This window comes from Oncorhynchus gorbuscha, linkage group LG15, assembly GCF_021184085.1.
Source record: "Oncorhynchus gorbuscha isolate QuinsamMale2020 ecotype Even-year linkage group LG15, OgorEven_v1.0, whole genome shotgun sequence".
In the NCBI taxonomy this organism is placed as follows: domain Eukaryota; kingdom Metazoa; phylum Chordata; class Actinopteri; order Salmoniformes; family Salmonidae; genus Oncorhynchus; species Oncorhynchus gorbuscha.
In genome coordinates, this window is record NC_060187.1 from 83645680 (window position 1) to 83789858 (window position 144179).

General features: G+C 43.5%; 7 protein-coding genes and 1 pseudogene across 13 annotated transcripts in view; 3 read left to right on the plus strand and 5 right to left on the minus strand.

The window, feature by feature from the left end:
- LOC123998257 (phosphatidylinositol 4-phosphate 5-kinase type-1 alpha-like) overlaps positions 1-12485 on the minus strand; it is a 23822-nt gene extending 11337 nt beyond the window's left edge. The window contains exon 1 of the mRNA XM_046303307.1: positions 12346-12485. Within this exon, the coding sequence (XP_046159263.1) occupies positions 12346-12391 (46 nt within the window). The 5' untranslated portion in view covers positions 12392-12485. The remainder of the gene's footprint in view (positions 1-12345) is intronic.
- A 2520-nt stretch (positions 12486-15005) lies between these two features.
- LOC123998259 (extracellular matrix protein 1-like) lies at positions 15006-31917 on the minus strand. Its single transcript, XM_046303308.1, has 10 exons — positions 31544-31917; positions 30743-30805; positions 30495-30563; positions 29704-29781; positions 29236-29588; positions 25950-26155; positions 17436-17721; positions 17034-17251; positions 15893-15980; positions 15006-15686 (listed from the first exon to the last, which is right to left on the minus strand). Exons 1-10 carry the CDS (start codon positions 31605-31607, stop codon positions 15504-15506), a joined length of 1608 nt encoding a protein of 535 aa, XP_046159264.1. The 5' UTR covers positions 31608-31917; the 3' UTR covers positions 15006-15503.
- Positions 31918-41131: 9214 nt separating this feature from the next.
- Positions 41132-78128, minus strand: LOC123998260 (nuclear receptor ROR-alpha A-like). Of its 4 annotated transcripts, XM_046303311.1 has the most exons (11): positions 76838-78127; positions 70774-70803; positions 51376-51461; positions 51111-51252; positions 50626-50949; positions 50286-50521; positions 49743-49875; positions 49184-49291; positions 47300-47410; positions 46805-46914; positions 45517-45855 (listed from the first exon to the last, which is right to left on the minus strand). In XM_046303311.1, the coding sequence occupies exons 1-11, from the start codon at positions 76896-76898 to the stop codon at positions 45697-45699; spliced, it is 1500 nt and encodes a 499-aa protein (XP_046159267.1). In that variant the 5' UTR covers positions 76899-78127; the 3' UTR covers positions 45517-45696. The 4 variants fall into 4 exon arrangements, with proteins under 4 accessions (XP_046159266.1, XP_046159267.1, XP_046159269.1 ...); XM_046303310.1 differs by lacking the exons at positions 45517-45855; positions 70774-70803; positions 76838-78127 and adding exons at positions 41132-41302; positions 68429-69459; XM_046303313.1 differs by lacking the exon at positions 70774-70803 and having other exon boundaries at positions 76838-78128.
- Positions 78129-80389: 2261 nt separating this feature from the next.
- Positions 80390-83374, minus strand: LOC123997351 (annotated as a pseudogene).
- Positions 83375-83529: 155 nt separating this feature from the next.
- On the plus strand, positions 83530-87725 carry LOC123998263 (uncharacterized protein C1orf189-like). 2 transcript variants are annotated; one of them, XM_046303317.1, is made up of 4 exons: positions 83530-83713; positions 83818-83858; positions 83971-84097; positions 87187-87725. In XM_046303317.1, the coding sequence occupies exons 1-4, from the start codon at positions 83648-83650 to the stop codon at positions 87286-87288; spliced, it is 336 nt and encodes a 111-aa protein (XP_046159273.1). In that variant the 5' UTR covers positions 83530-83647; the 3' UTR covers positions 87289-87725. The 2 variants fall into 2 exon arrangements, with proteins under 2 accessions (XP_046159273.1, XP_046159274.1); XM_046303318.1 differs by having other exon boundaries at positions 83822-83858.
- A 1082-nt stretch (positions 87726-88807) lies between these two features.
- On the minus strand, positions 88808-97895 carry LOC123998262 (restin homolog). Of its 2 annotated transcripts, none has more exons than XM_046303315.1 (5): positions 97680-97895; positions 94867-95167; positions 90552-90606; positions 89979-90096; positions 88808-89785 (listed from the first exon to the last, which is right to left on the minus strand). In XM_046303315.1, exons 1-5 carry the CDS (start codon positions 97715-97717, stop codon positions 89752-89754), a joined length of 546 nt encoding a protein of 181 aa, XP_046159271.1. In that variant the 5' UTR covers positions 97718-97895; the 3' UTR covers positions 88808-89751. The 2 variants fall into 2 exon arrangements, with proteins under 2 accessions (XP_046159271.1, XP_046159272.1); XM_046303316.1 differs by having other exon boundaries at positions 94867-95164; positions 97680-97891.
- LOC123998261 (pollen-specific leucine-rich repeat extensin-like protein 1) lies at positions 97761-101177 on the plus strand. The gene is made up of 5 exons (XM_046303314.1): positions 97761-98521; positions 98649-98703; positions 99756-99870; positions 99999-100303; positions 100729-101177. Exons 1-4 carry the CDS (start codon positions 98222-98224, stop codon positions 100291-100293), a joined length of 765 nt encoding a protein of 254 aa, XP_046159270.1. The 5' UTR covers positions 97761-98221; the 3' UTR covers positions 100294-100303; positions 100729-101177.
- Positions 101178-124239: 23062 nt separating this feature from the next.
- LOC123998264 (nibrin-like) overlaps positions 124240-144179 on the plus strand; it is a 22540-nt gene continuing 2600 nt past the window's right edge. The window contains exons 1-14 of one of the 2 annotated variants that reach the window (XM_046303319.1): positions 124240-124453; positions 124858-124979; positions 125383-125510; positions 125596-125755; positions 125945-126048; positions 126269-126386; positions 141048-141238; positions 141369-141469; positions 141598-141736; positions 141815-142023; positions 142146-142323; positions 142432-143062; positions 143336-143407; positions 144054-144179. The exon at positions 144054-144179 is cut by the window's right edge and continues 18 nt beyond it. In XM_046303319.1, coding sequence (XP_046159275.1) covers positions 124423-124453; positions 124858-124979; positions 125383-125510; positions 125596-125755; positions 125945-126048; positions 126269-126386; positions 141048-141238; positions 141369-141469; positions 141598-141736; positions 141815-142023; positions 142146-142323; positions 142432-143062; positions 143336-143407; positions 144054-144179 — 2310 coding nt within the window. In that variant the 5' untranslated portion in view covers positions 124240-124422. Of the gene's footprint in view, positions 124454-124857; positions 124980-125382; positions 125511-125595; positions 125756-125944; positions 126049-126268; positions 126387-141047; positions 141239-141368; positions 141470-141597; positions 141737-141814; positions 142024-142145; positions 142324-142431; positions 143063-143335; positions 143408-144053 lie in introns of those variants that run through there. The other variant, XM_046303320.1, reaches the window with a different exon arrangement.

A 144179-nucleotide genomic window follows, 5' to 3' on the forward strand; every position in this document is an offset into this window, starting at 1 on the left:
CTCTGCATCCCTTGACTCTCTATGTCCCCTATCCTCCAGGCCGGCTCGGTCCTCCCCTCCCGCTCCGTGGCTCGATGACTCATTGCGAGCTCACAGAACAGGGCTCCGGGCAGCCGAGCGGAAATGGAGGAAAACTCGCCTCCCTGCGGACCTGGCATCCTTTCACTCCCTCCTCTCTACATTTTCCTCCTCTGTCTCTGCTGCTAAAGCCACTTTCTACCACGCTAAATTCCAAGCATCTGCCTCTAACCCTAGGAAGCTCTTTGCCACCTTCTCCTCCCTCCTGAATCCTCCTCCCCCTCCCCCCTCCTCCCTCTCTGCAGATGACTTCGTCAACCATTTTGAAAAGAAGGTCGACGACATCCGATCCTCGTTTGCTAAGTCAAACGACACCGCTGGTTCTGCTCACACTGCCCTACCCTGTGCTCTGACCTCTTTCTCCCCTCTCTCTCCAGATGAAATCTCGCGTCTTGTGACGGCCGGCCGCCCAACAACCTGCCCGCTTGACCCTATCCCCTCCTCTCTTCTCCAGACCATTTCCGGAGACCTTCTCCCTTACCTCACCTCGCTCATCAACTCATCCCTGACCGCTGGCTACATCCCTTCCGTCTTCAAGAGAGCGAGAGTTGCACCCCTTCTGAAAAAACCTACACTCGATCCCTCCGATGTCAACAATTACAGACCAGTATCCCTTCTTTCTTTTCTCTCCAAAACTCTTGAACGTGCCGTCCTTGGCCAGCTCTCCCGCTATCTCTCTCTGAATGACCTTCTTGATCCAAATCAGTCAGGTTTCAAGACTAGTCATTCAACTGAGACTGCTCTCCTCTGTATCACGGAGGCGCTCCGCACTGCTAAAGCTAACTCTCTCTCCTCTGCTCTCATCCTTCTAGATCTATCGGCTGCCTTCGATACTGTGAACCATCAGATCCTCCTCTCCACCCTCTGAGTTGGGCATATCCGGCGCGGCCCACGCTTGGATTGCGTCCTACCTGACAGGTCGCTCCTACCAGGTGGCGTGGCGAGAATCTGTCTCCTCACCACGCGCTCTCACCACTGGTGTCCCCCAGGGCTCTGTTCTTGGCCCTCTCCTATTCTCGCTATACACCAAGTCACTTGGCTCTGTCATAACCTCACATGGTCTCTCTTATCATTGCTAAGCAGACGACACACAATTAATCTTCTCCTTTCCCCCTTCTGATGACCAGGTGGCGAATCGCATCTCTGCATGTCTGGCAGACATATCAGTGTGGATGACGGATCACCACCTCAAGCTGAACCTCGGCAAGACGGAGCTGCTCTTCCTCCCGGGAAGGACTGCCCGTTCCATGATCTTGCCATCACGGTTGACAACTCCATTGTGTCCTCCTCCCAGAGCGCCAAGAACCTTGGCGTGATCCTGGACAACACCCTGTCGTTCTCAACCAACATCAAGGCGGTGGCCCGTTCCTGTAGGTTCATGCTCTACAACATCCGCAGAGTACGACCCTGCCTCACACAGGAAGCGGCGCAGGTCCTAATCCAGGCACTTGTCATCTCCCGTCTGGATTACTGCAACTCGCTGTTGGCTGGGCTCCCTGCCTGTGCCATTAAACCCCTTCAACTCATCCAGAACGCCGCAGCCCGTCTGGTGTTCAACCTTCCCAAGTTCTCTCACGTCACCCCGCTCCTCCGTTCTCTCCACTGGCTTCCAGTTGAAGCTCGCATCCGCTACAAGACCATGGTGCTTGCCTACGGAGCTGTGAGGGGAACGGCACCTCAGTACCTCCAGGCTCTGATCAGGCCCTACACCCAAACAAGGGCACTGCGTTCATCCACCTCTGGCCTGCTCGCCTCCCTACCACTGAGGAAGTACAGCTCCCGCTCAGCCCAGTCAAAACTGTTCGCTGCCCTGGCCCCCCAATGGTGGAACAAACTCCCTCACGACGCCAGGACAGCGGAGTCAATCACCACCTTCCGGAGACACCTGAAACCCCACCTCTTTAAGGAATACCTAGGATAGGATAAGTAATCCCTCTCACCCCCCCTTAAGTTTTAGATGCACTATCGTAAAGTGACTGTTCCACTGGATGTCATAAGGTGAATGCACCAATTTGTAAGTCGCTCTGGATAAGAGCGTCTGCTAAATGACTTAAATGTAATGTAAATGTCATGCTAGACAGCTGTAGTGATGAACTTCTCATATAGTATAGTAGTTTATGGAGGAAGGAACCTGCATTAAAGTGTCTGATCGGGTTGTGTGATGTCTGGAATTACACATCGTCCCATCCAAACGTCGTTGATATACATTGGGTCAATTGCAGGAAGAACGCAATATAAAAGACACATTGGTTATACCAGAACTGTGATTTGGGGCATGTCGTCATTGTTCTTTATTCAAATTGTTACAAAAGCCACAAACAAGTTCATTAAATCATTGTTCAAAACCAGACTTATTATTTCTACCTTGTTCTTGGCTACAGAAGGATTTTCAAACTGGAAGGTGTATTATTCTCTTGTCCATAAAAAGACTCAGATATCAGTTATATTAGTAGACCTTTTAAAACAAATATAAAGGCCGTATCCAGTGTATTGTTATTTCATCTTGATCATCTGGAAAAGCACATGTGACATTCTTTCTTCCATTAGGCTACTTTCAGTCAGTTTCAAAAAGTGGATTTCACTTAGTAACTATAGTGTAGCCTGCCAATGCAAAATCAGAAAAATAACTATGGCTGACTTTTAGTGGAGGGAAAAGCACGTCTTCGCCGGTTTGGCAGTTTTTCGCTCAATTTCAGGCCATATGACAAAGGTGAGCCAGCAGACCTTACCCAAGGCACTTGCGGAATATGCTAAAAGATTATCAGGGCATCTGTGGAAAATTACACATTTGATGGCTGTTTTTGTAATTAAATAGAGTGGTTGTCAAGCATTTACTATGACAAATTTCTTCTCAAGTCAAAATTACGCTGAAGTTTTAGGTTTTGTGCATGGAGTGGAAAGAATGCAATGAAGCAATTCGGACACTGGGGTTGGGCGATTGTACGATCGCATCATTGATGATGACATCTCGATGTCAAACGATAGTTTAACATACAGTGGGGCAAAAAAGTATTTAGTCAGCCACCAATTTTGCAAGTTCTCCCACTTAAAAAAATGAGAGGCCTGTAATTTTCATCATAGGTACACTTCAACTATGACAGACAAAATGAGAAGGAAAAAAAATCCAGAAAATCACATTGTAGGATTTTTTATGAATTTATTTGCAAATTATGGTGGAAAATAAGTATTTGGTCACCTACAAACAAGCAAGATTTCTGGCTCTCACAGACCTGTAACTTCTTCTTTAAGAGGCTCCTCTGTCCTCCACTCGTTACCTGTATTAATGGCACCTGTTTGAAGTCGTTATCAGTATAAAAGACACCTGTCCACAACCTCAAAACAGTCACACTCCAAACTCCACTATGGCCAAGACCAAAGAGCTGTCAAAGGACACCAGAAACAAAATTGTAGACCTGCACCAGGCTGAAAGACTGAATCTGCAATAGGTAATCAGCTTGGTTTGAAGAAATAAACTGTGGGAGCAATTATTAGGAAATGGAAGACATACAAGACCACTGATAATCTCCCTCGATCTGGGGCTCCATGCAAGATCTCACCCCGTGGGGTCAAAATTATCACAAGAACGGTGAGCAAAAATCCCAGAACCACACGGGGGTACCTAGTGAAGTACCTGCAGAGAGCTGGGACCAGTACATGTCCAGGCCCATCTGAAGTTTGCTAGAGAGCATTTGGATGATCCAGAAGAAGAAGATTGTCAATCTTTTGATTGGATTGTCATATGGTCAGATGAAACCAAAATATAACTTTTTGGTAAAAACTCAACTCGTCGTGTTTGGAGGACAAAGAATGCTGAGTTGCATCCAAAGAACACCATACCTACTGTGAAGCATGGGGGTGGAAACATCATGCTTTGGGGCTGTTTTTCTGCAAAGGGACCAGGAAGATTGATCCGTGTGAAGGAAAGAATGAATGGGGCCATGTATCGTGAGATTTTGAGTGAAAACCTCCTTCCATCAGCAAGGGCATTGAAGATGAAACGTGGCTGGGTCTTTCAGCACGACAATGATCCCAAAGACACCGCACAGGCAACGAAGGAGTGGCTTCGTAAGAAGCATTGAGGTCCTGGAGTGGCCTAGCCAGTCTCCAGATCTCAACCCCATAGAAAATCTTTGGAGGGAGTTGAAAGCCCGTGTTGCCCAGCAACAGCCCCAAAACATCACTGCTCTAGAGGAGATCTGCATGGAGGAATGGGCCAAAATACCAGCAAGTGTGTGAAAACCTTGTCAAACATTTTCTGTAAGTCTTCACCTCTGTCATTGCCAACAAAGGGTATATAACAGTATTGAGATAAACTTTTGTTATTGACCAAATACTTATTTTCCACCATAATTTGCAAAGAAATTCATAAAAAATCCTACAATGTGATTTTCTGGATTTTTTTTCTTCTCATTTTGTCTGTCATAGTTGAAGTGTACCTATGATGAAAATTACAGGCCTCTCTCATCTTTTTAAGTGGGAGAACTTGCACAATTGGTGGCTGACTAAATACTTTTTTGCCCCACTGTATGTTAAACCATCGTTTGACATCGAGATGTCATCATCAATGATGCGATCGTACAATCGCCTAACCCCAGTGTCCGAATTGCTTCATTGCATTCTTTCCACTCCATGCACAAAACCTAAAACTTCAGCGTAATTTTGACTTGAGAAGAAATTTGTCATAGTAAATGCTTGACAACCACTCTATTTAATTACAAAAACAGCCATCAAATGTGTAATTTTCCACAGATGCCGAGCCATGGTTAGACCTACACAGCCACAGGAATGGATAGGACTAGGCTAACTGCTGCTCCCATTCACATTGTGCTCTAGATTTACACCACTTTTCCCTCTAATGCTGCTTCCATGTCAGCCTGCCCTGGATGCTGTTGTGGTTGGGCCTTTGCCTATAATAATAATAATATATGCCATTTAGCAGACTAAAACAGTCATGTGTCCAGGAACCCTTGCGTTAGCGCCATGCTCTACCAACTGAGCTTCAGAAGGACCTCAAGCCTAAAACAATCCAGGAACCCTTGTACTTCAGTCACTGCTCAGGATGCATTGCATTTGTATGACGTTTTTCACTCAATTCTAAAACACCAAATGTTGTAGCTTGTAGTTACAACTACCCTTACTGACTGCCTATCTGTTACTTAGTGCCTCTCCATCTCCAGACAGTATAGTATTACAGCAGACATTCCCTCACAGACTGTCTACCACCGAGCAGATACTGTGAGAGAGAGAGCATAGAGCAGCGGAAGGGCAACAAGTTAACTGTCCACTCGCTGCATAACACACCACACACACACAGAAATAGAGAGCGATGAGTGGACATAGCCTGGTATAAGGTTTAAAGGGGAACAGCGGATACAGGCAAAGATCAGGATTAGAGGTCGGACGATTAATCGGAATGGCCGATTTCAAGTTTTCATAACAATCGGAAATCTGTATTTTTTGGCTCCGATTTTGCCTTTTTTGTCAATTGTTTTTTCATTTTTCATTTTTTTATACCTTTATTTAACTAGGCAAGTCAGTTAAGAACACATTCTTATTTTCAATGACGACCTAGGAACGGTGGGTTTAACTACCTTGTTCAGGGGCAGAATGACAGATTTTCACCTTGTCAGCTTCGGGGGATCTAATCTTGCAACTTTACAGTTAACTTGTCCAACACTCTAACCATCTGCCTCTCATTGCACTCCACGAGGAGCCTGCCTGTTATGCGAATGCAGTAGAAGCCAAGGTAAGTTGCTAGCTAGCATTAAACTTATTTTATAAAAAACAATTAATCATAATCACTAGTTATAACTACACATGGTTGATGTTATTTGTTTATCTAACGTGTCCTGCATTGCATATAATCGATGCAACGCTGGGGGATGAATAACAAAAGCATATTTGCGAAAAAAGCACAATCGTTGGACGACTGTACCTAACCATAAACACCAATGCCTTTCTTAAAATCAATACACAGAAGTATAAATGTTTAAACCTGCATATTTAGCTAAAAGAAATCCAGGTTAGCAGGCAATATTAACCAGGTGAAATTGTGTCACTTCTCTTGCGTTCACTGCACACGTTAGATAAAATACAGAGCGGTTCCGTATTTCACTGAAAAAAAAAAATGTTTTGTTTTCTAAATGATAGTTTCCGGAATCGACCATATTAATGACCAAAGGCTCGTATTTCTGTGTGTTATTATGTTATAATTAAGTCTATGATTTGATTGAGCATTCTGACTAAGCGATGGTAGGCAAACAGCACTTCAAACAGCACTTTCGTGCGTTTTGCCAGCAGCTCTTCGTAAGCACAGCTCTGTTTATGACTTCAAGCCTGTCAGCCTCATGGCTGGTGTAACCGATGTGAAATGGCTAGCTAGTTAGCTGGGTGTGCGCTAATAGCGTTTCAAGCGTCATTCACTCTGAGACTTGGAGTAGTTATTCTCCTTGCTCTGCAAGGGCCGCGGCCTTTGTGGAGCGATGGGTAACGCTGCTTCGAGTGTGGCTGTTGTCGATGTGTTCCAGGTTCGAGCCCAGATAGGGGCGAGGAGAGGGACGGAAGCTTTACTGTTACACTGGCAATACTATAGTGCCTATAAGAACATCTAATAGTCAAAAGGTATATGAAATACAAATGGTATAGAGAGAAATAGTCCTATAAATACTATATTAACTACAACCTAAAAAAACCTCTTACCTTGGAATATTGAAGTCTCATGTAAAAAGGAACCACCAACTTTCATATGTTCTCATGTTCTGAGCAAAGAACTCAAACGTTAGCTTTTTTACATGGCACATATTGCACTTTTACTTCTCCAACACTTTGTTTTTACATTATTTAAACCAAATTGAACATGTTTCCTTATTTATTTGAAGCTAAATAGATGTTTATTGATGTATTATATTAAGTTAAAATAAGTGTTCATTCAGTATTGTTGTAATTGTCATTATTACAAATAAATATATATATATATTTTTTTATCAGCCGATTAAATCGGTATCTGCTTTTTTGGTCCGTTAATAATCAGTATCGACGTTGAAAAATTATAAACAGTCGACCTCTAATCAGGATGGTGGGAGGAAATTACGAGAACTCTTGGCATCGACACAGGGACATAGCCCAGTCTCTGCAAAACATAACCCCAGTCTGATACTGTGTCTAGACCACTGGGTCCTCTACCACAGGTCTCTGGCAGACATAACCCCAGTCTGATACTGTGTCTAGACCACTGGGTCCTCTACAACAGGCAATGACTAAACTTTTTCCATCACCCAAACTAAGCTTGGGACTTTCCCTGTGACTCACCGAGTTGCCATCTTCCTTTTTGGTAGGGATGTGCTCATTATCAATCCTCTCTAAGAATAAATTCAACCCTGCAGACCCCAGGCCCAGCTCCAACTTTATTCAGCCCAAGAGATAACATCCAATAGCCTATTGTAAAACATTGCCAATTTGTGCTACAAACATGCCAACATAGAGAAACACAGCAAACACGTGTGTGAAAAATATGTCTGGTATTTTCTCAATGTTATCACATCGTCATGACAATGCTTGAAATATGTGCTCCTCACAAAATAATTCTCCATTTAAAATTGTGTGCGTGTGTGAGATTCGCCTTCTCACCCACTCCATGAGAACTTCAGGCCTGTAACCAATAGCAACGGCTATTTCTGAGTTTCAACATAGTGATATTACAACCAGTTGGCAAAAAAACGTGTCTGCTGTTATTGTAATAGTGTGGGCAGGTCAGAGTTATGTTGAGGACAGTGAGAGGCAAGAGGAGGGAGACCTACTGAAAATATATCATGGAAAGGTGGGGTACTGATAGCGAAACAGGAAACAGCCTTTAGGCTATTTGTCTGTTATATTAGGCTAGGCCTATTCAAATTGTGAGATGGATGAAATCAATCAATTAAACCAATCCACATTACTTGAGCAAACACCACAAGTATTAGTTATTTCAGGGAGTGGAGAGGCACTGCGTCTTGCTAAACCATGTTGTAGCCATTTCACTGCAAAATGCTTTGCACACACAATAGAAAGCAAACATGAACAATAGAAAACAACCGTTAACAGCCTGTATTTGGTCCACTCGTCCTTTGCTTGCTCTCATCTTGCTCAAATGCCACAAAGCCCTGTAATGCCTGTAAGAGGCACTCACAGGAACGAAGCACACACTCAGCCACTCTCTCACACACAAACACACACTGCAACACCATGCAGGTACCTCTCTGCAAGGCTCTCCTCCAGAACTGAGTCCTAATGTCTATGGAAGAAGATACAGAACAACCAAAACCAGTTACACATGAACAAGGCATGCATGCAACCAAATTAGGCTTCAATCATATTGCTCACCTCTAAATTAGCCTAAATGGACCACATGCTACAGAGATCTAGAAACAAGCAGCGCTCCATTTAAGGAAAGCTTGTTTTTACAATAGGATTTAAATAACATCCTAGTGCCACATTGTGTCCAAACATTTCCACAGTTACAATGAAGGTGCGTGCACACTAAACATATCTCCCAGTGCCAGCGCAGTTCAGTTCAAAACACATGTTGGCTGTTTGCCTGCTAGCAGCCTGTACTGTAGCCTGCATGTAGAGCAATAATATGGGACACTCCCCTATTTTTGTCTGACAGAGTAGAGTAAATGTGCTGGTTATTGGCATAATTTATGAACTTATACAGTACCAGTCAAAAGTATGGACACCTACTCATTCCAGGGTTTTTATTTGTACTTTTTTAGACATTGTAGAATAATAGTGAAGACATCAAAACTATGATATAACACATATGGAATCATGTAATATAATATATAATAATAATATAATAATAATAATAATATAATAAATAATAATAATATATAATATATATACCATAGTAACCAAAAAAGCTAAACAAATCAAAATATGTCATATATTTGAGATTCTTCAAAGTAGCCACCTTAACCTTGATGACAGCTTTGGCACTATTGGCATTCTTTCAACCAGCTTCATGAGGTAGTCACCTGGAATGCAATTTAATTAGAAGATGTGCCTTGTTAAAAGTTCATTTGTGGAATTTCTTTCCTTCTTAATGCATTTGAGCCAAATCAATTTCTTCAAGTGCAGTCACAAAAACCATCAAGCACTATGATGAAACTGGCTCTCATGAGGACCACCACAGGAAAGGAAGCCCCAGAGTTACCTCTGCTGCAGAGGTTAAGAACAAATTCTTATTTACAATGACGGCCTAAGAACAATGGGTTCAGGGGCAGGACGACAAATGTTTACCTTGTCAGCTTGGGGAGTCAAACTAGCAACCGTCCAGTTACTGGCCCAGTGCTCTAAGCTACCTGCCGCCTCAGAATTACCAGCCTCAGAAATTGCAGCCCAAATAAATGCTTCACAGAGTTCAAGCAACAGACATCTCAACATCAACTGTTCAGCAGAGAATTCAGAGTGAATCAGGCCTTCATGGTCAAATTGCTGCAAACAAATCACTAAAAGGACACCAATAAGAAGAAGAGACTTGCTTGAGCCAAGAAAAACAAACAGTGGACATTAGACCGGTAGAAATCTGTCCTTCGGTCTGATGAGTCCAAATGTGAAATGTTTGGTTCAAAACCAGCATGTCTTTGTGAGACGCAGAGTAGGTAAATATAATATAATAATAATAATATATGCCATTTAGCAGACACTTTTATCCAAAGCGACTTACAGTCATGTGTGCATACATTCTACGTATGGGTGGTCCCGGGGATCGAACCCACTACCCTGGCGTTACAAGCGCCATGCTCTAACAACTGAGCTACAGAAGGACCACAGGTGAATGGATGATCTCTGCATATGTGGTTCCCACCGCGAAGCATGGGAGAGATGTGATGGTGCTTTGCTGGTGACACTGTCAGCGATTTATTTAGAATAGAAGGCACACCTAACCAGATTGGCTACCACAGCATTCTGCAGCAATACGCCATCACATCTGGTTTGGCTTAGTGGGGCTATCATTTGTTTATCAACAAAACAATGACCCAAAACACACCTCCAGGCTGTGTAAGGGATATTTGACCAAGGAGAGTGATGAGTGCTGCATCAGATGACCTGGCCTCCAAAATCAGCCGACCTCAACCCAAGTTGGACCATAGAGTGAAGGAAAAGCAGCCAACAAGTGCTCAGCATATGTGGGAACTCCTTCAAAAAACATTCCTCATGAAGCTGGTTGAGAGGATGCCAAGAGTGTGCAAAGCTGTCATCAATACAAAAGGTGGCTACTTTGAAGAATCTCAAATATAAAATATATTTTTATTTGTTGAACACTTTTTTGGTTACTACATGATTCCATGTGTTATTTCATAGTTTTGATGTCTTCACTATTATTCTACAATGTAAAAATAAAGAAAAGCTGTGCAATGAATGTGTCCAAACGTTTGACTGGTACTGTATATAGTGAGAACACCCTGTATCATTTGTATGTGTGTGTGTTCACTGGCCTAGTTCGCAGTCCTGTAGTCAGACTTAGATCCCCATAAAGCAATCAGGCTTGTTATTGCGGGACCAAAACAGACATGTCTATTCTCATGACCTGACTCAAACTGGCTAGCTACTACAGTACCAAGGGAAGATCAACTGTAACAAACACCGTAGTCAAGCTGATAAGAGCCTGTATGATAACAGGCTTAGAAAAGTGGAGAACACTCTTCTGTCCTGACCCAGCGTCACTGTTCACATCATAACCTCTGATATCAACTGATTCTGAACAAGTGAATAATGTGACCACAACCAAAAACCAAATCAGTCAGGACTAGACCTGGGGAAATAAACCAAAAATGATCAACACTGATCACTTATCGCAGGCATTTTGCTGATATCGTTCATTTTGTTCCATAGCCTATACTAGAAAAATGTGAAGTTTGAAATTAATTAAGTTGGCTAATTTGGGCAATTGTTCAATTGATAACTGCAGCCATCAAACCAGTAGTAGTATAAAGGATGCTTTAAAAAAAAACCTGTGGCTAACTTTAATGTGGCGGCAGGGTAGCCTAGTGGTTAGTGCGTTGGGCTAGTAACCGAGCTGACAAGGTACAAATCTGTCGTTCTGCCCCTGAACAGGCAGTTAACCCACTGTTCCTAGGCCGTCATTGAAAATAAGAATTTGTTCTTAAATAAAGGTTAAATAAATGAATGTTATAAACGTATCGTTCTCGCATTAATTCAGGCAATTTAAGGCGATGTGGATTCATGTACCGATCCCAGCTCTAGTCAGGACTCCCCGTGAATTCCTCTTCCTCTCTGTGACTTCCAGGGAAGTTCTCTGTAAATGTGCTGGAATGATGACAGAGCACCACATAGGCCTACATTACTCAGACTATTGCTTATTATCAGGTAGGTTAGAGCTTTGGGCCAGTAACTAAGGTTGAAAGATCGAATCCCCGAGCTGACAAGGTAAAACTCTGTCGTAATTCTTCTGGACAAGACAGTTAAATCTGGACAGTTGCCTGGTTAAATTTAAAAAATATCTCCCGTGGAAGCGAAATCTGTATCCATTCCACCCTAAACTAACGTTACTTAAGCTGTTTTTTTTCACGAGTCCAAAAGCTGCAGAACAACATTACTGTGTCAACAACAGACATGACCACCACTTTCTATCCACGAAAACAATTGTGCTGGCATTACAAGTAAATATTCAACACACACCTAGTTAGCTAGCCAACATTGCTGGTTGGCCTCAGTTTGTTGGGTTGGCTAGTTAGCCAGCTAACATCAATTAACAGGTGTTTTGTCCTACTACGAGATGCGGCAAATATGACAAAATATCAACAAAGGCCCACTGGTTTCGAGCATGGAAAATAGTTAGAGGCAGTAAATTAGCCAACTACTGTAGTTAGTTAACACTGCTGGAGTTGGAGAATTTGCCCCATTCAGGGTGACCCAACATTAACTAGCTACATATTATTGAAAATAACCACATTTTCGGGTGCGACTATCCCATCCCAAGCCCTAACTACAAACACCATAAAGTACATGACCCAATTTCAAGCGTGTAACGTTAGATGCCTAGCTAGATATAACGCAAACCATCCGATCCGATTGTTGACGTTAGCAAACTGGCTAACGGCAACTGTGATAACGTTAGCTAACTCAGACAGGAGAAATTAAGTCAGTTGAATTGAGACAAAATGACCATATTCAGCTACAGGCTGTGCTGAATCTGTAGCTACGTTAATTAGATTGCATTTTCGTGCAAACTACTTCACGGAGACCTAAATTAGTTATTATAGATACCTGTCGGAGCAGTCAATCCCGAATCAACTGGAACGGCGGTCGCCATTTTGGATTGGCCGGTATCGGAACAGATAGAACAAATCGTTGGTATGGGTATCCACCTAGCTAGTAGATGGCCAGCGGCAAAGTCAAAATGGGCTATTTCGTAAAAATATATGAAAACCAAAATGTGCTATTTGGTCTAAATTTGGGGTTATTGTTAGACATACGGTTAGCAGTGTGGTTCTGGTTAGATTTAAAATAAAAATGTAAGAAGATAAATTGTAGAAATAGGCTGGTTTATGACTTCGTGTATTTCCCTTGGACCGGTTCGTACATAAAACATAGTAATTCAGGCAGCAAAGGCATCGATTTAATGGCGAGGAGGCGGGGGGGAACAGAGATAATATGCATACTTTCTTTATGAAACACCATTTTCCACCATCATAATAGATAGAGTTGGTAATGCAATTTGCGCTCTTCTTCTTCTTCTTCTTCGATGACGTTTAACGGCGGTTGGCATCCAATAAACTTGCATTACCGCCACCTACCAGACTGGAGTACAACTCCCTTATACTTTCCTTGAAAAAATAAATAAACAAATATCCTACCATCTAATACTACAAAAAAATGGATAAAATGAACACCACCCTACTCCACTATGTAAATCTATTTAGTCCTACCTCAGGCCAACAACCTTAACACATCCAGTAATTCTTCTGATGTCAAGCCCGCACACCCAAATACCTCTCTGCAGTTGCCACCACAACATCATTTTTTTGCGACTTAGGTTCCATCCCTGCAGTACAGTTGATAACCATTGCTATAAATGCCCAAAATCCAATCTTCCTGAAACGTATATCACTTGTTGGCATATCCCTCTGTACTGGTACAGATCTACAACTCACATCACCCCTCTCATGATCCCTCCCCTTGACCCATCTTACTATACTTTCTTCACTGCCTCAGCATATGGCAACTTCTGCACTACTCTAACCCAGGAAACCTCAACCTGACTCTCTTGCACTGGACATGTTTTATCCTCAGCCCCATAGGCACCCCTACAACTAACACATACCACTACCTTCCCCAATGCTACACATTCCTTTGTCTCATGCCCTTCTGCACACTTCTCACAACTAGGAACTTCCCTCCAACACACTGCTGCCACATGCCCAAAAGCTTGACACCTGTAACAACGTAATGTATTTGGCACAAAATCACATACAGGATAACTTAAATATCCTCTCATCACATTGTTGGGCAAAGACTCAACATCAAAACTCAAAAGAACAGACAATGACTCTTCTGTTTCACCACTTGCCACGTTGTCTGCGTCGCACCAAATGAAGAGCATCACAAACACCGGGAATCTTCCCCTTCAGTTGGTCAACTTTTACATTTACTGTTAACCCAGTAATCATCCTTTCAATGGTGCCCTTATCTTGAGAGCAAAACAATTCACATTTCTTGCCCCCATTCGCTTAATGTGGAGTGCCTTCTCCCTCTGACCAGCAGAAACTCAAACAATTATCACAAGACCACTTCTGGTTACCCTCACCGATTCCACAGCACCCATCTCTGTTTTAACCCAGCCTGAAACTAAAAATGGATCAGCCAAAAGGCAGGGGTCCAGTTTTTCCCAAAACTTCACTCCTACTGTCACACAGCTCAATCTGCTTACACTTTCTACAATTCTTTAGCAAATGATCTCCCTTTTTTCCACCATTTGTAACCAACTCAAGCTCAGTCTCTTCCTTCCTCTCTCTCTTAGACCTCCTCTGCCTCTCTTTTCCCTCCAGTCCTCCTCGGTATTCCAAATATACATCTCCTTATGATAATACTGCACATCGCCTGATATACATCTTGTTTTTGCATTCTCAAGGGATGCCATTTAGCCGGCTGTCACAATCTCCACAATCTTCGTCTTGATGTTCTTTATCAAAAGCTACTGCAACGCTTTTCCATTTCAAACAAGCGCGCTCTTCCCTGATGTTGCCCTCCCAGTTCAGCCAGTGGTAAACTAACATAGCAGGCATAGAAAGAAGCCTGAGCGGAGTCCCCACTTCTGTTTTTCAGGGGAAACAGAAGTTAGTTAAAAAATATTGTGTCCCTGAAAACCAGAAACATCCTCCAACGCTGCTATGGGTGGGGTGTACAGACTTCTGCAACCTGACTGGCTGAATGCAATATGCAACATCTGGGACTAACATTCTTAGCCACTCTAGCATGGTGGTGGAAAATAGTGTTTCATAAAGAAAGCACATATTTTCCCCATATTTTTCTGCCACTAAATCAAATTGAGGAAATCGATGCCTTTGCAGCCTGAATGGAGAATGTTTCATGTAAGAACTGGTCCACCGGGGATACAAGTGTTTATAACCGGCTTCATACGATGCCTTTGGACGGTGAGATGAAACCACTCAATATTGCCATCTGCCAGGCTTTGAGCTAAACTCTGTGGCTGTGACAGCTAGTGAGGACCCTGTCCATCTCTATTAATGAAAGTTCTACTACACTAACTTAGTGGATACATGTCAGTCACTATAACATAAAGTCCACTTCCCTCAACATTTCAGTTGATTTAAATAATCATTTCAATGTTGTTCATGTGTCAGATAATGACAAATTACAATAACTGGCAGTGCTTCACTCCAAAATGATTAAGACATGGCGCAGAAAACATTTGGAAAATATACAGATTTATTTCAAATGTTAGAACAGGAGAACTGGACTAGCAATTCTGTAACTATAAGAAAATACAACTAACTAATCTGAAACATGAGTATAAAAATAAGTGGTCATACAAATGGTGATTTCATTCGTAAAGCAGATATATCAGCTCTCCAGGTGTTCTATCATTATAACACCCTCTTAATGACAGACACTGACAGTAATACTGAAATATTATGTGCACTCGGATACCATACATTAATTAGTTGTCATCTGGCCATGCTAGAAAATATAGAATAAATGTAACTTTCTAACTATAAATTCTTACTCTTACCCACACCCTAACTCCTGTTTGACTAAATCATGCAATTGCTCAACAGTTCTTCTGTATTAGCCAATTCTATCATGGTCATGTAGTGACTACTGCACAAATCCCCTGACTGCCAATTCAGATTGGCCCACTGCCATCAGAGTGAAACGTGAAAAGTTATCAACATAAACAAAAATCAGGCGAGGGGGCATTTCCTCTTTCTAAGGCGTGGGGACTTGGTTGCCTTGGTGATGGCATTCATGAGCAGGCCAGAGAGGCACTTAGGGGCGTCCTGAGAGGAGGGAGAGCAGCATTTCTGGAAGACAGCAGGGGAGGAGGTCTTCTCTGCAGAACAGCGGCTCTCTGCCAGCGTCACTAGCTGGGTTCACAGTCAAAGAGAGAAGTTATGAAAACAACAATAACAAAAAGCCTGCTACATCCTTAGACCTACAATATAACTCTCAGTCTAAGATCCTGTAGACACCTGAAGGCCAATCATGTTCATTTTATCCCAATGGGACAACCTGGTTAATATGAGATATGGGGTTGTCTGTGTGAACCTGCATTATTAAGTGTCAAACTCACCTGTATCTGAACACATGCAGTTCTCTGGTCTGCTGGCAGAGGGCAGCATTGGTCCACTAAGTTTTGGACAGGGAGAGCCACAGGGAACCTGAGAGAGCAGATTGCAAGATCATCTCAGTATACTACATCTTTGTTTTACTCGATAATCAAACCAGTCAAAGGGCTTTGTTAGACAGATATGTACAAATGTCCCTGGATCAAACTAGCTGCTGTAATAAGATACTTGTGAAAGTTATTGTATCCTACTGTTTTTAAACTTTTGGTAATGGTCTTTGATACAATGCAAATCTGGAATTATAATGTCATTAACCACGTTTCCATCCACAGTTTTACTGCGAGTAAGGTCATACCGTATAAAACAAAACCACAACAACTGTAATGGAAACAGGAGGTTTCAGTGAAATGTTATAAATGCCAACAGATAACTGTTCGTTTGACATGGTGGGATCTTTTTGTGTCCGTAAAATGCAAAGTAATCTTGTAGTCACGTGATATGGTGTGGTCCTTCCACTACGACTCAGGAAACTATACAGTTTATTAGGCTACGGATTAAATAAATGATCAACTTCACAGGGTAGTGAAAGTGCACAGTGATGAGCTTGATGTTCCTTTCCAATAAATATTGAGGGTCTTATTCTGGTGACATGATGATTGATGATTGACTGCCATTTGATTTTTTTGTAAATATTGGTCGCTGTTATCCATAATAAATCTCATCATGTAGACTACTTTACCCACACTGTATCTGCTAGCTGTTGGCTCGAGAGAATGTGCCAAGACCAGAGTTGGCACATTTACTATTTATAACAACCGTTTCTGTGACAAATCTATCAGTAGAGTTGGAAATATGATGGAAACACACTGAACTTTAGATTTTTATTCAGGAAAATGGAAAAAGTCAGTTTGGTGGAAACACACCACTTGTGGAAAAATGGCAATATTTAAAATCTGTCGCCAGTCGGATGGAAACAGCTACAGTCACCATCTACTACAGTGAAATGTACCCTTTCTGAAAGGTCTGGTTCTGTCACCCAGAAAGATAAACAATCAGGCTGGGCAGCATAAGAATGTGACTGAGGAGGAAAAAGGTTAAATTAAACACACACACACACACACACTAATGCTAAACAAACACACTTACTTCTTCTTGATGACCTTGTATGTTTCACAGATGTGTCCGAGGGTGTGAGTCTGTGGTGCGGCAGAGGCAGAGTCAAGCTTTTGTTCATAGTCTGGATGAGGGGCGCGGGAGGAGAAACAGGTATACCTGTCCTCACCTTCTCCCACATCACAACAGGAGGAGTTGTGAGGCCTCCCCTTCTGCTCTTCCTCACAGAACCTGTCAAGCACCTCACGCCACTGAGAGGAGAGAGATGAAAAAAAAGATAATTTTTCACTGTATAGAGGATCTATACAGATATTTCTGTTTAGTGGCCTTCTTCAGCATAGGTATGAATTGGATCCTTACTTTTCCCATGTTGACAAGTGCAGGTAGGCAGGCCATAACACATAGCCCACACACACACACACACACACTCCTTACCTTTCCCTCAGCACAGGGTAGCACGTCCTCCTGTCCCTTACAGCAGTGTTTGAACCCTCTCTCCAGGCGGTTCACGGCCTTTGATTGGCGGGCCAGCCAGCCAAAGCCTGTACGTGGCAGGCACTTGGGGGTGTAGAGAGGGCGGTGCTTGCGTAGATGACAGACCAATCCGATGTTGTCGAAAGTGGGGCGTCCAGGGGGGAAGCTGATGTCAGAGTCTCTGGGAGTAGCTTGGGGGCTCTTCTTGTGCTTCTCCCCTCTGACAGCACGCGGACCAGACTGGGACCTGGGAGGAAATGACACAATACATGTAGTCATTAGTTGCCATAAAAAAGGACAATTTGAACTTTACAGTTACCCCTAAACGAGGGCTTTGGATGTCATGAAATGTTGTCTGCCGGTGACTGTCATGCAAATAACTTGACAGTAATTGAAAGTTGATTAGGCCTACATGAACACATTTAGCATCTCCTGACTTCCACGCATAGCATAGCCTACAAGCCACTGATGCCACGGTCAGTCTCACGATAATTGACAGTTGATTAGGCCTACATAAACACGTTGAGCATCTCCTGACTTCCACACATAGCCTAAAAGCCACTGATGCAGACCTTAGGACATTTACATTTGAAAAAGTATAATAAATCCATTTAATATTGCATACACCAGCAGTTCCCAAACGTTTTATAGTCCTGTAACCCTTCAGACATTCAACCTCCAGCTGTACCCCCTCTAGCACCAGGGTCAGCTCACACTCAAATGTTTTTGTTGTTGCCATCATTGTAAGCCTGCCACACACACTATATAGTACATTTATTAAACATAAGAATTAGTGTGAGTTTGTCACAACCCGGCTTGTGGGAAGTGACAAAGAGCTCTTATAGGACCAGGGCACAAATAATAATATAATAATAATCAATCATTTTGCTCTTTATTTAACCATCTTACATATAAAACCTTATTTGTTAATCGAAAATTGTGAATAACTCACCACAGGTTAATGAGAAAGGTGTGCTTGAAAGGATGCACATAACTCTGCAAGTTTGGGTTTGTTTGGAGAGAGTCTCAGTCTGAAATCATATTCCACCCACAGTCTGTGTCTGTATTTAGTTTTCATGCTAGTGAGGGCCGAGAATCCACTCTCACATAGGTACGTAGTTGCAAAGGGAATCAGTGTCTTAACAGCGCAATTTGCCAAGGCAAGAAACTGTGAGTGCAGCCCAATCCAGAAATCTGGCAGTGGCTTTTGATTAAAAAACATTTTCACAGAACCGCTTGTTGCAATTTCAATGAGGCTCTCTTGTTCAGATATCGGTAACTGTACTGGAGGCAGGGCATGAAAGGGATAACGAATCCAGTTGTTTGTGTAATTTGTTTCAGGAAAGTACCTGCGTAATTGCGCACCCAACTCAGTCAGGTGCTTCGATATATCACATTTGACATTGTCCATAAGCTTGAGTTCATTTGCACACAAAAAAATCAAACAATGATGGAAAGACCTGTGTGTTGTCCTTGTTAATGCAGACAGAGAAGAGCGCCAACTTCTTAATCATAGCCTCTATTTTGTCCCGCATATTGAATATAGTTGCGGAGTCCCTTGAATCCTAGATTCAGATCATTCAGGCAAGAAAAGCATCACCCAGATAGGCCAGTCATGTGAGAAACTCATCATCATGCAAGCAGTCAGACAAGTGAAAATGATGGTCAGTAAAGTCAACTTTAAGCTCGTCTCTCAATTTAAAAAAATACTGTCAATACTTTGCCTCTTGATAACCAGCGCACTTCTGTATGTTGTAAAAGCGTTACATGGTCGCTGCCCTTATCATTGCACAGTGCAGAAAATACACAAGAATTCAAGGGCCAGGAGCTGTGCCAGGCCCATCATGTCTGTTGACTCATCCAGCTGTAACGCATAGAATTCACTGGCTTGTATGTGAAGCAGTAAATTGTTTCAAAACATCACTGCAATGTCACTGATGCATTAAACTGTTGTTTGATGAATGCATTGTCTGTATAATTTTGGCCTTTTCCCCCAGCATTGTCCCAGCCATATCCGCGGCAGCAGAATTAAGTCCTCCACAATAGTATGGGTCTTGCCTGTCCTAGCCACTCGGTAGCTCACCATAAAAGACGCTTCTAACCCTTGTTATTAATGGTATCTGTTGCTTTTATACATGTCTTACTACTCGAAAGTCATCTTAATTCTCTTATTTTGTTTCTAAATGTCTGTGCAAGAGGTAAGGTTCCATTATGGGGCGGCAGGGTAGCCTAGTGGTTAGAGCGTTGGACTAGTAACCGGAAGGTTGCAAGTTCAAACCCCCGAGCCGACAAAGTACAAATCCGTCGTTCTGCCCCTGAACAGGCAGTTAACCCACTGTTCCTAGGCCGTTATTGAAAATAAGAATTTGTTCTTAACTGACTTGCCTGGTTAAATAAAGGTAAAATTAAAATAGATAGTACTTTTGCACATATAACACACTGTGGCTGAGGAAAGGCACTACTTCCAATATAAGTGAACCTCAAATCAATGTAGTTCTCATCATATTTGCGCCTCTTCGATGGTCCAATGTCTGTTGTTCGGTGCATCAGATTAAAAACTGTCAAGTGTCCATGCTACCTGGGCTAACAACAAATATATAATTAATTATGCTAGCATTGGATGTGCTCGTGGAAGCGGATCAACTTGTGTCGTCAATAGGTGCAGTACTGCTGGTAGTAGCAGTACTACCAGTAGAGCTGGTATGTGTCTCTATGAACGCGGGCCTTTAATTTGAAAAAAAAAATGTAAATCAATTTTCGAGCAAACGGAATAAGCAGCAGCTACGTTTGGGGACATACGGACCGTTAGTGGAATTCCCACAAGAGAGTAACGGTTAACGTGATTGGATGTTAAATATTTGACATTGTGTTGTTATTTCGCTGAACACTAGATGGTTTCATTTTATTTTTGGCAGTGAAACGAGGCTACTAAGGCAAGAAAAATATAGTTGGACTGTTTGAAAATGTGAAGAAAAAAAAGTATTATTATAAAACAATTTTAAGAATGTGAATCACACTTATTTGGCGTACTCCCGACGGCATTGCGTACCCCAGTTTGGGAATACCTGGCCTACACCGTCACAATAAATCCCCCAAAATGATTTTAGACAGGTCTAAAGAAACATGATATGAAGAAAATGTAGTCTAAGATGAACAGAGTAGCATACTCAGTTGTCCTTATGTCAGTCACTGATCAGACTATGCCATATGGCTGTGTGCTACACTAGTTAATTTAGCAGGCAAGATTGTCTTAGAATATCGTGGCATTATTTTATAGTAGAAAGAACACAATGAACATAGCTGAAATAAAATAGAAAGGATATTTTCTCTAAAGGATTTTCAAGAAAGTGCGCACATGCAGCTATTTTTTCATGAACAAAGAAACAGGTCCTCCTACAGGGCCTTCGGAAAGTATTCAGCACAGGTGACTTTTTCCACATGTTGTTACGTTACAGCCTTATTCTAAAATGGATTAAACAAAACAAATTCTCAATCTACAAACAATACCCCATATTCAGAAAGCAAAAAAATGTTTTTGTAAATTGAGCTCTGGTGCTTCCTGTTCCCATTGATCATCCTTGAGATGTTTCTACAACTTGGAATCCCACCTATGGTAAATTCATTTGATTGGATATGATTTGGAAAGGCACACACCTGTTTTTATAAGGTCACACGGTTGGCAGTGCACGTCAGAGCAAAAACCAAGCCATGGGGTCGAAGGAATTGTCCATAGAGCTCTGAGACAGGGTTGTGTCGAGGGACAGATCTGGGGAAGGGTACCAAAACATTTCTGCAGCATTGAAGGTCCCCAAGAACACAGTGGGCTCCATCATTCTTAAATGGAAGAAGTTTGGAACCACCAAGACTCCAAGAGCTGGCCATCCGGACAAACTGAGCAATCAGGGGAGAACGGCCTTGGTCAGGGAGGTGCCCAAGAACCAGATGGTTACTCTGACAGAACTCCAGAGTTCCTCTGTGGGGATGGTTGTCCTTCTGGAAGGTTCTCCCGTCTCTGCAGTACTCCACCAAACAGGCCTTTACGGTAGAGAGGCCAGACAGAAGTCACTCCTCAGTAAAAGGCACATGACATTCCGCTTGGAGTTTGCCAAAAGGCACCTAAAGGAATCTCAGATCATGAGAAACAAGATTCTCTGGTCTGATGAAACCAAAACTGAACTTTTGGCCTGAATGCAAAGTGTCACGTCTGGAAGAAACCTGCCACCATCCCTATGGTGAAGCATGGTGGTGGCAGCATCATGCTGTGGGGAGGGTTTTCAGCGGCAGGGACTGGAAGACTAGTAAGGATCTAGGGAAAGATGAATGGTGCAAAGTACAGAGATCCTTGATGAGAACCTGCTCCAGAGCGCTCAGGACCTCCGACTGGGACAAAGGTCCACCTTCCTACAGGACAACGACCCTAAACACACAGCCAAGACTTGGCTTCGGGACAAGTCTCTGAATGTCCTTGAGTGGCCGAGCCAGAGCCTGGACTTGAACCCGATCGAACATCTTCTGCAGAGAAGACTGGGAGAAACGGGTCTGAATACTTATGTAAATGCCACATTTCTGTATAAAAATAAATACATGTTTTTGCATTATGGGGTATTATGTGTAGATTGAGGGGGTGAAAACGATTTAATCCAGTTTAGAATAAGGCTGTAACATAACAAAATATGGAAAAAGTCAAGGGGTCTGAAGACTTTCCGAATGTACTTTATATGCTTAATTTTGAGTTATTTATGCAGCTTTAGTTGTCATACAAATGTTAGGCTATAGGTTTTGATATTGAATAGGTTCTAAGGCTGCATGATGCGACTGATGATGCTTTAGAAAAAAGCAGGAAAGGCATGTGCTCTGCTCTGTTTCTTGCGCAGGCTGCACACACTTCATCATTCACAATTTGACAAGCACTTGATAATATTCTCACCCATCAGACTATTCTTAATTTAATCTGATCTTTACATATAGCCTACTAATATGTGTGGAATTACTTTTGATTAGAAGGGCCCACCTCTTCCAGTTTAGATGGACGTCATATTCTATTTGTGCCCTTCTCGTAGGACTATTATATAGACAGTGTCGTTTTTTAAATTGAAATTGTTGCCACTGTCCGCAGAATAGGCTAGTCTTTAAGTTGTCCTATTAAAAACATATTCTGCTAATGTCTCCAGTCATATACAGTGCCTTGCGAAAGTATTCGGCCCCCTTGAACTTTGCGACCTTTTGCCACATTTCAGGCTTCAAACATAAAGATATAAAACTGTATTTTTTTGTGAAGAATCAACAACAAGTGGGACACAATCATGAAGTGGAACGACATTTATTGGATATTTCAAACTTTTTTAACAAATCAAAAACTGAAAAATTGAGCGTGCAAAATTATTCAGCCCCCTTAAGTTAATACTTTGTAGCGCCACCTTTTGCTGCGATTACAGCTGTAAGTCGCTTGGGGTATGTCTCTATCAGTTTTGCACATCGAGAGACTGAATTTTTTTCCCATTCCTCCTTGCAAAACAGCTCGAGCTCAGTGAGGTTGGATGGAGAGCATTTATGAACAGCAGTTTTCAGTTCTTTCCACAGATTCTCGATTGGATTCAGGTCTGGACTTTGACTTAGCCATTCTAACACCTGGATATGTTTATTTTTGAACCCTTCCATTGGAGATTTTGCTTTATGTTTTGGATCATTGTCTTGTTGGAAGACAAATCTCCGTCCCAGTCTCAGGTCTTTTGCAGACTTCATCAGGTTTTCTTCCAGAATGGTCCTGTATTTGGCTCCATCCATCTTCCCATCAATTTTAACCATCTTCCCTGTCCCTGCTGAAGAAAAGCAGGCCCAAACCATGATGCTGTCACCACCATGTTTGACAGTGGGGATGGTGTGTTCAGGGTGATGAGCTGTGTTGCTTTTACGCCAAACATAACATTTTGCATTGTCGCCAAAAAGTTCAATTTTGGTTTCATCTGACCAGAGCACCTTCTTCCACATGTTTGGTGTGTCTCCCAGGTGGCTTGTGGCAAACTTTAAACAACACTTTTTATGGATATCTTTAAGAAATGGCTTTCTTCTTGCCACTCTTCCATAAAGGCCAGACTTGTGCAATATACGACTGATTGTTGTCCTATGGACAGAGTCTCCCACCTCAGCTGTAGATCTCTGCAGTTCATCCAGAGTGATCATGGGCCTCTTGGCTGCATCTCTGATCAGTCTTCTCCTTGTATGAGCTGAAAGTTTAGAGGGACGGCCAGGTCTTGGTAGATTTGCAGTGGTCTGATACTCCTTCCATTTCAATATTATCGCTTGCACAGTGCTCCTTGGGATGTTTAAAGCTTGGGAAATCTTTTTGTATCCAAATCCAGCTTTAAACTTCTTCACAACAGTATCTCGGACCTGCCTGGTGTGTTCCTTGTTCTTCATGATGCTCTCTGTGCTTTTAACGGATCTCTGAGACTATCACAGTGCAGGTGCATTTATACGGAGACTTGATTACACACAGGTGGATTGTATTTATCATCATTAGTCATTTAGGTCAACATTGGATCATTCAGAGATCCTCACTGAACTTCTGGAGAGAGTTTGCTGCACTGAAATTAAAGGGGCTGAATAATTTTGCACGCCCAATTTTTCAGTTTTTGATTTGTTAAAAAAGTTTGAAATATCCAATAAATGTCGTTCCACTTCATGATTGTGTCCCACTTGTTGTTGATTCTTCACAAAAAAATACAGTTTTATATCTTTATGTTTGAAGCCTGAAATTTGGCAAAAGGTCGCAAAGTTCAAGGGGGCTGAATACTTTCGCAAGGCACTGTATAGTGTAGTAGAAATGCATGAAATGTGTTCATAAAACAAAAATGTTCCCGTTCAAAGAATAAACGTAGGCCTATCTGATACAGCCTAGCCATACTCTAGTCTATGCTATACACGCTCAACCATGCATTGAATGGTATTTTTTTGCGAACAATGATTGAGTTCTATTATTAGCCTAAATCATGACCATCCAATCTACTCACATTTCCAATAGTAGGCTATTTTATGCATGTAATGCTTTTTTATAAAAGGTGCATTTTTACTGTGAAACATATCTTCCCCAAATCCTCTTTTATCCTCTTTTATATAATGGCCAGTCAAAACTCTGTTTTCACACGCAACTGCGCAATGACGGAGTTTATAAGAACACGTTTCACTAGGCTCTGTAGGCTATGTGCTCTCTTACCGTGTCCCAGGGGTTCTAGGTCTGTAGGCTATGTGCTCTCTTACCGTGTCCCAGGGGTTCTAGGTCTGTAGGCTATGTGCTCTCTTACCGTGTCCCAGGGGTTCTAGGTCTGTAGGCTATGTGCTCTCTTACCGTGTCCCAGGGGTTCTAGGTCTGTAGGCTATGTGCTCTCTTACCGTGTCCCAGGGGTTCTAGGTCTGTAGGCTATGTGCTCTCTTACCGTGTCCCAGGGGTTCTAGGTCTGTAGGCTATGTGCTCTCTTACCGTGTCCCAGGGGTTCTAGGTCTGTAGGCTATGTGCTCTCTTACCGTGTCCCAGATGTTCTAGGCCTATGGGCTATGTGCTCTCTTACCGTGTCCCAGGGGTTCTAGGCCTATGGGCTATGTGCTCTCTTACCGTGTCCCAGAGGTTCTAGGCCTATGGGCTATGTGCTCTCTTACCGTGTCCCAGAGGTTCTAGGCCTATGGGCTATGTGCTCTCTTACCGTGTCCCAGAGGTTCTAGGCCTATGTGCTCTCTTACCGTGTCCCAGAGGTTCTAGGCCTATGGGCTATGTGCTCTCTTACCGTGTCCCAGAGGTTCTAGGCCTATGGGCTAGGCTACATGACGTGCGATTTGAAAAAGTAGGACTAAAAAAAGGCATGCGCTGTTTCTTGCCTTATTGCACATGCAGGGAATCATAAAGTGATAATACATCATTCACAAGTGATAATATTACTAATCAGACTATTTGAATCTTGTCTTTACACATACTAAATAATGTGTGTGAAATGTGTTATGATTTAGAATGGACTATTATCATGCACCTGAGCTTCCCCATAGTTAATTTTCATCCAGCCAGGTAGGCTCTACTCCTGTTGTAAATCAAAGCAATGTGCTTAATATTTGGAAAGTTGAGAAATAAATATAGTAGGCCTGGCCTGTAGAAAGCTGTTGGGATCCTCTTTTTAAAAGAGGCCATAAAAATTGTTTTGTCGATTGCATAGCCTATAGAAATGTTGCGCAACATGAGCTCTCATGAAGTGTTTGATTAGATTTTCAATTACATTTCTATTGATGTCAGAGTGATCAGAGAGACAGTAGGGTGCTGAGTACCAGCACATTAGCAACTGACTGTTATAAAGGTTGGTACTCTACCAATGATCATCAGCACCATCAGAGCGCAGTTTTGGAGAAGCTTAGTTACTGTGACTAAACAGTCACGTAATACCGTCACCAAAACAACCCTAAACCTACAGTAAACCGGTCTCTCTCTCTTCTTACTTGTGACAAGTGTTGGGGTTAAAGGTGAAGCCAGGTTCAGGTATGGGGGAGGAGCCTGCCCTCTGGGTGGTCGGCAGGTAGGTGGGGTTTGGGTTTTCCCTATGGAAACAGCTCAGTCTGTCCCCGCCCTCCTTCTTGCAGCAGTGGTAGTGGCGAGTCTTCACAGAGAACTCCTCAGTACAGAATGTGGACAGGGCCTGTTCCCACTGTAAGTGACATATACAAACATCAATTCACACATGAAAAATAGAGATAAAAGAAGTCCTAAAATGGTGAAGGTAAAGCTTTAGCCCTCATGAACACCTTCCCCTCTACACAGCTATACAGATAGACACCAAGGATGATCTGTTGTGTCTGTATGTGCTTTCCTTCTCCGGAGTCTCATCTTCCCTGAGCATCCTCTGTCTTCACTACTACCATCTCATCTTCCCTGAGCATCCTCTGTCTTCACTACTACCATCTCATCTTCCCTGAGCATCCTCTGTCTTCACTACTACCATCTCATCTTCCCTGAGCATCCTCTGTCTTCACTACTACCATCTCATCTTCCCTGAGCATCCTCTGTCTTCACTACTACCATCTCATCTTCCCTGAGCATCCTCTGTCTTCACTACTACCATCTCATCTTCCCTATGCATCCTCTGTCTTCACTACTACCATCTCATCTTCCCTGAGCATCCTCTGTCTTCACTACTACCATCTCATCTTCCCTGAGCATCCTACTACCATCTGCATCCTCTGTCTTCACTACTACCATCTCATCTTCCCTGAGCATCCTCTGTCTTCACTACTACCATCTCATCTTCCCTGAGCATCCTCTGTCTTCACTACTACCATCTCATCTTCCCTATGCATCCTCTGTCTTCACTACATCTCATCTTCCCTGAGCAACCACTACTACCATCTCATCTTCCCTGAGCATCCTCTGTCTTCACTACTACCATCTCATCTTCCCTGAGCATCCTCTGTCTTCACTACTACCATCTCATCTTCCCTAGCATCCTCTGTCTTCACTACTACCATCTCATCTTCCCTACTGCATCCTCCTGTCTTCACTACTACCATCTCATCTTCCCTGAGCATCCTCTGTCTTCACTACTACCATCTCATCTTCCCTGAGCATCCTCTGTCTTCACTATCTTCCCTACCATCTCATCTTCCCTGAGCATCCTCTGTCTTCACTACTACCATCTCATCTTCCCTATGCATCCTCTGTCTTCACTACTACCATCTCATCTTCCCTATGCATCCTCTGTCTTCACTACTACCATCTCATCTTCCCTATGCATCCTCCTGTCTTCACTACTACCATCTCATCTTCCCTGAGCATCCTCTGTCTTCACTACTACCATCTCATCTTCCCTATGCATCCTCTGTCTTCACTACTACCATCTCATCTTCCCTGAGCATCCTCTGTCTTCTTCACTACTACCATCTCATCTTCCCTGAGCATCCTCTGTCTTCACTGTCTTACTACCATCTCATCTTCCCTATCCTCTGCATCCTCTGTCTTCACTACTACCATCTCATCTTCCCTATGCATCCTCTGTCTTCACTACTACCATCTCATCTTCCCTATGCATCCTCTGTCTTCACTACTACCATCTCATCTTCCCTATGCATCCTCTGTCTTCACTACTACCATCTCATCTTCCCTATGCATCCTCTGTCTTCACTACTATCCTCTGTCTTCATCTCATCTTCCCTATGCATCCTCTGTCTTCACTACTACCATCTCATCTTCCCTATGCATCCTCTGTCTTCACTACTACCATCTCATCTTCCCTATGCATCCTCTGTCTTCACTACTACCATCTCATCTTCCCTATGCATCCTCCGTCTTCACTACTACCATCTCATCTTCCCTATGCATCCTCTGTCTTCACTACTACCATCTCATCTTCCCTATGCATCCTCTGTCTTCTTCACTACTACCATCTCATCTTCCCTATGCATCCTCTGTCTTCACTACTACCATCTCATCTTCCCTATGCATCCTCTGTCTTCACTACTACCATCTCATCTTCCCTATGCATCCTCTGTCTTCACTACTACCATCTCATCTTCCCTATGCATCCTCTGTCTTCACTACTACCATCTCATCTTCCCTATGCATCCTCTGTCTTCACTACTACCATCTCATCTTCCCTATGCATCCTCTGTCTTCACTACTACCATCTCATCTTCCCTATGCATCCTCTGTCTTCACTACTACCATCTCATCTTCCCTATGCATCCTCTGTCTTCACTACTACCATCTCATCTTCCCTATGCATCCTCTGTCTTCACTACTACCATCTCATCTTCCCTATGCATCCTCTGTCTTCACTACTACCATCTCATCTTCCCTATGCATCCTCTGTCTTCACTACTACCATCTCATCTTCCCTATGCATCCTCTGTCTTCACTACTACCATCTCATCTTCCCTATGCATCCTCTGTCTTCACTACTACCATCTCATCTTCCCTATGCATCCTCTGTCTTCACTACTACCATCTCATCTTCCCTATGCATCCTCTGTCTTCACTACTACCATCTCATCTTCCCTATACCATCCTGTCTTCACTACTACCTCTGTCTTCACTACTACCATCTCATCCCTTCCCTACTGCATCTCATCTGTCTTCATCCTCTGTCTTCACTACTACCATCTCATCTTCCCTGCATCCTGCATCCTCTGTCTTCACTACTACCATCTCATCTTCCCTATGCATCATCTCCCTATGCATCCTCTGTCTTCACTACTACCATCTCATCTTCCCTATGCATCCTCTGTCTTCACTACTACCATCTCATCTTCCCTATGCATCCTCTGTCTTCACTACTACCATCTCATCTTCCCTATGCATCCTCTGTCTTCACTACTACCATCTCATCTTCCCTATGCATCCTCTGTCTTCACTACTACCATCTCATCTTCCCTATGCATCCTCTGTCTTCACTACTACCATCTCATCTTCCCTATGCATCCTCTGTCTTCACTACTACCATCTCATCTTCCCTATGCATCCTCCGTCTTCACTACTATTGTCTCGGGTTGGGTTACATGCAGAAGACACATTTCAGTTGAATGCATAGGTATTCCCCTTTTCCTTATCTTCCCTAGACATTCTCATCACTACTACCGTCTCATCTCCCCTAGACATCGTCTGTCCTCATCAATACTACATCTGTGCACATAGAAGGCGGTTCTGTTGGTACAATAGGAGTGAACGGACCAGAACTGAACCCGACGGGACAGAATGGAACAGGACAGAATCAAATGTTGCCACAGAAACACTCACCGCCTGTGTAACGCAGCACAGCGTCACTTCCTGGACCTGCTGTGTCCCATTCCTATGGCAACATGCGCTGTACCAGGACTCTATCCGGTTGATGGCGTCACCTTGACGACGAAGGTAGCCAAAGCCTGTCTGGGGTAAGGAGTAGGCTGGGTACCGGGGACGACGGCTGCTATGGAGACAAATGGCCTGGAGGTTGTTAGGGGATGGCTGGCCAGGGGGGAAGAGGACACTGGGGTGGGAATCCCCAAACGAGCGAGGCCCAGCCATCGGCCGACCTCCAGGTGTAAAGTCTGTGTCCAGGTGCAGGGTGATCTCCCTCTGGGTGATATCTACATCAGCTGCCCTGGAGCCCGCTGAGAACACACACTTCTGTTATTGTACCTCCCTCACACAGGATACAACACAAACGTCATACTCCATTGGCTGTGTGATATGAAGTATACCAGCAGGGAAGGCATCGTCACCCACCTCTCTCCTTGAGGACTTTGAGCAGGTAAGGCTTCATATGTTCATGAGTGACCTCTCTCTGCTCCATGACAGGAAACTCTACACAGTGACAGACAGGAGTTAGTACTGACAGCCATACACTAATAACATGTCATGTGCCTACACTGCATTAATTACATGGCAGAATGGCATGGGCATAGGAGAGGATGTGTCCCAAATACTTTGGAATACTTTCCTTCTCTCGTCTCCTTTCTTTCATTAACACTGACAGATCTGTGAATAGGCTGGATAGAACAAACCCACCTCTCCTATGGGTTACAGTTAGAACACACTCACATATGGGTTACAGTTAGAACACACTCACATATGGGTTACAGTTATAACACACTCAGCTATGGGTTACAGTTATAACACACTCAGCTATGGGTTACAGTTAGAACACACTCAGCTATGGGTTACAGTTAGAACACACTCAGCTATGGGTTACAGTTAGAACACACTCAGCTATGGGTTACAGTTAGAACACACTCAGCTATGGGTTACAGTTAGAACACACTCAGCTATGGGTTACAGTTAGAACACACTCACCTATGGGTTACAGTTATAACACACTCAGCTATGGGTTACAGTTAGAACACACTCAGCTATGGGTTACAGTTATAACACACTCAGCTATGGGTTACAGTTATAACACACTCACCTATGGGTTACAGTTATAACACACTCAGCTATGGGTTACAGTTATAACACACTCACCTATGGGTTACAGTTATAACACACTCACCTATGGGTTACAGTTATAACACACTCACCTATGGGTTCCCAGAGTCCCCCAAAGTCCACCTCCCTCTGGGTCATATCAGGCTCTAGCTGACTCACCCCTGGAAGACATATACACACAGCACTGTGAAGGCATTGAAACACACACACACACACACACACACACACACACACACACACACACACACACACACACACACACACACACACACACACACACACACACACACACACACACACACACACACACACACACACACACACACACACACACACAAACCTTGCAGGAGCTCCTCTATGTCAAAGGAGGCCTCTCGCTGTAACATGCCAATGCCAGGCCTATCTATGTAAGGGATGAGAGAATGTAAACAGACATAAAAACACAGAGACCAGCACACACGCCCACTGGTTACATAAGCCATCACACTCTGACCATGTAATGTCAGTACTGTTGTCCACTACCTAGATTTCACATAGAAATTTGACTTATAGATATGTTATTCTCATTGAAAGCAAGTCTAAGAAGCAGAAGATCTGTTCTATATGCGCTATTTCTATCATTCCAATTTCTTAAGTTACATTTTTGCTTCTGGTTTTGTATACCAGCTTCAAACAGCTTAAAATACAAATATTTTGCTTATTGAAAAGGAATTTCATAGCGGTTTAGATGGTACAATGATTCTCTACACTATACATTGCTTGTTTTGTCACAAACTGAAATTAGGCTAACTATTAGAATTTTAGCAACCAGGAAATTGCGGAGCCAATTCAGCATATTGCACCTTTAATTAACTTGGTGTGAATTATTTAATCTAGATGTTTGTTATACCTAAAATAATAGTTATACTGTTAGTAGTCTTGGACAAAGTTGTTACACACTAAACTGGTGGAATGGAATGTATCACGTCCCAACAAATAATGTTTTTCTTCATGATCTCGAAAGTGCATAAAAATGGCCTCTTCTGAGCACTTCTAACAGACCATGCACAAACAGAAGGTGAGCCATAAACACATACCAGGACATAAAACAAGGACAAAAAGAACTGATGATTCCATGCGAAAAAACTCGTATGCTACAAACCTTCAGATGCCGCGGACACCAGCACTAATGCACAGCAGCAGGCTAGAGCCCAAGACCAACCCATTTCGAGTACTGACACGGGAGGTGTCTGATATCCTTGTCCTCTTTCACAGGACTGTTTCCACTCTCTCTGTTTCGCCCCTTTTCACCGCCCCACTCTCTTTCCCTGTGTTCCGCAAAGTCGTTCCAAAGCCACGTCAAGTTCAGGAAACGACACTTGAGCGTCAAATCAAGGTCCTTCCTTTTCAAACCGTTAAGTCTTTTTGGAGCGGTATGAAATAGAGAATGAGAGTTGTGAGAGGGCATAAATACATGTATATTTGTTTTGTGATTGGAGGGGAAAGAAGGAGGGATATTTTCCACCATGAGTCAGCAGTGGCGTGTTTTCATGGAAGGAAGCCAGGCTTCTCCCAAAAATGGGCAAATAAAATAAATAAATAATTGTCCTTCATTTCGCAAGAGGTGGAATTTATCACACTGGAGAAAGCATCGAAACGAGCGAAACAGCGCCTCCCTGTATGTGTAGCGTCGAATGCAAGGGAAGCCAGCAAGCATTAGCCCTCCCTTGATAAAACAAGTATAAAGTCATAGCCAATGGGTGTTGAGCTAATCCGAGTGAGCTCAACTGTGAATGGTCCTGGCACACCCAAAAATGTGTCAAGGAAGCCAGTTTGGACTTGGCTGCACTCCAATCACATCACATCATGTCACATCCAGAGCCAAATGTCATTGACAGAAACAATTTGAATCTTGTTGTGCTGTTGTCCTCCAGTGACTAGCTAGCTAAGATTGTCCCTTTCCTAAATTAGCCATGGATGAAGATAAGGATTTGGACGTGTGGTTTGACTTAATTCTCCATACTGGCAAATGATTATGACAGCGATTCTGATCCAACCATAAATGCATACATTGTTCCGCATGCCTGAGCGGATGGAAGTTCAATATGTAGCTAGATGTAGAAGGCTAATGTTAACTAGCTGGCTCATCGTTTCCCATGAAAACAAGTCAGGCTAGGGAACAAACATTTTAGCCAGGTAGCCCAGGACAACAAAAAATAAAGGTGTGTACTGTATGACAGAGTCATAGAGTATTTCATCAACATGAAAGAGAGGAGGATGGCATTGGCATTTCTCTACAACATGTGCGTGCATGCACAGGCACTCACACACACTTACAAATCAGAACCATGGACAGCCACATCATATTTAGCTTATGTCGATTGGACTAAATTATTTTTGGTATCTTTTAGTTGTCACTGTATTAAACTAAGCATGATTTGATGATGTTGAAATTATGAAATGTTGAAATGGTGCTGGAATAGAGGAGGCAGCTACTGTTTTCTTTGCGACTTGAGTAACTCTCTGTGGTTATAAATCAATAGTTGTTTAGTAGCCTGAAAATAATATGTTTTTAACCTTAACATAAAATATTCTTCATTCGGAATGATATAAACATTAAAATATCGTTAAGAAATTCTCAGCAATCTAAATCGGAGTACATTTTTCATCAGTACTAAACACAATTATCACGTTGACACTGAGCATACTCAAATTGGTCAGCATGAAATAACTATTTCCATTCCTATAACACCATCTGCAGAAACTAAAATGATCTTGTTGGGCAAATCCAGGTAGTGACTCCCGGGTTAAATAACATTTCTTCCGTTTGGTGCCTAATGAACATGACCCAGGGCAAGCATCATGATCCCACTATTTAAAAGGGCAATGCCTATGGGCTCTATGTGCCATTAGCACAAACCTGCTATAGTTCCTGAGTATTATCATTATCATCAAATTGTAATTTGGCAATGGGATATAGGTCAAATAGATTAGGAACAGATTCACTCTCAGGATCAGAGGGTTCCCACTCTCCATTCAGCAGGGGCATGGTGACAACAGTGTTAACATCTTTATACACAACTTCTACTAAAGCTGTTGGGCAGTCACAATCAGCATAACAACAATCAATCCATAATACATTAATTGCTCCACTCATATAGTTATTTATTTACTAAAAACTTATTCAAATCAATCAGTCAGTTTACAAAAAAAAAAATCAGTTTACAAATCATAATTAAAACCCAATTAATAATTTAGAATTACAATACTTAGTGATTCACGTTAGTTCTATCACTCAAAGTTAAATCCCTCGACTTAACACACACTGGCAGAATGTACATTTACATACAATATATTCAACTTATAATTCTAGTATGAACTTTTCTCATCACGGTCATAATTACAGATCAGTATCTTAATGCATTCTTATTCTAAATTACTATAATTTTTTGCAGTGTGTAGACCTCTACAATCAACTTGATACCCCAAATAAACTATTTAGGGCAACCCTAAATCAATTACGGGCACAGTTGACCAACCCCCCCTTCATGCACTTATTCTTCTGGCATCTCTTCGTTGTCATCTTCAGATAGCTTCACAGTACAAAGTGGATGGCCCATGATAATGTCCCAGTTTCACTATCTAACCTGGGCCGCCACCACCTTGACCACCCATTATGTCTTGTCCATTTGTCAACCAGTATACCAGCAACATGGCAAAAGTTTGGAACAGATCTCTTTCCATGCTCCCTTCACATGGACTCATGTCGCACTCTTGACAGAAAAGGCATGACAGAAAAGGCAGTTGATAGCCTCGACTGGATGGTGTGTACAAGTTGCTGGTTTCGGACTCGGGTCTCAGGTCTCAGGTCTCAGGACTCAGGTCTCAGGTCTCAGGACTCAGGTCTCAGAACTCAGGTCTCAGGACTCAGGTCTCAGGACAGGACTCAGGACTCAGGTCTCAGGTCTCAGGACTCAGGACTCAGGTCTCAGGACTCAGGACTCAGGACTCGGGACTTAGGTCTCAGGTCTCAGGACTCAGGACTCAGGACTCAGGACCCAGGACTCAGGACTCAGGACTCAGGACTCAGGTCTCAGGACTCAGGACTCAGGACTCAGGTCTTAGGACTCAGGTCTCAGGTAGAAGGACCAAACTGAACACCATTGTCATGTCTTTGGCATCATTAAACTGAAGACTGTTTAGTTTATCAAATCAATTCTCTGTAATTATTATTACGTGATTAACTAATCAGGTAGATGTAATTAACTAGAAAGTCGGGGCACCAAGGAAAATATTCAGATTACAAAGTTATAATTTTCCTAATATAACTTTCAGATATTTTAATATCTGATCAATTAGTCTTCTAATGAATGAATTATGAATTATTCTGTACCTCACGTCAGTCTCATTCCAAACGTCGTAAATGGTTGGTTATCTGCACGAACCCAGTCTTCACTATGAGTCATCCATACATCAATTGTCTCAATCATTTATTTATTTATTAACTAACTAAATAATCACAGAAATGCACACACAAACAAACAAGTATATATGGTTACAAGGAAATGATAGGGGAATGTGCTCTAGTGGGCTAAACCGGCATAGCGGCTTGTTAGACAAAGGGACTGAAAAGGGCGCGAAAGATAAAAGACACTACAAAGTTGATAATTATAACAATTGAAATGCTAATCCTTTGCACATGAACGCTCACTCATTCGGGAATAATTGCAATCAATATATATACACTGCTCAAAAAATTAAGGGAACACTTAAACAACACAATGTCACTCCAAGTCGATCACACTTCTGTGAAATCAAACTGTCCACTTAGGAAGCAACACTGATTGACAATACATTTCACATGCTGTTGTGCAAATGGAATAGACAACAGGTGGAAATTATAGGCAATTAACAAGACACGCCCAATAAAGGAGTGGTTCTGCAGGTGGTGACCACAGACATACGTAGAATGTATGCACACATGACTGTAAGTCGCTTTGGATAAAAGCGTCTGCTAAATGGCATATATTATTATTATTATATTATTACTTCTCAGTTCCTATGCTTCCTGGCTGATGTTTTGGTCACTGGAAAGCTGGCGGTGCTTTCACTCTAGTGGTAGCATGAGACGGAGTCTACAACCCACACAAGTGGCTCAGGTAGTGCAGCTCATCCAGGATGGAACATCAATGCGAGCTGTGGCAAGGTTTGCTGTGTCTGTCAGCGTAGTGTCCAGAGCATGGAGGCGCTACCAGGAGACAGGCCAGTACATCAGGAGATGTGGAGGAGGCCGTAGAAGGGCAACAACCCAGCAGCAGGACCGCTACCTCCGCCTTTGTGCAAGGAGGAGCAGGAGGAGCACTGCCAGAGCCCTGCAAAATGACCTCCAGCAGGCCACAAATGTGCATGTGTCTGCTCAAACAGTCAGAAACAGACTCCATGAGGGTGGTAATGAGGGCCCGATGTCCACAGGTGGGGGTTGTGCTTACAGCCCAACACCGTGCAGGACGTTTGGCATTTGCCAGAGAACACCAAGATTGGCAAATTCGCCACTGGCGCCCTGTGCTCTTCACAGATGAAAGCAGGTTCACACTGAGCACATGTGACAGACGTGACAGTCTGACAGCCATGGAGAACGTTCTGCTGCCTGCAACATCCTCCAGCATGACCGGTTTGGCGGTGGGTCAGTCATGGTGTTGGGTGGCATTTCGTGGTCATGGTGTTGGGTGGCATTAGGTACCGAGATGAGATCCTCAGACCCCTTGTGAGACCATATGCTGGTGCGGTTGGCCCTGGGTTCCTCCTAATGCAAGACAATGATAGACCTCATGTGGCTGGAGTGTGTCAGCAGTTCCTGCAAGAGGAAGGCATTGATGCTATGGACTGGCCCGCCCGTTCCCCAGACCTGAATCCAATTAAGCACATCTGGGACATCATGTCTCGCTCCATCCACCAATTCCACGTTGCACCACAGATTGTCCAGGAGTTGGCGGATGCTTTAGTCCAGGTCTGGGAGGAGATCCCTCAGGAGGCCATCTGCCACCTCATCAGGAGCATGCCCAGGCATTGTAGGGAGGTCATACAGGCACGTGGAGGCCGCACACATTTACTGAGCCTCATTTTGACTTGTTTTAAGGACATTACATCAAAGTTGGATCAGCCTGTAGTGTGGTTTTCCATTTTATTTTTGAGTGTGACTCCAAATCCAGACCTCCATGGGTTGATAAATTTGATTTCCATTGATAATTTTTGAGTGATTTTGTTGTCAGCACATTCAACTATGTAAAGAAATAAATAAATATTTCATTCATTCAGATCTAGGATGTGTTATTTTAGTGCTCCCTTAATTTTTTGGAGCAGTGTATTTACGCTCAGTGTGTCGACGTGATCTCTGTTGGAAAGTTTGTTTCTGTTGGTGATAAAATCATTTATATGTTTAAAGAAAATGATTAAATAATTCCACTCTGAAACCATATAATTGGATGAAATGTATTACAATCATAAAACTATAATCTGATGATGTGTGTAGTTTTAGTCAGAATTAGAACAAGGACCTTTTGTTCCTTTTTAGTACGTATGTCATGACCATAGTTCTTTTGTGTTTTCTTTGTTTTAGTGTTGGTCAGGACGTGAGCTGAGTGGGCATTCTATGTTCTGTGTCCAGTTTTCCCGTTTCTATGTTTGGCCTGATATGGTTCTCAATCAGAGGCAGGTGTTAGTCATTGTCTCTGATTGGGAACCATATTTAGGTAGCCTGTTTTGTGCTGGGTTTTGTGGGTGGTTGTCTTCTGTCTTCGTGTGTCTGCACCAGACAGAACTGTTTTGGTTTTTCACATTTATCGTCTTTATTAAACTTGATGCACACTCACCACGCTGCGCCTTGGTCCTCTCCTTCGTCCACAGAAGAAAGCCATTACAGAACCACCCACCAACCAAGGACCAAGCGGCGTGGTAACAGGCAGCAGCAGCAGGAGAGGCAGCGATATCAGGACTCCTTGACATGGGAGGATGTTTTGAACGGCAAGGATTGCTACACATGGGAGGAGATCCTGGCTGGAAGGGATCGCCTGCCATGGGAACAGGTGGAGGGAGCTAGGAGAGCAGAAGCAGCCGGAGAGAGGAGCCAGCGATATGAGGGAACACGGCTGGCAAGGAAGCCTGAGAGGCAGCCCCTCCGTCCTTTGTCTACAGATGCTCCCGCCTGTCCAGCGCTGCCAGGGTCTCCCGTCTCTCCCCCAGGAGCTGCCAGGGTCTCCCGTCTCTCCCCCAGGAGCTGCCAGGGTCTCCCGTCTCTCCCCCAGGAGCTGCCAGGGTCTCCCGTCTCTCCCCCAGGAGCTGCCAGGAGATACCAGGGTCTCCCGTCTCTCCCCCAGGAGCTGCCAGGAGATGCCAGGGTCTCCCGTCTCTCCCCCAGGAGCTGCCAGGAGATGCCAGGGTCTCCCGTCTCTCCCCCAGGAGCTGCCAGGAGATGCCAAGGTCTCCCGTCTCTCCGCCAGGAGATGCCAGGGTCTCTCCGCCAGGAGATGCCAGGGTCTCCCGCCTGTCCGCCAGGAGCTGCCAGGGCCGCCAGCCAGCCAGGAGCTGCCAGAGCTCAGAAGTTTACATACACTAAGTTGACTGTGTCTCTAAACAGCTTTAAACAGCTTTGAAAATTCCATGAAGTTGAAATGTAGTAACACTCTTGGTTACTACATGATTCCATATGTGTTACTTCGTACTTTAGATGTTTTCACTATTATTCTACAATGTAGAAAATAGTAAGAATAAAGAAAAACCCTTCAATGCGTAGGTGTGTCCAAACTTTTGACTGTTACTGTAGGTATTAGACTCAGTCAGGGACCAGATGAAAATGTCAGCGCATGCCCTAAGTACGTCCCGGTAATCCGTCTGGCCCTGCAGCCTTGTAAATGTTGACCTGAATGTTTAAAGTTCTTACTCACATTGGCTATGGAGAGCGGGATCACACAGTCATTCAGAACAGCTGGTGCTCTCATGCATGTTTCAGTGTTGCTTGTCTCGAAGCGCGCCTAGAAGTAATTTAGCTTGTCTGGTAGGCTCGTGTCACTGGGCAGCTCGCGGCTGGGCTTCCTTTCGTAGTCTAATAGTTTGCAAGCCCTGCCACATCCGACGAACATCAGAGCTGGTGTAGTAGGATTTAATCTTAGTCCTGTACTTCGTCTGGATTTTCTTGTGTCCGCCGCTTTAAAATGCCATCTCTACCCTTTAGCTCAATACAGATGTTGCCTGTAAATCCATGGCTTCTGGCAGATGCAGAAATGCCCACAAGCAGGAACACCCCAAATTGCTATACAAACTTTCTAAATGTCTACAAAGAAATCAAAGGACAAGTTGTTGGAAACACAGTTACTGTGAACACGCAGAATAATAATCATTTGATTTAACTATGCAAGTCACATTAAGAACAAATCTTTATTTACAATGACAGCCTACCAGGGAATAGCCTTGTTCAGGGGCAGAACGACAGATTTTTATCATCTTGAGGATTTGATCCAGCAACCTTTCAGTCACTGGCCCAACACTCTAACCACTCTGCCACCCCAGTTAATCCAGTGCAGAGTTAACACTGAAGGATTCCATTGTAAATCCACAGACTGTGGCTCCCCCTTGACTCCCCCTTTTACCCCTTTCCTTTCCCTCTGTCCCTTCATCCCTCCTCTCCTTCATGGGTGACACACAAACACAATGTCCCTGAGCAGTGTTTCTCAGCTTTAGAACTTCCCATGAAAAGCAGAATTAAGAGGAGGAGGAAGAGTAAAATAACTTATATGACTAAAACTAAAGGGACAATCTACCGATAGTCTTCAAACAGTACTTTAATCTCACAGAATTAGTATTTTTGATGGTTCAGAGATTGAATGTCAGATTTGACTGAGACTTTTTGTTCTGAGATGTGTCTAGAAGAACCGGTAAGTCAGAAATGTGTGTTTGTGCTGGAACAGAACACACATTCCCCAGGAAAGACCAGAGAGCACAGCAAAAAAACAACTCAGAGAGACCACATGTAACTCTCCCTCTCACTGTTACAGTGTGGGATTGATCCTAGTCCCTGAACACTGGGCAACCTCTCTGACCGGATTTGAAGCATTTGTGGTTATAGGGCGGAGAGACAGTGGTTGTCTTAATCATGTCCTAACTTACCCCGGTCTTAGTCACTTCTCCTTGGGAGCTCAGTAAACAACATTCTTCAGTTCTCCCAAACAAACTCTTAGACCGAACAAAAGTCTTCCCATACACACAACAAAGCTCAGCTGAATGTCAGCCACTGCCACTCTCACACACAGTTAAGAAGTGGTGTTCTGTACCCACATCCAGTTAGGATACTTTCAGCTACGAGGTACTGAAGGTACAGTCATGAAAGAAAGAGCGACAGATCTGCACACTGCTGAATGCCTCTGCAGTTCATCAAGGGGTGAATCTTAACTTCCACTTAACACACACTCAGCTCATTGGGTAGTCTATGAATAAAACACACACACTGTTGAGGACGGCTCAAAGCAGGAATGTATGTGTTTTATCATAGATGTGTCGTTAAAACATGTACATTCTACCAGTGTGCAGCTGCATGCACTGAGCTCTCTCCCGCTATGTTTCTTCAAGCTCTTTCCCTTCCTGGTATGCAATTATTACAGATGATTACATTATTACAATTAAACATCCTATTTTGTACAATGGGAAAACAGACAATACAGGAACACCAGTCATTTTTTAAATCATGTCAGCAGTTTATTGGAAGCCTTTTCAATGGGAATCACCATGGTAACACTTAGAAGACAAACTAACAGAGAGAATGTTAAAGCAACAAATCTGACACGTTTACAATAACAGTCATGCTCAAAGTTAGTCATTCAAATGCCTTCATACTGTAGTACTACAGCAATATTACCCAGCATCTACGTTCTATATGTTCTATAGATGCTCATATTTACATTTCTGCCTGTCTAGGATTTCTGGCTCTGTTTTAATGCAACACACAGTCTCTTTTAAAACTCGATAGAGACAGATAGGATTGTTGGTCAAATTCGATCCACACATAGTTCTTTGAGAAGACTAGCTATATACTTGACTGTGTGTTTGGCTCCTGAAGCATGGGGCCCATGAGCTATAGCTCAGGTACTCAGTCTGATGGGTTAGCCAACTCTGTAAAGTCACACATTTAAAAACAACTCAGAAAACACTCATTAGATTTCATAGTGATCATCTAAATATGGTCATTTATACCAGCTAGCAACTGGTCTGGATACAGTCACAACAGCCGCACAAAATAACATACATCATCTCAAGGACGAAATACACTCAGATAACACTCTCAAAAAGGAAAAACAACAATCTCTAAAAAAAATGTGCATGAAAACAGCCTCAATGTCCAATCACTAATAGGCTACTGAGATAATTTCCTTGCTCTCTGAAATTAAAAATATATATTTATTCAACAAGTTAATAATCTTATGTATCAATGTATACACGTGTGTGTGTTTGTGTGTCTGTTTGTGTGTCTGTGCCTCTGTGTGTGTGTGTTTGTGTCTCTGAGTGTCTGTGTCTCTGAGTGTCTGTGTCTCTGAGTGTCTGTGTTTGTGTGTGTGTTTGTGTCTCTGAGTGTCTGTGTCTCTGTGTGTGTCTGTGTCTCTGAGTGTGTGTCTGTGTGTGTCTGTGTTTCTGTGTGTGTCTGTGTGTGTTTGTCTACTGTATGCATGTTTCTTTGTCTAATTATCTGTCAACATGTACGGTGCAGTTCAGAGGGAGTTCACAGGGAGTCCACAGAAGGCAGGTCAGAGGTGAACAGCTCCTTGTATAGAGGAGGGAAGACAGAGTGGACGGTGAGCGGGTAGCGCTGGCTGAACCAGTGCAGCTTCTCCACATGAAGACTGCACAGAGACCGCAACACTGACACCTTCTGGTAGAGCTGGGGACATCACACACACACACACAAGCTAGTCAATGACAGTTCTATTTATTTTTTATTTAAGCTTTATTTAACTAGGCAATTCAGTTAAGAACAAATTCTTATTTCCAATGACAGCCTACTAAAAGGCAAAAGGCCTCCTGCAGAGACAGAGGCCTGGGATTAAAATAAATAAATAAATACAACATGAATATAAGACGAAACACATCACAACAAGAGACAACACAACACTACATAATGAGAGACCTAAGACAACAACATAGCAAGGCAGCAACACATGACAACACAGTATGGTAGCAACACAACATAACAACAACATGGTAGCAACACAACATGGTAGCAGCACAAACATAGTACAAACATTATTGGGCACAGACAACAGCACAAAGGTCAAGAAGGTAGAGACAACAATACATCACGCAAAGCAACCACAACTGTCAGTAAGAGTGTCCATTACTGAGTCTTTGAATGAAGAGATTGAGATAAAACTGTCCAGTTTGAGTGTTTGTTGCAGCTCATTGCAGTCGCTAGCTACAGCAAACTGAAAAGAGGAGCAACCCAAGGATGTGTTTAGTTTGGGGAACTTTAACAGAATATGACTGGCAGAACGGGTGTTGTATGTGGAGGATGAGGGCTGCAGTAGATATCTTCGATAGGGGGGGAGTGAGACCTAAGAAGGTTTTTACAAATAAGCATCAACCAGTGGGTCTTGTGACGGATATACAGAGATGACCAGTTTACAGAGGAGTATAGAGTGCAGTGATGTGTTATATGAGGAGCACTGTGACAAATCTGATGGCCGAATGGTACAGAATATCTATCCGCCCGAGAACACCCTTACCTGCCGATCTATAAATGATGTCTCTGTAATCTAGCATGGGAAGGATCATCATCTGAATCAGGGTTAGTTTGGCAGCTGGGGTGAAAGGAGAGCAATTACGATAGAGGAAACCAAATCTAGATTTAACTTTAGCCTGCAGCTTTGATATGTGCTGAGAGAAGGACAGTGCACCGTCTAGACATACTCCCAAGTACTTGTATGAGGTGACTACCTCACAGAGGTAGTAATAACACCTGTAGGAGGAGGGGAATTCTTCTTACCAAACCACATGACCTTTATTTTGGAGGTGTTCAGAACCAGGTTAATGTTGGAGAAAGCTTGTTGGACACTAAGAAAGCTTTGTTGTAGAGAATTTAATACAAAATCCGGGGAGAGGCCAGCTGAGTATAAGACTATCATCTGCATAAAAATGGATGAGAGAGCTTCCTACTGCCTGAGCTATGTTGTTGATGCAAATTGAGAACAGTGTGGGGCCTAGGATCGAGCCTTGGTGTACTCCCTTGGTGACAGGCAGTGGCTGAGACAGCAGATTTTCTGACTTTATACACTGCACTCTTTGAGAGAGGTAGTTAGCAAACCAGGCCAAAGACCCCTCCGAGACACCAATACTCCTTAGCCGGCCCACAAGAATGGAATGGGCTACCGTATCAAAAGCTTTGGCCAAGTCAATAAAAATAGCAGCACAATATTTCTTAGAATCAAGGGCAATGGTGACATCATTGAGGAGCTTTAAGGTTGCAGTGACACATCCATAACCTGAGCAGAAACCAGATTCAATACCCAAGAGAACACTATAGGCATCAAGAAAGTCAGTCAGTTGATTATTGACATGTTTTTCCAACACTTTTGATAAACAGGGCAAAATAGAAATAGGCCTAATTTTATTTTTTTATTTCACCTTTATTAGACTAGGCAAGTCAGTTAAGAATCACAGGACAAGTACGATTAGAAACATGTCCAATAAGGACAAGTTATTAGAAACATAGCTACTGTGCACACGCAGAATAATAAACATTTGATTTAACTAGGCACGTCAGTTAAGAACAAATCCTTACTTACAATGACAGCCTACCAGGGAATAGCCTTGTTCAGGGGCAGAACGACAGATTTTTAACAGCTTGAGGATTTGATCCAGCAACCTTTCAGTCACTGGCCCAACACTCTAACCACTCTGCCACCCCAGTTAATCCAGTGCAGAGTTAACACTGAAGGATTCCATTGTAAATCCACAGACTGTGGCTCCCCCTTGACTCCCCCTTTTACCCCTTTCCTTTCCCTCTGTCCCTTCATCCCTCCTCTCCTTCATGGGTGACACACAAACACAATGTCCCTGAGCAGTGTTTCTCAGCTTTAGAACTTCCCATGAAAAGCAGAATTAAGAGGAGGAGGAAGAGTAAAATAACTTATATGACTAAAACTAAAGGGACAATCTACCGATAGTCTTCAAACAGTACTTTAATCTCACAGAATTAGTATTTTTGATGGTTCAGAGATTGAATGCCAGATTTGACTGAGACTTTTTGTTCTGAGATGTGTCTAGAAGAACCGGTAAGTCAGAAATGTGTGTTTGTGCTGGAACAGAACACACATTCCCCAGGAAAGACCAGAGAGCACAGCAAAAAAACAACTCAGAGAGACCACATGTAACTCTCCCTCTCACTGTTACTGTGTGGGATTGATCCTAGTCCCTGAACACTGGGCAACCTCTCTGACCGGATTTGAAGCATTTGTGGTTATAGGGCGGAGAGACAGTGGTTGTCTTAATCATGTCCTAACTCACCCCGGTCTTAGTCACTTCTCCTTGGGAGCTCAGTAAACAACATTCTTCAGTTCTCTCAAACAAACTCTTAGACCGAACAAAAGTCTTCCCATACACACAACAAAGCTCAGCTGAATGTCAGCCACTGCCACTCTCACACACAGTTAAGAAGTGGTGTTCTGTACCCACATCCAGTTAGGATACTTTCAGCTACGAGGTATTGAAGGTACAGTCATGAAAGAAAGAGTGACAGATCTGCACACTGCTGAATGCCTCTGCAGTTCATCAAGGGGTGAATCTTAACTTCCACTTAAGTTGAATTTTGACTCTCAATGACATCAATGCGTGACTAAGTTACATTTGAAACTCAAGTGGAAATTATGATTCAAACCTGGACATTGCAGTCGATGAACAGCCGCAGCATTCAGCAGTGTGCTGGGTCTACTTTGCTTTCACCACGATCTCTCACACACAAATACACACAGATGTCGATAGAACACACTCAGCTCATTGGGTAGTCTATGAATCAAACACACACACACTGTTGAGGACGGCTCAAAGCAGGAATGTCTGTGTGTGTTCTCTCCCACTATGTTTCTTCAAGCTCTTTCCCTTCCTGGCATGCAATTAAACATCCTATTTTGTACAATGGGAAAACAGACAATACAGGAACACCAGTCCTTTTTAAAATCATGTCAGCAGTTTATTGGAAGCCATGGGAATCACCATGGTAACACTTAGGAGACAGAGAGAGAATGTTAAAGAAACACACCGGTAATGTTTGTGAAATCTGTTTACAATAACAGTCATGCTCAAAGTTAGTCATTCAAATGCCTTCATACTGTAGTCCTACAGCAATATTACCCAGCATCTACGTTCTATATGTTCTATAGATGCTCATATTTACATTTCTGCCTGTCTAGGATTTCTGACTCTGTTTTAATGCAACACACAGTCTCTTTTAAAGCTCGATAGAGACAGATAGGATTGTTGGTCAAATTCGATCCACACATAGTTCTTTGAGAAGACTAGCTATATACTTGACTGTGTGTTTGGCTCCTGAAGCATGGGGCCCATGAGCTATAGCTCAGGTACTCAGTCTGATGGGTTAGCCAACTCTGTAAAGTCACACATTTAAAAACAACTCAGAAAACACCCATTAGATTTCATAGTGATCATCTAAATATGGTCATTTATACCAGCTAGCAACTGGTCTGGATACAGTCACAACAGCCGCTCTGAGTCAAAATAACATCGTCTCAAGGACGAAATAACATTCTCAAAAAGGAAAAACAAAACAACAACGTATAAAACATTGTTTTGCATGAAAATCACTTCAATGTCCAATCACTAAAAGGCTACTGAAATAATCATCAAATCAAATCATTGCTCTCTGAAATGACAAACACATATTTATTCAACAAGTGAAGCATTCAAAGTAATTTCATCTCATGTTATCAATGCATTCTCATGTGTCTGTGTCTCTAAGTTTGTGTGTCTGTGTGTCTGTCTGTGTCTCTGTGTGTCTGTGTGTCTCTAAGTCTCTGTGTGTCTCTAAGTCTCTGTGTGTCTCTAAGTCTCTGTGTGTCTCTAAGTCTCTGTGTGTCTCTAAGTGTCTGTGTGTGTCTTTGTCTTTGTGAGTGTCTGTGTCTCTGTGTGTGTCTGTGTTTCTGTGTGTGTCTGTGTTTCTGTGTGTGTTTGTGTGTCTGTGTGTGTTTGTGTGTGTCTGTCTACTGTATGCATGTTTCTTTGTCTAATTATCTGTCAACATGTATGGTGCAGTTCAGAGGGAGTTCACAGGGAGTCCACAGAAGGCAGGTCAGAGGTGAACAGCTCCTTGTATAGAGGAGGGAAGACAGAGTGGACGGTGAGCGGGTAGCGTTGGCTGAACCAGTGCAGCTTCTCCACATGAAGACTGCACAGAGACCGCAACACTGACACCTTCTGGTAGAGCTGGGGACATCACACACACACAGCTTGTCAATGACATTTCTACACACTGTCCAGTGATGTCATAGAGGGTAAACACCAGTGGTGGAAAAAGTACTCAATTGTCATACTTGAGTAAAAGTATAGATACTTTAACAGAAAATGACTCAAGTAAATGTTAAAGTCACCCAGTAAAATACTACTTGAGTAAAAGTCCAAAAGTATTAGGTTAAAAATATACTTAAGTATCAAAAGTAAATGGAATTGCTAAAATGTTCTTAAGTATCAAAAGTAAAAGAAGAAACCATGTCAAGGTCCTTATATTAAGCAAACCAGATGGCAACATAAAAACCATTTACAGCTAGCCAGGGGCACACTCCAACACTCAGACATCATTTACAGATAGCCAGGGGCACACTCCAACACTCAGACATCATTTACAGCTAGCCAGGGGCACACTCCAACACTCAGACATCATTTACAGCTAGCCAGGGGCACACTCCAACACTCAGACATCATTTACAGCTAGCCAGGGGCACACTCCAACACTCAGACATCATTTACAAATGGAGCATGTGTGTTTAGGGAGCCCGCCAGATCAGTGGCAGTATGGATGACCAGGGATGTTCTCTTGATAAGTGTGTGAATTGGAACATTTTCCTGTCAAAATGTAACGAGTACTTTTGGGTATCAGGGAAAATGTATGGAGTAAAAAGTGCATTAACATTATTTTCTTTAGGAATGTAGTGAAGTAAAAGTAAAAGTTGACAAAAATATAATATAGTAAAGTACAGATACCCCAAAAACGACTTAAGTTGTACTTTAAAGTATTTTTACTTAAGTACTTTACACCACTGGTAACGCTCTCCACTCACTACTCCGTCAAACTTGAATGCGTGAGTGTGTGTCTGTGAGTGTGTATGTGCAAGTGCCTGTGTGTGTGCGTGTGTGTGTAAGTGCCTGTGTATGTTACCTTGTGCTGAAGGCTCTCCTGGTTGTCTCTGCGTAGCATGTGGCTGAGGCATTCCTCCAAGTCTCTTCTCATTCTATGTACTCTGCCTCTATCCTCAAGACAGGGGCGATCTACACATATACACACAAAAATACACACAAAAAAAGATTAAAAGAGATAAAATAGATAATTTTACACCATTAATCAGCTTATTATGTTCTATGACTTTACAGATCTATGACTTTATGGATCTATGACTATGACTTTACGGATCTATGACTATGACTTTACGGATCTGTGACTTTACGGATCTGTGACTTTACGGATCTGTGACTTTACGGATCTATGACTTTATGGATCTATGACTATGACTTTACGGATCTGTGACTTTACGGATCTGTGACTTTACGGATCTGTGACTTTACGGATCTATGACTTTGCTGTTCTATAACTTTATTGTACTAAGATTATCTGCAGTATCATTTTACAGAATGTGTGTGCATTTGTGTGTCTTACCGGCGTTAATGAGCACCAGTGAGCTGAAGAGAGCCATCTGCTGCTCAGTCAGTCTCAGGGCACACACACTGTGAGCGAAGTCAAACACCGCCACCATCAGATCACCACAGCCTGGAACAACACAGTTAGCAGAGTTAGCATCACTAAGACTAGGAACCAATTGGCAAAGTTAATATGAGATTGTGTCCTCCGTAATTATTGGGACAGTGAAGGATTTTTAAAATATTTTAGCTCTATACTCCAAAAGTTTGTATTTGAAGATAAAGTTCAGAAGGTTAGACACACAAATATCATACAGCCTCCACATTAACGTAGAAGTGTTAGCAAACATATTCTATTCTTTACAATAAAAGTGACTCCAAAATGACACAAAACATTATTTACCATTCATTTCTATTGGGCACAAAATAATCTGAAACACAACCAAAACAAACAGCAAATGCATCCAATAAATGTTTTTGAGTCACAAGCTTGATGTAATCATTGCGTGCTATGAATATGGGACCAAATACTCAACTTTTTACTATTTTAATACACATATAAGTGAATTCGTCCCAATCATTTTGGTCCCCTAAAATGGGCGTGCTATGTACCCTCAAATTAAAGAGGACAGTCTGCACTTTAACCTCAGTCATTGTTTGATTTCAAATCCAAACTTTTGGAGCATAGCCATAAGAATAAAAAATACTTTACTTTCCCAATAATTATGGAGGGCAGTGTAGCATCCATTCAACAGCTAAGACTAGGAACCAATGGACTAACCCAGAGACTTGAAAAGTTCACTGTAGCATCCATTCAACAGCTAAGACTATGTACCAATGGACTAACACAGAGACTTGAAAAGTTCACTGTAGCATCCATTCAACAGCTAAGACTAGGAACCAATGGACTAACCCAGAGACTTGAAAAGTTCACTGTAGCATCCATTCAACAGCTAAGACTAGGAACCAATGGACTAACCCAGAGACTTGAAAAGTTCACTGTAGCATCCATTCAACAGCTAAGACTAGGAACCAATGGACTAACCCAGAGACTTGAAAAGTTCACTGTAGCATCCATTCAACAGCTAAGACTAGGAACCAATGGACTAACACAGAGACTTGAAAATTTCACTGTAGCATCCATTCAACAGCTAAGACTAGGAACCAATGGACTAACCCAGAGACTTGAAAAGTTCACTGTAGCATCCATTCAACAGCTAAGACTAGGAACCAATGGACTAACCCAGAGACTTGAAAAGTTCACTGTAGCATCCATTCAACAGCTAAGACTAGGAACCAATGGACTAACACAGAGACTTGAAAAGTTCACTGTAGCATCCATTCAACAGCTAAGACTAGGAACCAATGGACTAACCCAGAGACTTGAAAAGTTCACTGTAGCATCCATTCAACAGCTAAGACTAGGAACCAATGGACTAACACAGAGACTTGAAAAGTTCACTGTAGCATCCATTCAACAGCTAAGACTAGGAACCAATGGACTAACCCAGAGACTTGAAAAGTTCACTGTAGCATCCATTCAACAGCTAAGACTAGGAACCAATGGACTAACCCAGAGACTTGAAAAGTTCACTGTAGCATCCATTCAACAGCTAAGACTAGGAACCAATGGACTAACCCAGAGACTTGAAAAGTTCACTGTAGCATCCATTCAACAGCTAAGACTAGGAACCAATGGACTAACCCAGAGACTTGAAAAGTTCACTGTAGCATCCATTCAACAGCTAAGACTAGGAACCAATGGACTAACCCAGAGACTTGAAAAGTTCACTGTAGCATCCATTCAACAGCTAAGACTAGGAACCAATGGACTAACCCAGAGACTTGAAAAGTTCACTGTAGCATCCATTCAACAGCTAAGACTAGGAACCAATGGACTAACCCAGAGACTTGAAAAGTTCAGTGCTGCCAAACTTCCCATCGAAGAAGACGGTGCTGTTCTCTGTGTTAAAACACCTGCTCATTCTAACCAGAACCACCTCCATCGATCCTGAGAGAGAGCGAGAGAGAGAGAGATGGAGAGATGGGGAGAGGGAGAGAGAGATGGAGAGATGGGGAGAGGGAGAGAGAGAGAGAGAGATGGTGGGTAGAGAGAGATGGAGGGGAGAGAGAGAGATGGAGAGATGGAGAGAGGGAGAGAGAGAGATGGCGGGTAGAGATGGAGAGATGGAGAGAGGGAGAGAGAGAGAGATGGTGGGTAGAGAGAGAGATGGAGAGATGGAGAGAGGGAGAGAGAGAGATGGCGGGTAGAGAGAGAGATGGAGAGAGGGAGAGAGATGGTGGGTAGAGAGAGAGATGGAGGGGAGAGAGAGAGATGGAGAGAGGGAGAGAGAGAGAGGGGAGGGAATATTTAATAATGGCAATGTGCACTTCTTACAGGAAAACTTTTCTTGAGAGAGGACAGTGTAGTAAGTAGTGATTGACAGGTGGATTCGGCTCACCAGTCTTGAGCAGGGTGATTTGGTCGTTCTGTCCAAGCCCACGGAACCCTGGGATGCGTTTGGCAAACTCCACCACGTACTGTACCGCTTCAGTCAGCCTCACGGCACAGTGCTGCCACATCTCATCTACTGACTGGAGGGAGGGAGGGAGACAAGGAGGGAGGGAGACAAGGAGGGAGACAAGAGAAAAAGAGAGGTGTGAGGGGAGAGAGAATTTCAAAAAGAGGTGAAAAGGAGAAGAGAGAAACAAGATGTCTTCACATCTGGGGCGGCAGAAAGCCTAGTGGTTAGAGCGTTGTACTAGTAACTGAAAGGTTGCAAGGTCAAGTCCCCGAGCTGACTAGGTAAAAATCTGTTCCTAGGCCGTCATTGAAAATCAGAATTTGTTCTTAACTGACTAGTTAAATAAAGGTCAAATAAAAAATAAAATGAAAAACTTGATTTCAGGGGTCAGACTTCTTTTAACTTATTAATGAAACTGTTATTTATTACTGACGACTGACTGATGATTTATAAGAGACCAGTGATGTGTTGGTACAGTACCTTGCTCTGGTAAGCATGGATCTCCTCTCTGCTGAACAACTTCCATCTCAGAGCCTGTAGTTCCTCTAGTCTGAACTGACTGGTGTCCCTATGGGACCGCACGATACTGTCACACAGCTCCTCTATGTGTAGCAGGGATTGGGAGGGGGGGTAAGGGCAGTAAGGGTCTTCTGGGTCATACGATCTAATTCCCATCCCTATCGACTGGTCAGGAGACGGCTGACGGGAGTCGAACCCTGAAGAAGACGGAGTGAGAAGGTGGAAGGGGTAATAGATATTAAACAGTGCTAGTCTGATTATGTGTTTCGAGTGTGTGTACAGTATGTATCCACTGCCTTACCTCTTTCGTCTGAGTGCCCACTACCAGGAGACACACAGGAGCCCTGGTAGGCCAGACCTGGAGCCTGGGACTCGCCTGGGGAGCACACCAGGTAGGGGAGCACATCGGTCGGGCAGGGTGGCAGCTCTGGCTCTCCAGGGAAGGAGTAGGCTGGTGCCGGGGCCTGGAGCAGGTGGGGTGTCCGGAAACGGCATGCCTTGCTGGGGTAGGACAGGGCGGGCTGGGCCTCTGCCTGGAGATGCTGCTGCTGCTGCTGACGGTGTCTCTCCACCTCGGCACGCAGAGACTCCCGCTGACGTTTCGACATCCGACCAAACTTCACCGCTGGGGAAACAAAAACAGTTTGTGGTGGAGATGAGTTGAATTACCCTCATATAAAGTTAAATAAAATATATATTTTTTAAGTAAAGTTATTTAAAAATGTGTATTTATTCAACCTTTACTTTACCAGGAGACATCTTTTTTTATGTGTGTGCGTGTCTCACCATCCCGGCTCATGCCCTGGGTCACACACTTCTGCAGTCGGCAGCTCTGGCAGCGGTTGCGGCTGGCTCTGTCTATAGGACAGTTACTCTGTCTGGAACAGGAGTAGGACACGGACGGCAGCTGGCTACGCCGGAAAAAACCCTGAGGGGGAGAGAGGACCATTGACATAACCAATGAAACCCCTGGAAATAAGTCATCTGACCACACGGTTAGTTATGTCTGCTTGGTCAGAGAGAAATCAGGTATGTAGTGCTGCAGTCTCACCTTGCAGCCCTCGCAGGTGATGACTCCATAGTGAACTCCTGATGATTTATCACCACAGATCTTACAGGGAATCACCTCAATCTGAGCTACACACACAATAACACACACATTACAGTTCACACACATTACAGTTAACAGTAACACAATACAGTTAACACACACATTACAGTTAACACACACATTACAGTTAACAGTAACACAATACAGTTAACACACACATTACAGTTCACAGTAACACAAACACCTGTGGATTACGTTGGCCAGAAAAGCCAATGTAGCCAATGTCCAAACCCAGATCTTTCAGAACTACAGTGTGAGCCCATTCAGAACGGTCTATCAAGGAGACTTCGGGAGACTTAGGGGGACTTAGGGAGACTTAGGGAGACTTAGGGGGACATCGAGAGACTTAGGGGGACTTAGGGGGGACTTAGGGGGACTTAGGGGGGACTTAGGGGGACTTAGGGGGATTTAGGGAGACTTAGGGGGACTTAGGGAGACTTAGGGAGACTTAGGGAGGCTTAGGGGGACTTAGGGGGACTTAGGGGAGACTTAGGGGAGACTTAGGGAGACTTAGGGGAGAAGAGAAAGTGAAATATAGATGATGGTAAAGAGAATTAAGGGCAGGAAGGGGAAAGAGAAACCTAGACTGCAGAGAGGTAACATTAACACAAAATCAGACTGAGAAAGTTGGTTGACCACACAAATATGGAGTGGAAAAGGGGTTTTTGGTCTGTGTACGCGACACCTGATTACGTGACACCTGCGTTGTGTGTGTTCAGGTATGTCAGTATATCTATCCCATTGAGGTTTTACCATTCCCCTAACTAATCAACACTTCACATGAACACACACACACAAACACACACACGCAGCTTTGCTACAATAATACGGGCTTGTTAAAAAGAGACAGTTTGCTTGGTTGTCATCAAACGTTGCAGAGTGAAAGTATGAACATTCTGTTCTCCTCTCATTAGCCTCTCATTTCCTCTCATTAGCATTTCTTACATTGTTAAAAATGAACCGAATGACATCAAATACACAGCGACAGACAGAAGAGACAACAGTAGAGGGGGAATATTTGCGAATGGAGAGAGGAGGAGGAGGTGAAGGTGTCAACCTCAGTCTTTTCAAGTGGTTAACTGGCTTCTCTTTTGCTCTGACTATCCTTCTTTCATCTCACCTCTCGCTCTCTCCATCCCTCTCTCTCTATCTGTCTCATAAAGGATAGTGCTGCCAGTAAGAGTCTTTCATCTTGGTTGACACTGCCAGGAATGTCCATCCCCCCCACCCTCTTCCTCCCTCTTCCTCATCACTCAACAAATCATACATTATTACAGTCAGAACATATGAAAATAAATACGCTATTCTGTCGTGATTTTAGAGTTCAGGAAGAGTGTTTGTCTTTCTTTATGTTGTTTGTCAAGCGGTGAGACAATCCCTTGTGTTTACAGTACAGTAATTAAGTGTGTGAAATGTGTGTGTGTGTGTCAGTGTGTCAAGTGTTTGTGCCCTCTTTTCAGGTGCCACAGGAATCTCCCAGAGGCCGTAAGAGGTCAGTCAGCGGTGAAACTGAGAAACCCCCTGCACATCTGATATAATACACACTGTACTGCACATCTGATATAATACACACTGTACTGCACATCTGATATAATACACATTAAACTGCACATCTGATATAATACACACTATACTGCACATCTGATATAATACACACTATACTGCACATCTGATAGAATACACACTAAACTGCACATCTGATATAATACACACTGTACTGCACATCTGATATAATACACACTATACTGCACATCTGATATAATACACACTGTACTGCACATCTGATAGAATACACACTATACTGCACATCTGATAGAATACACACTATACTGCACATCTGATAGAATACACACTATACTGCACATCTGATAGAATACACACTATACTGCACATCTGATATAATACACACTATACTGCACATCTGATATAATACACACTAAACTGCACATCTGATATAATACACACTAAACTGCACATCTGATATAATACACACTATACTGCACATCTGATATAATACACACTATACTGCACATCTGATATAATACACACTAAACTGCACATCTGATATAATACACACTATACTGCACATCTGATATAATACACACTATACTGCACATCTGATATAATACACACTAAACTGCACATCTGATATAATACACACTAAACTGCACATCTGATATAATACACACTATACTGCACATCTAATATAATACACACTATACTGCACATCTGATATAATACACACTATACTGCACATCTGATATAATACACACTATACTGCACATCTAATATAATACACACTATACTGCACATCTGATATAATACACACTATACTGCACATCTGATATAATACACACTATACTGCACATCTGATATAATACACACTAAACTGCACATCTGATATAATACACACTAAACTGCACATCTGAAAAGAGTAACAAACTATAACCCTAAAGACTGCATGCATTGTATTGTCTATATGCAGTAAAATAACTGAACAACACTTCATGAAAACTGACTAATTGTGTGAGAATGTTAATGGGAAAGTGGATAGACAGAATTAATGGGGGGAAGATGAAACAAGTAGAGTGACTGCCTGCAAAACTGTATAGAGAGAGAGAGCTAAAGAGAGAGAGAGCAAGAGAGAGAGAGAGCTAAAGAGAGAGAGAGCAAGAGAGAGAGAGAGCTAAAGAGAGAGAGCAAGAGAGAGAGAGAGAGAGAGAGAGAGAGAGCTAAAGAGAGAGAGAGCAAGAGAGAGAGAGAGAGAGAGAGAGAGAGAGAGAGAGCTAAAAGAGAGAGAGCTAAAGAGAGCGAGAGCAGTGTCAGTGGTCTCTGTTTTTTTCTCTCTCAGTTCTGATTCTCAACCTCAAACAACAGGAAACCAACCTGACCCACAACCTTTCACTGTTGACGCACATACACACATGTATGTTTCTATCTTTTCCATTCATTTGGGATTGAGGACCAGTATGTACTGCAGGGCTGTATGAGGATCAGCAATACCATAGACAACATATGGTGTGGGATATGGACTCATCTCCACATTAGATCATTGATGATTGAATAATTGCAACTGCCACAGCAAACTGTTTTTCCATCTCGGTCCCTATCTCTCAAACTCACCCTCTATCTCTCTATTCTCTTTCTTCATCTTATTCTGAAGCCACATTGCTGATATTGGTCAATTTCCTCTATGTGTCCTTTATTCTCATATCTCTCCACCTACACAGACCACAGGCCTCTAGATAAATCTCTCTCTCAAATATATCTATAGATCTCCATCACCTAGACCAGTCAGTGATCTTCTGTGATGTGCACAGCAGCCCTATCTTTAACTGTTACAGGCATCTCTACCCCAGGCAGCCCTACCAATCTAGTTAAGATCAACAGCTAACCTGGCTAACAGCTAACCTGGCTAACTGCTAACCTGGCTAACTGCTAACCTGGCTCCAACTTCATCAGAGCCGTCATTTACCAAGCCTCCTTCACATCTGTTGATAGCACCAGTGGTGGAACGGATGAGGAGCGATGGCAGCTAGCTAATAAAACATGACCTCTTACACTTCTGTCTCCTCTGACTAGTCACCATGGTAGTGTCTGCTACGGCACTATGGGCCTGGGACATCCTACACACTAACAAACAGCAGCTCATCAAGGGATGGCAGGTGGATCCATGTTACTGTTCTCAACCTTTACTTGACTTTTCAATCTACCCTCAGTGTAGTAAAAGATGATATGGTCGACAGTTACTGAAATGATACTATTGACACTGAGTTCTCAGTCCCCCCTCATCCCATCCCTGATCTCTTTATCCGAACCAGCTATAGGCCAGATACAGAAAAGAGAGGGAATTACTGATCTAAATTAAGAAAGAAAAGCGGGAGAGAGAGTTGAGAGAGAGGAGATAATAGAAGATGAGAGTAACAGTGAGTGAGAGAGAAGTGACTGGTAAGGAGAGAGGGAAAGTGGGGATAGCAAGAATACTAGAGAGATAAATGTTATGCAACACTAGTCCACAGATACACATATAATCTCTATTCCCCTCCCTCATAATCTTCCCTCTCTGTCAATGAGCATCAGAAATCACATAGGCTACAACTGGATTGCATTAGCCACCCCGACATACAAGTCCTTTGGAGTATGTCTAGACGGTGCACTGTCCTTCTCTCAGCACATATCAAAGCTGCAGGCTAAAGTTAAATCTAGACTTGGTTTCCTCTATCGTAATTGCTCCTCTTTCCCCCCAGCTGCCAAACTAACCCTGATTCAGATGACCATCCTACCCATGCTAGATTACAGAGACATAATTTATAGATCGGCAGGTAAGGGTGTTCTCGGGCGGATAGATATTCTGTACCATTCGGCCATCAGATTTGTCACAGTGCTCCTCATATAACACATCACTGCACTCTAAACTCTTCTGTAAACTGGTCATCTCTGTATACCCGTCGCAAGATCCACTGGTTGATGCTTATTTATAAAACCCTCTTAGGCCTCACTCCCCCCTATCTGAAATATATACTGCAGCCCTCATCCTCCTCATACAACACCCGTTCTGTCAGTCACATTCTGTTAAAGGTCCCCAAAGCACACACATCCCTGGGTTGCTCCTCTCTTCAGTTCGCTGCAGCTAGCGACTGGAACGAGCTGCAACAAACACTCAAACTGGACAGTTTTATCTCAATCTCTTCATTCAAAGACTCAGTCATGGACTCTTACTGACAGTTGTGGCTGCTTTGTATGATGTATTGTTGTCTCTACCTCCTTGCCCTTTGTGCTGTTGTCTGGGCCCAATAACATTTGTACTATGTTTTTTATTTTTATTTGATTTATTTCACCTTTATTTAACCAGGTAGGCTAGTTGAGAACAAGTTCTCATTTACAACTGCGACCTGGTCAAGATAAAGCATAGCAGTGTGAACAGACAACAACACAGACTTACACATGGAGTAAACAATAAACAATAAACAAGTCAATAACATAGTAGAAAGATTTTTTTTATATATATATACATTGTGTGCAAAAGGCATGAGGAGGTAGGCAATAAATAGGCCATAGGAGTGAATAATTACAATTTAGCAGATTAACACTGGAGTGATAAATGATCAGATGGTCGTGTGCAGGTAGAGATACTGGTGTGCATAAGAGCAGAAAGGTAAATAAATATAAACAGTATGGGGATGAGGTAGGTAAAATTGGGTGGGCTATTTACCGATGGACTATGTACAGCTGCAGCGATCGGTTAGGTGCTCAGATAGCAGATGTTTAAAGTTGGTGAGGGAGATAAGTCTCCAACTTCAGGTATTTCAAATAAAGTAAAATCAAATTGTATTTGTCACATACACATGGTTAGCAGATGTTAATTCGAGTGTAGCGAAATGCTTGTGCTTCTAGTTCCGACAATGCAGTAATAACCAACGAGTTACTTTCCCCCTTCTGATGACCAGGTGGCGAATCGCATCTCTGCATGTCTGGCAGACATATCAGTGTGGATGACGGATCACCACCTCAAGCTGAACTTCGGCAAGACGGAGCTGCTCTTCCTCCCGGGGAAGGACTGCCCGTTCCATGATCTCGCCATCACGGTTGACAACTCCATTGTGTCCTCCTCCCAGAGCGCTAAGAACCTTGGCGTGATCCTGGACAACAAACTGTCGTTCTCAACTAACATCAAGGCGGTGGCCCGTTCCTGTAGGTTCATGCTCTACAACATCCGCAGAGTACGACCCTGCCTCACACAGGAAGCGGCGCAGGTCCTAATCCAGGCACTTGTCATCTCCCGTCTGGATTACTGCAACTCGCTGTTGGCTGGGCTCCCTGCCTGTGCCATTAAACCCCTACAACTCATCCAGAACGCCGCAGCCCGTCTAGTGTTCAACCTTCCCAAGTTCTCTCACGTCACCCCGCTCCTCCGCTCTCTCCACTGGCTTCCAGTTGAAGCTCGCATCCGCTACAAGACCATGGTGCTTGCCTACAGAGCTGTGAGGGGAACGGCACCTCAGTACCTCCAGGCTCTGATCAGGCCCTACACCCAAATAAGGGCACTGCGTTCATCCACCTCTGGCCTGCTCGCCTCCCTACCACTGAGGAAGTACAGTTCCCGCTCAGCTCAGTCAAAACTGTTCGCTGCTCTGGCTCCCCAATGGTGGAACAAACTCCCTCACGACGCCAGGACAGCGGAGTCAATCACCACCTTCCGGAGACACCTGAAACCCCACCTCTTTAAGGAATACCTAGGATAGGATAAAGTAATCCTTCTCACCCCCCCTTAAAATATTTAGATGCACTATTGTAAAGTGGTTGTTCCACTGGATGTCATAAGGTGAATGCACCAATTTGTAAGTCGCTCTGGATAAGAGCGTCTGCTAAATGACTTAAATGTAAATGTAAATGTAGTAATATAGCTAATGATTCCAAAACTACTACCATATACACACAAGTGTAAAGGGATAAAGAATATGTACATAAAGATATATGAATGAGTGATGGTACAGAGCGGCATAGGCAAGATGCAGTAGATGGTATCAAGTACAGTATATACATATGAGATGAGTATGTAAACAAAGTGGCATAGTTTAAAGTGGCTAGTGATACATGTATTACATAAAGATGCAGTAGATGATATAGAGTACAGTATATACGTATACATATGAGATAAATCATGTAGGGTATGTAAACATTATATTAAGTAGCATTGTTTAAAGTGGCTAGTGATATATTTTACATCAATTCCCATCAATTCCCATTATTAAAGTGGCTGGAGTTGAGTCAGTGTGTTGGCAGCAGCCACTCAATGTTAGTGGTGGCTGTTTAACAGTCTGATGGCCTTGAGATAGAAGCTGTTTTTCAGTCTCTCGGTCCCAGCTTTGATGCACCTGTACTGACCTCGCCTTCTGGATGATAGCGGGGTGAACAGGCAGTGGCTCGGGTGGTCTTCCTGTGACATCGGGTGGTGTAGGTGTCCTGGAGGGCAGGTAGTTTGCCCCCGGTGATGTGTTGTGCTAGCTATTTTGTGTTTGTTTTGTGTTTGTTTTGTGCTGCTACCATGTTGTTGTCATGTGTTGCTGCCTTAGGTCTCTCTTTATGTAGTGTTGTGTTGTCTCTTTATGTAGTGTTGTCTCTTTATGTAGTGTTGTGTTGTCTCTTTATGTAGTGTTGTGTTGTGTTGTCTCTTTATGTAGTGTTGTGTTGTCTCTTTATGTAGTGTTGTGTTGTGTTGTCTCTTTATGTAGTGTTGTGTTGTCTCTTTATGTAGTGTTGTGTTGTCTCTTTATGTAGTGTTGTGTTGTCTCTTTATGTAGTGTTGTGTTGTGTTGTCTCTTTATGTAGTGTTGTGTTGTCTCTTTATGTAGTGTTGTGTTGTCTCTTTATGTAGTGTTGTGTTGTGTTGTCTCTTTATGTAGTGTTGTGTTGTCTCTTTATGTAGTGTTGTGTTGTCTCTTTATGTAGTGTTGTGTTGTCTCTTTATGTAGTGTTGTGTTGTCTCTTTAATAATAATAATATATGCCATTTAGCAGACGCTTTTATCCAAAGCGACTTACAGTCATGTGTGCATACATTCTACGTATGGGTGGTCCCGGGAATCGAACCCACTACCCTGGCGTTACAAGCGCCATGTTCTACCAACTGAGCTACAGAAGGCCCACTCTTTATGTAGTGTTGTGTTGTCTCTTGTTGTAACGCGTGTTTTGTCCTATATTTATTTCTTATTTTTAATCCCAGCCTCCATCCCTGAAGGAGGCCTTTTGTCGTTTGGTAGGCCGTCATTGTAAATAAAAATTTGTTCTTAACTGACTTGCCTTAAATAAAGGTTAAATAAAGGTTAAATAAAGGTTAAATAAAGGTTGAATAAAAAATATAAAAAATCATAACCCTTGACTTATTCCACATTTGGTTGTGTTACAACCTAAATTCAAAATGGATTAAATATAATTTATTTTCACACATCGACACACAATATCCCATATTGACAATGTGAAAATATGTTTTTAGAAATTCTTGCAATTTTGGGGGAAATGCAATACAGAAATATCTAATTTCTAGTTGAAGTCGGAAGTTTACATACACCTTAGCCAAATACATTTAAACTCAGTTTTTCAAACTTCATGACATTTAATCCGAGTAAAAATTCCGTCTTAGGTCAGTTAGGATCACCACTTCATTTTAAGAGTGTGAAATATCAGAATAATAGTAGAGAGAATGATTTATTTCAGCTTTAATTTCTTTCATCACATTCCCAGTGGGTCAGAAGTTTACATACACTCAATTAGTATTTGGTAGCATTGCCTTTAAATTGTTTAACTTTGGTCAAATGTTTCAGGTAGCCTTCCACAAGCTTCCCACAATAAGTTGGATGAATTTTGGCCCATTCCTCCTGACAGAGCTGGTGTAACTGAGTCAGGTTTGTAGGCCTCCTTGCTCGCACACACTTTTTCAGTTCTGCCCACATATTTTCTATAGGATTGAGGTCAAGGCTTTGTGATGGCCACTCCAATACCTTGACTTTAAGCCATTTTGCCACAACTTTGGAAGTATGCTTGGGGTCATTGTCCATTTGGAAGACCCATCTGTGACCAAGCTTTAACTTCCTGAGTGATGTCTTGAGATGTTGGCTCAATATATCCACCAAATTTTACTTGCTCATGATGCCATGTATTTTGTGAAGTGGCTGCGTGGTCCCATGGTATTTATACTTGCATACTATTATTTGTACAGATGAACGTGGTACCTTCAGGCATTTGGAAATTGCTCCCAAGGATGAACCAGACTTGTCTTGGTTGATTTCTTCTGATTTTCCCATGATGTCAAGCAAAGGCACTGAGTTTAGAGGTAGGCCTTGAAATACATACATAGGTACACCTCCAATTGACTCAAATGATGTCAATTAGCCTATCAGAAGCTTCTAAAGCCATGACATCATTTTCTGGACTTTTCCAAGCTGTTTAAAGGCACAGTCAACTTAGCGTATGTAAACTTCTGACCCACAGGAATTATTATTATACAGTGAATTATAAGTGAAATAATCTGTCTGTAAAGAATTGTTGGAAAAATTACTTGTGTCATGCACAAAGTAGATAGATGTCCTAACGGACTTGGCAAAACTATAGTTTGTTAACAAGAAATTTGTGGAGCGGTTGAAAAACGAGTTTTAATGACTGCAACCTAAGTGTATGTAAACTTCCGACTTCAACTGTAAGTATTCACACCCATGAGTCAATAATTGGAAAACCTTCCTGGTCTTTGTGGTGGAATCTGTATTTGAAATTCACTGCTCGGCTGAGGGACCTTACAGATAATTATATGTGAGGGGTACAGAGATGAGGTAGTCATTCAAAAAACATGTTAAACACTATTATTGTACACAGAGTGAGTCCATGCAACTTATTATGTGAATTGTTAAGCAAATTTGTACTCATGAACTTATTTAGGCTTGCCATAACAAATGGGTTGTATACTTGACTTAAGACACTTCAGATTTTCATTTGAATTCATTTGTAAAAATGTCTTACACTTTGACTTTATTGGGTATCGTATGTAGGACAGTGACAAAACATCTTACTTGAATCCATTTTGAATTTAGGCTGTAACACAACAACATGTGGTGTGAATACTTTCTGAAGGCCCTGTATTATACATAAAGAGAGTCAAATCAAATACAGTGAGGTTGTGATGGTTTCCACGACTACATTCATTGAGCTAATGCAGAAGGGCAGTAGAAAGCCACTATCAGAGGCTATGCAGTCTTTCACAAGGGGTTGAATATCTCTGAGCAGCGAGTGCCATTCAGCACCTTTCCATTGGCCTTCACAAGGGGTTGAATATCTCTGAGCAGCGAGTGCCATTCAGCACCTTTCCATTGGCCTTCACAAGGGGTTGAATATCTCTGAGCAGCGAGTGCCATTCAGCACCTTCCCATTGGCCTTCACAAGGGGTTGAATATCTCTGAGCAGCGAGTGCCATTCAGTACCTTTCCATTGGCCTTCACAAGGGGTTGAATATCTCTGAGCAGCGAGTGCCATTCAGCACCTTTCCATTGTCTTTGTATAAAGTCCCCTGTCAGCATTCTGCATTTTGCTCTGTAAACGGACGAAAAACCTCAACTTTCCTCCACCGGAAACACCCTGCTAAATTACACCCTCCAACATACAGATGCATGACAAAGAGAACACGGGGCATACGGTTATCCTTCGAGAGTAAGAGATTTACTTGAGATAACATTGGAACATTGTGTGAATACTTTGAAATAAAATCTCAAATCTAATCGATGGCACACTGACATGTTTCAACCAAAAATAACTTGTGTTTTTCTGTCAAAAAATGTTGGTCTAGATAACAATTACTTGTTATGATATAATTTTTATTCATATAAATATGAATAGATTTCTTATTACTGATAAGCAGTATTTGGACAAATATGACTATAAAAATATTCCAAAGGGGAATCAGAAATGTTTGTTCAATATGATCAAAGAATAAAATAGCTATAAATGTAAATGTATTTAGGGTGATTATTGATGTTGATGCTATAAATGTAAATGTATTTAGGGTGATTATTGATGCTGATGCTATAAATGTAAATGTATTTAGGGTGATTATTGATGCTTAATATTACTTACTTCTTGGTAGATTTCAACAATTTGCTATAAATTAATCAATTCCACATTTGAAAAACCTTAATATGAAACATGACAAAATATAGAAGCAAATATCATAATTAGAATGAAATGACTTTAAATGAAACATCTGAGACTAAGAAATGTATATGCTGTAAATATCAAATATGTATCCATCACACTTAACCTTAATATACTCTTAATACTTTACAATTAAAAATGTGCTATAACATATTTATAATACTAATATAACTTAATTAGTTAAAGAATCTCTGGAATTTAAGACATTTAATTTAATGTATATTTTGAAGTTTCTTGAGCTGTTTGAGACCCATTTAATGCAAGGTATTTGTTATTGGTAGGTTATTGAGCTGTTTGAGACTGATTTCATGTATTTGTTATTGGTAGGTTATTGAGCTGTTTGAGACTGATTTCATGTATTTGTTATTGGTAGGTTATTGAGCTGTTTGAGACTGATTTCATGTATTTGTTATTGGTAGGTTATTGAGCTGTTTGAGACTGATTTCATGTATTTGTTATTGGTAGGTTATTGAGCGGTGATAGCTGATGGGGGGACAGTATGCCTCAAAATGGAAGTTGTGCATCACCCAGATGGGTGCTATATTGAAAGTGGATGTGGATGCTATACAATTGAAAGCGCTTTGAGAGATAGTGTAAAACAACATTTTTATGCAAGATAATCCTAGATAAATAACACTATTTTTTACAGTATTGCCATGAGAATTCTCTATGTGACAAGCTTGAAGACTACATCTTAAAATAAATTATACGCATCACACTGAATTTGTTTTGAGTGGAGCCTCTGAATAGTTATTTTGGAAAGTGCCATTTGTGAGTAATACCATGCTGTCTGGTCAGAAGAACTGTGGCTCTCGTAAGTTAAAAAAAAACGGAAATATTCACAATCAATAACAAAAGCAGCTTACGTATTTCAACATAAGCATTTTAGAAAGGCTGTTTTGAACCCCAGACTGAGTCCAAGGGGAACAATAATGAGTTGTGAGGTAAACCAAGTAATGTTGATGGGTGTGTGACCGTGTGACTGTGTGACTGCTCTCTTTCATTTGTCATGTTTGGAGGTGAATGTGTTACTTCAGATTTTGGTATCAACTCTTTGAAGTAAAGTGAGGTGCTTTGGAAGTGTGTATGTGTGTGCAGCTGTCTGTACGCCCAAAAGCGTAAGGAAAGTCTTTTGAAGTAAGAGAACATCAATCTGAACAGGAATCCCCAGAAGCATCAGCAGACTGTTTTGAATGGAGAACGCCTGAACCAAGCCTATATGGCTATGGTGGTGGGCCACTCTCAGAGAAAAATGAAAGATTCAAAATGCAGAAATGTTCACTATTGTATTTAAGTAATGTCATCATTGTAAAACAGTCTACAGTTTTGTTAATTATTCTAACTGGGTTTAGGAGCAAAGGTGAAACATCTCCTTCTTTGACATTAAAATTGGAACCCAGTGTGTGTAATATTACAAATGACATCTGCAGTATGTTATATTCAGTGACAAACACACAGGAGATATATACTGAGTGTACAAAACATTCAGAACACCTTCCTAATATTGAGTTGCACCCCCTTTGCCCTCAGAACAGCCTCAATTCGTCGGGGCATGGACTCTACAAGGTGTCAAATGCATTCCACAGGGATGCTGGCCCATATTGACTATGCTACCCAAAGTTGTGCCAAGGTGTCTGGATGTCCTTTGGGTGGTGGATCATTTTTGATACATGGGAAACTGTGATGCAGTTCTTGACACAAACCGGTGCGCCAGGCACCTACTACTATACTCCGTTCAAAGGCAATTAAATATTTTAACTTGCCCATTCGCCCTCTGAATGGCACACACACAATCCATGTCTTAGAGCTTAAAACTTCTTCTTTAACCTGTCTCTTCCCCTCAATCTACACTGATAGACATGGATTTAACAAGTGACATAAGGGTTGGTAGCTTTCACCTGGTAATGTTTTGTACACTCAGTGTATATCACACTACCACATACACACACTGAGGCACCAACCACAGAGGGGCAGCTATTTGTTGTGTGTGTGTGTGTGTGTGTGTGTATTGTGTGTGTTGTGTGTGTGTGTGTGTGTGTGTGTGTGTGTGTGTGTGTGTGTGTGTGTGTGTGTGTGTGTGTGTGTGTGTGTGTGTGTGTGTGTGTGTGTGTGTGTGTGTGTGTCTACACAGTCCCTATGGTGCCATATGGATGCGTAAATAGAAACTGGTGCAGAGGATGCTCTGAGAGGACCATCTCACAACGCAGTACGGTCTCATGCCAAACTCACTATCCCTCTCTCCCCGTCTGCCTACACAGTCTCTGTTCCTCTCTCTTGTTACAGACTGTGTGAGTGGTAGTTCTCGTGTGTCACATCACATACTGTGTGAGTGGTAGTTCTCGTGTGTCACATCACATACTGTGTGAGTGGTAGTTCTCGTGTGTTACAACACAGACTGTGTGAGTGGTAGTTCTCGTGTGTCACATCACAGACTGTGTGAGTGGTAGTTCTCGTGTGTTACAACACAGACTGTGTGAGTGGTAGTTCTCGTGTGTCACATCACAGACTGTGTGAGTGGTAGTTCTCGTGTGTTACATCACAGACTGTGTGAGTGTTAGTTCTCGTGTGTTACATCACATACTGTGTGAGTGGTAGTTCTCGTGTGTTACATCACAGACTGTGTGAGTGTTAGTTCTCGTGTGTTACATCACAGACTGTGTGAGTGGTAGTTCTCGTGTGTTACATCACAGACTGTGTGAGTGTTAGTTCTCGTGTGTCACATCACATACTGTGTGAGTGGTAGTTCTCGTGTGTCACATCACAGACTGTGTGAGTGGTAGTTCTCGTGTGTTACATCACAGACTGTGTGAGTGGTAGTTCTCGTGTGTTACATCACAGACTGTGTGAGTGGTAGTTCTCGTGTGTCACATCACAGACTGTGTGAGTGGTAGTTCTCGTGTGTTACATCACAGACTGTGTGAGTGGTAGTTCTCGTGTGTCACATCACAGACTGTGTGAGTGGTAGTTCTCGTGTGTTACATCACAGACTGTGTGAGTGGTAGTTCTCGTGTGTTACATCACAGACTGTGTGAGTGGTAGTTCTCGTGTGTTACATCACAGACTGTGTGAGTGGTAGTTCTCGTGTGTCACATCACAGACTGTGTGAGTGGTAGTTCTCGTGTGTTACATCACAGACTGTGTGAGTGGTAGTTCTCGTGTGTCACATCACAGACTGTGTGAGTGGTAGTTCTCGTGTGTTACATCACAGACTGTGTGAGTGGTAGTTCTCGTGTGTTACATCACAGACTGTGTGAGTGGTAGTTCTCGTGTGTTACATCACAGACTGTGTGAGTGGTAGTTCTCGTGTGTTACATCACAGACTGTGTGAGTGGTAGTTCTCTTGTGTTACATCACAGACTGTGTGTGGTAGTTCTCTTGTGTTACATCACAGACTGTGTGAGTGGTAGTTCTCGTGTGTTACATCACATACTGTGTGAGTGGTAGTTCTCGTGTGTTACATCACATACTGTGTGAGTGGTAGTTCTCGTGTGTTACATCACAGACTGTGTGAGTGGTAGTTCTCTTGTGTTACATCACATACTGTGTGAGTGGTAGTTCTCGTGTGTTACATCACATACTGTGTGAGTGGTAGTTCTCGTGTGTTACATCACAGACTGTGTGAGTGGTAGTTCTCGTGTGTTACATCACAGACTGTGTGAGTGGTAGTTCTCGTGTGTCACATCACAGACTGTGTGAGTGGTAGTTCTCGTGTGTCACATCACAGACTGTGTGAGTGGTAGTTCTCGTGTGTCACATCACAGACTGTGTGAGTGGTAGTTCTCGTGTGTCACATCACAGACTGTGTGAGTGGTAGTTCTAGTGTGTTACATCACAGACTGTGTGAGTGGTAGTTCTAGTGTGTTACATCACAGACTGTGTGAGTGGTAGTTCTAGTGTGTTACATCACAGACTGTGTGAGTGGTAGTTCTCGTGTGTCACATCACATACTGTGTGAGTGGTAGTTCTAGTGTGTTACATCACAGACTGTGTGAGTGGTAGTTCTAGTGTGTTACATCACAGACTGTGTGAGTGGTAGTTCTAGTGTGTTACATCACAGACTGTGTGAGTGGTAGTTCTAGTGTGTTACATCACAGACTGTGTGAGTGGTAGTTCTAGTGTGTTACATCACAGACTGTGTGAGTGGTAGTTCTCGTGTGTCACATCACAGACTGTGTGAGTGGTAGTTCTCGTGTGTTACATCACAGACTGTGTGAGTGGTAGTTCTCGTGTGTTACATCACAGACTGTGTGAGTGGTAGTTCTAGTGTGTTACATCACAGACTGTGTGAGTGGTAGTTCTAGTGTGTTACATCACAGACTGTGTGAGTGGTAGTGAGAGAACATGGAAATGTGTTGCTGTAATTTAAGTCTTTGAAACATAAGCAGGTAAAATACTTAGTCATATCAGGACAGTATCCATGACCACAGTAATGACACATAAATGTCCTTGTGCCGACTTACTAACCAATGAGAGGCTTCAAAGATCCCTCATTTGGTTTCAAAACAACCTAAACAAGTAGTCATAGTTAACCATTTACATATTTAGACAAAAACGATCAAATATTTTGAAGACTGATTAGGCCCAACTTCCACCTTGACATTGTATAACTACATCACTTGTGTATTTTTACAATAAGTGATAATGCTGTGCAAGATGTTTTGAAATATATACATTATTTTCAAGAGTATTCCCAAAGTAAATGGTTACATTATATCACTTCTACAGCCCTGTAGAATCAGACGAAACAGTTCTATTCGGACTCCATTATGCTTCTAGAAGAACTAGAACAAAAATAAGCAGACACTTGGGGGGGCAGGTAGCCTAGCGGTTATGAGTTGGGGGGCAGGTAGCCTAGCGGTTATGAGTTGGGGGGCAGGTAGCCTAGCGGTTATGAGTTGGGGGCAGGTAGCCTAGCGGTTATGAGTTGGGGGGCAGGTAGCCTAGCGGTTATGAGTTGGGGGCAGGTAGCCTAGCGGTTATGAGTTGGGGGGGCAGGTAGCCTAGCGGTTATGAGTTGGGGGGGGCAGGTAGCCTAGCGGTTATGAGTTGGGGGGCAGGTAGCCTAGCGGTTATGAGTTGGGGGGGCAGGTAGCCTAGCGGTTATGAGTTGGGGGGGCAGGTAGCCTAGCGGTTATGAGTTGGGGGGCAGGTAGCCTAGCGGTTATGAGTTGGGGGGGGCAGGTAGCCTAGCGGTTATGAGTTGGGGGGCAGGTAGCCTAGCGGTTATGAGTTGGGGGGCAGGTAGCCTAGCGGTTATGAGTTGGGGGCAGGTAGCCTAGCGGTTATGAGTTGGGGGGGCAGGTAGCCTAAAGGTTATGAGTTGGGGGCAGGTAGCCTAGAGGTTATGAGTTGGGGGGCAGGTAGCCTAGCGGTTATGAGTTGGGGGGGCAGGTAACCTAGCGGTTATGAGTTGGGGGGCAGGTAGCCTAGCGGTTATGAGTTGGGGGCAGGTAGCCTAGCGGTTATGAGTTGGGGGGCAGGTAGCTTAGCGGTTATGAGTTGGGGGCAGGTAGCCTAGCGGTTATGAGTTGGGGGGCAGGTAGCCTAGCGGTTATGAGTTGGGGGCAGGTAACCTAGCGGTTATGAGTTGGGGGGGCAGGTAGCCTAGCGGTTATGAGTTGGGGGGCAGGTAGCCTAGCGGTTATGAGTTGGGGGCAGGTAGCTTAGCGGTTATGAGTTGGGGGGCAGGTAGCCTAGCGGTTATGAGTTGGGGGCAGGTAGCCTAGATGTTATGAGTTGGGGGGGCAGGTAGCCTAGATGTTATGAGTTGGGGGGGCAGGTAGCCTAGCGGTTATGAGTTGGGTTCTTAAGCGCTTGTTCAAATCCCCAAGCCCCTGAACCCCCTGAAAAAATTTGTCCCTTGAGCAAGACACTTAACCCTGATTGCTCCTGTAAGTGGCTCTGGATAAGAGCGTCTGCTAAATGACTCAAATGTAAACTTGAAGAGTAGCTACAGAGTCAAGTTGTTGGAGGTTTTGGAAAGAAACAGGACCAGGATCTGGTGAGGATGTTGGACATGCCAACAGGCTGAAACACAGTGCACTATAATCATTCTGGAAAATCTATTTACATGATCATGTTTTGAGTTTAGAAATGAATATGACTGTGAGCGGATACGTTGCTGTTGCTGTACTTGAAGAGTTGGAGGAATACGGAAGGAGAATGGGGGACGAAAAAAAGCCAAACAAACATACTTCAAATGTAGGCTACAGTACAGTATACACTCTCTCTCTCTCACACACACAGAGAAACGGTACTGTACCGAGTAACACACATTAAATCAAGGCCATCACTCCTACCTCGCATCATCTTCACTCCACTTCTCAGTCTTCTTGTCCCACTTTCACAAACTCTATTTCTCTCTCTCTTTCTTGTTGTCACCCTCAGCCTCAATTCACAATCACTGTCAAATTGTCCCTGTCTTGATCTCTCTCGCTCTCTCTCTCTTCTCTCTCCGTCTGTCCTTTCTCTTGCCATGTGACTACCTTAGTGCGCCTACAGCATGGTTAGGTCTCAGAGTCTCAGCTAGTCACTGTCTTGATCTCTCTCTCTCTCTCTCTCTCTCTTTCCTCTCTTCTCTCTCTGTCTGTCCTTTCTCTTGCTGAGTGACTATCTTAGTGCGCCTACAGCATGGTTAGGTCTCAGAGTCTCAGCTAGTCACTGTCTTGATCTCTCTCTCCTCTCTCTCTCTCTCCTCTCTTCTCTCTCTGTCTGTCCTTTCTCTTGCTGGGTGACTATCTTAGTGCGCCTACAGCATGGTTAGGTCTCAGAGTCTCAGCTAGTCACTGTCTTGATCTCTCTCTCCTCTCTTCTCTCTGTCTGTCCTTTCTCTTGCTGAGTGACTATCTTAGTGCGCCTACAGCATGGTTAGGTCTCAGAGTCTCAGCTAGTCACTGTCTTGATCTCTCTCTCTCTCCTCTCTTCTCTCTCTGTCTGTCCTTTCTCTTGCTGAGTGACTATCTTAGTGCGCCTACAGCATGGTTAGGTCTCAGAGTCTCAGCTAGTCACTGTCTTGATCTCTCTCTCTCTCTCTCTCTCTCCTCTCTTCTCTCTCTGTCTGTCCTTTCTCTTGCTGGGTGACTATCTTAGTGCGCCTACAGCATGGTTAGGTCTCAGAGTCTCAGCTAGTCACTGTCTTGATCTCTCTCTCCTCTCTTCTCTCTCTGTCTGTCCTTTCTCTTGCTGAGTGACTATCTTAGTGCGCCTACAGCATGGTTAGGTCTCAGAGTCTCAGCTAGTCACTGTCTTGATCTCTCTCTCCTCTCTTCTCTCTCTGTCTGTCCTTTCTCTTGCTGAGTGACTATCTTAGTGCGCCTACAGCATGGTTAGGCCTCAGAGTCTCCGCTAGTCACTGCTCAAGGGCTCTGTCAGTCACACAGTGCGTGTGAAAGACAGAGGGCCTTTCCCCTTTCGCTCTCTCTCTTTTCATACGGTACTTTTTTCCCATTCTTTGTTGTGCGTAACCGCCTCACCTAGTCACCCTCAAAGCCTTAACAACTCTCTGTACCCACCTGTCTATCTCCCTCAAATATACATTGATACACAAAAAGGTTTTATTGGCAAGAAAGGACATATACTGTACTTCTCTAACACGTCAAGAGGATTGGACTGTAGCCACAGCACAGAGTGACAGCCTAACTAGCAAATTGAGTATGGACTGACATCTGAAACAGCCAATAATGAGAGAGCTTTCTGATGATACACATCCCATCATCAGTATGATTATTATTCAAAGTGAAAACTAGTATCATGAAAATCGACCAGACATTTTTCAAAGTTCTCGCTACACTCAAAACTAACAGGTGTGTTGTAGTCAGGAGCAGACACAGCCCAGAAACACCACCACATGTGAAGGAGATGCTATCTGATACCATCTGCATCCAGATGCCAGAATACCAATATAGAGTTTATCTCCAAACCTAAATCCAGCAAACAGGAGAATACTGTCTACACAAAGTACCACAGGTGCATAACAGAGCTACAATATTGATGTTGGAACCACAGAGAAACCTGTGTGTGTATGTGTGTGTGTGTGTACGTGTGTGTGTACGTGTGTGTACGTGTGTGTGTGTGTACGTGTGTGTGTGTACGTGTGTGTGTGTGTGTGTGTACGTGTGTGTGTGTGTGTGTGTACGTGTGTGTATGTGTGTGTACGTGTGTGTGTGTGTACGTGTGTGTGTGTGTACGTGTGTGTGTACGTGTGTGTACGTGTGTGTGTGTGTACGTGTGTGTGTGTGTACGTGTGTGTGTGTGTGTGTACGTGTGTGTGTGTGTGTGTACGTGTGTGTGTGTGTACGTGTGTGTGTGTGTGTGTGTGTGTGTGTGTGTGTGTGTGTGTGTGTGTGTGTGTGTGTGTGTGTGTGTGTGTGTGTGTGTGTGTGTGTGTGTGTGTGTGTGTGTGTGTGTGTGTGTGTGTGTGGGTGGGTGGGTGTGTGTGTGTGGGTGTGGGTGTGTGTGTGTGGGGGGGGGGGGGTATGTGTGGGTGTGTGTGTGTGTTTCAGCACAGGTGCAAATGTGTGCAAATACTAGCGATCCTGGCATAACCACACTGCATGCTCATATAACTAGCACACACATAACACATGGGCATGAACAGACAGGCATATTGACACATAACCAAACACACACAAACACAAGCACTTACTCAAATTAGTCTTCTTGGACACAGTGTCTCCTGTAGTAAAGAAAAGACAAGTTAAATGCTGCTTAAACACAAGACACACTTCCTCTCTCACATCTTAGTTCAATGCTCTACTGTAGCTTCAGCCCCATGTCCCTTATCATCCCAACTGGGCTCATCTCAGTCTCTCTGACAGAGGACTGAGTCTATGTTTCTCTGGCAATAACAATAGGGCTCCCGAGAGGCGCAGCCGTCTAAGGCACTGCATCTCAGTGCTTGAGGCGTCACTACAGACACCCTGGTTCGATTCCAGGCAGTATCACAACCGGTCGTGATTGGAAGTCCCATAGGGCGGCGCACAATTGGCCCAGCGTCGTCCGGGCTTGGCTGGTGCAGGCCGTCATTGTAAATAATAGTTTGTTCTTAACTGACTTGCCTAGTTAAATAAAGGTTACATTTCAAATGTAAAAATAACAGAGGAGGACTGAGTCTATGGACTGAGTCTATGTCTCTCTGACACAACAGAGGAGGACTGAGTCTATGTCTCTCTGACACAACAGAGGAGGACTGAGTCTATGTCTGTCTGACACAACAGAGGAGGACTGAGTCTATGTCTCTCTGACACAATGAGGAGGACTGAGTCTATGGACTGAGTCTATGTCTCTCTGACACAACAGAGGAGGACTGAGTCTATGTCTCTCTGACACAATGAGGAGGACTGAGTCTATGGACTGAGTCTATGTCTCTCTGACACAACAGAGGAGGACTGAGTCTATATCTCTCTGACACAACAGAGGAGGACTGAGTCTATGTCTCTCTGACAACAGAGGAGGACTGAGTCTATGTCTCTCTGACACAACAGAGGAGGACTGAGTCTATGTCTCTCTGACACAATGAGGAGGACTGAGTCTATGGACTGAGTCTATGTCTCTCTGACACAACAGAGGAGGACTGAGTCTATGTCTCTCTGACACAACAGAGGAGGACTGAGTCTATGTCTCTGACACATTGAGGAGGACTGAGTCTATGGACTGTGTCTATGTCTCTCTGACACAACTGAGGAGGACTGAGTCTATGGACTAAGTCTATGTCTCTCTGACACAACAGAGGAGGCCTGAGTCTATGTCTCTATGACACAACAGAGGACTGAGTCTAATGTAAAAATAACAGAGGAGGACTGAATCTATGTCTCTCTGACACAACAGAGGAGGACTGAATCTGTGTCTCTCTGACACAACAGAGGAGGACTGAGTCTATGTCTCTCTGACACAACAGAGGAGGACTGAGTCTATGTCTCTCTGACACAACAGAGGAGGACTGAGTCTGTGTCTCTCTGACACAACAGAGGAGGACTGAATCTATGTCTCTCTGACACAATGAGGAGGACTGAGTCTATGGACTGAGTCTATGTCTCTCTGACACAACAGAGGAGGACTGAGTCTATGTCTCTCTGACACAACAGAGGAGGACTGAGTCTATGTCTCTCTGACACAACAGAGGAGGACTGAGTCTATGTCTCTCTGACACAACAGAGGAGGACTGAGTCTATGTCTCTCTGACACAACAGAGGAGGACTGACTCTATGTCTCTCTGACACAACAGAGGAGGACTGAGTCTATGGACTGAATCTATGTCTCTCTGACACAACAGAGGAGGACTGAATCTGTGTCTCTCTGACACAACAGAGGAGGACTGAGTCTATGTCTCTCTGACACAACAGAGGACCGAGTCTATGTCTCTCTGACACAACAGAGGACCGAGTCTATGTCTCTCTGACACAACAGAGGAGGACTGAGTCTGTGTCTCTCTGACACAACAGAGGACTGAGTCTATGTCTCTCTGACAGAACAGAGGACTGAGTCTATGTCTCTCTGACACAACAGAGGACTGAGTCTATGTATCTCTGACAGAACAGAGGACTGAGTCTATGTCTCTCTGACACAACAGAGGACTGACTCTATGTCTCTCTGACACAACAGAGGACTGAGTCTATGTCTCTCTGACACAACAGAGGACTGAGTCTATGTCTCTCTGACACAACAGAGGAGGACTGACTCTATGTCTCTCTGACACAACAGAGGACTGACTATGTCTCTCTGACACAACAGAGGAGGACTGACTCTATGTCTCTCTGACACAACAGAGGACTGAGTCTATGTCTCTCTGACACAACAGAGGAGGACTGACTCTATGTCTCTCTGACACAACAGAGGACTGAGTCTATGTCTCTCTGACACAACAGAGGACTGAGTCTATGTCTCTCTGACAGAACAGAGGACTGAGTCTATGTCTCTCTGACACAACAGAGGACTGACTCTATGTCTCTCTGACACAACAGAGGACTGAGTCTATGTCTCTCTGACACAACAGAGGACTGACTCTATGTCTCTCTGACACAACAGAGGAGGACTGACTCTATGTCTCTCTGACACAACAGAGGACTGACTCTATGTCTCTCTGACACAACAGAGGACTGACTCTATGTCTCTCTGACACAACAGAGGAGGACTGACTCTATGTCTCTCTGACACAACAGAGGACTGAGTCTATGTCTCTCTGACACAACAGAGGAGGACTGACTCTGTCTCTCTGACACAACAGAGGAGGACTGACTCTATGTCTCTCTGACACAACAGAGGACCGAGTCTATGTCTCTCTGACACAACAGAGGACTGAGTCTATGTTTCTCTGACACAACAGAGGACTGAGTCTATGTCTCTCTGACACAACAGATGACTGAGTCTATGTCTCTCTGACACAACAGAGGAGGACTGACTCTATGTCTCTCTGACACAACAGAGGACTGAGTCTATGTCTCTCTGACACAACAGAGGACTGAGTCTATGTCTCTCTGACACAACAAAGATGGACTGAGTCTATGTCTCTCTGACACAACAGAGGACTGAGTCTATGTCTCTATGACACAACAGAGGACTGAGTCTATGCCAGGATGATGCTGGGCCTCTGCACACAGGGCCTGATATGTTTATAGTGTCTGTTGTATGAAATGAATTGGTGTGGACGAGCCTTGAGAAAGAGACAGATGGGAGAGTAGGAGCTGACACAAGCAGAGTGTGGATGGAGTTTGAACTCTCTCTCAGGCACACGCAGACACACTCACATGTATACACACACACCTTGGTGAGTAAGAGACAGACACAGTTATAGTGAAGGAAGGTGGGAGTCTAGCTTTCTGACCACAATTGTGAGAAAGTTCATATTAGACTGGGTGTGTGTATGTGTGTGTGTGGGTTGTTTCCAAACTGAGGTGTGTATTTTTAGTGTGTGTGTGTGTGTGTGTGTTGAGAGAGGGCAGGGGAGATAAGCATCACTGGGTGGAGGCAGACAGAGGCAGAGGTAGCCTGGGTCTTTGTGTCTAGGGTAGAGAAGGTCTGCTGTGGCTGTCACTGCTTCCCTCTGTTTCCCCTCCTCATCAAATCACGTTTGCTTCATAAGCAGAACACAGAGGTCTGGTGAGAGCAGAGCACTTGACACACAAACAGAAAACATACACACCTAGACTAAGAAAACGCATAGACACACACACACACTGCCGTTTGCGATTGTACACAAAAAGTAAGGATTTGAGTCGCTTTTCAACCTTCAGTGGACTAAGAACGTCAGCCATGCTGTCGGATCATGAGTCAATTTCATGTGATTCCAAACTAAACTAAATCCTAAACCTAAGTGCTAATGATCTGATTCCAGTGAGAACTGCAGTGACACCTGACCCATGCCACTGAGTATCAGCCCAAACCACAGTGTGGGGACTAAGAGGCCATGTTACACAAGACCAACATGAAGGAAATGGAAAACGCTATCTTCTTCCAACTCCTCAATGTGCTCTACTTTTCAAAAAGACTGATCTGTCAGCATCAATACCACCCCATGTTATCTCTCTCTGTCGCTCTCTTTCTCTCCTTATCTGTCTATCTCCCTTGCTCTCTCAATCGAATCAAACAGCAGCATTCTGTCTTTTTCAATCAATGCTTTATCTGACAATGGAAGTCTTGCTAAGATTTAGGCGGCACTATTTAATCAAAAGCGGTTTCCAAGGGTTTCCCTTCTCCCCGTCTCTCTATCCTACTCTGTATGGAGATATAGCAGCTGCAGGCTGGAGAGTGACAGAAGAACACACACAGAGATAACCGCTGCATGTTACACACACACTCCACACATAATGTGATGTAATAAGGGAGTGACTGCTGGCGCATTTATGTGTGTGTGAGTGTGCGTGTTTGTGTGTGCGTGTTTGTATGTACACAGTATAGAAGAGAGTAGCTCTCTGGTGCATAACTGTATAGCTATCATGATGTCCTGTCAATGAGTAACGGAGAGAGTAATATGCAGTGTCACGGCACCGTGAGAAAGGGTTTGAATGTGTTCTAAAGCCAGATAAGTATCTAGAGGACAACTGTGGCATCATTGCAGGATATTTGTATCAGTGCACCCTCTCAGCCAGACCTGGTTCAATTTAGGGAATAAAGATGAAAATATCAATCTAAGTCTGTAGCCTATATTTAGCTGAGGTGTCCATCTCACTCCATGGAGAGCCCAGTGTCTGCTGGTTCTTGTTATTGAATTTCAATTTGTGTCCAACTAAGACCTAGAGTAGACAACCAGGTGAGGGGAGCTTCTAACTAATCAGTGACCTTCATTGTTTAATCAAGTACAAGGGAGAAGTTAAAACCCACAGACACTCGGCCCACCATAGAATGAGTCTGACACCTGTGGTTTAGGCCTGTTGGATGACGTCATGTAATGAATGACGTATGGAGTACGTGTGATAGAGACTGAAGGAATCTAAGTTGGAAGCCATGGTTTGATTTTAGACTGTGTAGTGCTGGCAAATGCAGCAGGCCCAAAACAGGCCCACACAGTTAAGAGCTAATCCCTGGTTTTATAGAGGATTACTGCCATGTTTACCCTCAAGGAGAGTTACACCATCAGCTGGACAGCAGAAGAGAGGTGAGTTAATGAGAGAGGGGGAGGGAGGGGGAGGAGGTAGAGAGGGAGGGGAGGAGAGTGAATGGGGTAAGAAGAAAAAGAGAGGGGAATAGGGAAGATGGGAGGAGGGAGAGTGAATGAGGCAGGATGTGAGGGGGAAGGCAGAGAAAGAACTTGGAGGGAGGGAGCCTTGGTGATCTGACAAAGACAGAGTGAGGGGGGTAAGAGAGAGAGAACGAGACAACTAATGTGTAAGAGAGAGATATAGTGATGGGGATAGATAAGAGATAAAAAGAGAGAAGGAGCTAAAGATGGAGAGAGGGGAGAGATAAGCATTAGAATGAGGCTCTCTTATAGGAGGGGACAGGGTGATGGGGGAGGAGAGGGAGGAGAGGGAGAAGGGGACAGGGTGATGGGGAGGAGAGGGAGAAGGGGACAGGGTGAGGAGAGGGAGGAGAGGGGGAGAGGGAGAAGGGGACAGGGTGATGGGGGAGGGAGGGAGGAGAGGGAGAAGGGGACAGGGTGATGGGGGAGGAGAGGGAGAAGGGGACAGGGTGATGGGGGAGGAGAGGGAGAAGGGGACAGGGTGATGGGGGAGGGGGAGGGGAGGGTGATGGGGGAGGAGAGGGAGGGGACATGGTGATGGGGGAGGAGAGGGAGAAGGGGACAGGGTGATGGGGAGGAGAGGGAGAAGGGGACAGGGTGATGGGGAGGAGAGGGAGAATGGGACAGGGTGATGGGGGAGGAGAGGGAGAAGGGGACAGTGACTGAATACCAACACTCATACAGCACTTCTGTAATCCCTAGGTGTGCTCCCACTACACAATAGTCAATGCTATAGACTGGCAAACAGGTGTGTCTGTGTGTGTGTGCATACATGTGCATCCACGCACACACACACACACACACACAGAGTATATTGCAATGTGCACACATACACATGGATTCACCTTTAAATGTGCATTAATTTATAATGCAAATCTGTGACCTTTTCATTTCACCCAATCCGCAATGTATAGCTAAAACAATAATAGTTCCATCTGCAAATAATTTACATTTGTGAAATGTAAATGACTGAATAGAACCCTACACATGAATACACTAGGCCTAGCCTATCAGTAATCAAGATAATATATCTCACCTCTTTTGATTGGTTCTTCTGTAGTGACGTGTTCGGGTGATTCGGGCTCCTCATATTCCATAACTCCCCCAGTCAAAACAAACTGCGTGTGCTTGCACCTGGCGCTGACACACACTACGCCACTTCACACTCCTGGGACAAGCGTGTCTACACACCCCTTTTTATTGTATATTCTACCGCGCGTTTTGCTGTGCACTTAGTATGCAATGCAACATAAATAACTTAAAAAACGTTGGATCTTTAATTCTAAATATATAGAACTACCTGCTGCTCTAGAGGCAGGGACGGCGCATGCGCTTTAAAACATGCACTACCATCTCTTTTAGAGTCAGTACGCTCATTTACTCTGACAACGTCTTTGTCATTTTCTGTTGTCACTCTCTCTCCATATTCCGTGTTGCCTTCACGTGAGGATAATATCAGCCAGCTTCATTTTTGCAACGAACTTCCTTGTACAAGCAGTTCAGGCTACTCCGGTTTCAACCCGCTTGCTCTTTGCGCCCTGGCTGTCGGCCCGAGCTCCGCTCAGAGGTTATGTCACCAGGATTTATGTAATAACTCACGGCCGTTTGTTTGTTGCAGCCGGTCCGTCTTTATTCTGTAGTTCCCGATTTAAACATAGCCCAACCAACGCATTTGCCTAAATAAATATGAAGGCAGGCAAGCAAACCCCAAAACGTTTAGACCTATAGGCTAGGCCTATATGTTTGTCTGGAGGTTTTTTTCAGTAGCTTGATATATGATACGGCCTATGGAAATATAAGAAAATGTGTCATTATAGACTAATTATCAAACGTTGTGTTTTATTTGATTGCTTTCCTCTTCGGTTTTAATTACGGTCATTAATAGAAGCGCATGTAGTCTTCCGCAGTGTGCATGGTAAAGGGTTACCAAGGTTGGTTTACCCGTTACATAATTCTACAACGCACTGAATTATCCGGTGTAAACAAATTACTGTATTTAACCACTACAGTTACTTAACCTGTTTGTTGTTGATGGTTCTAACTCAGGTCATATCAGATTTAAGCAATTTAATATTTTTTTGTGGGCTATAAATAGCTACAATAGTTGGGAGCAAATTGTGACCAACCGTCCTGAACTAAAGCAACAGTGGTGATCTGCGCATGCGCTATACAACATGCACTATCATCTCTGTTATAGTTACTCAACTCATTTACTCTGAGACCGTCTTTGTCATTTTGTCATTCTCTGTTGTCACTCTTCCTATTCCGCCTTGTCTTCAGGTAAAGATAACATCAGCCAACTTCATTTTCAGTTCAGTTCAGGCTACTCAGGTTTCACCCGGGATGAACAGTGTGTTCCCGTTAATTTTGGTGTGGTCTCAATTAGATGACGGTGGAAATCTCGACCTCTGCGTTTGAAGCTCTGCGGTAGAGCGACTGTTGCACTTTTGCACATTTGATTGCGCAAGAAAGGTGCGTCAGTGCTATCCTTTTTTAATTACCGCCGCGCGGTTCAGCAACTGTCGGTTTCCTTCGGCTGGACCAACGATATAGGTTTAACTGTCTCAGTGAAGTGATCTGCTTATTATTTAGTCTATATAATATGGCATTTGTGTGAGCAAGGCCATCAATCTGTAAAGAGATAAATCAGATCAATATATAACTGACAATATGCCAGGGCCACAGATTATGGCAATCAAATATGAGATAAAATAAGACAAAAATATAATCTCTCACAGTGAAAGAAAGCTTTACTACTCTCTGGACATACAATGTATGTGTGTTTTTGTGGTTTCAACTAAATGAAATGACTGGAAAGTTGTCCACCTCAGTTCCACTGCGCCCTCGCTCCTCACAGCCCATCTGACCACACCCGAGTCTCAGGCTCTCCCTACCGCAGCTCTGGCTGTGTCCTAAGCGCACGCACACACACGCACACACACCTGCTCTGCAGCCATCTCCAATATGAGGACAGAAACTCGAGGGGCCTAAGGGAGGGGGGATGGGGGAGTTCACACCTAACCACACACACACACAGCAAAATACCAAACCAAACCAGTACACTGTGCGCATGTATTTCGTGAGGAGGGACACTGTAGGGTTCCTATGAAACACTAATTATATCAGAAACTCCAGAGAAATGGGCCACTAGTATCAGACATATTATTTTCAGTTAGCTTTCATGCCTAGTATTATCAGTTAGTTACCATGCCTAGTATTATCAGTTAGTTACCATGCCTAGTATTATCAGTTAGTTACCATGCCTAGTATTATCAGTTAGTTACCATGCCTAGTATTATCAGTTAGTTACCATGCCTACTACTATCAGTGAGTTACCATGCCTACTAGTATCAGTTAATTACCATGCCTAGTATTATCAAATCAAATTGTATTATCAGTTCGTTACCATGCCCAGTATTATCAGTTAGTTACCATGTCTACTAGTATCAGTTAGTTACCATGCCTAGTATTATCAGTTAGTTACCATGCCTACTACTATCAGTTAGTTACCATGCCTACTAGTATCAGTTAGTTACCATGCCTAGTATTATCAGTTAGTTACTATGCCTACTACTATCAGTTAGTTACCATGCCTACTAGTATCAGTTAATTACCATGCCTAGTATTATCAAATCAAATTCTATTATCAGTTAGTTACCATGCCTACTAGTTTCAGTTAGTTACCATGCCTAGTATTATCAGTTAGTTACCATGCCCACTAGTATCAGTTAATTACCATACCTAGTATTATCAGTTAGTTACCATGCCTAGTATTTACCATGCCTAGTATCAGTTAGTTACCATGCCTAGTATTTACCATGCCTAGTATTATCAGTTAGTTCCCACTATCAGTTAGTTACCATGGCTACTAGTATCAGTTAGTTACCATGCCTAGTATCATTTAGTTGCCATGCCTACTAGTATCAGTTCATTACAATGCTTACTAGTATCCGTTAGTTACCATGCCTAATAGTATCAGTTAGTTACCATGCCTACTAGTATCAGTTAGTTACCATGCCTAGTATTACCAGTTAGTTACCATGCCTAGTATTATCAGTTAGTTACTATGCCTACTACTATCAGTTAGTTACCATGCCTAGTATTATCAGTTAGTTACAATGCCTACTACTATCAGTTAGTTACCATGCCTAGTATTATCAGTTAGTTACCATGCCTACTAGTATCAGTTAGTTACCATGCCTACTAGTATCAGTTAGTTACCATGCCTACTAGTATTAGTTAGTTACCATGCCTAGTGTTATCAGTTAGTTACCATGCCTAGTATTATCAGTTAGTTACCATGCCTAGTGTTATCAGTTAGTTACCATGCCTAGTATTATCAGTTAGTTACCATGCCTGCTATTATGAGTTCGTTACCATGCCTAGTATTATCAGTTAGTTACCATGCCTGCTATTATGAGTTCATTACCATGCCTACTATGTGTTATGGGTGAATATGATATCCAAAGAGTCTAATAAAGTAGCATTTTGTTAAGGCTATGTGGTCTGCTGGGTTTATGCTGACAGAATCCTCTGAACTCTGTGATGTGGACAACGTGTCAGTTTTTACGGTAATGCTGCCTGTCATTCATTTCTTACTGGAAGGGGATCATTCACAAAGAGGGAGGGGTCAGAGACAAGACAGACTGACAAATAAAGAAAAAGAGAGAGGGAGACAGACAGCGACAGAGAGGAAGACAGACAGCGACAGAGACAGAGAGGATGGAAAGAAGAGGGGAAAGAAGGAAGAAGGGGTGAGAGGGAGACAGACAGTGACAGAGAGAGAGAGAGAGAGAGAGGAAGGAAAGAAGGAAGAAGGGGTGAGAGGGAGACAGACAGTGACAGAGAGAGAGAGGATGGAAAGAAGAGGGGAAAGAAGGAAGAAGGGGTGAGAGGGAGACAGAGAGAGAGAGGATGGAAAGAAGAGGGGAAAGAAGGAAGAAGGGGTGAGGGGGAGACAGACAGTGACAGAGAGAGAGAGGATGGAAAGAAGGAAGAAGGGGTGAGAGGGAGACAGACAGTGACAGAGAGAGAGAGGATGGAAAGAAGGAAGAAGGGGTGAGGGGGAGACAGACAGTGACAGAGAGAGAGAGGATGGAAAGAAGGAAGAAGGGGTGAGGGGGAGACAGACAGTGACAGAGAGAGAGAGGATGGAAAGAAGAGGGGAAAGAAGGAAGAAGGGGTGAGAGGGAGACAGAGAGAGAGAGGATGGAAAGAAGAGGGGAAAGAAGGAAGAAGGGGTGAGAGGGAGACAGACAGTGACAGAGAGAGAGAGGATGGAAAGAAGAGGGGAAAGAAGGAAGAAGGGGTTATCCAATGTGCAGGTGAGCAGCACTGTACCACCCAATGGGATGGGGCTTTGGGGAGTAGAGGCGGGATACAGTATTTGTCATAACCAGGAAATGTGGTCAGGAAAAATCTAGAACCTCACTTAGAACCCTACAATAATGACCACAATACCATGAAAACATGTTTTTAGAGCTTAATAAGCCATGAGTGAGTGATGGAGAAAGTGAGGAAGGGAGTGAGGGAGAAAGTATGTGTACCTGCGGTAGTTGATGTTGAGGTTGGCAGTCATGACAGGACCAGAGAGGTAGGTGGCGTGGGTCCCCGTTACAGTGTCAATCATGGTAGCTATTGCCCCCCCATGGACGTGCCTGGAATCGCACACATCATTTATAAACATTACACTTCTGACTAACTATGGTGTTTAAATGCTAGCAGTTGATTGTGTAATTTTTACAGAGATACACACACAAGGACAAACATTGTCACAGTATACACATGCCATCAGCACACACACACACAAACAGCTCACCCCGGGGGTCCCTCCAGTAGGTGGCCAGCCTGGAACACACACACACACTTCTGCTCCTGCTTGTTGACAAACACGACGTACTCGAAAGCTGCACGCTGCTCCCTAATGTTCCGTGTGAAGACGAGCCTTCGACTGAATGATCTTACTCAGATACACCCCACCTTGGAAGGAGAAACACACATACAGACAACATCTTACTCAGATACACCCCACCTTGGAAGGAGAAACACACATACAGACAACATCTTACTCAGATACACCCCACCTTGGAAGGAGAAACACATATACAGACAACATCTTACTCAGATACACCCCACCTTGGAAGGAGAAACACATATACATACAACATCTTACTCAGATACACCCCACCTTGGAAGGAGAGACACACATACAGACAACATCTTACTCAGTCAGATACACCCCACCTTGGAAGGAGAGACACACATATAGACAACATCTTACTCAGATACACCCCACCTTGGAAGGAGAAACACACATATAGACAACATCTTACTCAGATACACCCCACCTTGGAAGGAGAAACACACATATAGACAACATCTTACTCACATACACCCCACCCCACCTTGGAAGGAGAAACACACATACAGACAACATCTTACTCAGATACACCCCACCTTGGAAGGAGAGACACACAGTTACACACATACACACAACATCTTACTCAGACACTATGCCCAGGACATGAGAGAGACAGGATTATACAAACACGTTTTTTTACGCCACATTTTAGTAATTTATCTTGTCCAGAGTGACTTACAGTAGTGAGTGCATGCATTTTCGTACACACACACATCATCCATATGTGGAAGAAACCCTTCCTTACTGTACCTGTGGCATACTTGAGGGAGCGGTTATAGCTGGGTAGTCTTCTCCAGACCCCCCACTTCTTCTCTCCGTCATCTGTCTCTACCTCACACTGGCTGTTATAGTGCTCATACAAACGCCTCATGTCGGAGCCCCAGGACGAGTTGGGCAGGCTGAAGTCCCGTGGCTGGAAAGAGAAAGACCAGGGCAGCACCTAGTGGACAAACACTATTATTACACCCTCATCCGTACTTTATTACAGTATTATCTGACCGAGTACAGGGGGTCCCACTGTATGACAACAGAACAGCATGACACGGCAGAAACATTCAGAACGAAATACATTACTGCACATTTCACAATGCACATTGTGGGAAAAAAATACTGTTTCTATCGGCAGTAACTTCGGGAAAAGGGAACCATGACAAATGTTTAGGTAAGATGAATCATGACTCACATGTTCTCACTCACATTGCCCTTGACAGTAGGCTACACTAATGCCAGGGCTGTTTGTAGCTAGCTAAATATGTGTGACTGTGTGAGTTTCTGGACCTACCGCCATGGTTCGGACACTGTTGATAGAGTATCAGGGAAGCTGGACCCTCTTTGAGTCATTTGTTGTCTGATGTTGGTGTTGAAATTTCCCTTTGAGATTTCACGTCCCATTATTTGGCATAGTCCCCTGGCCATGTGCTGCACTCCTGTTCGTATCATTATTACAATGTTGGGGTAAGATTGCCAAGCCCTATTCTGATGTAACTACAAGTTACTGTAACGTTACGGTTACTACTAGCCAGCCCTTCAGCTTTACTGACTAGTGGCTGTTGTATGATAGCAATACACATTCAGAATCAAACCTAACATAGAACTATAACTTTCTACTGTAACAAACTAACAACAGGAGGATACATACGGAGCTTTTGTCAATTTTGTATCGCCTCGGTTTGGCTGGTAGAATGACTTTCATGTGTATCTCATCGCCCCACGCGTCATGCTGGTCATGTGATCTGTATCGTTCACTGTAATTGGCAGCGAAGGGCGGATTTTCCGGCAACATAGGTTAGTTACCATGCCAACGTAGACAGACTCTACTCGGTCTATTGAGACGCTGACATTTTGTAACCATATATTCGTCTATTGTGCAGTCTTTGTTAAAGGAAGATACGTGTGACTATTTATTTCAAATAAACTGCCAACAGGATGTTTGGTTGTGAGGAACGACGTTCCAAAAACAAACTTGTGCAGAGGGCGAGAGACAGAATCAAGGTAAGCATGTCACTACTAAGCAACACACAGACAAAAAAGTGGTCAGATACCTATGTCTAAGTGGCTGGAAATGTATTATAGTCTGCATTTTCACTCTTTTAAAGAAAGATGGCGAGATGACGAACCGCATTGCAGAGCTGGACAGGTGTGTAAACTATTTCGTTCTGTACTGTTGGGCTAATTGTAACTGCAACGTTTGATACGTTTTCCCTGAACTTACAGTCCGACCCCCCCCCCCTTCTCTTTCTGTCTCTCAGTATCTGTGGTGTGATGCAAAAGGCTAAGTTTGAGGGCTCCACCCAGGCTGGTTCCATGAAGACCCTGAAGCTGAGAGAGCTGACCCAGCAGAGAGAGGCTGAGCTGAGAAAGACTGCTCTGACAATGGTGAGAGAGTGGAGGGGTGCTGAAACAGGGCCCTGTCTCCTCAGCAACACTAAAAAAGTACTTCCGGGTCACAGAATTTCAGAATATTCAGAATAAATGTCTGCACGAAATAGCAGAAAAGTGTTAATAGCCTAAATGCCCCCAATGCAATCACTGTGTATGGAATACATATGGGCTTGTAGAGCAAATACTATTCTAGGTGCCGCAGTAGAAGTGTTGTAGGGAATACTCAGTAGGGTCTGTCAAATGTATTTATGGTGTAATTTCATTGGCCTGTGAATGACACAGATCAAGATAGCTTAGGATTCAACACAATCGTACCTGGGCCTGAACCCCGCCCTGTGCAACTGGGTCCTGGACTTCCTGACGGGCTGCCCCCAGGTGGTGAAGGTACTGTAGAAAAAAACACCTCCACTTCGCTGATACTCAACACTGGGGCCCCACAAGGATGTGTGCCCCGTCCTGTACTCCCTGTTCACCCATGACTGCGTGGCCATGCACGCCTCCAACTCAATCATCAAGTTTGCAGACGACACAACAGTAGTAGGCCTGATTACCAACAATGAAGATACAGCCTACAGGGAGGAGGTGAGGGCTCTGGGAGTGTGGTGCCAGGAAAATAACCTCTCACCCAATGTCAACAAAACAAAGGAGCTGATCAGGGACTTCAGGAAACAGCAGATGGAGCACCCCCCTATCCACATCGATGTGACCGCAGTGAAGAAGGTGGAAAGCTTCAAGTTCCTCGCGTACACATCACTGACAAACGGAAATGGTTCACCTACACAGACAGTGTGGTGAAGAAGGCGCAACAGCACCACTTCAACCTCAGGAGGCTGAAGAAATTTGGCTTGGTACCTAAAATCCTCACAAACTTTTACAGATGCACAATTGAGAGCATCCTGTCGGGCTGTATCACTACCTGGTACGGCAACTGCACTGCCCGCAACCGCAGGGCTCTCCAGAGAGTGGTGCGGTCTGCCCAACGCATCACCGGGGGCAAACTACCTGCCCTCCAGGACATCTACAGCACCCAATGTCACAGGAAGGGCAAAAAGATCATCAAGAACAACAACCACCCAAGCCACTGCCTGTTTACCTCTCTATTATCCAGAAGACAAGGTCAGTACAGGTGCATCAAAGCTGGGACTGAGAGACTGAAAAACAGCTTCTATCTCAAGGCCATCAAACTGTTAGATACTGTTAAATAGCCATCACTAGCACATTAGAGGCCACTTTAATAATGTTTACATATGTTGCATTACTCATCTTATATGTATATACTGTATTTTACTGCATCTTAGTCTATGCCGCTCTGACATTGCTTGCCCAAATATTTATATATTCTTAATTCCTTTCCTTTACTTTAGATTGTGTGTATTGTTGTGAAATTGTTAGATATTACTGTTAGATATTACTGCACTGTTAATGCTAGAAACACAAGCATTACCCTACACCCACAATACCATCTGCTAAACACGTATGTGACAAATAACATTTAATTTGATTTAATTTTCACTGTTGTCAAACAGCTTAAATTGGGGTGCCTAGACACTATAATGTACAAATATAGCACTGTACAGGAAGGAACACTGTATTATTCAGAGCTCAATGAAATGACACCATATATACATTATACAGACCATACTGACTATTCCCTACAATGCTTCTACTGCGACACCTAGGATAGTTTTTGCTCTATAAGCCAACATGTCTTCCTTATACAGTGATTTGCATCGTGACCACTGGAATGGGTGGAGTAAAAGGCCAGCAACACTAAATGACACCATTACATTCTACAGACCCTGAGCACTCCCCACCCCATTTTTACATCTGCACAAATCGTATAGTTTCCAGGCACCCCAATTTAAGATGACCACAACTCTTCCTATGACCTAGCTTTTTGTTCTAACTCATCTGATTTGTGTTCTAGGAACTCTAGTGAGTAGACTGGACCCTGGTTTTATGGACACACAATCAATCGCTTTTCCTGTGTGTAATTTGTCTGTGCAATACAACAAAAATAAAAATAAATTCCCTTTAACATTACATTTTAAATTGCATCCTTAAACAATAGCACCAGTAAATAAACAAGAATCATACAGTCAATATATATATATATTATGTTTAATGTATATATTTTTTACCAGTAGGCTATTATTAAGCGCCAACCATTTTCTCAATATGCTCCACCTTATAATATTCTTTATCTTACTGTACATTGACTCTGTAACGGTACCCCCTGTATATAGCCTCGCTATTGATATTTTACTGCTGCTCTTTAATTATTTGTAACTTTTATGTAATTTTTTTATTTAAATGTATTAAATCATTATTTATTTAACTTTGTTATTGATATATATATATATATATAATATATATATATTTTGTGTTATTAATTATTATATATTTTTTTTAACTGGTCTGGGCTTGTAAGTAAGCATTTACTGTAAGGTCTACTACACCTGTTGTATTCGGGGCATGTTTGATTTGATTTATATAAAGTACTAATTCTCTATAGTTTAGATTTTTACCCCATGTAGTTATTATATTTCTCCTCATTTTAACATTATGCACAGCACATAGCTGCAAAAAAAATATTATATTTTGTGGCAGACACAGCGTTTTACCGCACTTTTATTTTGAAGGCATAATCAGGAAACCTGAAGTATAAATGAATGTGGATAGGATCCAGCTAGTTTTCTTGCCATGAAGCTAATCCCTGTCTCCATACCGTTTTAGAGACCTTGTTCTCTTAGGGGACGTTATTAAATAACCTATTATCAGCCCTTTCATGAAGGTTCGTAGCATATCTCTAACCTATTCCTCTGACTGAGGAAAATTAATGGTCTTATTCTTGTTAATTTGTGTTGCAGTGTCCTTTACACACGTACACTGTCAAAGCAATCACACATTTGTAACACCAGGCAGGGGTAAAAGTAGGCTACACATTGTCAGGTTTTCCATATAGGACACACCAACTTATGAATTGCTTGCATTGTCCATATTTGTACCAGAACTTCAACTATGGCTTCCCTTGTATGTACAGTACATGCTCTCCATGATGTCTGCTTTCTGTGTGTGTGCAGGTCCGTAGAGCAGCACTGCAGGCCCTCCTGGAGCATGAGAGACAGCAGTACGTCATAGAGCTCAACAGACTGGGCAAGACCATCTACAAACAGAGAGTCTAGACTCTAGTCTCTACTACACCATAACAACACCAAAGACCATCTACAAACAGAGAGTCTAGACTCTAGTCTCTACTACACCATAACAACACCAAAGACCATCTACAAACAGAGAGTCTAGACTCTAGTCTCTACTACACCATAACAACACCAAAGACCATCTACAAACAGAGAGTCTAGACTCTAGTCTCTACTACACCATAACAACACCAAAGACCATCTACAAACAGAGAGTCTAGACTCTAGTCTCTACTAGACCATAACAACACCAAAGACCATCTACAAACAGAGAGTCTAGACTCTAGTCTCTACTAGACCCATAACAACACCAAAGACCATCTACAAACAGAGAGTCTAGACTCTAGTCTCTACTAGACCCATAACAACACCAAAGACCATCTACAAACAGAGAGTCTAGACTCTAGTCTCTACTACACCATAACAACACCAAAGACCATCTACAAACAGACAGTCTAGACTCTAGTCTCTACTACACCATAACAACACCAAAGACCATCTACAAACAGAGAGTCTAGACTCTAGTCTCTACTAGACCCATAACAACACCAAAGACCATCTACAAACAGAGAGTCTAGACTCTAGTCTACTAGACCCATAACAACACCAAAGACCATCTACAAACAGAGAGTCTAGACTCTAGTCTCTACTACACCATAACAACACCAAAGACCATCTACAAACAGAGAGTCTAGACTCTAGTCTCTACTAGACCCATAACAACACCAAAGACCATCTACAAACAGAGTCTAGACTCTAGTCTCTACTAGACCCATAACAACACCAAAGACCATCTGAAGTTTATGCTGAAAGCCATCTAGCAGCTAGAATGTGTGAACAAATATAGAATACTTTGAAGTATTAATGTGAAAACATTTACTCACAACCATCTACAAGCATCTTATTTTCAATCAGACCTTTTTTTATTTATGTAAATACAACGACGTAAAACTGCAATCCTAAAGGTAAAACACATTAATGTGTGTGTTATCTTTAGGATTATAGTTTTACATCGTTGTATTTCCATAAATAAAAAAAGGTCTGATCTGGACAGAAGCAGTGTGGATAAACTGATTCTGTAAAAGTACACTTTTAAGCAATTTTCATTCCAGTAAACAAATTACTGGGCCTCATGTCACCTTAACAAAACAGGAATTTGTGTGACAGTCAGGGAGGTAGCACTGTACATAAATAAAACACATATTTCGTTAACAAACAGGTCTCCTTGTCAACAGTAAGCAAGACCAAAAAAATCAACCTATACACAGTCTGGCATTTGTCCATTCAGTAGAACTTTCTACTGGTCATTTGCTTCAGTCTTTGAGGGGTAATTATGTAACATATGAGCTCACTACGTTTAACATACTGTATTGTAGCTCACAATGACAGGTCCAATCTCTCTAGCCATATCTGGTACACTTGGCCATGCAGGGTTGGAGACTGTAACACAGACTGAGAAAGGAACTGGAATTTCCAGATAAACAAAAAGGAGAGCAGTCGTTGATAATATCAATCAGATGGATCCAGTTTAATACAATCATTCAGGGAGACACCTCCAGAACAGAAGCATAGAAAATGTCCAACGGGGCTCTTGGAGTCAGGACCTTCATATTCTAATCAGACAGTACCAAATGTTCTCTAAAATATCAGCCAGAGAGGCTTGGAGTCAATACAAAGACAGTGACTTTGCCACTATAAAGGTCAATCATAGGTCTATGCACTATAAAGGTCAATCATAGGTCTATGCACTATAAAGGTCAATCATACACATCTATGCACTATAAAGGTCAATCATACATCTATGCACTATAAAGGTCAATCATACATCTATGCACTATAAAGGTCAATCATAGGTCTATGCACTATAAAGGTCAATCATACATCTATGCACTATAAAGGTCAATCATACATCTATGCACTATAAAGGTCAATCGCACTATAAAGGTCAATCATACATCTATGCACTATAAAGGTCAATCATACATCTATGAACTATAAAGGTCAATCATACATCTATGCACTATAAAGGTCAATCATACATCCATGCATAATAAATATTTAATAGACAATTGAACCAGATGGGCATGCACCTGCACTCTTCTCTAGAACCTTTGCAACATTCAGAAGTCACCTCAGAGACAACTTGCTCCATCTCTAAGGGAATTAGCCCTAACCTCTTTCAGTCATTCCTACATTAATGTAATGTCTCCCTTCCTTACCTGCATACATAAACTAACAGTGTACTCTATGTAATGAAGACATGACATTCAGACTGGGTTTTCCAAACCCTTCTTGTTTTTTATTTTCCTGAGTATTGAGAGGTACAGTGAAGTGAAGGTGGTTGTAGGTGGTGAATGTTATGAGCTGCACAACGATGATGTGTATGGGTGTGTGTGCATCACGGCAAGCATGAGGGAGGGAGGGAGGCTGATAGTGTCGTCCAAGTCTTCATTTTGGGGCCTCTGTGATTCCACACAGCTTCCTGCAAAACAACAAAGAAAACAACAACCAACAACCATTCGTTATCAATAGCATGTGAGAACCCAGTAACCACAGAACTACATGACACACAGTACACCGTGACCATAGAAGTCTTTCATAATGGTGACCACAAGCCTGTGTTACTGGGTGTGTGTGAGTGTGCCTGAATGCTTGGGTGTGTATCTGCTCTTTACCGTCCTTCCTCATTGGTCTGGTCCACAAAGGCACACAGTGCCTTGTCCCGCTCCAGAATCTGCTGTTTCAACGCCTGGATCTCCTCCTGAGCTTTCTTCTTCTGTGCTTCTTGATCATCTAGAGGGGGAGCGAGGGATAATGAGAGAGGGGTGGAAAGCGGGAGGGTAGGAAAAAAGGGTAGATAAGGAAGAAAGGGTATTGAGAGAGAGGTGGTAAGCAGGAGGTTAGGAACAAATACAGAAGGAAATGGGTAGATAAGGAGGAAAGAGGGAAATGGGGAGGGCAGGAAAACATGTATTTAGAGAAAGGTGGTGAGGTCTGGGGTCCACTCAACAACCAAGAATTCACAAAATGGGACAAACACCAAATTGAGACTGCATGCAGAATTCTGCAAAAATATCCCCAGTGTAAAATATAAAACACCAAATAATGCATGCAGAGCAGAATTAGGCCGATACCCACTAATGATCAAAATCCAGAAAAGAGACGTTAAATTCTACAACCACCTAAAAGGGAGCAATTCATGACTGAGCTGACAGTATCCCATCACTGCAGTAAAATAGCCATCGTACCTTTGACTTTCTGAAGGGCCGCCGACGCCTCAGTCTTCTTTTTCTCCGCATCGGCCTGAGGAGAAAAAAAGAGTGGGGATGAGGAAGATGAGGACTGGTATCTGAAGCATTGTGGGCCTTGTCTAGCTAGGCCTTATTAAGGGCTACATAAGGCATACAATGTGTCCTTCATAATATGCACTTTGTTTAAAGTGTGACTAATCCTTTTTGTGACTAATCTGACTGATCACTGGTTAGAGAATACCTGGTAGAATTCCTCTCACATGCCACTCAACACAAAACATACAGTACCTTCAGAAAGTATTCACACCCCTTGACTTTTTCCAAATTTTGTTGTGATACAAAACATGTTAGAATCCCCTTCGGCAGCGATTACAGTGTGAGCACACAGCTTTGCACATCTGATTGTACAATATTTGACCATTATTCTTCAAAACATTATTGAAGCTCTTTCAACTTTTTCATTGCTAGACAGCCATTTTCATGTCTTGCCATAGATTTTCAAGACGATTCAAGTCAAAACTGTAACTAGGCCACTCAGGAACATTCAATGGCGTCTTGGTAAGCAACTCCAGTGTATATTTGGCCTTGTGTTTTAGGTTATTGTCCAGCTGAAAGGTGAATTTGTCTCCCAGTGTCTGTTGGAAAGCAGACTGAACCAGGTTTTCATCTAGGATTTTGCCTGTGCTTAGCTCTATTCCAAACATTTTTAACATAAAAAACTCCCTAGTCCTTGCCGATGACAAGCACACCCATAACACGATGCAGCCACCAACATGCTTGAAAATATGAAGAGTGGTGATGTGTTGTGTTGGATTTGCCCCAAACATAAAGCGTTGTATTCAGGAGAAAAATGAAAATTTTCCTCATTATTTGCAGTATTGCTTAAGTGCCTTAATGCAAACAGGATTCCTGTTTTGGAATATTTTTTATTCTGTACAGACTTCCTTCTTTTCAATCTGTCCTTGAGGCTAGTATTGTGGAGTAACTACAATGTTGTTGATCCATCCTCAGTTTTCTCCTATCACAGCCAATAAACTCTGTTTTAAAAATCACAATTAGCTTCATGGTGAAATCCCTGAGTGGTTTCCTTCCTCAACAGCCACTGAGGACGCCTGTATCTTTGTAGTGACTGGGTGTATTGATATTGGTTCAAAATGGAATTAATAACTTCACCACGTTCAAAGGTGTCCTACCAAAAGGTGTCCTTCTTTGCGAGGCACTGGAAAACCTCCTTGGTCTTTGTGGTTGAATCTGTGCTTGAAACTCACTGCTGGACTGAGGGACCTTACAAATAATTGTATGTGAGGGGTACTTAGATGGGGTAATCATTATGTGGGGTAATCATGTTAAATAAACACTTGTGGCACACAGAGTGATAACATGCAACTTATTATGTGACCTGTTAATTCCTTTAGAGTCGATTCAATCTAATTATCATAATATTAAAAAATCCCCATCAAAATCTGTCTGTTTAAGATAGAGGTACTGTATGGGCTGAGTCTCAATCCACTGCATCCACATTGCACATCTGCAGTGGAAAGTGGCAGAGCTACAATGCTGTTTGTCAGATCAGCATACATCCCGAAAATCGGTCTCCTCACGAAAACTTCTGTAGTGTCCGAACAAGTGTCATCTGAACGTAACCCTGTAACGGGTCAAAAAATGAATGGAAGTATGGAAGTAGTTTTGAGTCCCCAATTTTTTTTTCCTGAGCTTTCTTATATCTCCTAGATATAGGACAGACACATCAAAAACGTATTGCTTATTATTTATTTTTTGACTGTCTGTTTTGCCATTTATGAATGCGTTATTCAATGCTTTTCTATGTGCTATATTTTTCTTTATATACCTAAAGATATAAACAATTCCAAACAAATAGCTAAATAATCCATGGTATGACCATCTTAAAACAATTAGCTTAGCAGGAGCAGATTTTTACTCCTCAATTTATTTGGGCTTGCCATAACAAAGGTGCTGAATACTGATTGACTCAAGACATTTCAGATTTTCATTTTTTTATATATTTTTTACAATTTCAGAACACAATACCACTTTGACATTTTGAGGTATTGTGTGTAGATCAATGACACAAAATCTCAATTGAATCCATTTTAACTTTAGGTTGTGAAACAACAAAAAGTAAAGGAGTGTGAATACTTTCTGAAGGCACTGTAATATCTCCCATGTCAGTTTACCCTCTAGTGTGAATACTTTCTGAAGGCACTGTAATATCTCCCATGTCAGTTTACCCTCTAGTGTGAATACTTTCTGAAGGCACTGTAATATCTCCCATGTCAGTTTACCCTCTAGTGTGAATACTTTCTGAAGGCACTGTAATATCTCCCATGTCAGTTTACCCTCTAGTGTGAATACTTTCTGAAGGCACTGTAATATCTCCCATGTCAGTTTACCCTCTAGTGTGAATACTTTCTGAAGGCACTGTAATATCTCCCATGTCAGTTTACCCTCTAGTGTGAATACTTTCTGAAGGCACTGTAATATCTCCCATGTCAGTTTACCCTCTAGTGTGAATACTTTCTGAAGGCACTGTAATATCTCCCATGTCAGTTTACCCTCTAGTGTGAATACTTTCTGAAGGCACTGTAATATCTCCCATGTCAGTTTACCCTCTAGTGTGAATACTTTCTGAAGGCACTGTAATATCTCCCATGTCAGTTTACCCTCTAGTGTGAATACTTTCTGAAGGCACTGTAATATCTCCCATGTCAGTTTACCCTCTAGTGTGAATACTTTCTGAAGGCACTGTAATATCTCCCATGTCAGTTTACCCTCTAGTGTGAATACTTTCTGAAGGCACTGTAATATCTCCCATGTCAGTTTACCCTCTAGTGTGAATACTTTCTCAAGGCACTGTAATATCTCCCATGTCAGTTTACCCTCTAGTGTGAATACTTTCTGAAGGCACTGTAATATCTCCCATGTCAGTTTACCCTCTAGTGTGAATACTTTCTGAAGGCACTGTAATATCTCCCATGTCAGTTTACCCTCTAGTGTGAATACTTTCTGAAGGCACTGTAATATCTCCCATGTCAGTTTACCCTCTAGCGTGAATACTTTCTGAAGGCACTGTAATATCTCCCATGTCAGTTTACCCTCTAGTGTGAATACTTTCTGAAGGCACTGTAATATCTCCCATGTCAGTTTACCCTCTAGTGTGAATACTTTCTGAAGGCACTGTAATATCTCCCATGTCAGTTTACCCTCTAGTGTGAATACTTTCTGAAGGCACTGTAATATCTCCCATGTCAGTTTACCCTCTAGTGTGAATACTTTCTGAAGGCACTGTAATATCTCCCATGTCAGTTTACCCTCTAGTGTGAATACTTTCTGAAGGCACTGTAATATCTCCCATGTCAGTTTACCCTCTAGTGTGAATACTTCTGAAGGCACTGTAATATCTCCCATGTCAGTTTACCCTCTAGTGTGTGTAATCTGCCACAGTGGTGAATGATGTGGTGATGTGGTAATCAGATCAAGTTGCCCTCTAATATGAAACACAAAACATTAACACACCTCACCTGATATACACCTCTACATGTAAGAATATACGTATTACCTTGACTAACCTGTACCCCCGCCCATTGACTTGGTACCGGTACAACCTGTATATAGCCTCGTTATTGTTATGTAATTTTCTTGTGTTACATTTGATAGAACATTTTTACTTGAGTTTATTTAGTAAATATTTTCTTAACTTTATTTCTTGAACTGCATTGTTGGTTAGGGCTTGTAAGTAAGCATTTCACGGTAAGGTCTACTACACCTGTTGTATTCGGGGCATGTGACAAATTCCATTTGATTTGATGGTGATCGTGAATACAGGGCCCTTACATGAGGGTTAGGAGGACTAATGAATCTACAGAAAATAAATCAATGACCATCATCATATCCAACACTCCCACTGTAAGTGAATTTGACCTATAAACATATCACAAGCCAGTCTGTTGCCAATGGTTTCACAGTGGATAGGAAGATTGTTTTAGTGCTGCCTTTGTTTCAGTGTTCTAATTCTCTGGTGAGACTTGGTACAGGCATTCTGTTAATGGATTATTATAGACCACAACACGAGTATAAACAGTGCTGTACCTTCTCTATGTAGCAGGTGTCTGTTTGCATAGTGTGTGTGTGTGTGTGTGTGTGTGTGTGTGTGTGTGTGTGTGTGTGTGTGTGTGTGTGTGTGTGTGTGTGTGTGTGTGTGTGTGTGTGTGTGTGTGTGTGTGTGTGTGTGTGTGTGTGTGTGTGTGTGTGTGTGTGTGTGTGTGTGTGTGTGTGTGTGTGTGTGTGAGCCTACCTTCTCTGTATGACAGGTCTTTAGACTCTTGTCCGCCTCGCCTGTGGCTTTAGCAGACTGCTCCTTCTTCTTAGTCAGCTCCTCTCTCTTGGTGTTGATGGGCTCCAGCTCACCATTCAGCTTCTGGATCTTCATCTTGACCTGGACGATGTCGTTCTCCTTCTGCTTGACCTGAGAGGAGCTCTCCAGAGCGCGGGCTTTAAGACCCCGCAGAGTCAGCTCCTGGCGGACCGCCTGGTACATCAACACCACCATCACACCCACGGCCAGGAACACTAGCGCAGACACAGCCCGCATACTGCTGGGACAGGACAGAGAGAAGGAAGGAGGTAGAGAAAGAGAGAGGGAGAGAGATATGAGGCTCAAGTCAGGTTCAGTTTGTCTTTCTTGGCTGCTGTCTTGATCGGTCACTCCTCAACCATCCCCGTAGTCAGCCTGTGTGTGTTGGAGAGTGTGTGTGTTCACATTCCCTCCCTCTGGTTGCTGATGGCAGTCTGTCCTCCTGTAACTGGTTCGACCTGCTAGGTGGAATATTTGGTAGACAAAGATACATCTACTTCCTTGTTTAACTACCACACTCCCACCGCTTTTATCTCCCTCCCTCCCCACTTCTCTCTCTCCCTCCCTCCCTTCCTCTCTTGCTCTCACCTTGTTTCAGGGGTCATGTTTTATTACTAACAGATATGCTCTCTCTATTGTTTATCTATCTCATTCATTTGCATTTAATTTCTCCTCCCTCTTCCTCTTAGAGGGTACACAGACAACCAGAGATTATGAAATTGTTCCATGTAGTAAGTCATCATTCAGGGTGCAGTGTGTGCTATGGGGAGATTTAAGATCATTAAAGTTCATATTCAGTTTAGAGTGATTAACACAATGTTTAGCATATTAGTATATATTATGTTCCTTCTGTAAAACACATGATTTCCAGTGTATGTGACACTCAAGGTGCGGGTTGATGGTCACTAGACTTGATACTGAATGTATTCTCATATCTATTGATAGTGATTAACGCCAGACTGGATGTACAAGGACCGAGGACACACTGATTATTCATATTGTATTGATGACATTGTGTAAACACTATGATTCTGTAGCAGCTGGCAAAGTAGCAGCCTTTTGTTTTGACTTCCTACCAGCCTCACGGGCTGGTGTTTACTCTGGTGCTGTCTGATTAGGATATAAAGGGCCTGTCTCCAAGAGGCTGGTGTTTACTCTGGTGCTGTCTGATTAGGATATAAAGGGCCTGTCTCCAAGAGGCTGGTGTTTACTCTGGTGCTGTCTGATTAGGATATAAAGGGCCTGTCTCCAAGAGTCTGGTGTTTACTCTGGTGCTGTCTGATTAGGATATAAAGGTCCTGTCTCCAAGAGGCTGGTGTTTACTCTGGTGCTGTCTGATTAGGATATAAAGGGCCTGTCTCCAAGAGGCCGGTGTTTACTCTGGTGCTGTCTGATTAGGATATAAAGGGCCTGTCTCCAAGAGGCTGGTGTTTACTCTGGTGCTGTCTGATTAGGATATAAAGGGCCTGTCTCCAAGAGTCTGGTGTTTACTCTGGTGCTGTCTGATTAGGATATAAAGGTCCTGTCTCCAAGAGGCTGGTGTTTACTCTGGTGCTGTCTGATTAGGATATAAAGGGCCTGTCTCCAAGAGGCTGGTGTTTACTCTGGTGCTGTCTGATTAGGATATAAAGGGCCTGTCTCCAAGAGGCTGGTGTTTACTCTGGTGCTGTCTGATTAGGATATAAAGGGCCTGTCTCCAAGAGTCTGGTGTTTACTCTGGTGCTGTCTGATTAGGATATAAAGGTCCTGTCTCCAAGAGGCTGGTGTTTACTCTGGTGCTGTCTGATTAGGATATAAAGGGCCTGTCTCCAAGAGGCTGGTGTTTACTCTGGTGCTGTCTGATTAGGATATAAAGGGCCTGTCTCCAAGAGGCTGGTGTTTACTCTGGTGCTGTCTGATTAGGATATAAAGGGCCTGTCTCCAAGAGGCCAGTAAGACATTGGGATCATTTGAGTGGGACGGGGAAAGCAACCGACTGTAGACAAAAGTCTAGGAAGGAAGTCGGGGGAGGTGCATCTGCAACAGCCGAAAGTCAGACACTGATGTGGTTTTCCAACAGCAAGGCTCAGTGCAACATGGCAATGTTCCCATTGTTTATAAAAGTTGTTCTTTATTATTTCAAGATAAACATGTATCCAACCCCCATATCACACACTCACAAACTGAAAATATACAGTGCATTCGGAAATTATTCAGACCCCTTGACTTTTTCAAAATGTTGTTACGTTACAGCCTTATACTAATATAGATTACTTTTTTTTCTCTTTAATTCATCAATAAGCATGCACCATGTAAGGAAGTCCAGGATCCAGTTGCAGAGGGAGGTGTTTAGTCCCAGGGTCCTTAGTTTGGTACATTTCTATATTTCCTTAAATAGTTTTTACAACGGCGGGGGAGTTCCAAGATTGAGGCGCTTCAACATAGCGCCCCATGTCAGTCATCTACTGTATAGAAATTATTGGTTGTAACGTCATGCACCAGATAAGATTTTTTTATTGACTTTACCAACGATTTTGCTCTGCTTTTTGTTTTCCTGTAAATTCCTAGTTACTTGACACGTTACTGGAAACATAGCTAGTGTGGCCTGACCTTAAACTGGCAGAACTTTATAGGTTAATATGTTTGTCATGACTAAATGTTTATACTAGAACTAAATCAAAGGTAGTCGTAGCCTATAGGCTAGGGCGTGTTTAACAAATTATGATATCATTCCTAATTCGAGTTGCGTATGTTATACAGTATTATCACGTTACCTTTTTACGTTTATATTCCCTCGAATTCCGGAGTGCATTCATCCACTTACTTCCGCGTAGCAGTGCCAGATATGCTAGTGCTATCTGGGAGCCTTGGGACGTCCATACCCTAAATCCTAACCTTAAACCCTACCCGTACACTAACCTTAACCATAATCCTTAGCTAACCTTAAGCATTATTAACCAACTTCAAAGGGAGGTAAGCCCGTCCCAAGGATCCCAGATAGCATGGACCGTGACAGGTGGGCGGGGATGGTTTGAGTGAAGCGCTCTCCAAAAGAAAAAAGAAGAAGAATAAGTGCGCTCTCCGCGGAGTCGACAGAAGCAGATTTTTCTGTTTTTCAGGGATATAGTGGATATAGTGTTTTCAACCTGACTTCCGTTTCACCTGAAAACTGAAGCACGGACTCCGCTCAAGTACAGTGGGTGGCCACCTGTCCTTTCGCACTCCATTGGTACTTCCGCTGTAAGTCTGCGAGGACGTCGTCAAGCAGTCGACAGGGACCAGCGAAAACGACTGTTCCTTGGTCAAACTCCACGGCATGATGAAGACACAGGGTGTATTGGTGGGGGTGTCTCTGCTGACTAGCGTAGCTCTGCTGGGGCTGATAAATGTGCGGCGGAAAGAAGAGATGAAGGAGCAGAAACATGTATCGTTCGAGACGATTAAACTGCGTGTGACCAGAGACGTACTGGGAGAGTACCAACACGAGGTGATCAGAGCTCACAACCTGCTGGACAAGACCAAGGCTCAGGTGGATACTCTGGGGTCAGAACTCCCCCCACTGCAGGCTGCAGAGGCCAAGAAGAAGAGTGAACTGGAGGCATGCCAGGGAGAAAATGTAAGGAAGGAGGGGTATGTCTGGGGTTTAGCGTGTACACAATTGATTTCGTGTGTGTGTGTGTGTGTGTGGGTGTGTGTGGGTGTGTGTGTGTGTGTGTGTGTGTTCTTTCTCTCTCCTGTCACAGAAACATGTCGCTGATGAGGTGGGGGCCGTTGAGGCAGAGAACAGTAACTCTAAAAGTGAGTGTTTAAACACCTGAAACTATGGTTACATCAACACTGTTCTGAAAGGCTCTTCGCTATGATAACATGTATGATAGTTCACTGCTCCTCAATGAAGTGGACGTCGATTAAGACAGCTCCCCGCACCTCTGATTCAGAGGGGTTGGGTTAAATGCAGAAGACACATTTCTGTTGAATGCATTCAGTTCTGCAACTAACTAGGTATTCCCTTTCACAGTGAACTAGAACATAAAAACAGGTTTAAAACTGGTCCATGACCAGTTCGAGGTGCAAGGTTTTTCTCTTCTAAATATTGTGGTGGATGAGAGACATCTTGTGGTAGAATAAGCTCATTGCAGGTCGCTGGGATTAAGAGTAGTATTCTGTATATGCGACTGGTCTTATTGAATATGTTTTATTCACTTACCTTTCTTCTAATATCCCTCTGTAGCCTCTAGCTCCATGTTCTGTCTCTGTCCTGTAGCCTCTAGCTCCATGTTCTGTCTCTGTCCTGTAGCCTCTAGCTCCATGTTCTGTCTCTGTCCTGTAGCCTCTAGCTCCATGTTCTGTCTCTGTCCTGTAGCCTCTAGCTCCATGTTCTGTCTCTGTCCTGTAGCCTCTAGCTCCATGTTCTGTCTCTGTCCTGTAGCCTCTAGCTCCATGTTCTGTCTCTGTCCTGTAGCCTCTAGCTCCATGTTCTGTCTCTGTCCTGTAGCCTCTAGCTCCATGTTCTGTCTCTGTCCTGTAGCCTCTAGCTCCATGTTCTGTCTCTGTCCTGTAGCCTCTGACCCCCTGTTCTGTCTCTGTCCTGTAGCCTCTGACCCCCTGTTCTGTCTCTGTCCTGTAGCCTCTGACCCCCTGTTCTGTCTCTGTCCTGTAGCCTCTGACCCCATGTTCTGTCTCTGTCCTGTAGCCTCTGACCCCATGTTCTGTCTCTGTCCTGTAGCCTCTAGCCCCCTGTTCTGTCTCTGTCCTGTAGCCTCTAGCCCCCTGTTCTGTCTCTGTCCTGTAGCTTCTAGCCCCATGTTGTGTCCTGTAGCATCTAACCCCCTTTCTTTCTGGTCCTGTAGCTGAGTTTGAGAAGCAAAAGGCTGCCTGGGAAGCAGAAATGACGTCTCTCAAACAGCAGGTGGTGCAGCGCAGCAAAGTGTGTGTCTTTGTGAAGAAGGACTCTGTAGAGGGAAGGTAAGAGACTGGGACTGGAGCCCTGAACATGGAACACCTCTATACATGTCCATCTGTATGTATACCTGTACACCACAGGCATATGGACACTTGCACACACTAGCTCTATCTGTCTCTGACTCCCAAAGGAAACTGTGTGGGGATGAACCGCCTAAACAAGAGGCCGCTCCAAAACCAGATGCCCCCAAACCAGAAGAATCCAAACCAGATGCTCCCAAACCTGATTCTCCTAAAGAAGCCCCTAAACAAGAGGCTGCCCCCAAACCAGAAGAATCCAAACCAGATGCTCCCAAACCTGATTCTCCTAAAGAAACCCCTAAACAAGAGGCTGCTCCCAAACCTGATTCTCTTAAAGAAGCCCCTAAACAAGAGGCCGCCCCCAAACCAGAAGAACCCAAACCTGAGGCCCCAAAGATGAGATGAGCTGAGCTGGGTATCTTTTGTTCTGTCTTTTTCTGTTAGCATTCCACTGATTGGTTTTCTCTTGGTAGCATTAGGAAACAGCTTATAGCAGTGAAGATACATGGTATTATGTAGAAATGCCAGATAAGACGCAAAAACACCATCATAAAAAGGCTTCTATCATGAAAAAGGATAGTAATTTCAGTCAAATACAGTGTCACTATCTTTTGAGTCTTGCTGTCTGGGACTGTATTAGAGTTGACAGTGGTATCAGTATGATGTTGTTAACCAGCTTTATGATGTCCTAGTTATTATCCCCATCTCTCATTGTTGACAGATGTGTGATATGTCTTCTCTGGAACAATGTCTCATCTGTCAATCAGGATGTTGGTTCTATTTGCCTTTATTGTGTGAAGGATGACTGACTCTTTCATTTTGACCTTTGTTTGTTTTTAGGGATGGACAAAGAGAACGTGGAGTCAAAGAAAAGACATAAGGAAGGCAGATGAAAAATGGAGACCTTCTGCAGGACATTTCTCTTCCTTTTTAAACTCGTTAGAACTTGTCCTTCATGCTACCTTAGAGTGTCTATTAACTACCATCTAACATGAGTGAATATTGAATACTTTTTGTTAACCTTGTCCATTCCTCTCTCTCAGTATGACCCTCCCTCGGGGGGTGTTTGTGTGTGATTTGAACAAATGTGTATGTGCCACCAGTATCGACCAATTGGAAAGTCCAGAGCCTCTCTCTGTCACTCCTCATCATCCTCACTCTGTTACCCCGGTGACGGTATTATGCAGTGGTGGCGACCATAGCATGGACAAATCAAAAGTCCTGGATTAAACTAATGGTATTTCTGTTAAGTCTGATTCTGATGTAATAAAGCTTAACCCTAAAGGAAAGTTTTGAACGTGTGGATTTGAGTAACTATTGATACAGAACCATTTCATATTTAATGTGAGCACAAACATTCGCATTGTTTACTGAATGTTCTGATTCCCTCCATCTTTAAACATTTCAAGACAAATAACTAATAACAGCTGCTGGAGATCTGTTAGAGTATCACAATAATGTAAAACTCATATAGAATGAAGTCACCTCAAATTTATTGGCACCCTTGATAAAGATGAGCAAACAGTACTTTATAATACAAATATTAAGCTATTGTGTATATTGCATGCTCAAATACAATATTTATAGTACTACAATTGCTCAGAGAGAAATATTTTGTTGAACAATTATTTATTTTTTAGTGTCAAAGTTGTCACACCTGCTTTCAATGCTTTGTGTACCCACACCTAGCCAGGATAACGTCTCAGCCTTTTTCTAGAATGTTTTATGAGATTGAAGGATCTTAGGCCATTCCTCCATATAGACCCTTCCAGATCCCTGATCTCTTTTGGCCTGTGCTTATGGACTGGCCTCTTCAGTTCAAACCACAGGTTTTCTTTAGTCCAGAGACTGAGATGGTCATTGCAAAATGTTGATTTTTTTGTGGTCAATTAAGCATTTTATTTGTGGATTTTTGATGTTTGGCGGAGGGTCGTTGTCTTGCTGGAAGATCCACTTGCGGCCACGTTTCAGCCTTTTTGTCAAAATTTATTTTTGTACTATTTGGTAGAGTTCATGATGCTGTTGACCTTTTTATTTAATTTATTTCACCTTTATTTAACCAGGTCGGCAAGTTGAGAACAAGTTCTCATTTACAATTGCGACCTGGCCAAGATAAAGCAAAGCAGTTCGACACATACAACATCACAGAGTTACACATGGAGTAAAACAAACACAGTCAACAATACAGTAGAAAAATAAGTCTATATACAATGTGATCAAATGAGGTGAGAAGGGAGGTAAAGGCAAAAAAAGGCCATGGTGGCAAAGTAAATGCAATATAGCAAGTAAAACACTGGAATCGTAGTTTTGCAGTGGAAGAATGTTGAAAGTAGCGATAGAAATAATGGGGTGCAAAGGAGCTAAATAAATAAATACAGTAGGGGGAGAGGTAGTTGTTTGGGCTAAATTATAGATGGGCTATGTACAGGTGCAGTAATCTGTGACCTGCTCTGACAGCTGGTGCTTAAAGCTAGTGAGGGAGATAAGTGTTTCCAGTTTCAGAGATTTTTGTAGTTTGTTCCAGTCATTGGCAGCAGAGAACGGGAAGGAGAGGCGGCCAAAGGAAGAATTGGTTTTGGGGGTGACCAGAGAGATATACCTGCTGGAGCGTGTGTTACATGTGGGTGCTGCTATGGTGACCAGCGAGCTGAGATAAGGGGGGACTTTACCTAGCAGGGTCTTCTAGATGACCTGGAGCCAGTGGGTTTGGCGACGAGTATGAAGTGAGGGCAAGCCAACGAGAGTGTACAGGTTGCTGTGGTGGGTAGTATAAGGGGCTTTGGTGACAAAATGGATGGCACTGTGATAGACTGCATCCAATTTATTGAGTAGGGTATTGGAGGCTATTTTATAAATGACATCGCCGAAGTCGAGGATCAGTAGGATGGTCAGTTTTACAAGGGTATGTTTGGCAGCATGAGTGAAGGATGCTTCGTTGTGAAATAGGAAGCCAATTCTAGATTTAACTTTCGATTGGAGATGTTTGATGTGGGTCTGGAAGGAGAGTTTACATTCTAACCAGGCACCTAGGTATTTGTAGTTGTCCACATATTCTAAGTCAGAACCGTCCAGAGTAGTGATGTTGGACGGGCGGGCAGGTGCAGGCAGCAATCGGTTGAAGAGCATGCATGTAGTTTTACTTGTATTTAAGAGCAATTGGAGGCCACGAAAGGAGAGTTGTATGGCATTGAAGCTCGTCTGGAGGGTTGTCAACACAGTGTCCAAAGGGCCAGAAGTATACCGAATGGTGTCATCTGCGTAGAGGTGGATCAGAGACTCACCAGCAGCAAGAGTGACATCATTGATGTATACAGAGAAGAGAGTCGGTCCAAGCATTGAACCCTGTGGCACCCCCATAGAGACTGCCAGAGGCCCGGACAACATGCCCTCCGATTTGACACACTGAATTCTATCATAGAAGTAGTTGGTGAACCAGGCGAGGCAATCATTTGAGAAACCAAGGCTATCGAGTCTGCCGATGAGGATGTGGTGATTGACAGAGTCAACCTTGGCCAGGTCAATGAATACTGCTGCACAGTATTGTTTCTTATCGATGGTGGTTAAGATATCATTTAGGACCTTGAGCGTGGCTGAGGTGCACCCATGGTCAGCTCTGAAACCAGATTGCATAGCGGAGAAGGGATGGTGGGATTCGAAATGGTCGGTAATCTGTTTGTTGACTTGGCTTTCGAAGACCTTAGAAAGGCAGGATAGGATAGATATAGGTCTGTAGCAGTTTGGGTCAAGAGTGTACCCCCCTTTGAAGAGGGGGATGACTGCAGCTGCTTTCCAATCTTTGGGAATCTCAGATGACACAAAAGAGAGGTTGAACAGGCTAGTAATAGGGGTTGCAACAATTTCAGCAGATAATTTTAGAAAGAAAGGGTCCAGATTGTCTAGCCTGGCTGATTTGTAGGTGTCCAGATTTTGCAGCTCTTTCAGAACATCAGCTGACTGGATTTGGGAGGAGAAATGGGGAAGGATTAGGCGAGTTGCTGGGGGGGGGTGCAGTGCTGGTGACCAGGGTAGGGGTAGCCAGGTGGAAAGCATGGCCAGCCATAGAAAAATGCTTATTGAAATTCTCAATTATAGTGGATTTATCGGTGGTGACTGTGTTTCCTATCCTCAGTGCAGTGGGCAGCTGGGAGGAGGTGTTCTTATTCTCCATTGACTTTACAGTGTCCCAGAACTTTTTTGAGTTTGTGTTGCAGGAAGTAAATTTCTGCTTGAAAAAGCTAGCCTTGGCTTTCCTAACTGCCTGTATATATTGGTTTCTAGCTGCCCTGAAAAGTTGCATATCACGGGGGCTGTTAGATGCTAATGCAGAACGCCATATGATGTTTTTGTGTTGGTTAAGGGCAGCCAGGTCTGGAGAGAACCAAGGGCTAAATCTGTTCCTGGTTCTACATTTCTTGAATGGGGCATGCTTATTTAAGATGGTAAGGAAGGCATTTAAAAAAAATAACCAGGCATCCTCTACTGATGGGATGAGATCAATATCCTTCCAATATACCCCGGCCAGGTCGATTAGAAAGGCCTGCTCGCTGAAGTGTTTCAGGGAGCGTTTGACCTTAACAAGGGCCCCAGGATAAGTGGAAGCAAAACAGCCTTTTAACATCAAAGATCTGCCACCATATTTTACAGGTATGAGGCTATTTTCTGCATATGCATTCTTCTTTTGACACCGAACCCAACACTGGTGTGTATGACCAAAGAGCTCTATTTCTTGTTCCAGTCAAAGTTCCCATGCCGTTTAGTAAACCCCAGGCGTTTCCATATGCAGGTTTCTCTCTGTAAAGGCTTTTGACTGAAGCCCTTCCAAATAGCCAACTGGCATGCAGGTGGTGTCTCATTGTAGATTTGGTGACCCGAAGATGCGACCAAGTTTTGCAATTTTACCACTATACCACTGGAGACTAGATATACTTGCATCTGATACCAGGCAAGTTTACCACTGTTTCAGTGGTTTAAAACTTCTACATTGTTGCCTTAATAATGTTAAGTGGTATATTTGGTTTATCAGAAAATAAATTGTACACACTGCCTGATTTTATGAAAGTCAACAACCATGTCTCTTCTTATTTGTGAATGCTTTGCCTTTCCCCATGGTGATGAATGACAGAGGGATTTTACATGCACGCCACCTCATTTTTATGCCCCAGTGAAACAGGAAGCAATGGAAAGCCACAATTCAGTTACTTAAACTGAGATCAACGGATAAAATAATATATACGAATATTTAAGGGTGCCAATCATTTAGACACGTGTCTTTTTGAGAATGAAATGTTTTTCTCTGTGAAATGTATTGGTATAAAATGAAATAATTGTCCTTATTTTCTTCCATACAATATACTGTGGAGACCTCTGTCTTTCTGTCACTCCATCCTGTTCACTCTGTCCTTTTGTCTTTACCTTTTGCTTGCTCTCCCTTTCCTATCCATTTAATGTCCCCCTCTCCACCTTTCTCCATCCTATCTCTTCCCCTCTGCCTCCCCCTTCTCTCTTTCTATTCCCCCCTACCTCCCTCCCCCCTACCTCCCTCCACAGATGACAATGCTCCCTTCAGGCTTAAATTAGGCCTAGCCAATTAGGGCGCTATCATTCCGCTCCAGCAAACTCACAAGGTCACTGTTACCGCCCGGCATCTGTGGGACAGGAAGAGCAGAGAGAGTGGGGAAAGGGGGAGGAGGGAGGGATAGGATGGGGGAGTGGACCTCTGCCCAACATCCCACTAACATCACTAATACATATAGTATGTCCTGATATGCCTAATATCTGTCCTTAATCCAAGCAATGAGGAAGTGGACAATTCAAATTATGTAAGGTGGTAGTCATGACGTTAAATGATTCTTAGTCATTCAGTTTAATATGAAAGTACTACATGTTCTAACAGTACAGGATAAATAGAATTAGACATGAACAGATGACAAATCCTCAACAGATAAATAGAATAATTTCTATTAGACTTAATCATGCTGCAAAGCTGAACTAGACTTAATTTAGACTTTAAATTGTATTGTAAATGTATGATAACATTTTTTATAATGTTGTATAAATTTAAGTACAGTGGGGCAAACAAGTATTTAGTCAGCCACCAATTGTGCAAGTTCTCCCACTTAAAAAGATGAGAGAGGCCTGGAATTTTCATCATAGGTACACTTCAACTATGACAGACAAAAATGTTTTTTTTTAAATCCAGAAAATCACATTGTATGATTTTTAATGAATTTATTTGCAAATTGTGGTGGAAAATAAGTATTTGGTCAATAACAAAAGTTTCTCAATACTTTGTTATATACCCTTTGTTGGCAATGACAGAGGTCAAACGTTTTCTGTAGGTCTTCACACACTGTTGCTGGTATTTTGACCTATTCCTCCACTCAGATCTCCTCTAGAGCAGTGATGTTTTGGGGCTGTTGCTGGGCAACACAGACTTTCAACTCCCTCCAAAGATTTTCTATGGGGTTGAGATCTGGAGACTAGCTAGGCCACTCCAGGACCTTGAAATGCGTCTTACGAAGCCACTCCTTCGTTGCCCGGGCGGTGTGTTTGGGATCATTGTCATGCTGAAAGACCCAGCCACGTTTCATCTTCAATGCCCTTGCTGATGGAAGGAGGTTTTCACTCAAAATCTCACGATACATGGCTCCATTAATTCTTTCCTTTACACAGATCAGTCGTCCTGGTCCCTTTGCAGAAAAACAGCCCCAAAGCATGATGTTTCCACCCCCATGCTTCACAGTAGGTATGGTGTTCTTTGGATGCAACTCAGCATTCTTTGTCCTCCAAACACGATGAGTTGAGTTTTTACCAAAAAGTTATATTTTGGTTTCATCTGACCATATGACATTCTCCCAATCTTCTTCTGGATCATCCAAATGCTCTCTAGCAAACTTCAGATGGGCCTGGACATGTACTGGCTTAAGCAGGGGGACATGTTTGGCACTGCAGGATTTGAGTCCCTGGCGGCGTAGTGTGTTACTGATGGTAGGCTTTGTCACTTTGGTCCCAGCTCTCTGCAGGTCATTCACTAGGTCCCACCGTGTGGTTCTGGGATTTTTGCTCACCGTTCTTGTGATCATTTTGACCCCACAGGGTGAGATCTTGCGTGGAGCCCCAGATCGAGGGAGATTATCAGTGGTCTTGTATGTCTTCCATTTCTTAATAATTGCTCCCAGTTGATTTCTTCAAACCAAGCTGCTTACCTATTGCAGATTCAGTCTTCCCAGCCTGGTGCAGGTCTACAATTTTGTTTCTGGTGTCCTTTGACAGTTATTTGGTCTTGGCCATAGTGGAGTTTGGAGTGTGACTGTTTGAGGTTGTGGACAGGTGTCTTTTATACTGATAACAAGTTCAAACAGGTGCCATTAATACAGGTAACGAGTGGAGGACAGAGGAGCCTCTTAAAGAAGAAGTTACAGGTCTGTGAGAGCCAGAAATCTTGCTTGTTTGTAGGTGACCAAATACTTATTTTCCACCATAATTTGAAAATAAATTCATTAAAAATCCTACAATGTGATTTTCTGGATTTAAAAAAAATAATTTTGTCTGTCATAGTTGAAGTGTACCTATGATGAAAATTACAGGCCTCTCTCATCTTTTTAAGTGGGAGAACTTGCACAATTGGTAGCTGACGAAATGCTTTTTTGCCCCACTGTATATGTAGTTGAAGCCTCATATACATTTTTTAAATAACCCTCTGTTGGTCTGTTTTGCTGGAAACAGTCAGATTTTTTGTTGTTCAGATTTACTTTATAATATCTTTTGTACCCTTTTTGTCCTACAGGAACCCAGTAGATGGCACATCTGAGGCAGGCTCATGATTGAAAGAAGGGAAGTAAACAGAATATTTGGATGATTGTGAAATAAGACTGTGAATCCCTTCACATGACACAACACCAAACCCCTTGTTGAACTGGTTGATTTGACCTTTTCAGATTCCTCCCTCATTCGACCCCTAAAGGTGTGGGTTCATACCACCCAGAGAAGTGTTGCTCTGCTCTCATTGACCCCTTCACCCATCAAGAGTGTTGACCCTTGACCTGCATTCAGTGTGAGATACATAGACACACTGCAGAATCTCACCAGATGACATCACAAGCCACCATGGGGTTCCATTGACAACCAGAGGTCACCTTGATGACTAAGGTCAACATGACGACTAGGTTCACCTTGACAACCAAGGGTCACCTTGACAACCAGGGCTCCTTGATGACAGGGGGTGGTTGAAAATAAAGAAAAAGTCTGTAAGGAGAACAGACAGGTTATTTCTATCTGGTCTACAGTACATCCATCCACAGTATTCCAACCACAAGGCCACTGCTGGAGGGAGCAACAATCAATCCAAACAACTTTCCTATCTACTAAACTCACAAAGATAGTCCACTTATAAGGCTGTATGTGACATTCTAGCCATAGTTACAGTGACGTTATAGCCATAGTTACAGCTAAGAACACATTCAAACATGGAGTTATTTGACTTTAGACTATGACCATGTGAGTGTGTGAACTCACAGCTGGATGAAAGTCTGATGTATTGATCCAGCTAATGCAGGGAGGAAGGGCCCGAGGCCACAGCAATCAATACACTCCTAATGATGTATGGGTGTGTGTGGAGCCCCCCAAATCTACAGGGGTGTATATATACCCCGTCCCACAGGGAACTCACACAAACTCCTACACAGACCACAACCACACCACACACTGACACACAGCTACACACCACACAGCTGCACACACACACATGTGTTCTCAAATTCCCCAGCACTTTAAAAAGACATAGACTCGTACTTACATACTTTACGGAAACTTCACAAACCTACGCACCCACATGCTGAGACCTAACACCTTTGTGACCAGAGTAGATGTGTGAATGGGACATGCTGAGACCTAACACCTTTGTGACCAGAGTAGATGTGTGAATGGGAACGCAACGGCTTGTCGCTCTTCATGTCAACAACCCAGAACATGGACAATGGATATGACACAATATAAACTGGACCAAGATAAAGAGGACTACGCTATTAGGACATAGAAAACATTGTAAGTATAATATTATCTCTCTCTCTTGCTCTGTGGGACTGTTGGATCAGTTGGTTTCCTGTCTTTCATCTGTTTCGTCTGTCCCTACCACCCCCACCTTCACTCCCTCCCCACAAAGGGCTCTTCCCTCTGCTGTCACTTTGCTGTAGGTGGAACTCTGGATACCATTCATGTCTGGTCCTCTCCCTATGCAACTAAATAACATGTTGAATGTGCACTTACATCAAATGTCTTAAACCAGTTTATACCACCGTTTTTTATTTTTTTATTTTATAAATTGTTCATGTTGATGTCCAAATTCACCTTTTCCTGATGTTTCTTTTTTCATCATCTCTCTAACTCTTAACACCAGCACACAAAGATCTGTCCTAAAAACCCACCCATATCTGTCTCCTTTCAGGCAGAAGACAGGATGGCTGCATGGGGTCCTGTTTGGCCGGGGGCTGTGTGATATGTTTGATATTCGGTTGTTCTCCTGCGTAATCAAGTCAACTAAATATCAGACATATTCCTACAGAGCCTGGCACACATCTACAGACCCTGGGTTTCTAACAGGCCAGTCGAGTCAGATAATCAGGGTTTGTATTGTTTGTAAATCATTTAAAAAATGCTTTATTGATGAGCTTTGATTTGACTTTATTCTAAAGAGTGATCCAGGTTTTGAATAGACGAGCATGGACGACTATATTGTAAATGAAAATGAAACAAACATTTCTAGTTTATATCTCTTAACATTATTATAATAACCAATTGATAACATTCAGGCAATGTAATGTAATTTAAGGCTGCTTAGATTTCATTACAAAAAAATATTATCTTTGCTATTGCATCTACTTTGAATAAAGACAGTTAAACCTGAAAAAGACTGATTGGAAAATGTTACCACAGTGTTTCAAGAGATAAGATCTGTGTCTGCTGTGTATACAGAAAACATTGAACAAATGAGAACTGCGGAGGTGTGAGGGTTAATGTCGTTTGATGTCAGAGTATTGGTGTGTAGGGAATCCATCATCACTTTCACAATATTTGCACCTCTAGTTTGGCAGCTGCCAACAGACTCCGGCCACAAAACAAATAACCATTTAAAGTTCACTACGGTTTGTCCATCAACAAATGCAAATGTACCTTTTTATGACCAGTACAGCGAAATGTATCTGGTTGTCAGGTCACTGAGGGTACAGTTGAATTTTACTATCTGCAATAGTTTATAACTATTATATAGATATCAGGCACAGATATACCAAATCCGCTGTTGATATCTAAATTGGGACTGATGCACTTACACAAAGATTGTGTTATCCCATGTGCACTAATCAGAAGTGAAGAGTAGGCTAATTATAATGGCACCTTAGTACAGTTATGAGCCATGACCATAGCAGCCCATCCCAGTCCCACAGATAGGAAGTAAGCCATGGCCATAGCAGCCCATCCCAGTCCCACAGATAGGAAGTAAGCCATGGCCATAGCAGCCCATCCCAGTCCCACAGATAGGAAGTAAGCCATGGCCATAGCAGCCCATCCCAGTCCCACAGATAGGAAGTAAGCCATGGCCATAGCAGCCCATCCCAGTCCCACAGATAGGAAGTAAGCCATGGCCATAGCAGCCCATCCCAGTCCCACAGATAGGAAGTAAGCCATGGCCATAGCAGCCCATCCCAGTCCCACAGATAGGAAGTGGCCCATGGCCATAGCAGCCCATCCCAGTCCCACAGATAGGAAGTAAGCCATGGCCATAGCAGCCCATCCCAGTCCCACAGATAGGAAGTAAGCCATGGCCATAAGCAGCCCATCCCAGTCCCACAGATAGGAAGTGGTCCATGGCATAATAGCAGCCCATCCCAGTCCCACAGATAGGAAGTGGTCCATGGCCATAGCAGCCCATCCCAGTCCCACAGATAGGAAGTGGTCCATGGTCATAGCAGCCCATCCCAGTCCCACAGATAGGAAGTGGTCCATGGTCATAGCAGCCCATCCCAGTCCCACAGATAGGAAGTAAGCCATGGCCATAGCAGCCCATCCCAGTCCCACAGATAGGAAGTGGTCCATGGTCATAATAGCAGCCCATGCCAGTCCCACAGATAGGAAGTGGTCCATGGTCATAATAGCAGCCCATCCCAGTCCCACAGATAGGAAGTGGTCCATGGTCATAATAGCAGCCCATCCCAGTCCCACAGATAGGAAGTGGTCCATGGTCATAATAGCAGCCCATCCCAGTCCCACAGATAGGAAGTGGTCCATGGTCATAATAGCAGCCCATCCCAGTCCCACAGATAGGAAGTAAGCCATGGCCATAGCAGCCCATCCCAGTCCCACAGATAGGAAGTGGTCCATGGTCATAGCAGCCCATCCCAGTCCCACAGATAGGAAGTGGTCCATGGTCATAATAGCAGCCCATCCCAGTCCCACAGATAGGAAGTGGTCCATGGTCATAATAGCAGCCCATCCCAGTCCCACAGATAGGAAGTGGTCCATGGTCATAATAGCAGCCCATCCCAGTCCCACAGATAGGAAGTGGTCCATGGCCATAGCAGCCCATCCCAGCAGCCCATCCCAGTCCCAGTCCCACAGATAGGAAGTGGTCCATGGTCATAATAGCAGCCCATCCCAGTCCCACAGATAGGAAGTGGTCCATGGCCATAGCAGCCCATCCCAGTCCCACAGATAGGAAGTGGTCCATGGTCATAGCAGCCCATCCCAGTCCCACAGATAGGAAGTGGTCCATGGTGATAGCAGCCCATCCCAGTCCCACAGATAGGAAGTGGTCCATGGCCATAGCAGCCCATCCCAGTCCCACAGATAGGAAGTGGTCCATGGTCATAGCAGCCCATCCCAGTCCCACAGATAGGAAGTGGTCCATGGTCATAGCAGCCCATGGCCCAGCCCATCCCAGTCCCACAAATAAGAAGTGGTCCATGGTCATAGCAGCCCATCCCAGTCCCACAGATAGGAAGTGAGCCATGGCCATAGCAGCCCATCCCAGTCCCACAGATAGGAAGTGGTCAATGGTCATAGCAGCCCATCCCAGTCCCACAGATAGGAAGTGAGACATGGCCATAGCAGCCCATCCCAGTCCCACAGATAGGTAGTGGTCCATGGTCATAGCAGCCCATCCCAGTCCCACAGATAGGAAGTAAGTCATGGCCATAGCAGCCCATCCCAGTCCCACAGATAGGAAGTGGTCCATGGCCATAGCAGCCCATCCCAGTCCCACAGATAGGAAGTGAGACATTGCCATAGCAGCCCATCCCAGTCCCACAGATAGGAAGTGGTCCATGGTCATAGCAGCCCATCCCAGTCCCATATCTTTGTCTCATCGTGCACCAGCGACTCCTGTGGCTGGCCGGGCGCAGTGCACGCTAACCAAGGTTGCCAGGTGCACAGTGTTTCCTCCGACACATTGGTGCGGCTGGCTTCCGGGTTGGATGCGCGCTGTTTTAAGAAGCAGTACGGCTGGTTGGGTTGTGTATCGGAGGATGCATGACTTTCAACCTGTCTCTCCCGAGCCCGTACGTGAGTTGTAGCGACGAGACAAGATAGTAGCTACTAACAATTGGATACCATGATATTGGGGAGAAAAAGGGGGTTAAAAAAATCTGCAGAGCTGGGAAGGTTGTATCCCCCATATATTGGTTGCAAGAACTTTGTATAATATTTTTTTTTTTTTTTTAATTCTAAGTTTTGAATCCGGAGTCGTTTTGCGTATCAGTTCATTAACCATGCGCCATGGAATCGGTACGTCGAAAATCTCTTCCCAACTATTTCGCAATCTATATGGCACAGCTGTCATTTTTTTGGTCCTTATTAAATGAAACTGGTATACCTTTTTATTTATGACAATTGTCTTTAACCAATTATGGTATTTAATGCAGGGCCGACAGACAAGTTCCTTACCTTTTCCCCCTTCCACTTTCCTCTTCCATTATTGCATTAATTGCTCAATTAGTTGTTTGTAATTTTGGGTAGAGCAGACATTTCTATATATTTCTGTTAGCTGCATGTGTGACATAACTCCACCAGTCCTGTTTATGATATCATTTGCAAGGATTAAACTTTTTTTAAACATGTTTTCAAAAAAACAAACAAAAATAACAAAAATACTATATTTAAGTTTAACTACAATATTTGTTGTTCTGTTTTTTTTATGGTGGATTAAATTGAAATTGCAACCAACTTTCTATGGCTTGTTTTAAAAATAGCAATATTTGGGAGATCATTTCCTTTTCAAATAACTGAAAGTGCAAGGTTATAATCTGAATAAAGGGGAAAAGTCCATTCTTAAACATAGGGTGAGACATTCTTATTAATTTCCTAGTTAACCAGTTCTGATTTAAGTATAACTTTTGTATGACTGAAGCCTTTGGTGAGAGGTCTAATACTTTAATATCTAATAATTTCTGTCTTCTGAATTTATATTCGTTATATAAATAGGCCCGTTTAATTTTGTCTGGCTTACCCTCCAAAACTACTTAAGTAGTACTTTAAAGAATTTGTACTTAACTGCTTTGCACCACTCTGTACATGCTTCTGAGAGCATTAGGAAACATGTATTGCACATCACAATGATGTCAATTTAACTGATGTGGGTAGTAGTGTATACTGGGTGGGTGGGTTTTCTGATGTCAGACGATATGAATATCTATCAGATGCTGCTTACCCAGGATAGGACAGAATATGCTGCTTACCCAGGATAGGACAGAATATGCTGCTTACCCAGGATAGGACAGAATATGCTGCTTACCCAGGATAGGACAGAATATGCTGCTTACCCAGGATAGGACAGAATATGCTGCTTACCCAGGATAGGACAGAATATGCTGCTTACCCAGGATAGGACAGAATATGCTGCTTACCCAGGATAGGACAGAATATGCTGCTTACCCAGGATAGGACAGAATATATCAATATGGTTTCACAGCAGCACCATAGATCTCTATATCTCTTGTGTGTGTGTCTGTGTCTGTGTGTGTGTGTGTGTGTGTGTGTGTGTGTGTGTGTGTGTGTGTGTGTGTGTGTGTGTGTGTGTGTGTGTGTGTGTGTGTGTGTGTGTGTGTGTGTGTGTGTGTGTGTGTGTGTGTGTGTGTGTGTGTGTGTGTGTTTTGTGAGTGTTATCAGGACACCCAAGGTGGTAAGTGCAGACAATTTCAAGAAGAACAAACATTAAGGTGTATAAACAATAGATTACAAGATAAACTCTGACTCACACACGCACAAAACAAAACTTTGAAAAAGTGTGGATAACATTGTCTATATCTACATAATTAGACGGCTGCATGTTTCTAAGGTATTTAATGACATTCATTATAAAGGTCAGTGAAACACAGTGATGCCATACTCACAAACACATTTTAAAGCTACAATCCTTAGTTGCTACATCCATTTTAGGACTTAAAGATATACAGTATAGCCATTGATTCTTGAAGGATATAACTTAGCTTAGTTCAACTGTCATATACCATCTTAACCCAAAATATAGGCTTGTTATACTCCAATGTTTGTAAACAAAGTAAATGTAAACAAACTCTGTACAGCCTCAAAACATGGTTAAAACAATTGAGATTTTTTTTTAACTAGGCAAGTCAGTTAAGAACAAATTCTTAATTTCAATGAAACTGTGGGTTAACTGCCTGTTCAGGGGCAGAACGAGGGATTTGAACATGAAACATTTTGGTTACTAGACCAACATTCTAACCACTAGGCTACCCTGCCGCCTCATCCATGTCATATCATAGCTCTTGCTTTAAATTTGAAAGTGGTTTAATTTCTCCAGGCCCGTCCCTCAGCTTTTTACCAAAACACAGGCGGGCTTAGCCGCTTTGTTATTGTTTCAATTAAGGATCCCAGCTTTAATGACTCATCATAAGTGATAGAACCTCTTGTTATACATAATAATGACTGATATGCATGAATGTATTAATGTAATTGCATCATAAAGCAATTGTTGGACAATGCAGACATTAAAAGACGTCCTCGTAATCTAAATTAAAGTGCATCTGCTAAAGAAATATGTTCAGGCACGCAATGGGTAAAGTTGAAGTCGGAAGTTTACATACACCTTAGCCAAATACATTTAAACTCAGTTTTTCACAATTCCTGACATTTAAATAGAGTAAAAATTCCCTGCTTTAGGTCAGTTAGGATCACCACTTCATTTTAAGAATGTGAAATGTCAGAATAATAGTTGAGAGAATGATTTATTTCAGCTTTTATTTCATCACATTCCCTGTGGGTCAGAAATTTACATACACTCAATTAGTATTTGGTAGCATTGCCTTTAAAATGTTTAACATGGGTTAAACGTTTTTGGGTAGCCTTCCACAAATTTCCCACAATAAGTTGGGTGAATTTTGGCCCATTCCTCCTGACAGAGCTGGTGTAAATGAGTCAGGTTTGTAGGCCTCCTAGCTCGCACAAGCTTTTCAGTTCTTCCCACAAATATTCTATAGGATTGAGGTCAGGGCTTTGGGATGGCCACTCCAATACCTTGACTTTGTTGTCTTTAAGCCATTTTGACACAACTTTGGAGAACCATTTGCGACCAATATTTAACTTCCTGACAGATGCCTTGAGATGTTGCTTCAATATATCTAAATAATTTTCCATCCTCATGAAGCCATCTATTTTGTGAAGTACACCAGTCCCTCCTGCAGCAAAGCACCCCCACAACATGATGCTGCCACCCCTGTGCTTCACGGTTGGGATGGTGTTCTTCGACTTGCAAGCCTCCCCCTTTTCCTCCCAACATAACGATGATCATTATGGCCTATCAGTTCTATTTTTGTTTCATGAGACCAGAGGACATTTCTTCAAAAAGTATGATCTTTGTCCCCATGTGCAGTTGCAAACCATAGTCTGGCTTTTTTACGGTGGTTTTGGAGCAGTCCAGCACTTCCTTGCTGAGCGGCCTTTCAGGTTATGCCGATATAGGACTTGTTAAACTGTGGATATAGATACTTTTGTATCGGTTTCCTCCAGCATCTTCACAAGGTTCTTTGCTGTTGTTCTGGGATTGATTGGGGCGGCAGGGTAGCCTAGTGGTTAGAGCGTTGGACTAGTAACCAGAACGTTGCAAGTTCAAACCCCTGAGCTGACAAGGTGCAAATCTATCATTCTGCCCCTGAACAGGCAGTTAACCCACTATTCCTAGGCCATCATTGAAAATAAGAATTTGTTCTTAACTGACATGCCTAGTTAAATAAAGGTAAAAAAAATTGGCACTTTTTGCACCAAAGCACATTCATCTCTAGGAGACAGAATGCGTCTCCTTCCTGAGCAGTGTGATGGCTGCATGGTCCCATGGTGTTTATACTTGCATACTATTGTTTGTACAGATGAACGTGGTACCTTCAGGCGTTTGGAAATTGCTCCCAAGAATGAACCAGGCTGACTCCATGTCATCTACATGACCCTGCTAGGTAAAGTCCCCCCTTATATCAGCTCGCTGGTCACCATAGCATCTCCCACCTGTAGCACACGCTCCAGCAGGTATAGCTCTCTAGTCACCCCCAAAACCAATTCTTTCTTTGGCCGCCTCTCCTTCCAGTTCTCTGCTGCCAATGACTGGAATGAACTACAAAAATCTCTGAAACTGGAAACACTTATCTCCCTCACTAGCTTTAAGCACCAACTGTCAGAGCAGCTCACAGATTACTGCACCTGTACATAGCCCACCTATAATTTAGCCCAAACAACTACCTCTTTCCCAACTGTATTTAATTAATTTATTTATTTTGCTCCTTTGCACCCCATTATTTTTATTTCTACTTTGCACATTCTTCCATTGCAAAACTACCATTCCAGTGTTTTACTTGCTATATTGTATTTACTTTGCCACCATGGCCTTTTTTGCCTTTACCTCCCTTCTCACCTCATTTGCTCACATTGTATATAGACTTGTTTATACTGTATTATTGACTGTATGTTTGTTTTACTCCATGTGTAACTCTGTGTCGTTGTATCTGTCGAACTGCTTTGCTTTATCTTGGCCAGGTCGCAATTGTAAATGAGAACTTGTTCTCAACTTGCCTACCTGGTTAAATAAAGGTGAAATAAAATTAAAAAAATACAAATTATTTTGATTTCCCCATGATGTCAAGCAAATAGGCACTGAGTTTGATGATAGGCCTTGAAATACATCCACGGGTACACCTCCAATTGACACAAATGATGTCAATTAGCCTATCAGAAGCTTCTAAAGCCATGACATCATTTTCAGGAATGTTCCAAGATGTTTAAAGGCACAGTCAACTTAGTGTATGTAAACTTTTGACCCACTGGAATTAAAGTACAGTGAACGATAAGTGAAATAATCTGTCTTTAAACAATTGTTGGAAAAATTACTTGTGTCATGCACAAAGTAGATGTCCTAATAAGAAATTGCAAAAACTGTAGTTTGCTAACAAGAAATTTGTGGAGTGGTTTAAAAACGAGTTTTAATAATTCCAACCTAAGTGTATGTAAACTTCTGACTTCAACTGTATATAGCAGAGGAGGCTGTTGGAAGGAGCTATAGGAGTACGTCTGGTATACTGAGTGGTCATATTATGTGGTCTTACAACATTGTGTTAGTGTAATTTAATTATGCCAATGTGCTTTCATTAATTGAAAACCCTTCATCTATTTTATGAGAATTTGTATGATTCTTGTTTGCATAAAATAGACGCAGACCAGTCTTTCAATAATAGGTAACATAATTTATTCTCGGAGTGCGCTGACACTTAACCATGAGCAACAGTTTATATACAGATCATGACGTTATTTCATTGCTTTAACAGAATCCCCTCCTCTCGACCGGGACAAAGTGAGATGAAAAGTTCATTCTAACTTACTAACACACTCCCAGATAACTTTTGACCCCTCAACATTATCGATCACCACTGAGCTGACAGTTCTAATTAACAGAAAACTTAGGAATGCACTCACTGTCTTATCTAAAAACCCCAGAGCTAAGTTTCTGTAGGGTCAACCATAGGCTAACGACCTTATGTGTTTACACAGTCCCCAACCCGTTTGTTTCTTCCTAGTTGCAATGGTGTTCATTAACTTGAATTACTCCTTGTCCGTGTCACACAATCCCTTCTTATGAACTCATATTGTTAATCAGATATAATAAAACAGAGTATAAGTTTTACTTAGTTACACTTCCATTGAAAATTATTTGTTCAGTCATTTACTCATAATTTTCCCAACAATCCACCCTCAAAATGACTTAACAACTCATACCATCATTAAACACTACATGAAATTATCAATGATATACTAGAAGAAGACAATCAATACATGTATGTACATAATCAACTTCAATGACTGTTCTAACCTACATCAGAATCTTACTTCTACTTATCAGGATTTTCTGTTCATCTTCATGAAAAAAACAGTCTATACATTTAAACAAGAAAACATCTCAATTTCCTCACATATGGTCTCCTCGCGAGTGAAAGGATCCGGATTCTTCTATGATGCCCAAGCCATGTATTTTGTATTCCACTGGTCAGAGCTTAGGATTGGTCCATGCAGTGGGGCAAAAAAAGTATTTAGTCACAATAGAAGTCTATAGGGCATGAACACAGAGGGATGTAGCAAGGGCATTTAGAAGGAGTCGCACATCCTATAACAGGAATAGAGGGATTCAGAAGAAATTTGGTACAAGGATAAGTTGCCCATACTACCTAAGTCATTGTTTAGATATGCAGCAATATTGATTCATGGGCAGAGCCATGTATCAACCGGGGGAATGGTGGAAAGAATAAGAAAGCACTTTGTAGCATACGGGATCACAAATTACTTTAACTTGTTATGGCTGCAATCCCGATATCGGGATAAGTGTCATCAACAACCGCTGAATAGCATAGAGCTACATACAATAAATATAATTTTTAATATTTATATTCATGAAATCACAAGTGCAATATAGGAAAACACAGTTTAGCCTTTTGTTAATCCACCTGTCGTGTCAGATTTTGAAAGATTTATCGATCGCACGATAAAACATTAAGTACACTATCAGGTAGCTCGGTCACAAAAATCAGAAAAGGAATCAAATTAATTGTTTACCTTTGATATTCGGATGTTTTCACTCACGAGACTCCCAGTTACACAACAAATGTTCCTTTTGTTCCATAAAGATTATTTTTAGATTCAAAATACCTCCGTTTGTTTGTCGTGTTATGTTCAGAAATCCACAGGAAAGAGCGGTCACGACAACGCAGACGAAAATTCCAAATAGTTTCCATAATGTCCACAGAAACATGTCAAACGTTTTTTATAATAAATCCTCAGGTTGTTTTTAAAATATATAATCGATAATATATCAACCGCAAATGTCTTTCACAGTAGGAGAGGGGAAAACAATGGCTGTCCAAATTCTGTTGCGTGAGCAAAACTCATGTGACCACTTGACGCAATGTTATCGGTCTGGCTCATTTTTCAAAATAAAAGCCTGAAACTATGTCTGAAGACTGTTGACACCTTGAGGAAGCGATAGGAAAAGGAATCTGGTTCATATCCCTTTAAATTAAGCAAAGGGAGGCTATGGAACATGGAGTTTTCAAAATAGAAGCCACTTCCTGTTTTGATTTTCCTCTGGGTTTCGCCTGCAATATCAGTTATGTTATACTCACAGGCAATATTTTTACCGTTTTGGAAACTTTCGAGTGTTTTCTATCCAATACTAATAATAATATGCATATATTAGCAACTGAGACTGAGGAGCTGGCCGTTTACAATGAGCACCTTTTCATCCAAGCTACTCAATATTGCCCCTGCAGCCAGAAAAAGTTTTTTAAAAATGTGTTCCAGATGTGTTATTTGAGCACAGAATAATCACCAGGGTAGATAGAAAGCAGGCTTAGAAAAATGCACATGAGTACAGGGAAAAATTGTATACAGTGTTTACCTATTGTGTTAATAACTATAAGAATAACCCCCGATAAAGATGGGTTATCCCCATTTGAGAAACTATAGTAGACCCTACAGGATGCCCAAATTAGGATGATTGGAACAAGCAGATATAGAAGTAGAGAATAGTATGGTTGAAAACATGAGGAAGTTGTTCAATAACCAAACCCGTATGTTAAAGATTTTATGCCCAACAGGAGAACTACAGAAGGAGGTTACACACAAGATTTAGCTAGGAGACTGGGTCTGGGTCCAATCACTAAAGAAATAGGACTGGAAGCAGCCACGGTGGGAGGGGCCATACCAAGTGCTCCTGTTGACAGCCTTCGAGGTGAGAATAGCTGAAATAGCTACCTGGGTTCATATCACACAATCACAGAGTTAGGAGAAGAACCAAATACAAATATGGTTTGGGGGTTATCTCTCTAACGAAGATTCCCTAACCCATCCTCCTTGTGTGCATTCATAGAAGTGAAAGTATGGGCTGGCCTCTGGCTGATGATATGTTCTCCGGGAAGCGGTGGGGCTTGAAGGAGTGCTGGTCAGTCTGAGCTGTCTGATTGTGGGAGCCATATTCCTAATAAACCATGACCCACCCGAGAAGGCAGAAGGTGGTAACTTGACCCATAGTGTAGAAGATGAGGATTTTGTATTACCAAAGTACAAAAGGTCACTTAATCTGGGTAGAAAGGAAGTGAGAGTAGAGCTACGGAAGGATGTCTCAGTTGAGTTCTATGTAGACCAAATGGGGTTTCTGACCCCTTGGCAATCTAGAACTATGAGCCTTTATGGAAGATATCTGTGCAGGTCCCCGTGTAGTTCATGGAATCAGATCATAGCTCACACAGAGAGAGAGAGCTACCTTGTATATAAATCCACACACCCAATATGGAAACAGATGGAGAATAGTAAAGATAAGGGTTTTTGACTGTAATTCGGAACAAGGGAAGTATTTCATAAAGGTATGAATCACCATTAAAAACGTAAAGAAAGAGGATCTAGGGTTATGGTATGTTGGATTTGACCAGTTTTCGGTCGACACTACGGCACCATTCCGGGTAGCAGAGGTTAAAGCCGGCGATAGTTATACCGCCAGCCAGAATACAAGCAGTACCGCTGACAAAACGGACATTACCCGTGGAGTCGTCCAGAGCCAAGGACCGGTGCAGATAGTTCAGACAAAAGGTGGAGACTGGGTTTGGGGATTCCAACCTATGGTTGGAATGGATTCAGTATACAGCTAGATCAGTAACTAAAGAAGAATGTTATGCCTGCGCCACAGCCAAACCCCAGTTGACAACCATCCCCTTTCCACTCGATGGAATTAATTCACCCAGGGGAATGGCCTGTATGGTAAAGCTGTTCATGAAGGCAGGGAAGCCACACAATGACAGTTGCACTGATCTGCATTATCTGTATCCCCATGTGCCCATTACATCCAGACTTCCCCCTTTCACAGTTGCAGGAGGAAACTATTATTTTATGGCTCGATACAACACACACGGATGGGACGTAGGGGAAGTAAGAACATGCAATAGGACAGAGAATGTTACAACCGACGAGACAATAAGGGACCTGACTGGGTGGTTGAGTTCCAAGGACTTTAGTAAGATAAAAAGGCCACGAGCGGATGTCTGGTGGTTGTGTGGAGGTATGAAGCTGTGGCCTAACCTGCCTACAAATTGGACCGGTATTTGTGCATTCGTACAGTTAGGCATGCCCTTCACCCTTATCAAACACAAAGACCTAGTGCCAGGTAGAAGAGAGAGAAGGAGTGCTCCGTCAGGGTCCTTTGACAATAGAGTTTACATTGATAGCATTGGGGTTCCAAGGGGGGTGCCTGATGAGTTCAAGGTTAGGGATCAGATATTGGCTGGATTGGAATCAAGCATCTTCTGGTGGTCAACTCTCAATAAAAATTTAGATTGGATAAATTATATCTACTATAACCAACAGTGTTTCATCAACTATACTAGAGATGCGATAAAGGGGTTAGCAGAACAAACAGCTTACAACTAGTTTGATGGTATGGCAGAATATAATAGCATTGGATATGCTACTGGCTGAGAAGGGAGGGGTGTGTGTGATATTTGGATCGGAATGTTGTACTTTTATTCCCGATAACACAGCTCCAGATGGATCAGTGACCAAGGCCCTGGCTGGTTTAACCACATTAGCTCACAAATTAGCAGAGAACTCTGGGGTGGATAATTCTCTAACAAATTGGTTTTACAGTATGTTAGGGAAATGGAAACATGTCATAATCACTGTGTTATGGGCAACCTTCACCTGTATGACTGTGTTGGTATTATGTGGCTGTTGTTTGATTCCGTGTATGCGAGGTCTTATTTCCAGGACTCTGGAGAGGTCAATGTGCAACAGATGGTGAGATACGGACCGATTCCAAGCTCCGACCAGTGGGATGACGAATACAGATCTCAAGGCCTAGGAGATGGCTCCGTTTCTCTTAACCACAAGGAGCCAATGTTAGATTAGACTATCTTCAATGTTTAGACAGACTGTTCCTTTCATGAAGATTATGATGAAAATCCCAACAGGAAGAGTTCTAACTGGATATAGGCCTAAAACAGTCATTGATGAGTTTCGAATGTAAATACAGGTATTGGTTTGGTTTATTCTTGTGTAACATTTATGTTTCCATGGATGGATGTCTTTGTATAATGGACTTCAGAGTGCTCTCGTGAATAAACAATTTGACTATTGTGAACTGGAATTCGTGTCTGTTTCATTCAACCTGAATCTTACAAACTCTGGGTTGCAGACTGAGTAGATTAAATGAAGTTTATGAACATTGATAACGAAATTCTAATAACAGCTCCTGCCCAAGTCAAGGCCTGATCACAGCAAAGAATAAGAATTACTGTAATACAATCCACTCACACAGCCACAACAGCTAATGGCAGTGACACCAAAACATTGGGGGAGGGGTTACCAATTCAGACTCACTGCATTATTGATCCTCCTTCATACATGTATGTTACATTGAACATTTTTAATCCACAAGATGTTAGTACCTAGGTCCTACATGTACCCGATGTTTAAATAAACAGATACATTTCAAATGCCTTCTGTTCTTCTTCTGTGCATGTAGAGTGGTGGGTGAGCAAAATCACTGGGGAAGCCAAGTCAGAAAAAAGCCCTATTACAACCTTTGTTTGCTCTGTAACCTGTTAGTTCACCTGCCTTGCCACCGTGATATACAGGCCTAAAGGCAGAGACAGTAAGAAGACACAGTGACAGAATAAATTCAACCACACCTTTGATCATGGAATTCCGAACAAGGAATGCCTCTTCATTTACATTTAAATGTGTCCACCATGTCCACATTGTGTCCGTTCCCGCACTATATTCAAATCCCGATATGCATTCTACAGATGGTGGAATAGGCTAAATATGATAAAAAGGGTGTGTTCGTCAATTCATTCTGGATTGCCAGAGTGCGCTCTGTGCTTCATAAATTCAAAGTATTGGAATTTGTCAAATGAGCCATTTATAATTTCAGAGCATGAGCGTTCAGAGCACACACTGGACACTCTGGTTGAGGAGTAGGGTTGATCTGAGCATTCTGACCTCACAACAGCAGTCAAGCACCCAAGCTAACTGGCTAAGGTTGGCTAGCTACTTCCACACAGAAATGATAGAACACCTCACTCTGACCATTTTACTCGCCCTATTAGAAGTGGTTAGGCTGTTTTCATGTTGTCTAGAGCATTTGTGACTAACTGTGCTGCTGGCAACAATTGAGTTTAAAAAATGTGCCTAAGTTTACAGACACTGGTCATATTCAACAGGTGTTGCACATTGGTAAATTCATCAATTATTCTGTGCTCTGGCACATTCAGATGAGAGTACACTGAAATCGGAGTAGATAGCCAGAGTGAATTTATGAACACACCCTAACACAACAACAACTGATGGCAGTAGCTAACTATTGTAGCTAAGTAGCCAGCTAACTTATGTAGCTAGCCAGCAAGATAGCAAGCAACGCTAAAGGGATTGGAAACGAGTTAGCATAACTCGAGCCCCCCCCAAAAAAAAATCTTAATATAACTAGCTGGTTAGCATTTGAGGCCAGCAAATATGTTCCCATATACTAGGAATGTATTTCCTCCAATGTTATAATGAAAAGGTGCCTCTGTCCCAAAACACAAGTTTTCTGGGAGGAATGCTGATGAAGTCTCCCACTGTATGCGCTCTCAGTAGCGAGCTTGCTTCGTATTCTGATAGCAGAAGTCACATGTAAAGTGTCAAGTGTAGACAAGACCAATTCACAGTCAGTCAGACAGACATTGGCCTTTCTGTTTTGTCCACATATTCTCAAGAACCATTGGCAGGCATCACTGTATGGGGGACTACATAGTACCAAATTATACTGGATTCAGTTGTTAAATAGCGGCATCATGTCAAAGCCCACAGTTGGGACTCTTATTTTGAAAGGAAGTTGATGAGGACTTTCGCGCTGACTGTACGCAACTCGCATTAGATATTTTACTATTTGTAGATGTATACCTAGGTAGTTATTGACAGAGAATAGCATATGTTCGGGGCTTCGTTTCATAGCTCGTAGTGTATTATAACATGTGGACACTGAACCCTTTAGAATCCGGAGGTAACTTTTGTTTTGCCCACCTCTAGTTAGTTACAGTAACGTTAGCTATCTTAGCCATAGCGGGTGACCAACCCTCCAGCTAACAACATTAGCGAGCTACAGTTTCTCAGTGTACTTTGGAGTATCAGAATACGCGCTGAGAAGATGAGAATTAAACCTATTACAGTAACTATTACACGTTTTTGGATAGCTAGCCATCTAATTAGCTAGCTATTATTATTGCTATGACACAATACATCCAACACATGGCTAACAAGCTAACATGCAGTCCTACACTGTTGCAGTTGGTAATCTTCTATCTAACGCATAACATATGATGATTAAGTCCTTAATCATCCTCCAGTTGTTTTGAATAAGAACATTACTTTTCTTATGATTCAATCTCATGACATATCCTGTCCCAGGTGTCACCCACTACCTCCTGCCAGAGAAGGAGTATGTGGTGGGGCGTAAGAACTGTGAGGTCATCCTGCCCAATGATCAGTCCATCAGCCGGGCTCATGCTCACCTCACTGCTACAGATCAGGTGAGAGAGACGGGGGGATATTCTTTATTAGTAATAACTGTATTTTTACCCAGACACCCTACACACCCGCTTAACCAGAGCACTACCCTACAACTCCTAAATACTTCACTGAAAAATATATAGGCAGAATGTGAGCAGGCCTACATTCTGTCCCTAGTCCATCAAATGCTGTCATTTCTCCCTTGCAGTAGAAGGTGCTCTTGCGCTGTTCACCATCCTAACGAGCCAGCATGAATCTTGTCTTGTAGACAGAGCTGGGTTTTTTGCCTAATGTTGTGCATGTGTTACATAAGGAGACACTTGTTTTTATGGGTTATCAAAATCCAAGTCTTGTATTGTTTGGTTAAGAGAGTTTTTCATAAAGTAGATGTAACCAACCGACTGTTATTGTGTTGTGTGCCAGGCCCTGACCCTGAAGGACAGTTCTAAGTATGGCACGTTTGTTAACGAGGAGCGTCTATCAGGAGACTCCCCTCGCAGCCTGACGGCAGGGGACAGAGTGACATTTGGGGTCTTTCACAGCAAATTCAGGTGTGCACCCACATTTATGCAATGATAAGAATTTTGATGGAAATGAATTAGAGATCTATACTTCGAAATGTCTCTCTCTCTCCAGTGTGCAGCAGGTAACTGTGGTGGTGTGCTCGTCCTGTGTTGATAATGAAGGGAAGGTCTCTCTGTCTCAGACCCTGCATCTTCTGGGTGGCCGGCTGACCAACACCTGGACACAGGACTGCACTCACCTGGTCATGCCCACTGTTAAAGTCACCATCAAGGTCAGCACATGACCACAAACTGTGTGTGTGTGTGTGTGTGTGTGTGTGTGTGTGTGTGTGTGTGTGTGTGTGTGTGTGTGTGTGTGTGTGTGTGTGTGTGTGTGTGTGTGTGTGTGTGTGTGTGTGTGTGTGTGTGTGTGTGTGTGTGAATTCATCTGTACATACAGAACGTGCTCTCTCCCCATGCAGACTATCTGTGCGTTGCTGTGCTGTCGGCCCATAGTCAAGCAGGAGTTTTTCACTGAGCTCACCGAAGCCCTGCAACAGAAACAACCACCTCCAAAAGCTGAGAGGTACTAAGAGACACCACACACAAGGCTGCTGCTCACCTCCAAACCACACAATAATAGCTGCCACTTCACCCAGGCCTCATTTTATAGACCTACAGTGCATTTCCACATTTTGTTATGTTACAGCCTTATTCTGAAATGGATGAAATTGTTTTTTTTTAATTGCCCAAATCTCACACTATCCCTTCAACGTTATTGAATGACTGTTTGTATGTGTTAATAGTTTCTTTCCAGAGATAGACGAGCCCAGTCTGAATAAGGATGAGGTGGACCTGACAGAGAGGCCAGAACGTAAAGAACTTTTCACTGGCAAGACCTTCCTCTTCCTCAATGCCAAACAGGTACTGGCCCGCCTCTCTAGCTCACACTGCAAACAGGTACTGGCCTGCCTCTCGCTCACACACCAAACAAGTACTGGCCTGCCTCTCTTGCTCACACTGCAAACAAATCAACATTTCAAAGTCACATGCGCTGAATACAACAGGTCAAATCAAATCAAATTTTATTTGTCACATACACATGGTTAGCAGATGTTAATGCGAGTGTAGCGAAATGCTTGTGCTTTTAGTTCCGACAATGCAGTGATAACCAACAAACAATCTAACTAACAATTCCAAAACTACTGTCTTATACACAGTGTAAGGGGATAAAGAATATGTACATAAGGATATATGAATGAGTGATGGTACAGAGCAGCATACATATAGATGGTATCGAGTACAGTATATACATATGAGATGAGTGTGTAGACAAAGTAAACAAAGTGGCATAGTTAAAGTGGCTAGTGATACATGTATTACATAAGGATACAGTCGATGATGTAGAGTACAGTATATACATATGCATATGAGATGAATAATGTAGGGTAAGTAACATTATATAAGGTAGCATTGTTTAAAGTGGCTAGTGATATATTTACATCATTTCCCATCAATTCCCATTATTAAAGTGGCTGGAGTTGGGTCAGTGTCAATGACAGTGTGCTGGCAGCAGCCACTCAATGTTAGTGGTGGCTGTTTAACAGTCCGATGGCCTTGAGATAGAAGCTGTTTTTCAGTCTCTCGGTCCCAGCTTTGATGCACCTGTACTGACCTCGCCTTCTGGATGATAGCGGGGTGAACAGGCAGTGGTTCGGGTGGTTGTTGTCCTTGATGATCTTTATGGCCTTCCTGTAACATCGGGTGGTGTAGGTGTCCTGGAGGGCAGGTAGTTTGCCCCCGGTGATGCGTTGTGCAGTCCTCACTACCCTCTGGAGAGCCTTACGGTTGAGGGCGGAGCAGTTGCCGTACCAGGCGGTGATACAGCCCGCCAGGATGCTCTCGATTGTGCATCTGTAGAAGTTTGTGAGTGCTTTTGGTGACAAGCCAAATTTCTTCAGCCTCCTGAGGTTGAAGAGGCGCTGCTGCGCCTTCTTCACGACGCTGTCAGTGTGAGTGGACCAATTCAGTTTGTCTGTGATGTGTATGCAGAGGAACTTAAAACTTGCTACCCTCTCCACTACTGTTCCATCGTTGTGGATAGGGGGGTGTTCCCTCTGCTGTTTCCTGAAGTCCACAATCATCTCCTTAGTTTTGTTGACGTTGAGTGTGAGGTTATTTTCCTGACACCACACTCCGAGGGCCCTCACCTCCTCCCTGTAGGCCGTCTCGTCGTTGTTGGTAATCAAGCCTACCACTGTTGTGTCGTCCGCAAACTTGATGATTGAGTTGGAGGCGTGCGTGGCCACGCAGTCGTGGGTGAACAGGGAGTACAGGAGAGGGCTCAGAACGCACCCTTGTGGGGCCCCGTGTTGAGGATCAGCGGGGAGGAGATGTTGTTGCCTACCCTCACCACCTGGGGGCGGCCCGTCAGGAAGTCCAGTACCCAGTTGCACAGGGCGGGGTCGAGACCCAGGGTCTCGAGCTTGATGACGAGCTTGGAGGGTACTATGGTGTTGAATGCCGAGCTGTAGTCGATGAACAGCATTCTCACATAGGTATTCCTCTTGTCCAGGTGGGATAGGGCAGTGTGCAGTGTGGTTGAGATTGCATCGTCTGTGGACCTATTTGGGCGGTAAGCAAATTGGAGTGGGTCTAGGGTGTCAGGTAGGGTGGAGGTGATATGGTCCTTGACTAGTCTCTCAAAGCACTTCATGATGACGGAAGTGAGTGCTACGGGGCGGTAGTTGTTTAGCTCAGTTACCTTAGCTTTCTTGGGAACAGGAACAATGGTGGCCCTCTTGAAGCATGTGGGAACAGCAGACTGGTATAGGGATTGATTGAATATGTCCGTAAACACACCGGCCAGCTGGTCTGCGCATGCTCTGAGGGCGCGGCTGGGGATGCCGTCTGGGCCTGCAGCCTTGCGAGGGTTAACACGTTTAAATGTCTTACTCACCTCGGCTGCAGTGAAGGAGAGACCGCATGTTTTCGTTGCAGGCCGTGTCAGTGGCACTGTATTGTCCTCAAAGCGGGCAAAAAAGTTATTTAGTCTGCCTGGGAGCAAGACATCCTGGTCCGTGACTGGGCTGGTTTTCTTCTTGTAGTCCGTGATTGACTGTAGACCCTGCCACATGCCTCTTGTGTCTGAGCCATTGAATTGAGATTCCACTTTGTCTCTGTACTGACTCTTAGCTTGTTTAATAGCCTTGCGGAGGGAATAGCTGCATTGTTTATATTCGGACATGTTACCAGACACCTTGCCCTGATTAAAAGCAGTGGTTCGCGCTTTCAGTTTCACGCGAATGCTGCCATCAATCCACGGTTTCTGGTTTGGGAATGTTTTTATCGTTGCTATGGGAACGACATCTTCGACGCATGTTCTAATGAACTCGCACACCGAATCAGCGTATTCGTCAATATTTCCATCTGACGCAATATGAAACATGTCCCAGTCCACGTGATGTAAGCAATCTTGGAGTGTAGAGTCAGCTTGGTCTGACCAGCGTTGGACAGACCTCAGCGTGGGAGCCTCTTGTTTTAGCTTCTGCCTGTAGGCAGGGATCAGCAAAATGGAGTCGTGGTCAGCTTTCCCGAAAGGGGGGCGGGGCAGGGCCTTATATGCGTCGCGGAAGTTAGAGTAACAGTGATCCAAGGTTTTACCACCCCTGGTTGCGCAATCGATATGCTGATAAAATTTAGGGAGTCTTGTTTTCAGATTAGCTTTGTTAAAATCCCCAGCTACAATGAATGCAGCCTCCGGATAAATGGTTTCCAGTTTGCAAAGAGTTAAATAAAGTTCGTTCAGAGCCATCGATGTGTCTGCTTGGGGGGGGATATATACGGCTGTGATTATAATCGAAGAGAATTCTCTTGGAAGATAATGCGGTCTACATTTGATTGTGAGGAATTCTAAATCAGGTGAACAGAAGGATTTGAGTTCCTGTATGTTTCCTTCATCACACCATGGTGTATGGTGGACCGTGAAATGCTTCCTTACAACCCCTTAACCAACAATGCAGTTCAGGAAATAGAGTTAAGAAAATATTTACTCAATAAACTAATGTGTGAGAGAAAATTATGGAGAAGAAAAAAGTAACAGTAAGTAAAATGTAAAAAATTACATAACAATAACGAGGTGCCGAATCAATGTGCGTGGATACAGGTTAGTCGAGGTAATTTGTAAAGTGACTATGCATAGATAATAAACAGCGAGTAGCAGCAGTGTGAAAACAAAGGGGTGGGAATCAATGTATATAGTCCGGGTGGCCATTTGATGAATTGTTCAGCCGTCTTATGGCTTGGGAGTAGAAGCTGTTAACCTCTTAGTGATCCCTTCACGCGCCAATCCCTTTAGTGGGTTCGATTTGACAACATCCAGTGAAATTGCAGAGCGCCAAATTCAAACTACAGGAATATCAATATTCAACATTCAAGAAAATATAAGTGTAATACATCAAAATAAAGCTTCTCCTACAGATGCTGTTATTTTATCTAAACCATCAGGTCTACGCCGACCCCAGCTAAGTAACTCATGCAAAGATTTAAAGCGCAATTATGTGTTTTATCTCCAGTATATTACCATGATTGTCAGTTATGTAGCTGCTCTACTGAAATCTCAGTGCGTCCTTGCTGGGATGACTGCTTGAGAATATCAACACCAAACACATTGGTTCACCGTTCCACGGGAGCGAACAGCACACAACATACCATAATGTTCTGAATAATGACCAAGTCTACCTTGCTCCCTATTACCCTGAACCACTTAGGCGTAACAAACACAAGTCTAACATTTATCGGAAACTTTTAAACTACCAGTTCATTACCCTCCTGCTCTTCGGGAATGTGCAATCCTTAACATCACCGAGCCAGCGATACTCACCGGAGTGGAAAGCAGTGGATGGCCTCGTCCACTGGTCATCGCCGCTGTGGAAGTGGGTGAGTGCTATGGTCCCATGGTTTCTCTCGACTCACCCGGCTCCAAGATTGAATTTGACTCTTCAAACATATCCAAGTCGCTATATGTGATCCCGGACTTTGCTTCTGGTACGCAAGCTGTTTTAATCAGTTCCCCGCATCCAGTGCAGGTGGGACAGATAGTTCATTGCACTACCGAACTGCCCCGATTCAAAACAGCTTAAACCCAGCCGTCAGAAAACACATGAGAATTTTACTTTTTTCAATGTGTCAATCACTCTCGAGTCATCTGGTACCCACGAGCTAAGACCAAGGGACTACTAGGGGAGTATTTGAACATTCCTAGTGTCATTCCAAAAAGTGATCAAGTTCAACATCTTTTCACAGACTCCAACCTTGACTTTCTCTGCCTTTCAGAGACACATAAACACTCTCCATATGCTGCTTTGATTGTGCCTGGCTACAATGTTTTCAGGAGAGACAGGATTGAAGGAAGAGGAGGGATAGTAAACATTCTAGATAATAAACTAGAATGTATTGGCCTGAACGTTACACTGTCTCCCCAACTGTCTTTTACCCTTATTGGAATGTATAGACCACCTTCCACCAAAAGTGTGTTTTTGATCAGTTTAATAACATGCTTAGGGAATGTGATTTTGGGAAAGAGGTCATCTTAATGGGGGGATTTTGACATTAATTATGAAGACAAGTCTTGTAGGAAAACCCTCAAACGGATCACTAATACCTTTGACCTTACACAGCAAGTGAAAGGGCCAACCAGGGTGACTTGTTGTTCTAAAACACAGATTGATCTGCTGTTCAGTAATAAACCAGAGAGAGTGACTAAATCATACAGTATGGTTACTGGGCTATCTGATCATAATCTGACACTTATAGTCAGAAAGCTTTCTAAGAACAGGTTTAACCTCTCTACTGTTAGAAAGCCGGATCAACTAAGAATACCTAAGTGAATTAAATGATTTTGAAAATGGAATTAACTGGAATGATCTCTTGTCCTATACAGATGTGGAAGCTTGATAGTCAGGTAAAAAAACACAATCCAGACTACAATAAATGCTTTCCTAAAGAAAATCAACCTGTCCAAAAGAGCACTCTTCCTTGGCTAAATGGAGAAATCTGGAAATTGATGAAAGAACGAGATAATGCTCTTAAAAACAGCCCAAATTAGAGCATGACATGGTTGGTTTACCATGTTGAGAAATAAGGTGATGAAAGAAATCAGACAGGCCCAGGCACAACTTTTTATTAACATAACTGGTGAAGCAAAGGGAAATTGTACATTTATCTGGGAGAATTGAAAAAAGTTAACAGACCATAGTAACACTGCAAAAAGACTAGAAATCATGGTGGATAACAATCTAACACAGGATGCAGTCAAAATAGCAATAGCCTTCAATTCCTACTTTATTGACTCTGTCAGGGTACTGACACAGAACCCCTCCATTGGTTTCTTGGGCTCAGTGTTAGTAAATGACACTCAACCTGTCTTCATCATAAGGGAGGTTTCTGAGTCAGAGGTGAATAAGGTGATTAGCTCACTAAAGAACTCTAAAGCCAAAGATGTGTTTGGGCTGGACTCTACCTTTCTTAAAAACTCATTGGCCCCATTACTAAGGTCACCAACACATCTATTGGTCTCGGGGTGTTTCCAAGGCTATGGAAGTCGGCCATAATAACGGCCATCTTTAAATCAGGTGACCCTGTTGATGTAACTACAGGCCCATTAGTATACTACCTGTGGTATCCAAGGTTGTTGAGAAGTGTGTAGCAGAGCAACTGATTGCCCACCTCTACAAAAGCCCCTTCACATTACACTCCATGCAGTTTGGCTTCAGAGCAAAACACTCCACAGAAACGGCCAACTGTTTTCTTCTGGAAAATGTGAAGTCCAAGATGGTCAAAGGGGGCGTTGTTGGGGCTGTGTTTCTGCATTTAAGGAAGGCTTTTGATACTGTTTGTTAACCATGAGGTTCTCATCACAAAATTGTCCAAGTTCAACTTTTCCCCCAAATCCTTGATGGATGAAATTCTACCTTGAAGGCAGAACTCAGTGTGTCAGTGTGGCATCATTCCAATCTCTCTTTTAAAAAAACAGGGGAAAAGGGTCATTCAAATAACCAAATTCAACCTAGCTCATTTCCGATTTATACAAAATTGTTTGACTACAGAGGGAGCAAAACTGTACTTCAAATCTATGATACTCCCCCACTTAACATACTTCTTGACTAGTTGGGCCCAAGCTTGCTGTACAACATTAAAACCTATTCAGTCTGTCTACAAACAGGCTCTCAAATTGCTTGATAGGAAGCCCAATAGCCATCATCACTGTTACATCCTCAGAAAGCATGAGCTCCTGAGTTGGGAAAATCTTGTGCAATATACCGATGCATGTCTTGTGTTCAAGATCCTAAACGGCCTGGCTCCCCCTCCACTCAGTACTTTTGTTAAACAGAAAACCCAAACATATGGCAGCAGATCCACAAGGTCTGAGAGGTGACTGTATAGTTCCCTTAAGGGAAAGCACCTTTAGTCAGTCTGCTTTCTCTGAGAGAGCTTCTCTTGTTTGCTTGTTACACTGCCATCGGACACACAACTGCACCAACTGATGAAAACATGGCTCAAGGTCAATCAGATTTGTGAACATGGTCCCTAGCTGTGTATTGCCGCTTTCCATGATGTCTGTTGTCTTAAGCTTGTGAGGTGTGGAAACACTGTTGTTTTTATGGATTTTGTCTTGTTGCGTTTTGTTCTATGTTTCTCTGTCTGTATGCTACTTCTTGCTTGTTCTATTTTGCTCTGTCTGTATGTTATGTCTTGCTTGTCCTATGTTGCTCTGCGTGTGCTCACTGCTCAATGATTGTCAATAGACAATTTTTTTTAATAACCTACCCTGGGACTGCGGTTGAAAATTAGCCGGCTGGCTAAAACTGGCACTTTTACTGAAACGATTGATTAATGTGCACTGTCCCTGTAAAAATAAAATAATCTCAACTCGATGTGCACTGTCCCTGTAAAAATAAAATAATCTCAACTCGATGTGCACTGTCCCTGTAAAAATAAAATAATCTCAACTCGATGTGCACTGTCCCTGTAAAAATAAAATCAACTCAAACTCGAGCCTCTCTATCTCTCTCTCACTCCAAACAGGTAGTGGCCTGCCTCTCTCACTCCAAACAGGTACTGGCCTGCCTCTCTCACTTCAAACAGGTACTGGCCTGCCTCTCTCACTCCAAACAGGTACTGGCCTGCCTCTCTCACTCCAAACAGGTACTGGCCTGCCTCTCTCACTCCAAACAGGTACTGGCCTGCCTCTCTCACTCCAAACAGGTACTGGCCTGCCTCTTTCTCTCTATGCATAGCCATTATACATTCCAACGTTACAGAACAGCGTTCACCTCACATGGCTCCCCAATGTGAGAGTCTGAATAAATAATTTAAGGGCTTCCATTAGTCTTTTATGACCTGTTTATTGCCGCCTCTTCTCATCAGCTAGGAGATCAGGTAATGATGTTAGGTGGTTGGTTATTTGTGGTCACTCAGTTATGTTTTCGGGGAAATGGTTGTTAAAATCTGTGATGTGTTTATTTTATCTCTCAATACAGACTCTGTCTCTCTCGTTTTCTGTCTTTTTTTCTCTCGCACTCTCTCCCTTTTTCTGGCTCGCTCTGTCGCTCTCCCCCTCCCGCTCTGTCGCTCTCCCCCTCCTGCTCTGTCGCTCTCCCTCCCGCTCTGTCGCTCTCCCTCCCGCTCTGTCGCTCTCCCTCCCGCTCTGTCGCTCTCCCCCTACCGCTCTGTCGCTCTCCCCCTACCGCTCTGTCGCTCTCCCCCTACCGCTCTGTCGCTCTCCCCCTCCCGCTCTGTCGCTCTCCCTCCCGCTCTGTCGCTCTCCCCTCCCGCTCTGTCGCTCTCCCCTCCCGCTCTGTCGCTCTGTCGCTCTGTCGCTCTCCCCTCCCGCTCTGTAGCTTTCCCCTCCCGCTCTGTAGCTCTCCCCTCCCGCTCTGTCGCTCTCCCGCTCTGTCACTCTCCCTCCCGCTCTGTCGCTCTCCCCCTCCCGCTCTGTCACTTTCTGCTCTGCTTTCCCCTCCCGCTCCGCTCTGTCGCTCTCCCCCTCCCGCTCTCGCTCTCCCCCTCCTGCTCTTCTCCCCTCCCGCTCTGTAGCTTTCCCCTCCCGCTCTGTCGCTCCCTCCCGCTCTGCTTTCCCCTCCCGCTCTGTCCCCTCCCGCTCTGTCGCTCTCCCCCTCCCGCTCTGTCGCTCTCCCCCTCCCGCTCTCCCCTCCCGCTTCCCCTCCCGTTCTGTCGCTCCCCCCCCGTTCTCTGTCGCTCCCGCTCTCCCCCTCCCGCTCTGTAGCTTTCCCCTCCCGCTCTCCCCCTCCCGTCGCTCTCCCGCTCTGTCGTCGCTCTCCCCCTCCCGCTCTGTCGCTCTCCCCTCCCGCTCTGACGCTCTCCCCTCCCGCTCTCCCCCTCCCGTTCTGTCGCTCCCCCCTCCCGTTCTGTCGCTCCCCCTCCCGCTCTGAAGCTTTCCCCTCCCGCTCTGTAGCTTTCCCCTCCCGCTCTGTAGCTTTCCCCTCCCGCTCTGTAGCTCTCCCGCTCTGTCGCTCTCCCGCTCTGTCGCTCTCCCCCTCCCGTTCTGTCGCTCTCCCTCCCGCTCTGTCGCTCTCCCTCCCGCTCTGTCGCTCTCCCCCTCCCGCTCTGTCGCTCTCCCGCTCTGTCGCTCTCCCTCCCGCTCTGTCGCTCTCCCCCTCCCGCTCTGTCGCTCTCCCTCTCCCGCTCTGTCGCTCTCCTTCCCGCTCTGTCGCTCTCCCCCTACCGCTCTGTCGCTCTCCCCCTACCGCTCTGTCGCTCTCCCCCTACCGCTCTGTCGCTCTCCCCCTACCGCTCTGTCGCTCTCCCTCCCGCTCTGTCGCTCTCCCCCTCCCGCTCTGTCGCTCTCCCCCTCCCGCTCTGTCGCTCTCCCGCTCTGCGCTCCCCTCTGTCGCTCTCCCTCCCGCTCTGTCGCTCTCCCGCTCTGTAGCTTTCCCCTCCCGCTCTGTAGCTTTCCCCTCCCGCTCTGTCGCTCTCCCGCTCTGTCGCTCTCCCCCTCCCGCTCTGTAGCTTTCCCCTCCCGCTCTGTCGCTCTCCCCCTCCCGCTCTGTAGCTTTCCCCTCCCGCTCTGTCGCTCTCCTGCTCTGTCGCTCTCCCCTCCCGCCCGCTCTCCCGCTCTGTCGCTCTCCCTCCCGCTCTGTCGCTCTCCCCCTCCCCCTGTAGCTTTCCCCTGCTCGCTTTCCCCTCCCGCTCCGCTCTCCCGCTCTGTAGCTTTCCCCTCCCGCTCTGTAGCTTTCCCCTCCCGCTCTGTCGCTCTCCTGCTCTGTCGCTTTCCCCTCCCGCTCCCTCCCTGCTCTGTCGCTCTCCCCCTCCCGCTCTGTCGCTCTCCCCCTCCCGCTCTGTTGCTCTCCCGCTCTGTCGCTCTCCCCCTCCCGCTCTGTAGCTTTCCCCTCCCGCTCTGTTGCTCTCCCGCTCTGTCGCTCTCCCCCTCCCGTTCTGTCGCTCCCCCCCTCCCGTTCTGTCGCTCCCCCTCCCGTTCTGTCGCTCCCCCTCCCGCTCTGTAGCTTTCCCCTCCCGCTCTGTCGCTCTCCTGCTCTGTCGCTCTCCCCCTCCCGCTCTGTCGCTCTCCCCCTCCCGCTCTGTTGCTCTCCCCCTCCCGCTCTGTCGCTCTCCCCCTCCCGCTCTGTAGCTTTCCCCTCCCGCTCTGTCGCTCTCCCGCTCTGTCGCTCTCCCCCTCCCGTTCTGTCGCTCCCCCCTCCCGTTCTGTCGCTCCCCCTCCCGTTCTGTCGCTCCCCCTCCCGCTCTGTAGCTTTCCCCTCCCGCTCTGTAGCTTTCCCCTCCCGCTCTGTAGCTTTCCCCTCCCGCTCTGTAGCTTTCCCCTCCCGCTCTGTAGCTTTCCCCTCCCGCTCTGTAGCTCTCCCGCTCTGTCGCTCTCCCGCTCTGTCGCTCTCCCCCTCCCGTTCTGTCGCTCTCCCCCTCCCGCTCTGTCGCTCTCCCTCTCCCGCTCTGTCGCTCTCCCGCTCTGTCGCTTTCCCTCTCCCGCTCTGTCGCTCTCCCCCTCCCGTTCTGTCCCTCTCCTGTTCTGTCGCTCTCCCCCTACCGTTCTGTCGATCCCTCCCTCTCCCCGTCCCGCTCCCCCTTCCGCTCTGTCTCTCCCGCTCTCTCTTTCCTCCCGTTCTGTCACTCTCCCCCTCCCATTCTGTCGCTCGCTCTGTCTCTTTCTCTTTGTGTCTCTGTATCTCGCTCTCTGTCTGTGAATCCAGGTGAAAGCTATGATCCCTTATTAATGTCACCTGTTAATTCCACTTCAATCAGTGTAGATGAAGGGGAGGAGACAGGTTAAAGAAGGATTTTTAAGCCTTGAGATAATTGAGACATGGATTTTGTATTTGTGCCATTCAGAATGCGCTTGGGCAAGACAAAAGATAAGTGCCTTTGAATGGGGTTAGGTGCACCGGTGCCAGGTGCACCGGTTTTTAGTGTGAAGAACTGCAGTGCTGCTAGGTTTTTCATGCTCAACAGTTTCCTGTGTATCAAGAATGGTCCACAACCCAAAGGACATCTAGCCAACTTGACACAACTTTGGGAAACATTGGAGTCAACATGGGCCAGCATCCCTGTAGAACGCTTTCGACACCTTGTAGAATCCATGCCCTGACGAATTGAGGCTGTTTTGAGGGGAAAAGGGGGGTGCAACTCAATAGTAGGAAGGTGTTCCTAATGTATGGTATACTTGGTGTATATTATAATAAAATAATGAAGAATAATATAAAATAGTAGTAAATAATAGAAATAACATTAATAAAATGGTAGGTCAATAGTAGAAATAAAAAAATATAATGAATATTAGGGGACAATAAAAGTTTAAACATGGGGGGAAAAAATATTTTTATTTAACTGGGCAAGTCAGTTAAGAGCAAATTCTTATTTACAATTACGGCCAAACCCGGACGATGCTGGGACAATTGTGCGCAGCCCTATGGGACTCCCAATCAGGCCGGATGTGATACAGGCTGGATTCGAACCAGGGACTGTAGTGAGCCTCTCACTGAGATGCTGTGCCTTAGAATGCTGCGCCACTCAGGAGGCCAAAATGAACATGCTACTATTATTACTACTAAAATGAATGCCACCACCACTATTATTAACACTAATACTACAACTATCCCTAATACTACCATTACCAATAGTAGCACTTCTACCTCTAATATCCCTACTACGACCATTACCACTAGTAGCACTTCTACCTTTTTCTCTACTACTACCATTACCACTAGTAGCACTTCTACCTCTTTAATATCCCTATTACTACCATTACCACCTAGTAGCACTTCTACCTCTAATATCTCTATCTCTACAGCCTCCATTACCACCAGTAGCACTTCTACCTCTAAATCTCTATGCTTCCTACTGCAACCATTACCACTAGTAGCATTTCTACCTTTAATATCCCTACTGCTACCATTACCACTAGTAGCACTTCTACCTCTAATATCTCTACTACTACCATTAGCACCAGTAGCACTTCTACCTCTAATATCTCTACTACTACTACTACCATTACCACAAGTAGCACTTCTACCTTTAATATCCCTATTACTACCATTACCACCAGTAGCACTTCTACCTCTAATATCTCTACAGCCTCCATTACCACCAGTAGCACTTCTACCTCGAATATCTCTACTGCAACCATTACCACTAGTAGCATTTCTACCTTTAATATCCCTACTGCTACCATTAGCACCAGTAGCACTTCTACCTCTAATATCTCTACTACTACTACCATTACCACAAGTAGCACTTCTACCTTTAATATCCCTATTACTACTATTACCACCAGTAGCACTTCTACCTCGAATATTCCTACTACTACCGTTACCACTAGTAGCACTTCTACATTTCTCTACTACTACCATTACCACTAGTAGCACTTCTTCCTCTAATATCCCTCCTACTACCATTACCACAAGTAACAATTCTACCTCTAATATCTCTAATACCATTACCACTAGTAGCACTTCTATCTTTAATATCCCTATTACTACCATTACCACTAGTAGCACTTCTACCTTTATTAACCCTATTACTACCATTACCACTAGTAGCACTTCTACCTCTAATTTTCCTACTACTACCATTACCACTAGTAGCGCTTCTACCTTTATCTCTACTACTACCATTACCACTAGTAGCACTTCTACCTTTATCCCTACTACTACCATTACCACTAGTAGCACTTCTACCTCTATCTCTACTACTACCATTACCACTAGTAGCACTTCTACCTTTATCTCTACTACTACCGTTACTACTAGTAGCATTTCTACCTCTATTATCCCTACTACTACCGTTACCACTAGTAGCACTTCTACCTCTAATATCTCTACTACTACTACCATTACCACTAGTAGCACTTCTACCTTTAATATCCCTACTACTGCTACCATTACCACTAGTAGCACTTCTACCTTTAATATCCCTATTACTACCATTACCACTAGTAGCACTTCTACCTCTAATATCCCTATTACTACCGTTACCACTAGTAGCACTTCTACCTCTAATATCTCTACTGCTTCCATTAGCACCAGTAGCACATCTACCTCTAATATCCCTACTACTACCATTACCACTAGTAGCACTTCTATCTCTAATATCTCTACTACTATTACCATTACCACTAGTAGCACTTCTACCTTTAATATCCCTATTACTACCATTACCACTAGTAGCACTTCTACCTCTAATATCCCTATTACTACCGTTACCACTAGTAGCACTTCTACCTTTAATATCTCTACTACTACCATTACCACATGTTGCATTTCTACCTCTAATATCCCTACTACTACCATTACCACTAGTAGCACTTCTACCTCTAATATCTCTACTACTACTACCATTACCACAAGTAGCACTTCTACCTCTCATATCTCTACTGCTACCATTACCACTAGTAGCATTTCTACCTTTAATATCCCTACTACTACCATTACCACTAGTATCATTTCTACCTCTAATATCTCTACTGCTACCATTACCACCAGTAGCATTTCTACCTTTAATATCCCTACTACTACCGTTACCACGAGTAGCACTTCTACCTTTCTCTACTACTACCATAACCACTAGTAGCACTTCTACCTTTAATATCCTTATTACTACCATTACCACTAGTAGCACTTCTTCCTCTAATATCCCTCCTACTACCATTACCACGAGTAACAATTCTACCTCTAATATCTCTAATACCATTACCACTAGTAGCACTTCTACCTCTGTCCCTACTACTACCATTACCACTAGTAGCACTTCTACCTTTAATATCCCTATTACTACCATTACCACTAGTAGCACTTCTACCTTTAATAACCCTATTACTACCATTACCACTAGTAGCACTTCTACCTTTATCTCTACTACTACCATTACCACTAGTAGCACTTCTACCTCTAATGTTCCGACTACTACCATTACCACTAGTAGCACTCCTACATTTATCTCTACTACTACCATTACCACTTGGAGCACTTCTACTTTTAATATCCCTACTACTACCATTACCACTAGTAGCACTTCTACCTTTAATATCCCTACTACTACTACCATTACCACTAGTAGCACTTCTACCTTTAATATCCCTACTACTACTACCATTACCACTAGTAGCACTTCTACCTCTAATATCCCTACTACTACTACCATTACCACTAGTAGCACTTCTATCTTTAATATCCCTACTACTACTACCATTACCACTAGTAGCACTTCTACCTCTAATATCCCTAATACTACTACCATTACCACTAGTAGCACTTCTACCTCTAATATCCTTACTACTACCATTACCACTAGTAGCATGGTGGTCCTTCTGTGGTCCTTCTGTAGCTCAGTTGGTAGAGCATGGCGCTTGTAATGCCAGGGTAGTGGGTTCGATCCCCGGGACCACCCATACGTAGAATGTATGCACACATGACTGTAAGTCGCTTTGGATAAAAGCGTCTGCTAAATGGCATATATTAGTAGCACTTCTACCTCTAATATCCTTACTAATACCATTACCACTAGTAGCACTTCTACCTTTATCCCTACTACTACCATTACCACTAGTAGCACTTCTACCTTTATTCCTACTACTACCATTACCACTAGTAGCACTTCTACCTTTATCCCTACTACTACCATTACCACTAGTAGCACTTCTACCTTTATCCCTACTACTACCATTACTACTAGTAGCACTTCTACCTTTATCCCTACTACTACCATTACCACTAGTAGCACTTCTACCTTTATTCCTACTACTACCATTACCACTAGTAGCACTTCTACCTTTATCCCTACTACTACCATTACCACTAGTAGCACTTCTACCTTTATCCCTACTACTACCATTACCACTAGTAGCACTTCTACCTCTAATGTTCCGACTACCTACTATAACTAACTTATACCTGTCATCATCACTGTTACATCACAACTACCATCATCATTACTTCTACCACCACCACTGTCCCTGCCATCATTAAACTACTATCATTCCCGTCACCCCTACTACCCGTACCGCTACTATTTTGGAATAATAATCATAATAATAAATCGCTCTCACTCACATCTCTCCAGCAAAAGCGTCTGAGTTTGGCAGTGAGTTGTGGAGGTGGGAGGAGCCAGCTCTTGGAGGAGGGGTCTGTCCCTGTGTCACTCCTGGAATCACCGTTGAGCTGTGTGATCGGCATGGCAACGGGAAACTCCCAAGCACTACTGCCCCACTCCACTAAGAAGTGGGCAGACTCTGTGGGGAGGATTCTACAGAGGTACACACATTGCAGTATCATAAAAACAGAGTGCAGTTTGGTGGTGTTACACTTCTTCTTTGCTGCTCTGAAATGAGACTAACTGGTTGTGTCAGCACAGTCTATATTTACCATCTCTCACGCTCTCCAGGAAAGGTCTTCGATTCATCACAGAGTCTGAGATCGGATTGGCTGCCATCTATGTCAGCTGTGACAAGTACTGCAATCCTTCCAATCGAATGGCTGACTCAGGTGGGTGGGGCACTCATACAGTGAATCATAGTCTCAGTTTATTTTAAGTTCCTGATTTTATAATGAAATGTACTTATATAGTGGAGTCAACACTTGTATCATTGTTAATGTGTTTCTTCCCTGGTCAGAATCCATGAGAAAGAAACCTACCATCCCTGGCGCCACGCTATCCCAGAATGCACCAGTGGACGAGACTGTAATGCCAGCGGTGTCTCAGAACATCACAGCCTATGCTGTAAACACAGAGCCGTCACAGGGCATCAGTGGGTAAGACACACACACAGCCTGACTCACAATTCTGTTTGAGTGCATCAGGCTGATCTGTGTTTTCTTATCCCTGAGTAGGGTGGAGGTGGCTGGGGTGAGCGCAGTTGGAGAGACCCCCGAGAGGGACCAGAGCCGGACCACCTCTCATCTTAACCGATCCAAACCCTCAGGCCGAGAGCTGTCAGGGACCTGCACAGTGGCAGAGACTATGATGTCATCATTCAGCGCCTCAGACAGTGCTGGTGGTGGCGGCTCGGACAGAAAAAAGGGAGAGCTACAACATACAGGTAGAATAGTTTCTAATGACAGAGTGAGTGGGTGTCAGAGTTACAGTAGGAAAGTTCTGGCGTGGGCCATATAAACTGAAAACACAGGTCTGCTAAATTACTTTGTATTATCATGATATTAGGTGGAGGGAAAGGTGATGCTATCACCAGATTACTGGCCACAGCCCCTCGGACCAATGGAGGAGTGCAGACGATGTCTCCACAGAAGCGCTCCTCCCAGAAACAACAGGTATCGCAGAAATGTTCCCCCCAGAAACAGTCTGCCCTCACTAATTTCTTCCAGCCGGTCGGCAAGAAAAGGCAAGTGCAGCTCCCTGGAGATATCCATACAATTCCACACAGTGGCTTATCAATCTTGAGTTAATGGTGATATTATATATACAGACTCCAATGTTTTCTCTCTCTCAGACCTCGGGAAGGCAAGGAGTCCCCTACTGTCCAATCAGAGGCCAAGTTCTCCAGGAGGGAAGAAGAGAAGGAGAAGATGAAGAGGACAGTACCACAGCACTCAGAGACCTCCAACCCCACACACACCCCCACAGGCAGGTCCCAGGGCCAACACAGCTCAGGTGCACATCTGTTTCCAGGTCAGACTGAGGCTCTGTCAGAGGGGTTCTCCAACCCTGCCCAGCAGGGGCTCCAATCCAGGAAGAGGAAGGAGATGGAGGAGGAGACTAAAGGGAGTGGGGCTTCAGAGATAGAGATGGACGAACTGGAGTCCATCATGTCTGAGGACATGGACGAATTGGATGAGCCCATGTCAGTCAGTCAAGGCCAGCGGTTAAAGCTGAGGGAACAGAGTTCAACCAATCAAGGCCAGAGGTCTCAACTGATAGACAAGAACTCAACCAATAGAAAATCGCTCCTAGAGACAGTGGATCTTACCTCTGCCAATAAGAAACAGCGGGTTTATTCAGTGGAACCAATCGCAGCCAATCATAGGTCAGGCTTGGATTCAGAAGAGCGATCGTCAGCCAGCAGACGACAGCGAGTGGAGCCTGTAGCTGAGGTCAAAGACGAAGAGGTGTCTTTCATTGAAGTGAGAGGAGCTGTCATTGTGTGCTTGATATCATGTGTTTCTATCAAGGCTGGGATCAATTCATATTAAACCCACTCAATTCAGGAAGGGATTTTAATTTAAAATCTAAAAATTGATAGCTTCTACTTCTGTTTCATTGAAAATATCTGCCATTTTTAAAATCACTGAATTGTAATTTCAGTTTACATCCTGAATTGACTGCATTCTTCAGCCCTGGTTTCTATGATGTGACTATTATTATGAACTATCCTCCATCTTCTGTCTCCCCCCAAGTCAAAACCAGTTAATGGTGTGACCCCTGGTCATCTGGAAGAGCCAGAGACTGATGTCAAACAGGAAGCCTCAGTAAGTCCTGTCTGTATCTGTCTGGAATAGGGGCCAGTGGGGAAGAGTTAGGTCTGGAGTAGGGGCCAGTGGGGAAGAGTTAGGTCTGGAGTAGGGGCCAAGTGGGGAAGAGTTAGGTCTGGAGTAGGGGCCAGTGGGGAAGAGTTGGATCTGGAGTAGGGGCCAGTGGGGAAGAGTTGGGTTTGGAGTAGGGGCCAGTGGGGAAGAGTTGGGTCTGGAGTAGGGGCCAGTGGGGAAGAGTTGGGTCTGGAGTAGGGGCCAGTGGGGAAGAGTTGGGTCTGGAGTAGGGGCCAGTGGGGAAGAGTAAGGTCTGGAGTAGGGGCCAGTGGGGAAGAGTTGGGTCTGGAGTAGGGGCCAGTGGGGAAGAGTTAGGTCTATCAGTAACTGGTCTGGAGTAGGGGCCAATGGGGAAGAGTTAGGTCTGGAGTAGGGGCCAGTGGGGAAGAGTTAGGTCTGGAGTAGGGGCCAGTGGGGAAGAGTTAGGTCTGGAGTAGGGGCCAGTGGGGAAGAGTTAGGTCTGGAGTAGGGGCCAGTGGGGAAGACTTAGGTCTGGAGTAGGGGCCAGTGGGGAAGAGTTAGGTCTGGAGTAGGGGCCAGTGGGGAAGAGTTAGGTCTGTCAGTAACTGGTCTGTGTGTTGTGATATAGGGTTTAGGGGGTGAGAATCTCCCCAGCAGACTTATAGTGGTGGAGTTCAAATCCCTCACCGTGGCAACACCGGCAAGACCTAAACCACGCCCCATGGAGACGCACGGCAATGTCATCAGGAAGGAC

Excerpts from the sequence above, each read along its gene's own strand:
- LOC123998259 (XM_046303308.1), bottom strand. The coding sequence starts at position 31,607 with ATGGGTTGGTCTTGGGCTCTAGCCTGCTGCTGTGCATTAGTGCTGGTG. Across the intron at positions 30,806-31,543 it reads GGTGTCCGCGGCATCTGAAG|ATAGGCCTGGCATTGGCATG; the intron begins GTTTGTAGCATA and ends TCCCTTACATAG. Across the intron at positions 29,589-29,703 it reads CAAAGTCCTCAAGGAGAGAG|CGGGCTCCAGGGCAGCTGAT; the intron begins GTGGGTGACGAT and ends GTGTGTTCTCAG.
- LOC123998260 (XM_046303310.1), bottom strand. The coding sequence starts at position 68,606 with ATGGCAAGAGAAAGGACAGACGGAGAGAGAAGAGAGAGAGAGCGAGAG. Across the intron at positions 50,950-51,110 it reads CCAGGGCATGAGCCGGGATG|CGGTGAAGTTTGGTCGGATG; the intron begins GTGAGACACGCA and ends TTGTTTCCCCAG. Across the intron at positions 46,915-47,299 it reads ACTGGTGCTCATTAACGCCG|ATCGCCCCTGTCTTGAGGAT; the intron begins GTAAGACACACA and ends GTATATGTGTAG.
- LOC123998262 (XM_046303315.1), bottom strand. The coding sequence starts at position 97,717 with ATGCACTCCGGAATTCGAGGGAATATAAACGTAAAAAG. Across the intron at positions 95,168-97,679 it reads GGGAATATAAACGTAAAAAG|CAGTATGCGGGCTGTGTCTG; the intron begins GTAACGTGATAA and ends GTCCTGTCCCAG. Across the intron at positions 90,607-94,866 it reads AGACCTGTCATACAGAGAAG|GCCGATGCGGAGAAAAAGAA; the intron begins GTAGGCTCACAC and ends TTTTCTCCTCAG.
- LOC123998261 (XM_046303314.1), top strand. The coding sequence starts at position 98,222 with ATGATGAAGACACAGGGTGTATTGGTGGGGGTGTCTCTGCTGACTAGC. Across the intron at positions 98,704-99,755 it reads AGAGAACAGTAACTCTAAAA|CTGAGTTTGAGAAGCAAAAG; the intron begins GTGAGTGTTTAA and ends CTGGTCCTGTAG. Across the intron at positions 99,871-99,998 it reads AAGGACTCTGTAGAGGGAAG|GAAACTGTGTGGGGATGAAC; the intron begins GTAAGAGACTGG and ends TGACTCCCAAAG.
- LOC123998263 (XM_046303317.1), top strand. The coding sequence starts at position 83,648 with ATGTTTGGTTGTGAGGAACGACGTTCCAAAAACAAACTTGTGCAGAGG. Across the intron at positions 83,859-83,970 it reads CGCATTGCAGAGCTGGACAG|TATCTGTGGTGTGATGCAAA; the intron begins GTGTGTAAACTA and ends TCTGTCTCTCAG. Across the intron at positions 84,098-87,186 it reads GAAAGACTGCTCTGACAATG|GTCCGTAGAGCAGCACTGCA; the intron begins GTGAGAGAGTGG and ends GTGTGTGTGCAG.